At 42.9% G+C, this 144179-nt stretch overlaps 2 protein-coding genes and 1 long non-coding RNA gene across 6 annotated transcripts in view; 1 reads left to right on the top strand and 2 right to left on the bottom strand.

The window, feature by feature from the left end:
* Positions 1 to 55300, bottom strand: part of LOC141990372 (monocarboxylate transporter 2-like) — a 60051-nt gene extending 4751 nt beyond the window's left edge. Inside the window, exons 1-5 of one of the 4 annotated variants that reach the window (XM_074957440.1) lie at positions 55054 to 55300; positions 52365 to 52624; positions 50204 to 50260; positions 12476 to 12619; positions 2552 to 3427 (exon numbers count right to left, since the gene is read on the bottom strand). In XM_074957440.1, the coding sequence (XP_074813541.1) occupies positions 2552 to 3427; positions 12476 to 12619; positions 50204 to 50260; positions 52365 to 52581 (1294 nt within the window). In that variant the 5' untranslated portion in view covers positions 52582 to 52624; positions 55054 to 55300. Of the gene's footprint in view, positions 1 to 2551; positions 3428 to 12475; positions 12620 to 39090; positions 39323 to 50203; positions 50261 to 52364; positions 52625 to 55053 lie in introns of those variants that run through there. The other 3 variants (XM_074957441.1, XM_074957443.1, XM_074957442.1) reach the window with 3 other exon arrangements.
* Positions 55301 to 66179: 10879 nt separating this feature from the next.
* Positions 66180 to 79362, bottom strand: KBTBD8 (kelch repeat and BTB domain containing 8). The gene is made up of 4 exons (XM_074957438.1): positions 79245 to 79362; positions 76828 to 77038; positions 73447 to 74561; positions 66180 to 69684 (listed from the first exon to the last, which is right to left on the bottom strand). Exons 1-4 carry the CDS (start codon positions 79258 to 79260, stop codon positions 69221 to 69223), a joined length of 1806 nt encoding a protein of 601 aa, XP_074813539.1. The 5' UTR covers positions 79261 to 79362; the 3' UTR covers positions 66180 to 69220.
* A 932-nt stretch (positions 79363 to 80294) lies between these two features.
* On the top strand, positions 80295 to 131878 carry LOC141991375 (uncharacterized). Its single transcript, XR_012640356.1, has 3 exons — positions 80295 to 80380; positions 98310 to 98429; positions 131820 to 131878. It is a non-coding gene; the product is annotated as an uncharacterized LOC141991375 (long non-coding RNA).
* The last annotated feature ends 12301 nt before the right edge of the window (positions 131879 to 144179 follow it).

Below are 144179 nucleotides of genomic sequence, written 5' to 3'. Positions count from 1 at the left end.
TGGCAATTAGCTTAATCTCTTGAGTAAAAATGACAGAACTTAGAAAACAGTCACCTTCAAACCGTCCGTTTGCCATGAATTATATAATGGCTCTGTGTGAAAAGAAGAGACTGCAGCTGCTTCTGCCACACAGTGCAAGCTGCACCGCGAAAGGAAGAATTAAACTGCTCTGTACAATGTGCGAGAATGAAGCTTAGTCAGCTCTTAGGTTGTCATCCTATGAAAGTCAAACCCATATTAACGCTACCTTTCCCTTGCGAGTTCCTTGGATTTACTATCACGTACAGTTGTGCTCAAAGGTGCTATCACTGGTTAGCAGTTTTATATCCAAATACCTGCAGAACACTGAGCCTCGTTCAAAGTTGATGGCCATTCAGCGCGTGGAAAGGTGACAGATTAACTGGACTAGCAGCAGACAGTTACCCTATCCAGATGCAGGTGCTGTGTAAGCCGCTCCTCCTCGCCTGCACCACCCTCTGCTATTCAAGCGATAGATGGAGAATAAATGCCAGCTGGATGTCACATACAAACTCATTTAACTCATGGCCACGTCAGGTTTGATGAAAGGCCCGGAGAGGTGAAAAGCGTGTTAAATAATTATATCATGTAGATATTGTTGGCTCCTTGATGGGAAAGGAATTTACAGTACATGCCACATAATGACACAATATAAGGTAATTTTTTTCGCGGGAGAATCCTTTTACCTCCTGCCAAGTGACTCTGGGCATTGCTGCAGGTTTGAACACATATTGTTAGTCTGGACCCTTGAGGAGAATGAACTTAAAGTTAGATGTTATAAACTAGACTGGTGCGCATCGTTAGCAGCTGTGTTCAGTCGTACTGCTCACATGTTTCGTTACAGGTGTGTTCAAGTACTGGGCTGGGGCGGGTGAGAGCTGATAAAGGTAAGTGGTGCTCTGGTTGCTTTATCAGATGGAGCACACGCAGTGACTGCAACCAACTTGCAAGCTCTGCACAAGTGGGACTTTTTTGTACTTTCAAAGCCAAAAGGTACTGAAGGTGCAATGAGAGGACAGACTATTGGAGCCTGGGTTCTCAGGGTGTATGTGGGAGGGAGGGTTATAATCACAAACGAGGTCCCCAGATGCCCATCTACTGACAGCAAGTGGCCTCGTTTTTGTTTGATGTCATCTTAAATTATCAATCCTTTATCAGAGTGGCACTTAGAGCTGTGAACGATTTAGGACTCTTACTCTGAATACTAGATAATATCTAGGGCTCTCATCCTCAATGATATTTAGGTGCTTAATTCCCATTGATTTCAGTGGGAGGTAGGCCCAGAGCCTCAAAGGCATTTAGGTGCTTAGCTTCCTTTCCAAGAGTGCTATCACATTCACAGAGATGCTGCATACCTTTCCTGCAGTATTGATCCAGGGTTGTTACAGGTTGTTTTTGTATCATCAGCTTGTAGTGCAACAAATTGTAAAATGGTGCTTGATAACAGAAAGAAAGCCGCGTCTGAGGAAACCTTGTGTCAGAGCTGGTCGGTGCTGACCATTTTGCCCCATATATCTAGCGCTTAGCAGTATGCTAGGCACTTTACAATAACAAAGGTCCCTGCTCTGAACTGCTTTCAGTCTAAGATAACACACAAACCGAAGTTTTTCATGTGACATATGAGAAAAGAATAAAGGCACCCAGATCGCATTCATATTTATTTTCTATTTTATCAAATGTTTTAGGAATATATGATATATTTTTTAAAAACTGTAAGAAGGAGAAGCAAAAATTCTCAAATCTATTCAAAATAAATTATTTTTCCTTTTAAAAAACAGCCCGTTTTCTTCATTACAGACTTTACAGTTGGAATGCTATTGGCCAAGCTGAGAGGATGGAAATCTATAAATGGAAGTGTGCCGAGTTCCTTTATGGCCAGCATGTACACCTGCACAGAAATTAAAAGCATATACATCTGTGGCTACATGGATCTATTGTGTCCTTGCAGACAAATAAAAAACATCAGCTAAAATCCGGGGGGCTCGATTCAGCGAAGGGATTTCAAAGGGATTATTATCATGTTTAAAATTAACCATGTGCTGGATGGTGGCCTTAAGCAGTCAATGCTCTGCAGGATAGAGACCCTGGCATGTTAACACTTATGCATGTGAATAAGTTTACATATATGAGTAGTCGCATTGCGTAAAGCCACTTACACCTACGTGTTTGATGGATGAGGCCTAAAGGCATCAGCCTGCATCCATGTCACACACACAACTGTTGGTTCCAATGGGAATTTTTACATATGGAACATATGCAGGTTCAAGATCCAAGGAACGAACACATGAGAGATGATCTTTTTGTTTTTAATGTTGCTAAATCCTCACTAAGAGAAATCACGGAGGACAAATCTATGACCTTTATTACTCTATACATAATTACTTGCAAAAAAACCCCCAAACAAAGTGGGATTGAAATGGAGAAGATGAAGTTAGACGCACCCCTCTGCAAACTGTATTTATCTCAATATCAATCTGGGAATTAGAGCAAAAGCTGACATGTCACTAGAGTTATAGTATAGAAACATGCTCACCTCCAATAGGTGGTCCAAGAAGTATAGTGCAACACTCCACTATGGTGACAAGGCCAACAGCACTTGTGAATCGCGCAGCTCCCACGAGATCCATGAGGGTTTCAAAGAGCATGGCACAAACCATACCAAAGGCCAAGCCAAAAAAGACAGCGTATATGACTAGACCCGTGTAGCCTGTGGCTAAGGGGCACAGGAGATGGCAGGCACCATTAAAAGCAATTGAAAAGCTGAAAAAATACTGGATCTTTGGCCTCACCCATTTACTGTTGGCAATAATTCCAGTGGTGGGTCTGGCGATCATATCGACTATTGCAAGGATAGAAAGGAGGAAGGCTGCTGAGTATTCATCAACGTCAAGGTGCTTCGCGTAAGGGGCCAAAAAAACAATAGGGGCAAAAAATCCCAGAAACATGAGCACATTTCCAATCAGGTAAATCAGGAAACCTCTGTGCTTAAAGAGGGAAAAATCAAGGTACTTATTAAACTTCTCACAGCAGTCTTTGTCCTCCTCCTCTTCTGTTCCGCTCAACAAACTGACAGTTTTGGGATGGACCATTTCAACCGAGCTTTTATTGGACTGCTCTTTTACAGTCTTTTCAGCTTGCTTGATGGTTTGTTTCTGAGCAGGGTCAGCTACCATTCCAATGGGCCGGAAGAGAGCACCAGCCACACAGCAGTTCAGTAAAATTGCCCCAAGAATAAAGAAACTGCCCCTCCAGCCAAAATTATCAAAAAGGAACTGGTTCAAAGGAGCAAGGGTACAAAGCATTACGGGGCTCCCAGCCATGGCAAGACCATTGGCGATTGGTCTCCTTTTCAAAAAGTATTTCCCGATGATTATCACTGAAGGCTGAAGGTTAAGAGCAAGGCCAAATCCTGTAATGGAGGGAAAAAAACAGTGACAAAAGGTATAAATTATACTGTCAGTTCCTCCATTCAGAATATGGCTCTGTCTAAATCAAGGGTGAGATCCTCACTGCCACTCTGGCCCCCTCTATACCAGGTGCAAGGACTGGACTGGCATGAAGCGGCCCTAAAAGCCCCAGCTCTGGCCAGGAGAAGGATTCACCCAATGCAGGAACTCAGGAAGACAGCCATAAAGCTGCCTCCAAGGACCCCTTTGCAAGCCTTGACAAAGGGGGCATGCTGGGGGCAGAAGACCCAAGTGTTTTTGTTCTGTGTTTGTACAGCACCTATCACAGTGAAGCCATGACTAGGCTCCTAGGTGCTTATGGTAATATAATTAACAAGAAGTCAGGGCAGCATGCAGTGCTGAGGAGTTTCCAGGCAGCATTGTGGCCCATAGAGTAACCTTGAGATATTGCTGTAACTTTGCAAGTCCCCCGGTGCTGTCCAATTTATACCTCGGGCCGCTTCAACCCCAGAGCAACCCAAAATCAGGAGGTGCAAAGGTGGCTTAAAGCCACTTTCCAGCCCCTTACCATGGGCTGCAAATCTCACCCTTATAGTCATGGCTCACAGAATATGGAAATCTGTATCCCTACAAGACCAAATAGAAGTTAACAGGTCCCAAGTGCTTTTGTCCAGACACAACAGCTCGGCATGATAACAGTACCCATCTATTACAAAAAACGATGGCTGCTTTGCCACTGCTAGCATCTTATCACGCTTGTATAATAATATTATGGCCTGGTGTCTGTGACTTGATCACACACACTTTAGTGACCACGCAACTAAACAGCCCTGGACTTGACTGGCGCTTTTGACTTTAAACCAGGCTTTTGACCATCTCCTGGTGCTGAAGTTGTCCTCGTTAATATAGCTGCTGCCAAACTCATTCTGCCAATGAGCAATAGAGAATGGTATTTAGTAACCACAGTAGCTCCATCAGAAGTCCTGGAGACCACTGACCATCAAGTGTTGGTGAAGATGGTGTGGTCTCTGGCTCAGAGCTGTAGAGCTGCTTTCAAGTGGCCGGGATCATTCCTGAATAGAAGAACTACTGGGGGTGCTTATGGGCACTCGCCTTTTTCACTGAGAGGCTTCTGGGGAGTTGCAGGATTTCACTCTGTCCCCAACTGCCAGAGGGGAGAAAGGTGTGGAACTTGAGGAGTCAAACTAATTTGTACCTTCACTTCTTTGACAGCACAGAGGGCCATATTACAGTGCTGGTCAAGGATGCTTTCTTTTACCACTGATCAGTTGCACACATACTAAATGGGAAATGACTGCCTAGGAAGGGGATCTGGGGGTCATAGTGTATCACAAGCTAAATATGAGTCAACAGTGTAATGTTGCAAAAAAGCAAACATCATTCTGGGATGTATTAACAGGAGTGTTGTAAGCAAAACACCAGAAGTAATTCTTTCGCTTTACTCTGCTCTAATTAGGCCTCAACTGGAATATTGTGTCCAGTTCTGGGCGCCACATTTCAGGAAGGATGTGGACAAACTGGAGAGAGTCCAGAGAAGAGCAACAAAAAATGATTAAAGGCCTAGAAAACATGACCTATGAGGGAAGATTGAAAAAAATGGGTTTGATTAGTCTGGAAAAGAGAAGACTGAGAGGGGACATGATAACAGTTTTCACGTATGTAAAAGGTTGTTACAAGGAAGAAGAAGGAATATTGTTTTTCTTAACCTCTGAGGATAGGATAAGAAGCAATGGGCTTAAATTGCAGCAAGGGAGGTTTAGGTTGGACATTAGGAAAAACTTCCTAACTGTCAGGGTGGTTAAGCACTGGAATAAATTGCCTAGGGAGGTTGTGGAATCACCATCACTGGAGATTTTTTAAGAGCAGGTTAGATAAACACCCATTAGATAATGGTCTGCCACGAGCACAGGGGACTGGACTAGATGACCTCTCGAGGTCCCTTCCAGTCTTATGAGTCTATGCTCAGATACCAAAGTGACAGGCAACCTTACAAAAACTTGACCAGATGAATCAACTCTTTCCACTCACATGCAGACCTCTCCCTGGTCATCCATGCTTTTGCTACATCCAGACTACTGACGATGTCAGCATTATGTCATAGACAGCATTTGGTATTTAACCACTAGAGGGCAACGTGCTTACATGCTTGATTAGGACTCACATCCCAGCCACTGGAGGGCTGGGGCGTCCCTGCCCACTAAAGAAGGGCAAGCAGATCTAGGAATCAAGTGCAGGAGCACCCATCTCTTCCACTGTTAGTTAGTATGCTGATGTGAGCAATTTAGGCAAGAGATTACAAGCCCTGGGCAGTCAAGAGCACAAGTACATTGTAATACCAAAAGTGACCCCACTGCCGCTCATACTAATGTAGAAGGTCCCTAGAGCTAGAGACGTTTAAATTAAAATACACTTTTTATTGTATTTAAACAAAATAGTAATAGCATTATAAATCTCCATAAGTAACTCAACCACCTAACTGACCATTAGCTCTCCTATTGCACGAGCTGAAATCTGTTTTCTGCCACAATGGATGTTAAATGTTGGACTATCAGATCATTCTTGGGTTCTTTAGGATACCAGTAAGGAATCTGTTCTACTTAAAAGATGTTTTTAAGCATCTGTGTCCTGCTTTCCCTCACAAAATAAAGTTATGTAAGTAATGCATATTGGCCTTAAAGTTACATTTAGAAATATAACACACATTTTCCACCCTAGCCCTTACCTAAAGAAGGATCCCCTGTTAAACAAAATTGAAATTTCATCCTTGAATTGAGAATACTGGAAAATGTGAATCTTGAAAACAGCACCATGCCGATTTTTTCCAGTTCGTTAATCTATATAATTAGTTTGTTTAATTGTGCAGTACCTGATTAAGCATATCACTTTACAGCATAAAAAGTAGGAATGTCAACGTCCTTCAAATTAATTAAGGAAAACTATTGTTAATAAGAAATATTAGCTACTCAGAATTCCATTGGTTTTGTGCAGCTCAAATTCCATATATGCTATGATAACCAAGATGGTGTTAAACAATTGCTTTCCAACTGTCAAGCTTCCATTTAAAAAAATTAACCTAATGTTTTGAAAATGCAAAAGAAGTTACAAAACAAATACATGTTAAAATAACCTTAGGGCTATATCCTTGGTAGAAAATTCAGACATAGGTATGAAGCACAGTCCTTAACTTGACCTGTTGGGTCTAGGCAGACCATAAATGTGGTGGGACAGATCCTCAGTTGGTATAGATTGCACAACGGGTGAAATCCCCCACTGTGCAGAGTCTAGCTCAAGGCCTCTAACACTAAAGGCCAGATTTTTCAAAGTATTTAGGCATCCAACATGCATTGAGAGTTAGGCACTTAGATACCTTTAAAAGTCTGGCCTAAGATCTCCAAAAAAAAAGCATAAGTGAGATTTACAGGGTATATAGTTCTTCTGCTGGCTTTCAGCAATAGCGGTAAATTTCCCCTGCTAAGATAACCCAGTGATCATAGAGACCTGCACAAATGGAAGTAACTGCAGTTTTAACTCCAGATTTTCCAGCCTCTCTCAGATGAGTCTGGAAACTTACCATTAATTTTAATGGACTGTCTTTCACAGGAATCTACAATATGCATTGGCCAAAAGAGTCACTTTTAGGCGAATAAAAATTGGATAAGAAGCCAACTATCCATTTAACCAAATCAATTAGAATCTTGTATTATCTGACCATTAATTTACAAGCGACACAAATTAATTTAATATAACCTCATTCTGTTCCGGTTAATTAGGATCCAAGTTTCAAATTACTGACTGGACGTTCTAATTACTTTAATCTTTTTGCTAATTTTATTCTCAAATATTTATATCCATTTTCTTCTCATTTGTTCTCACAGCAAGAGGGATCCCAGACCTTAAATTGATCCCAGCAGATGGCATTTTGTTCCAAATAAATTAGAGAGGCTGTACCATGGTGGCCTAGAAGAGGAAGTCTGAGATGAAGAGAAGTAATTTGGGTATGATGGAAACCATCCTTTCACCCATTATTCTGAGAATTTGTCCACAAAATGGTTTTATCAGGAGCCTTGCTCAATAACTACTGTTCTCTGTTACATATCAGTAAGGGTATGTATGTCTGTACTGTAACCACACCCTGTGATTGCAGCTGAAGACAATACACCCAAACTAGCTTTACTGTCACTAGCTCAGGTCCTGGCAGCATGTGTTTCAGCACAGGCTAGCCGGCGACTAATTACTCAGGGCTCCAGGTGGGTTTGTACAGCCAGGGCTGCAGCTCGTACTGCCGTGGCTTTGTTGTTCCAGGGCCCGAGCTAGCAAGATTAAAGCTAGCTGCAGTGGGTCATCTCAAGCTGCAATCGCACCCTGTGATTAGAGCCTAGACATAACCTAATGGGCTAAATTTCAATGGCCTCATAGGAGGTGTGATCTACCATAGAGCACAGAGCTAGATTTTTCAAGCGCCCAGCACCCACAACCAGAGCCAGATTTTCAAAAAAAGCTCAACACACAGCTGCGGTCTTCTGACATCTCCTTAGTGTCTGATTCAACGCCCATTAAAAACAGTGTCTTTCCACTGATTTCCATGAGCTTTGGATCAGGCCCTTAGGCCAAAATCCTCAAACCCTCTTCTTGAAATCAATAGGAGTTAGGCACCTAAGTACCCCGGCCCTTAGTCTTTACTCAAGCAAAACTCCCATTGAAGTCAACAAGAACAAGAGTTGGATCCTGAAAGGGGGAAGAGCTCTCTCAATGCCAGGAATAATAATAATTAATAAACCAATATTTGCATTTCTATGGAGGTCTTGCCTCGGAGGATCTCAAAGTGCGGTGTAAATAAGGGTTGGCCATAAAATTTCCATGAAAACAACATTTTGACAAAAAAACCCAGAAACAAACATTTTTGACAATGTTTGTGAGTTGTTTCCGTTTTCCTGCCAGCTTTCTCTGCCAGCATTAACCAGTGCTCATGACCACCCCATGACTTCAGTAGCAGAGATACTGGGATGACATCACACAATCTGAAAGGCTGCAGCCTCTGGGGTGGAACACAGCAGCTATTAAACAATACACAGCACCACTACAAAACTGTTTTGGAAAGGAAGTGAAGATTACAACCCTGCCCTACTGAAACTGTAAAGGCAATTAGAGTTAGGCAGAATTCATGTATCTGAACTGGCCAGAACAAAAGAGCAACCGCCACTCATCTTATTATAAGTGCTTGGGGATATTTAATGACCACTGGTGGTCAGGTATTTGGTTTTATGTCTCATTCAAAAGATAAGGTGGACGAGGTAATATGGTCTCTCTAATATCCTGGGGGACACACGGCTACAACAACACTGCATACATCATCCAAAAGATGGCAGCTCCCTTGCATCAGGCAGGGTACCACTTCCCTGACTCAATGATTACATGAATTTGCATCTGACCTACATATAAATCAAGGGTAGCCAAACTGGCTCATGAGCCGCATACGGCTCTTTTACAGTTAAATTATGGCTCTCAGAGCCCCCTCCCCACCCCTCATTCTCTGCCTACCAGATTGTTTGGGGCACCTCAGGGCTTCTGCCCTGTGGTGCGGTGGTGGGACTAGGAGCTTCTGCCCAGCAGGGAGGGGGGGTCTTGGGGCTTCAGCCCCATAGGAGGCACCTTCCGGGGCTCGGGACTTGGAGCGGGGCTGAAGTCTCGTGCCCCAGCAGGTGCACCCCACAGGGCTGAAGCCTCGAGACTCCTGACCCTGCATGGCAGAAGCCCCCAGCCCCATCACCTTGCTGCAGGGCAAAAGCCCCAAGCCCTGGCAGGTGCACTCCGGCTCTCGAACTTCTGAAGATTGTCGTATGCAGCTCGGAGGGTCAGTAAGGATTGACCACCCCTGATATGAATAGAAAAAAGACAGACCTCAACTGAGAGAGCAATTGAGAATGGTGTGTCTATCTAGACAGTATGAACTGATACATTCATGTTTCTAACCTCTACCTCTGAAGAGACGCTATTAACATGCCAAAGGCAAGGGCTACTAGCAGAGATCTTTTGCTGGTGGGTTTCTCATTTTAACTCTGTCCCTTGGAATTACACAGGGCATGCTCTTCCCAGTCAAAGTGTGTCTCCTTTCAGACTAAGCAGGACCCTAGTAGAAGTGTAGTTCACTGTAAATTGCTGTATATGTATCTCTCAGGTATTTACTTTTCCACAGTCTTGTGATCAGTAGGCTGACTTTATACTTATCCTTAAATGCTCCCATGTCAGAGCTGAACAAACTAGTTGAAAAAAATTTTCAAACATAACTAGGAGCATCAAGCTAATTAAGAGCATTGAAAGCATTTTCTCCTCTCCTGAGAGGATTCTCATTCGCTCCTGAGCACACTAGCAGCAGACCCAGGAAATTATAGGTGTGTCTAAGGCCTTGTGCACTTGGGGGAGTTTTACCAGTTATACCAGTACAGTTATACAACAAATAAGTAGGGGGGGGGGTGTTCTGTGCTTGCACTATCAGATAACACCACTCCCTGATTTTTGTTGGATTGATGGATCTTCTGAGGCAACTTGCAACTGTGTCATTTTGTCTTATCAGCACAGTGATGTAAACCTCTTCAAAGAGACTCAGTTCCTGTGGTAAATTCTTTGGGGCCTATCGGGATTTTTAAAACCTAGTGGGATTTTTAAAACCATGTAGACCCATTGGGAGTTAGGCACTTTGCACGCTAGTTACTTAGCAACATCTTTAGGTGCAAAAATCTGGACCTGAAGCTTCCTGGGTGTTTGTACAGCACCTAGAACAACAAGGACATGATTCTGGTTGGGGCCTTTGTGTGTTAACCCAATACAAATAATAAATAATTATAGTTTGAAGGAGACGCTACCCCTAGGGGCAACTTATTCCATAATTGTCCATTATGGGGAAGAGTCTAGTACCTTCCTGTGCAGCAGCTGGTACAGGGCACTGTCAGGGACAGGATACCAGATGAGACAGTCCTCTGGTCTGATCCACTGTGGCAATTTACTGTAGCTCAGCATTTATCCCAAGGCATACAATGTTCCATATTGGTGCACTTCTATTCCCGGTTGATAGTGTGAAATGCTTATATAGTCTATAACAAAGGATTTGTGTTTTACATTAACTATTATGATTTCTTAAAGAGCATTTGTCTGTAAGGGAATGCAGCAATCCAGTGCTCGGCAATGGCTTATAGCTGGATCCATTGCCCCTTTGACTAGCACATGAGGTTAAGAATTGCAGGTTATTTTTATTTCTGGACTCTCCTTCCAAGAAGCTGTGTGAATTGTTGCTCACTCAGTGACAACAGGGTGTCACCTAAATGTGGTGGCACAATCAGAACCGCGTAAGAAATAAAAAAAACCAAGTTACTTAGATGCATGAAGTAACATTTCACAACCAGATTTAATGAGACAGTCTGGGTGCAGGGGAGCATGGTCATAAGTTTTCTGTCCCAATTAATGTTTTTCCCCATTGCCAGTAAACTGTGTTATTAATCTTACAAGTTTAGCCCCTGGAGTTCGTTATCAGACGTCAGGGCTATCTGGTGCAGCCACAGTGGCAGGGAGTATATTAACTCCACATCTCAGATGCTGTGAAGTCAGTACTTTAGCGTAACGCGTCATGCTTTCAAACAGATGTTCCAGTTGCCCTGGAGGCAGCATTATGAACATCTATTCTAAAATGATCAAATGGATGCTGAAAATTAGGCACCTCGAGAAGACTAGTTATGAATTTCAGAGTCTAATTTTAGGCATTCACGCTAGAAGATGCTGTTCGCTCTAGTGCAGAGCCAGCCTTAACCTAACTGGGAACTGCCGGGTTTGGCTCACTCTGAGGGTTTAACAGAAACAAGCTGTATAAACTGGAGAGGGAACAGATTTCATCAGCAATCAGTGGATTATTTTTGCTGTATGGAGGGCAGAGGGGAGATGAGAGGAGGAGGGTTCAGAAAACACAGAGGATGCCTGTAGCTGGACTTGGTTGCTTCCTCCCTGCCACACTTCTTCCCAGAGGCAGTTGGAGAACTCAGGCAGGGCTGTTTCTCTGAAGCTCTTCCCAGTGGCTAAAGTGAAATGTAACAGGAACAAGGGGAAGCGCTCACGGTACCAACCCAGGAGGGGGAACTGTAGGGAAGCAATTCATCCGAGCCAGGGAAATAAGGGGGAGCCCCTCTCAGCAAACCTTTCCTATAATCCTGGACTCTTTCTGCCTCCCAGGATTCTTGCTCTAGCACACAAAACCTGACTTCTTCCTCCTGGTGAACTCTGCCCACTGGTGCTTTGAGCTGTGATGTACCGACCCAGCTACACGTGGATACTGTTGTCCCCACACACAGATGAGCAGACGGAGGGCTGTACCCAACTCTCACTGAAGTCAACAGCAAAATCCCTGCTGACTTTAGCCATGCAGAACTGGACCAACCGTTGAACTCCAGGAAAGGAAAACTTCTTGGCTTAAAGGGTTATTAGAATTCCACCTTTTCAATGAAGAAAAGGGACTAAATTTTAGGAAATTTTTAAAGGAAAAATTTCTTGCTTTCCAACCAACTCTAGTTTTTATTATTTTTATATAAATATAAATCTCCCCTTTCCCCACCAAAATGAGTATCAACAAAACCTGAACTCTCGTAGATCCACTATTTGTGTACAAATCGCCATCTTCAGAAAGAGAAAAATATTAACAGATAGGGCTATCTGATCATGCAAGGTGCCGCGTGATCCACTGACTTCAGCAGGAGTTGAGGGGCACTAACAACCATCTCCATTATTGTCCTGAAGGAGAGCACTCATCTGCAAAGAGCCTGCCACACTTTAGACTCACACAAAGTAAGCTGAAAACAGTTATGAAGAAGTGTAGGCCTGGTCATGCAAACATTTAAGCATGTGTAACTTTACTTGGGTGAGTAGCCCTGGTTGTGAGACTACTCAGATGCGTAAAGTTATGCACGTGCTTAAGTATCCGCAGGAGGACAGGGGTTTGCCTTAGAAAAGAAATCTCAAGAGAAAGGGCAAAAGGAAAGCTTGTTTGTTACCTGAAATGACTCCAACGCAGATGTAAAGCTGTAAAATGCTAGTGCAGAACGCCGCCGAAATCATCCCAATTCCACACAGCAGGCCTCCAAATATAACCACTGGTCGGCTGCCAAAACGATTCACTAAAATACTGCTAACAGGACCTGAACAAAACAGGCAGAAGAAGAATCCAAGTGTTAAATAGCTTCCAAACACCCTGCCTTTTGAAAATAAGGTGGTTAAAGCTCACTGTAGTTTCATTAATACTTAAGCTGTTGGTAACAGCTGCTTGAATTTGCTCATGTTAAGAAGTGAAGAAGAATGCAAGATGATTTGTATGGTGGTGGCATGTAGAGGCCCCAACCGAGACAGCGCAAGACACTCTAGATACACATAAAATGTGCAGGGCTGGGACAGAGAGGACGGTGATCAATTGTTCTCTATAGCCACTGAAGGTAGGACAAGAAGTCATGGGCTTAGTTTGCAGCACAGGAGATTTCGGTTAGATATTAGGGGAAAACTTTCTAACTGTAAGGGTGGGGAAGCTCTGGAACAGGCTCCCAAGGGAGGGTGTGGACTCTGTCCTGGGAGGTTTTTAAGAACAGGTTGGACAAACCCCCATCAGGGACGGTCTCGGTTTACTTGGTCCTGCATCAGTGCAGTGGGCTGCATTTGATGACCTCTCGAGGTCCCGTCCAGCCCGACACTTCTATGAGTCTATGATAATAACAGACAGTCCCTGCACCAAGGAGATTACAATAGAAACAAAGAGTGGGAGGGGAAACAGAGCCACAGATTGGTTGTCCATGGTCAGACAGCAGGCCGGGGGCAGAGCTGGGAACAGAATCCAGGTTTCCTGGGTTCCAGATCAAGCATTGCCCCACACTGCCTATCTAGCATTTATGGTCCAGTGATCCCAACTGTCAGTGTCAATGGGATTAGGAAATAAAGGGCTATCAAGAACATTGGTCCATTTGGGCAAAGCAAGTTCCGCGCTGCCCCCATAAGACCTTCATGTGTCTTTTACTCAGAGCCTGTCTAGACACAAAAGTGGTACCGTGTTAGTTAAACCAGTGTAGTTAAAGCGGTACCGCTCCACTAGTGTGGATGCAGTTATACTGGTATAAGATGCGTTTGATGGCACAGCTATTCCCACACGGGAAGGGGACTAAGCTATAGTGATATGCTTGTACATTTACACCAGTATAACTGCATTCACACGAGGGGTTGTATAGGTATAACTATGGTTACAAAAGAGCACGTGCGCCCGCACACGCATGCACGCGCTCGCGCACACACACACACATACAAACATGATAGACTGGTACAAAACCTGTGTGTAGACCAGCCCTGCTGCCTGACACAATCTGCACTAATGACAGTTGTAAAAGCAGCAAATAGCTAGACGGAAGGTCTGTGTTTCTGTTGAATAAGGGGCCAAAGGAGCAACACTGTAGAGCAGATCTTGGTTTTGTAGCCCCCCCTCCATGCCCCTATTCCTGTGACAAAGCTGGCAGCCCTCAATGGCCCTGCACACTCAGATCCACAAGTCTGGTTAGAAAATGCAAACAGTGAGGGAGCCTATGGAATTTCTTTATACAACCTTTGATCAGTTCTTAAATATTCCTATGTTATTTCTTTCCAAAGCACTTTTCATCCTTGTGGGTAAAAAGGAAAAATAGCCTAATACATGCCTGATTCCCATCCCAAACAAGTCTCAGCACCTTTGTTAAATTCACACCATAAACCGTACCCATTTACCTTCTTTCTAGCTAGATGCATGTCTAAGATTTCCAAAGGGGCCTGCACCTCTATTTGAACATTTTTAGGGGGGTCTGCAAATGAAAAAAGGTTGAAAACCGCTGTCTTAGATACAAGTAACCATTTCCAATGTGTTTCTAGTGTTTGTTGGATAAACACTGATTTCATTTTTTTTTTTTTTGTAATTTGGGTGTTTTATTGGCATTTACTGATTAAAAGCTAAAATTAGTACCCTGTGTACAATGTACACCTCATATCAATTTTCTTCTTTCCCTCTTTATGGCACTTTTCCTGGTGAGGTTCGCAGCAGCGGCAGCATGGAGAGTAGGGAGGCCCAAACCTCCTTTTCCTCCACAACAGGTTCCAGCGCCTCCTGGGGGTTTCCCCCGAGTTCCCAGGCCAGCCGGGGGATATAACCCCTCTATCATTAATCTCTGTATGTTACAGTCCCTTTAATTGAATGATGTGTTATATGGATCCACTGACTGTATTATTCAGTTAAAGGAACTGTGTGTAGATAATTAAGGTTTCTAGTTTTATGCCCTAATCCTGCAACAGGATCCCTGTGAACAGCCCTTTGTGCTCCACTGAAATTAATGAGAGGATCTGGGGGTAAGAGAGAGACACTGGATCTAATTCAGCCCTGATGTAAGCAGGCACAACTTTTACTGAAGCGCCATTGACTAGGAGCTGTTTTGCTTACATCAGTGTTGAATTTGTCCCGATGTGTCATGCAATTCAGTAGAGAAAGTGAGGATCTTTGGCCAGGGCTGAGAAAGGCACCAACCCTCTGAAACTGGTCTGCAGCCAAAGAGGGCATGAGCCTTACATTTTTCAATTTTACAAAATGCTCATTTCTCATTATGCAAACCTAATTATGCAATTGGGAAAAATGTGGCTCCAATTACAGTCTCCTGCAAGCTTAGATTAGGGCTTTGTAAAACAGTGGAACATTCCAAAGAGGACTGGGGCACATAAAGACCTTTATAGCTTCTCCTATGCCTTATATCAATCAGTTAGAATAATAACTGAAGTCCTGGGATGGGAAGACAGTATTATGTCAAATGCCCTGGGGTAGATGGTCTTGGGTTAGTGTTTTCATAGCTGCTAAGAAAATGGAGAAAAGGGTGGGTGCCAGTAAACAGCCTTGTTTTACACCTGTTCGGATGACAAAGGCCTCAGAGGTAGAGCCACAGCACTGGATGGAGACAGTCACCTGGTCATGGAGGAGTCATACAATGGTGACAAATTTGCTTGGGCAGCCAAACTTTGACATGATTTTAAACACAGCCTCATGGTTGACAGTTGAAGGCTTTGATCAGATTGATGAAGGCCATATACAGCTTCTGGTGGCCTCACACCTCTGGGATCCGAAGATGGTAGTACCCTGCTTAAAGATAACAAATCCATCACAGAGCACTGGAAGGAACACGATCAAAAGCTTCTAAATCGAGAAACGACGGTGCCTGATGACACCATCAACTCCATCCCTCAGCACCCAATCTTGGAAACTCTTGCCAACCCACCACCACCAGAGGAGGTCTGCAAAGCAATTAAACAAATGAAGAACAATAAAGCACCAGGTCCTGATGGCATACCAGCTGAAGTACTGAAAGTGGGGGGGAGAAACACTGACTAACAAGCTTCACTTGCCGCTCCTCAAAATCTGACGCACTGAAGAAATCCCTGCTGATTTACGTAATGCTAACATCGCCACCATTTTCAAAAAGGGAGACAGGGCCGATTTTGGCAACTATCGAGGCACTGCTCTCCTCTCCATCGATGGGAAGATTCTTAGTAGAATCTTACTGAATCACCTATTCCCTCTTGCACAGGAAGTACTTCCAGAGTCCCAGTGGGGCTTCAGACCATCATGAGGCACAACCAACATGATTTTCGCAGCCAGGCAGATCCAGGAAAAATGTCTGGTTTCTATACTGTACCTACCAACATACCTGATCACCTTTCAATAGTGTTAAGTGACATGATTAGCATCTTTAATTGTGGTCTTTCCTTCTGTCTGTCTTCCTCTCCCCAAGGGGAAAATTGTGTGTGTGTTTTTTTCAAAATAGCTTATTTCTGTGTGCTGTGCTGTGAGTTTTTCTTAGGCCTTATCTACACTTACGGGAGGTTTGACACATGGTGACTGATGCATCAGCGGTCGATTTAGTAGGTCTAGTGAAGACCCGCTAAATCGACTGCCGATTGCTCTCCCATTGACGGGAGAGCATCTCCAGTCAACATCGCGTAGTGTGGACTCTGCAGGAAGTAGATCTAAGTACGTCAACTTCAGCTACGTTCTTCATGTACCTGAAGTTGCGTAACTTAGATCGATTCACTCCCCCCGCCCATAGTGTAGACAAGGCCTGAGTGAAGGCAGGTCAAAGTGTACCTTCTACGGGAATACAAGGAGAGGGGTTTCTGGTGATTCCTACATCCTTTGAGAGTTCGTTCCAGCCCCCAAGAATGCTCTGTCTCCTGTCCAAGCAAAATACGACTTACTATCAAGAGCCTTGTTCTTAATTGTATTTCCATCTATTGATGCATGCCACAAGATTTGATCTTCAATGAATTGCTTTTATAGCAGGCCCATGTGATCTTCAATGACCTGGCTTCATCTCTATGATCAGTGTTATCATTTATACCTGGTGATAACCAGATTAATTTGTGTATTTGTACTGATATATGAGCCGGAATCTCAGTGGTGACGTAGGTCACACAGATAGCACCACTGAGATTCTAGAATGTTGGCATTAATTACCATTTCTTTTTGTAGCAGCCATGGGTGGGATTTCCAAAGGCACCTAAGCAAGTTGAAAATCCCATACAAATTATTTCTGCTTGAATAGTTAGGACCTTGTCCTGCATGCACTGAAGCCGGTCGGAAATCTGCCATCGACTTGAATGGAGCAGGCTTGAGAAAGCTATGAGGGGAGATGGTATTTAACACACTATCATCACTCTCCAGAAACACCCATGCTCCGTGGCTAGCACATCTCTGCAGCATATCACACGTCTGTGCTCAGTGCAGCACACAACCCCAGCTGATTTTTGCAACTATGAAAAACAGAGGCAAATACACCCCCACCCATTCCAATGTCTTTTCATGACCAATGTTGCACCCACCAGCCCGAATGCACCTCACCAGTCCAATATACCTACGTTTCACCCCACCACCTTCCAGATGGGGTTTCTCACATGCTGGCAATCCAAAAAATGTTACATAAGTATATCTTCCCCTGAAATATTCTGGGGAGCTTGAGAAAACATCAAACAGCTCAATACCATGGAATGGAATTAGAATCAGCTAGCAAAGGAGCCGGGAGCCTAGCTACAGAAAAAGGAAACATGATTATTGCTTCACTTGAGGCTACAGCAAAAATTAAATCTGTGACAACATCTCTGGGAACTGCTGGAGTTGAAAGGCAGGACCTGTCATTTACAAGCTATTTAGAGCACATGGATGGAATAAAGATACTGAATATTACCACGCGGAAACCAATTACAACAACAATGTGCATAGTTCAGATCCCAAGCCCATATTCCTTGCGGATACCTGCGTGGCCAAATGTGCAGGAGCCGTAGGCTTCCTGTCCTGCAGTCTGTGCTAACTCATCCCAATTTCTTGTAAGTAGGAAAGAATGTGGGGTTAAAATGAGCCTCTGTGATTTTTGCCTCTTAATTAATAGAACTAGGGGAGGACAGGGCATGAGAAACAGCTGGCATATCTCTACCATACACTCATAAAGCTGCCACTTACTTGCCTTGACCTTGCAGAAGAAACAATGCAAGCTCTGACAGATCCTCTGAAAAGTCTCAGAAATGAGGAAAAAGCCTTTGAGGTCTATTCAGCAGCTGTCAAGTGTGTCACCAATAAAGTGCACAGCTTTCAAAACACCTGAGATTTATCATTTTTAGCCCAGTGCCTCACAAAGAAAGGGTGATCACCTGGTATCTTCTAATGAGGAAATAGAAGATAAAGCTGAATAAGCCTCTTATTAGACCAAAATATATTATATTTGGTAGATTGCTTGAAATGGGGAATAGACATCAAGATTTTTGCAATGGATATTTTGCTGATAAAAATGGATGAACATTTCCCCCCCCCCACCCCAGCTTAGTGAGTGAGGTAGACAATTACATGACCCAGGAAAACGCTTCCTTCTCCATGAACTTTCAGTCTCTGTGAATTTCATTAATCCTCTGTCAAAAGAAGTGAGCCAGCAGAGGACATTCAGAGATGGGCCTGTTTCCCCTCTCTCTTCTGTTGGAACTACCCCAGTATTACTCCATTATATTCAGCGGGGCTTCTCTTGATTTGTCCCCATGTAAGTGAGAGAGGAATGGAATCTGGACATGGCACAGTATCCCCTATGTTAAACCATTCAGAGCATTCATTATTGTAGCTCCAACATGTAGTGGTCAGAGCATTTAGTGCTGCTGGAGGATACTGGAAAGCTATCCAAGAGCCACCACTTGGGTCTGTTCTTTGCTGGTTCCTTCCTGTGAAACAAAGGAGAAAAGGATCCAGTTGAGGTGATTAAGAGATTTCCAAGATTTGCAACGTGAAGGCTCAGAAACGGAGATATGCATTAACTGTTTTCCATTCCAGAATCCTTATGCAATGATGGGGAGGGGTGTGCACTAGCAAGATGTCCTGTCCTTCAGAAAACCTTATGGACTGGGGAACAGAGGTCTATACTAAGCATTCCCTAAAGGACTATGGGAATAATGTCCACCCATCACTCCTGGAAGACTGATAGAATGTAAAGCACTGTACTTAGCCCATATAAATCATACCAGTTTAATGCCTGGCCTGCTTAAAAGATCTATTTTCTCGTACCTGTGTCAGGTTTCCATTCATCGCTTGCTTGTACATAAAAGGCCGTGTCAAAGAATCAGATTTTGGTGGCAGCAAAATACAGTAACTTGCCTACGGGAAATAAACGCAGGCACCTTCTCATTTGTTATGTTGTCCAATTACTTTTCACCTTGAGCTTTGAGTTTTCAAAAATGAAAGTGACTCTTTAAAAGGAGTCTGTAAAAATCCACATAAAAGAGCTAAATGACCTGGAAGCCCAAAATCCAGGCTACTCCTGAGAAGGAAGGAGACCCAAATTATAGTTGCACTAACAAATACTCCTTTGGTGTTATTCACCACTGTGCAAAGGGCTTACTCAAGATCTGTCCCTTGTCAACACTGGATTAATTAGCATGTATGAATATTTATTGTTAAATAAATGAGCAGAAGAGTGACACATGTGGTGGCAGCTCTGACAATTAAGACGACGCTGTGTCAGCCACCATTCACTCTGGGTAAGAAAGGTGTTCGTGTGATAAACCTGGATTGAGACAATAAAATCATTTCTTTTAAAAGCTGAAGCAAATGTTATGGGGCTGGTAAATTTTAATGACATTAACATTATCCAGTGTTGTGATGCTAATTTGTGTGCCATACTTCTGAGATATAGAAGGGTGGAGTCTCTCACCTTTCATCAGTCTGCCACTCAATGTGAAAAAAGAGGAAACAGCTTTGAAGAGACAAAGGATCCTAGCTCTGATCTACTGGATTTATGGTTTTACATTTTAATTTCCAGGATACATGTCCTACGTGCATGGGCTCAGATGGCATGTTCAAAAGCTTTGGGCCCAGATTTTTTTTTTTTTAATGTCTAAAGTTAGGCTCCTAAATTCACGTTTAGGCACCACAATAAGTGAACCTCCATACTTTCCGGAGCACCAAACATGCAGCAGGTTTAACTGACTTCAGCGGGTGCTGCTTAGAAATTCTGAAACATCAGACTGCTCATTAGCATGCTCACATTATTGACATGACAGCCTAACTTTAGACTCCCAGTTTTAGAAAATCTTGGCCTGGCATTTTTGTGAATTCCACTCCCCCCCCTCCTGATCTTTGCTGAAATTTTGACAGAAATATATCCCCCTCATAATCTATCTCAATCCAATGTCTAAATGCAGAAAGCTAGTTTGCTAAACCACTGTGACACCTATTTGCTGACCCCAGAAGGCTTTGCTTTACATCCTGCTTGAGTCTACAAGGAAGCTAGTTTTCTTCATACATGTTTATAAGGGTTCTTTGTCTACATCCACGGCACTATATAATCTGGCCTGAATAAGCAGGGCTAGTAGGTCCTGTTCAAGACACACCTAGGGCTAAAATAGTTGTAACATGGCTAGTCACCACGAATTTGGGGGGGGGGGGGGGCATGGATCAGCATTCACGTCAATACCCGGCCCAAGCCAGGGAAGCTAATGATCAAACCAGCAGACCAAATTTGGTGATGAATCCTGCTCACGTGCCACCTGAGGCACATTGTGCATATGCTAAGAAGACCATTAATTGTGTTAGTAAAGCTTTGGGAAAGCCCTAGCAGATCTTTCTTGCCCACATTTGACACCATCTGTCTAATGGCAACCATGTGGCTGCAATTGCATCACCAGGATGAAATTCATACTATACAGATTTAATACAATAAGCTTTAATACACTGGCTTTAAAATTTACTTTTTTGAACAGATTGTAATTTACCACAATACCTAGCCCATCACGCCAAAGGGTTAACAAAAATCCCTTTGATTTTTTCCTTACTAGCACATAGTATTCTCCTTTTTTAAGTCTGTCACAACTCTGTTACGCCTGTCTGGTGGCCTTGCTAGCTGCACTGAAGGACAAAATGATAAAGCTTTGTGATGACGGAAGACCAAGAACACCAAAATATTTCACCTGAATCCCTGGTGCTATTATTGCTGTGAACTAGAATGGAGTTATTTAAAAAAAATAAAAAATGAAGTGCACAGGTAGTGACCTTGTAGGGCTGGAGTGGTCTGTGATGTTCAGTAGATGTGTACAACTTTACTGACGACCATCAATGACAGAGCCAAAATCATTATTTGCATGGATTCTTAATATAAATCAGCATTATAATGAAGATCCTTTCCTGGGGACTGCACCTCGACTTGGTGGGAAGGCTTATGTACCCCAACGATCCAGAGAGCTATGCTGGTGGGAGTTTTAATTCCTGGTAGGGCCACCTACGCCGGACAGGCAGGGAGCAAAGGAAAACCAGCCGACTGCTCCTCCACACTTCCCACGACCTAGCCTTGTCATAGTGTCAGAGGGTACGTCTACACTGCAAAGTGAGTCTCAGACCCTGGGTCAACTGCCTTGGGCTTGCGCTGGGAATCTAAAAATGGCAGTGTAGCTGTTCCTGCTCAGGCCAGAGCCTGGGCTCTGAGACTCAACCCCTCCCCGAATTTTAGAGCCTGAGCTCCAGCCTAAGACTGAACGTTTACACTGCCATTTTTCGCCCTACAGCACCAGCCCGTGAGCCCAAGTCAGTTGAGCTGGGCACTGAGACTCGCTTCCGCTGGTCTTTTTTTGTTGTGTAGACGTATCCATTGAGTTTAAGGCCAGAAGGAATACTATATCATCTAGTCTGACCTCTTGTATATTACAGGCTGCTAAATGTTACCCAGCCATCCCCATCCCAGGCCCAACAACCAGATTTAGACCAAAGAATTACAGCCCTCAGGAGACTAAACTATTGTTTGCTACAGGCAGAGAGAACAGTTAATACAACAAGGGAGCCTTTCCAGTAAACAGTACAATACACAGGGATGGCAAAGTCTTGTTCATGCCCTATAAGCCATCTGATGGCACAGGAAGGATTCAGATTATAATGAAGTTATTTAACAGTCAGGGTTCTTGTTCTTACAGCAAGTTAAGGACTTAGTGGTAGATTTTTAAAGTATCTAGGTGTCTAATTCCCAATGAAATCAATGGGAGTTAGTTAGGTGTCTAAATGCCTTTAAAAATCTGGCCCTTAGTTTCGCATCCTTACAACACTTACATACATGCGTCTCTTTATTTATGGGAGCAGAGCCATTGAACTCAATGGGTGTAAAGTGAATCATGTGTTTAAGTGCTGGCAGGATTGGGACCTTAGATCCTGGGAATTAAAACAGGACCTATAAATGCTAAACGGAATCAAGGTCCAGAAAAAACTACTCAGTATGAAAAGGCAACAGAATTAAAAGTCATGAGAACAATACTGAATAATGATTATTTATAATTATTTCTATTGCTGAGGGACTTAGGAGTCCCAGTCACGGACCAGGACCCCGTTGTGCTAGATGCTGTACAAACACTGAACAAAAAGATCATCTCTGATCCAGGCAGTTTACATCTAAGTAGAACAACAAGGTTTTTTTCAGCAACTGGCATTTGAGGCTTGGAACAGAGGACACTAAGGGGGGATATGATAGAGATATAAAATCATGGATGGTGTGGAGAAAGTGAATAAGGAAAAGTTATTTACTTGTTCCCATAATATAAGAACTAGGGGGCCACCAAATGAAATGAATGGGCAGCAGGTTTAAAACAAAAGGAAGTTCTTCTTCACACACTGCACAGTCAACCTGTGGAACTCCTTGCCTGAGGAGGTTGTGGAGGCTAGGACTATAACAGGGTTTAAGAGAGAAATGGATAAATTCATGGAGGTTAAGTCCATTAATGGCTATTAGCCCGGACGGGTAAGGAATGGTGTCCCTACCCTCTGTTTGTCATAGGGTGGAGCTGGATGGCGGGAGAGAGATCACTTGATCATTACCTGTTAGGTTCACTCCCTCTGGGGCACCTGGCGCTGGCCACTGTTTGCAGACAGGATACTGGGCTGGATGGACCTTTGGTCTGACCCAGTATAGCCATTCTTACGTTCTTATTTCTGCAGCTAACCTCTCATCATTCCAGTCCCTCCCTAGACATCGCATCTTCAGAGATGGCCACAAGAACCGAGGTGATAATTAGTTATCTTTACATATACAATACAAAAAAATCTTTGTCATTGAACCAGCACTATGAAATTGAACACATCTCTATCGTGAGTCACCAGGTGATGGTATTCTGTAAATACTGACTTTCCTTCTCTCATCCACTCCCCACTCCACTCTGTTGTTACCCTCAACTTGATACTAAATGTCTAAACCTAGCGCTTGATTCTCCATCACGTCCCTCTTTTGCCAGAATTTACAACTGCCCAAAGTGAGTGCAAATTATTAGTAGTTATTAAGGTAGTGCCAAGAGACTCCCGAACTCACTGTGCTAAACTTGTGGTGAGACAGTCCCCACAAACACACAGACATGGCAGTCAGAGGGCACAAGGGAAACAGAGGCACAAAGTGCAGATCAGTGGCAGGGCCAGGAACAGAAGCCAGGTGCAGGACTGTGGAGAATCAATCCCATTGATTATAAACTGCTCAGCGCAAAGGCCATGCACTTCTTTTTGTTTTTGTATAGCGCCGGGCCTGGCTTAATCATAATTAGGCTTGGCAGAATTTGATTTTTATTTGTTTATAACAGAGAATATCAATGTTTATTGTTAAGCATTTTTTTCCAATTTTTATCGATTTCAAGTTTCGTGGTTGAGCAAAAGTATGGATTTTAAGCATTTTTTTTAATTGTTATCAATTTAAATGTTCACACTTGTAGCAAATTATGGGCAGGGTGAAACAGTAACTATTTAATGACAGTAGATATTCAGTTTCAAAAAGTTTTAGCCTTATAATCATTCAAGCACAGATTGTCAGCATCACATGTCAAAATATATAGTAAATATTCTTAAATCAAACTCTAATAAATTCTCAAACAGCATTTTTCTTACTTTGCCTGTGTGACAAAGTTCGTCCTCTACTTTGGTGGGTCTTGGGCTTATTGGCGGATTTGCTCACCTTGGAGCTTCACAGCAGCCCTCAGTTTGGCCGTTTTATGAACCCACAGTCCAGGTAACTCCTCCTGTGCCTGACCAGGAGTTGGGAGGTTTGGGGGGAACCCGGGCCCGCCCTCTACTCCAGGTTCCAGCCCAGGGCCCTGTGGATTGCAGCTGTCTAGAGTGCTTCCTGGAACAGCTGTGCGACAGCTACAACTCTCTGGGCTACTTCCCCATGGCCTCCTCCCAAGACCTTCCTTATCCTCACCATAGGATGTTCCTCCTGGTGTCTGATAATGTTTGTGCTCTTCAGTCCTCCAACAGTATGCGTTCTCACTCTCAGCTCCTAGCACCTCTTGCTCCCAGCTCCTCACGCGCACCACAAACTGAAGTGAGCTCCTTTTTAAACCCAGGTGCCCTGATTAGCCTGCCTTAATTGAGTCTAACAGTTTCTTGATTGGCTGCAGGTGTTCTAATCAGCCTGTCTGTCTTAATTGTCTCCAGAAGGTTCCTGATTGTTCTGGAACCTTCCCTGTTACCTTACCCAGGGAAAAGGGACCTACTTAACCTGGGGCTAATATATCTGCCTTCTATTACTCTCCTATAGCTATGCGGCCCGACCCTGTCACACCTGTCTGTAAATTTCTATTATCATTGATGGAAATATTTTTTCGTCGATTTGGATGTGTTTGGTGAAATTGACATTTACCAACATTTACTGATTCCACAAACAACAACTCTAATTCACGGCTATCCGTGACAGTATTATGGGACAGATTGGATATAGGCCAGATAAGAAATAGGCATTACAAGCATGTAACAGTGAGTACCAAACAGCTGAGTGCTAATGCTACCCAAGGATTAGAGTCATCGATATACCCTGAAGTGGTGGTTTTGGCCAAGATCCTCAACAGTATTAAGTACCTAATTCATAGGCACTTTGTCTCTGTTTAGACTAAGTTATATAGAACCTTGGGCCCCAATCCCGAACCCATGTAAGCACACGTGTATCTTTACTAACATGCGTGGTCCCATTGGTTTCCCATAAGTAGAATTACATGCATAAGCGTTTGCAGGATCCGCGCGGTGATTTGTTTCTGGAGAAGGCAATGCAAGAGTTGCAGCACTTACTGCTGCAGCTGTCAAACCTCGATGACGCTAGACTAAACACGCTGGTAACAGACTCCTGCCGGAGCAGAATGCCTGCTAAAATAACTGCAGTTTGGAGGAAACATTTCTTGAACTCGAGCACGCACCGTATCTTTCTCCCTTTGAACAGATCTGCATTTAAGTGGGGAGTTGAAAAGAGAGATGAAAATACCCATATGCAGTAGGATCATTGTAAAATGTTAACAAGCAGCGTGATCCAATGGATAAAGCTTGGGACTTTCGGAGTTGTCACCTGATGTGCTGAGCAAGTAACTTACCCTTTCTGCTTTTCCATCTGTAATGAGGAAAATACTATTTACATTTGGCATAGGGGTGTCCTGAGGATTGATATTTGTACAGTGATTTGAAAGGTTAAAAGGACCTGTTCCACAGCCCATTGAAGCTGATGGAATGATTACAGTGCCTCTTGAATTAGGCCTAAAGTTACCTTTGCGCCTGATCCCACAGCCTTTATTTCATGGGGAGTTTCATCTGAGTTTGCAGAATCAGGCCCATTATCCATAATGTCTTATGCAGTTGCATGTCCTTTCTATACCCCTCATTGTAATTTATAGTACTAGCAGCATAATACAATGGAACAATAAAATTCTGGATTAAAATGTGCAAGGTCAATTGTTGACTTTCAACTTCCCAAGTCCAATACAAGCCCAACCTTGCTGTGTTAGCAGATGCTGTATTAAGAGTTTACAAGCTTTGCGAGAGAAAAAAGACATCAAATCAGGGGATCTCCAGAATTAGATCCTCTGGCTTTTTCTTCCAAGTTCAAATTGATAAATAATAAATTTTGACAGTAATAAACACTGCCTGGCTCAGGGATCACAGGTTTATTCAAAAACAAATCACAATTTCTTTGGAGTTTTCAGACGCTGGCTTGTATGTTCCTGTATCTCAAAACATTCAGACAGTGATTCTCAAAACAGTAGCATAAATATTAGTTTGTGGACATTGCCTTGATTGTCCTTTGGTTTATTTATTAATTGTAGTACAGTAGCAGCTAAAGGCTCTAATAGAGACCAAGATCTCATTGTGCAAGGTGCTGTACAAACACAGTTTTGTTTTTGCTCTCTACTCATCATTAAGTGTATGAGGAAACCACAAGGACACAGCTACAGTCCAAACAATTGTCATTAAAAACATACAAGTCCTACGTACATATACACCCTGCTACTCTCTTAGGTTCTGGTGGCTTCTGCAATAGAAGACAGAAAGGAATCCCTAACTATTTAAAGGGAGACTACCTAATTCCTATAAACTACAGACACACATTGTATACAATCCAAACAGACAACAGTAGCATTCCCATTTTACAGATGGGGAGACTATGGCACACAGAGATTAAACAGTCTCCCAAGGATTTTTCAGCAGAGCTCGGAATCAAACCCAAGTCTCTTAAGTGGCTCTTCTGTGCCTTAACCCCACAACCAACCTTCCTGTCACGTCATCCATGAAGACACTGGTTCCATTAAGAGCCATATCCTATCACTTTGCTCATATTTTTCACCACATTTGTACCTGTGCTTCACAGGTGCAAACACCTGCACACATTCTAATGCATTCTAATAGTGAGCCCCAACAGGTATAGTAATACTTTGCATATATATAATAGTAATATAAATAGTAATACTTTGCATATATATAATACCACCTCGCTGGCATATATTGCTTTTCCTCTATAGCTCTCATAGTGACACAGACCTACCTTGTGAAGTGCTAGCTCCGTTTTGAAGATGAGGAAACTGAGGCACAGCAAGGGGAAATGACTTGCACAAGGACACTCAGCAAGCCTGTGACAGAGCCAGGAATTGAACCCAAGTCTCCTGCATCCCAGTCGAGTGCTCTCAATTGGACTATTTAAAAGACAAGTGGAAGTGCTAGTGGGCATGCCGTACAAGCCCTCAAGTTTCAGCGGCGAGCACATTCTGCCCCTTCTGCACGCTTTGCCTAGGAGCATGATGAGCATATTTAAAAAGAAACTGCACCAACTAACTCAACAGGTATTTTTAATAGACTGTTTGGCCAGTTAGACCCAGACACCTCATGTGATTTTGGCTGAGAATGGCTATTCTGATAGACCCCCGTGTTGCAGAGCAATGGCCTCTCTCAAATGTAACAGTGAAAGGATGGAGCACTGTTCCAGCAAGGATCGTCAGCTTTGTTAGAAACCACATTGCTTGGCATAAGGCTTCCAGAACAGCTTAAATCCTCAAGAAGGAGGATGGTCCAGTGATAGGTAGGCCATTCGTCTGGTTTGAAGCTGGACAGTCCTGTTTTGGAGTGGTTTGTTCCTTGTCTGGCACCCAGACAAAACCAGGTATGGTTTTGTCCAGTATTTCGCATGGAGGACACACTGTATCATGCACAGAGGTCACGCCAGCAGGGGCAGTGCAGCACACTCTTCAAAATGGCGTCTTCCGTGTGGCTTGACCTTGCACCTTCCCACGTGCACCAGAATGTCCGGTATTCTGGGGATGCGTCAGTGGCCACCCTAGCCAGTAATTAGGCTGATAGCCAGGGACTCTGGAGACCCCCATTCAGTTCCTTCTTGTTCTGCAGACCTCTAGCGTGACTTTGAGGATCTGGGCCTCGGTTACTTGTCCAAAGGCATTTAGGCGCCTGTTTCCCATCTGTAAAACAGGGATAATACTTGGCCTGTGCTATGCAGGAGGTCATAATGGTCTCTTCGGGCCTTAAAAATCTATGAAAAATTACAAGCAGTTGGTTACCTAGTAGTGTCAGAACAGTGCCACGGGAGGAACAGGTATGGAGACTGGACGACCCACTCTCTGGATCAGGCCACTGGAGGGACAACTGTTCGCGTACTGCCCTGTTCTGTGGCTAGAAAAGAGGTCTGTGAAAGACAGGCCAAATTCTACACTCTCTAGGCCTGTCAATCTAGAGCCAGCAGTACAATGGGCACCATTATGCAGGATATTGCGTGCCCTCAACTCCCACTGATCACCGGGTGTTCAGAATCTGCTCAGCACTTTGCAGCCTTCACCCCCGGACTCAGGACTAACAGGCCACTCCTAGTCTTTGAGTCCAAGCCCTGCTATTGCAGGCAACCCCTTCACAGAATCCCATTCCTAAGCTTATTGAGTTCCATCTTAAAACAAAGTCTGTTGTTTGCCTCCCTGAATACACGTTAAGGAAAATGTAAATTGCTTATAATGATTAAACACAAGCATTCCATTTCTTCAATCTTATTTCCCAAAACCAGGGCTGCTTTAATATTATGGCCCAGCTCCGCAGCTGCTATAAATCAGCAATGCTCCACCAAAGTCCACAGATCTACACCGATTTCCACCAGCTACGCGTCTGGCTTGGTGTATGAAAGAAGTGCCAGAAAACAAGCTCTTTCAGATTCGTTTGTGAAATGTAGACAGAGAGCATGGTATAATGTAAGCAGTGAAAGAACATCTTTATAATGAGGATCATGTCAAGGCAATGAGGGACAGCAGGCTGAGGATGTCTGAAAATAAAGGCTATTATTAATCAGAACATCAGTGTCTCTACATTTTGTTGAAACATACAGGGTTAGTTCCTCAACTGGTGGAGAACTGACTTCAATGGAGCTATGCTGGTTTCCAGCATCCCACTCCAATGCCTTTCAATCTGCTGTACAGTTTTTTCGCTCTGGCAGACTTAGAAATCCCATTTAAAGAAGTCTTTCTCAAGCAGTGCGACCACTTCCATCTTCGTCAGCACACGAGCAGGCAGTTACTCAAGCCGGTAATCAAGGATATCCTTCTGTTCTCTATCAGCCTCGCAGGATTAAGAGGAATTCCATGAAGGAAAGTTGCTCAGGGCCAGGTGCCAGTGGAGGACAGTGACCCGTCAATGAACTGAGATGAACAAACAGCACAGACTGTTGACTTTGAATAAAGCTTTTGATCTACATGGCTGGATCCCAAATAACTGCATTTGGCCCTTTCGCTGCTGTAAAACATAGCGAACTTTGGGTTATCATACATACAGGGCTGCATTGGCGCGGGGGTTCGAACAGAGCCACACCGCTCCAGGGGGAGGTTGGATAAGTCTTGTACCTTGATTTCATTGCTAAAAGGCTGATTGTTGAGGTGTGAAGCCAGTCAGTCCTCTCACTTCCCTAAAGGCACAGTATGGACATACACTCTTTCTCATGCTAATACCAACTGGATAATCTAATTTAATTCAGTTTCACACTAGTCAGTTACAACATATTTACACTGGCATCCGGGCAAGGTTACTCCCCATCCATTTTAGACTGCATTGTTTTACAACACCGCAGCCAGACACCCCACATTCACCCCATGTTTCAAGCAGGATGAATATATGACCGAAGCTTGCAAAAGTGACCAATGATTTTGGGTCCCAACTTGAGACACTGTGAAAGGGCCTGATTTTCAGAAAGTGCTAAGCACTCGCCCTCTGAAAACCAGGCCTCTTTAAAAGGGTCTCAAGTTGGGTGCCCAATATACAGATTTGGGGTGGGGGGGGGGAAGGTTTGCGAAGATACCGAGGGAAGATCAGATGTTGCACCGGTAGCCAGCTGAGCAATCCCTGTCAGGAGGTTGAAGCCACTGGTAGATCTTTGGGTCAGACGAGCCAGGGCCACTGTGCTGGAAAGGTTGTGGCAAGGAATGTCCTTGAACCTTGGCATTCTGTCAAAGGAGTGTTATTGCCTTTCAGTTCTGCTTCTTGGTCTGAGTCAACCACAACGACTCAATGAGGTGAGAGGAGCAGGTCATAAGAAGATATTAAAGTTTCATGAATCTTCATTTAGGCTAAATGAATATTTGGAGACGAGTTACCTCTTCCTACAGTGTATATTAGTATGGCACTAGGCTCGATTATAGAAATTACAGCAAGATAGATTTGATTATATGAAGTATAACATGACCCAATGGCTAGAAGCTAAAAACAGACAAATTCAGACTGGAAATAAGACATAAATTTTTGACACAAAAGTAATTAAACAATTGAACAACAGACTAAGGGTCGTGGTGGATTCTCCATCACTGACAATTTTTAAATCAAGATTGGCTGTTTTTCTAAAATATCTGCTCTAGGAATTATTTTGGGGAAGTTCTCTGGCCTGTGTTATACAGTGGTCAGACTAGATGATCATAATGGTCCCTTCTGGGCTTGGAATCTATGAATTTATTATTCCATTCAAGTTTGTATTTCATGCCCATCAGTGCAATATCTAGTCACCTGTGATGGCTTGGATTTTTCCTACTTTGGAAACAGCATTATTTAAAGTTCTCCACTGAGGACAGGATACCATTATCGGTCAGAAAAACAATAAGCACTGATGCCAGCATTTGGTATTATTTAGAGAAGACCCTGAACCACAGAGTACAAATCTAAATCCAGACACAAGCTTCTCCAAAGTTCAGGGCAGTTGCAGTCTACAGTTCTGGGTTGACCTTTCTGAGGCATTTCAGAATCTAGCTCTGGGTTCCGTCTCTTGCATCAGTAACTACAGCAAATGTTACAAGATTTTTGTTCTGTTTTGCTGGTTGAAACATATTGAAATTAGAAATTCTGATGACATTTTCATCAGAATTTTAATAAGACCAGCAAACAGTAGGTTACATTTTTGTGAAAATTACATTTTTTAAACCAGCTCTAGTAAAGCGCACATATAAAAAAGCTTATGTTCTTACTTTATTATTTCAATTAAAAAAACAAAGTTACAAAACCTGATGTCAAACTACTAACGAGCTTGCATAGTAAAACAGGCTTTATTATATTGACTTGCAGAGAATTGCAATAGCTGCTTTAGCAGAACAAAACTCTGAAAACTCATACAAACTGTGCCCTGTTCCTTTAATGACATCTTCTAAATCACTCAAGCTGTTTATGTCAGCCTGCTCTAGTGTTAAATACCCAGTCAATCACATTAGATGTGTTAAATACTGTTCTGTAAACTCCCACTGCTACCTTGTCTGCAGTCACTAAGCAATTTGGCATCACCAACTTGAGGAAAACTGAAGCAAACATAAACCCAATGCAGGAATGGAGAAGGGGAGCAGAGGACAAATAAATGTACATAATTCTAAAGGATTGCAAGGCAAAGGTGAAGGCCTTGATCATACAGCTGCTCCAAAGATGGATCTCTATGCATTCATTGACCCCGTGTTACAATTGTGGTAGCAATTCATATGTAACATTTAAGATCCTTTCAAAGGGACAGTTAGCTAATCAGGATAAAATGCCTTCCATTCCAAGGTCCTATTTAAAGAGCATACACTGTATTTTAGCCCTATTGTTTTGAACAGTGTAAGAGCCAGAAGAAAATGAATTGCAATGTAGGAACATGGGAATTGCCAGATTGGATCAGAATAGTACTGTATCTAACCCAGCATCTTTTCTGCAACAGATGCCAATCCCATGTGTCAGAGGAAGGTGCAAGAAATCCTGAATTAAGCAGCTATGCAATAACCTACCGTGAAGGAAAGTTTCCTTCTGATCCCCAATAGTTAGAGGTTAGATTGACCCCTGAAGCACGAGGGTTTATATCCCTCCCAGAACTCGTTTCTGGTTTAACACTTATGATTCTAACTGGATATTTTCATTACCCAAATAAATATACATGCCCTTTTTAATTCTGCTAAGCTCTTGCCCTCATTGATATCTTGTGGCAGTGAGTTCCACAGCTAACCACATACCTGACCTTCCCCAACCACCTAATCTAGCCTACGTCTCCACAGTGTGGATGTCCCCACAGTAGCACTTCCACTGAACGTGTGGTGATGTCAGGGCCCGAAACCTGCGCTGTCTGACCTAGTGGTTGGAGCCAGGAGTAGTGGCTGGAGTCAGAACTGGGGTCATACCAAGGGTGAAAGCTGGAATCAGCAACTGGGTCAGGAAGTGGTGATAGGGTCAGGGACGAGGTGTGGTGGGAGGAACAAAGAACAGGGCGAGACAGCAAGAACAAGGAGCAGAAACTGGGCAGGGAAGCAAGGAACTTGGTCTCAGAGGTCTAGGCAGTAACAGGCCTAGAGACTAGTTGCTCAGACAAGGGATGGGACAGGAACAGGAAGCTTTGCACCCGGTGATGCCCAATCAGCCGGCTGCCGTTAGTCATCTGACCTGGCTGAGTCAACCTGTGCCGCTCCTAATAGCGGAGTGTTAGCAGCATTTTGCTCAGTGGCACAGACGATAAGGCTCCCACTCGGCGGGCCTGGGTTTGAGATGTGGGCTCCTTGACAGGAGATTCGTGGACAGGAGGCCAGCTTCCCCCTGAAGCCAATGGAAAGGCTGCCACTGAATTCCCCCCGGGGGGGGGTGGGGGGGTGTACACTCCGTCTGAATTCCCCCTTCATCCCCCTAGTGGTCAAACCAACCAAAATGAAGAACATTCCAAGAACCAAGAATATACCAACATGACATCTGGACTATAACGAGATGCACCAAGGCTTATAAGCCAGTCACTGTCAAAGCCAATTTTAGAAGTGCTCAATGAGGCTGTTAAGAATGCTGGAGACACAAGACAGTTTATGTGAACAAACATGGCTGTCGCATCACACTTTCTTTTTAGGCAAGAGATACCACACACTACAAACTGGAGGCCAACATTAAGTGCATTGTCACTTATTAACCCTGAAGTTGGACACTGTTTCCGAACAAGACCAGCAAATGCTCACTATCTTTCTGCAAGAAACGCAACTGACTGGTTAGAAGCATGCCATGCAACAGTGAAAAACTCAGCAGCTGAGAAAATGAAGAACTCTCACCACATTCAAAAAATTTGCATACATGGCTGATGAATGCACCAATGCAAATAGACATCAAGTATTAAGTCATTATATACATTATCTTGATATCATTGGTAGACCAGTAGATGCATTTCTAGATGTGCAGGTTATAGAAGACACATTGGCTGCATCTGTGACACTCCACATCTTAGAAGAGTTAAATGCTTGTAAACTGGACCCCAAACAGATGTCTGCTTGAGCATTTGATGGAGCTGCAAACTTCCCTGGAAGCGGGCCGGCCTTTGGGGCGCTGTGCACAGGGTTTGCCTGATTCCCACCTGACCTGCCAAGAGCCAGTTGGGCTGACGGAGGCGGCAGACAGCAGGCGAGCAGCAGCGTCTGGAGAGGGCAGAGGGACCCGAGCTACAGCAGGGCAGTTGGATGATCAGCCAGGTGACTCCTCTGGAGCAGGGGTGTCCCTCCTCCCCCTGCTCCACTGCCTTGTGCAGCCAGTGATGCTGCTGTTCCGCCCTCTCAAGATCTCTTCCAGTCCTATGATTTTGTGATCTACTCAACTAGCACTAGTACGAGCTGCAGAATCTTCAAAAGACATTTAAAGAGTCATAAATGTAATGTCTTTGTTATATTCTTTTTTCAAGAAGAGTCCAAAAAGACTGAACATCTTGGAAAAAACAGACGATTCTCTGGGATTGAAGTTCAAATTAGTCCAAACTGGGAAAAATAGCTGGCTTTCCCATGCGCAATCCTTGGCTGTTTTCTTAAAATTAATGCATCCATTATTACTGGCTTTATCTACCAAGATGGGACGGATCTAAGTAGTGAGGCTGGTGGGCTATGGCTACTATGTTCAGAGAATACAATCGTCTTTCTCTCTTATAAGTCTACTGTTGAAACCACTTGGGTCATTAAACAATGCCATCCAGGCATCTGCTACAACAGTCATAGATCTTTCTCCAGCAATAGAAGCTACACTTGGATCAATCAGAAAGATATCCATTGAAAACGTACTGGAAGAAGCAAAGACGTCAGTCCTGAAGTTGACTAATGAAGGCCCTTATATTGAATCCTTAAGTGAAAAGGACAAGAAGTTTCAGAGTGGTAGCCATGTTAGTCTGTAACAGCAAAAACAACGAGGAGTCCTTGTGGCACCTTAGAGACTAACAAATTTATTTGGGCATAAGCTTTCACGGGCTAGAATCCACTTCATCAGATGCATGGAGTGGAAAATACAGTAAAAGGTATATATATTCATAGTACATGAAAAGATGGGGGTTGCCTTACCAAGTGGGGGGTCAGTCTAACAAGACAATTCAGTTAACAGGAAATGGGCCACCCTCATTACCACTACAAAAGTGATTTTTCCTCCCTTGGCATTCTACTGTTAATTGAATTGTCTCGTTAGACTGACCCCCAACTTGGTAAGGCAATTTCCAACTTTTCATGTACTATGTATATATATACCTGCTACTGTATTTTCTACTCCATGCATCTGATGAAGTAGGTTCTAGCCCACAAAAACTTATGCCCAAATAAATTTGTTAGTCTCTAAGGTGCCACAAGGATGCCTCATTGTTTTTTCAGGACAAGAAGTGTTTGTTAAGCCAGCTGAAAAAGTATACAGACTTGATTCTTACAAATCTACAACAGCAACTTCTGGATTCTACTCAACCTCCATGTAGCTTTTACAGATACCGATCTTATAAAATACCAACAGTTGAGTCAGGGGTGCTGAAAGCGAGGGTGCTGAGAGCCACTGAACCAAACTGTAAACCCTGTATACAATGGAATCACTTCAAGACAGGGGGATGCAGTAGCATCCCCAGCACCTATGAGTTGAGTGAAGTGAGGCACTACCAGCAATGGGGCTGCCAAGTGATCAGGACAACATAGAGAATCTGATCACAGAGTGGAATGTCATACCATGAATGAACGAAGATTTGACTTCAACTTCTTTACTACCATCTCTAGTGGCTCGACCTGATCTTTGTGCTATGTTTCCTGGGATGAAAGAAATGGGAACTCATCTCTTGCTACTCTCAGTCACAACAGCTACAGTTCAGTGTTCTTTTTCGTCATTGAATAGAATTTTGTGTTCTGAAAGAAGTCGCCTTCTGCCTGATCATGCGAATGAACTAATGAGCAGATCAGTTGAAGGACTGGAAGTACTGGACACATGAGAAGCCACCAAAGATGAACGCATTGCATTCGAGAAGTTTGTTAACAGAGTTGTGCAAAAGTACAACAAGAAACCAAGAAGAATGTAGAAGGCTTGAGTAGCCAACTTTAATTTGTGTGATTTTAAAGCATGAGTTAAATCTAATAAAATGGTCGTGAAACATTTTTCAGTTACTATGTTGCCATTCAGCTCTATATTCACCCTCACGGTCTCACTCCTCGGCCCTCACCTCACATAACACATTGTGGGCCACATATGTGGCCCACAATGGTAAATAGGTTAAGAACCACTGAGTTAGAGAGCTTGTTTTTAGCATCTAAGATGCCTGATTATGATTACAATGTCTGATGGTCAGTGTCAATGGTTTACAGTCAAGCTGAAAGGGCATATCAAGTGGGGTCCCACAGAGATTTGTCCGGGGTGCGGTTTTATTCAACATCTTCATAAATGATTTGTATAATGGCATAGAGAGTACACTTATGAAGTTTGCATAAGATACCAAGCTGGGAGGGGTTGCAAATGCTTTGGAGACAGGATTAGAATTCATAATGATCTGGACAAAGTGGAGAAATGGTCTAAACTACATAGGATGAAATTCAATAAGAACAAATGCAAAGTACTACATTTAAGAAGGAATAATCAATTGCACAAATACAAAATTGGAAATGACTGCCTAAGAAGGAGTACTGCAGAAAAGGATCTGGGGGTTATAGAGGGTTACAAACTAAATATGAGTCAACAATGTAATACCATTGCAAAAATAAGCAAACATCATTCTGGGATGTGTTAGCAGGAGTGTTGTAAGCAAGACACGAGAAGTAATTCTTCCACGCTACTCCATGCTGACATCTGGAGTACTGCGTCCAGTTCTGGGCACCACACTTTGGGAAAGATGTGGACAAACTGGACAAAGTCCAGAGGAGAACCACAAAAATGATTAAAGGTCTAGAAAACTTGAGGAAAGAATGAATGAAAACATTGGGTTTGTTTAGTCTGGAGAAGAGATGACTGAGTGGGGACATGATAACAGTCTTCAAGTAAGTAAAAGGTTGTTATAAAGAAAAGGGTGAGAAATTGCACTCCTTATTCACTGACAATGGGACAAGACGTAATGGGCTTAAATTGCAGCAAGGATGATTTAGGTTACACATTAGAAAAAACTTCCAAACTGTCAGGGTGGTAAAGCACTGGAACAAATAACCTAGGGAGGTTGTGGAATCTCCATCACCGAAGATTTTTTAAAAACAGGTTAGACAAACACCTGTCAGGGATGGTCTGGATAATACCTTGTCCTGCCTCAGTGCAGGGGACTGGACCAGATAACCTAGTGACGTCTCTTCCAGTCCTGCACTTCTATGTTTATTTATCAATATCAATGCAAAAGGATTAAATGCTCAGCAAATAATGAGCTTCAAGGGGAGCAAAGGAACCTCTCACAGCACTCCCCAGCCCCTGCCAAGTCATGCATTTCATGTATGGGGAGACTACTGTGGTGAGGGAGAAGGGGGTTGGGCAGGGTAGCTATGCCTGGGGTTGGTGGGACAGAGCTTCAGTTGCCAAACTATTACTGCGCGAACATCACCCCGACCACTGACCTTTCAAAAATTATACGTCCTTCCTGTGGGTTGGTGCTAATGGGCCTGCATGTTTCTGAGCACTCCTCTGAGGTGAGGAGAGCCCTACAGGCCCATGGAAGGATGTGCCCAGGTCCTTGCAAGGCTGGGCTCTCTGGGACTGACCCACTGGAGTCCACTGAAAGACTCCCATTGATTTCAATGGGCTTGTGAATCAAGCACTAGGTCAACAAATACAAGCCCTAGAGCATTCAGCATGTGTATGCCTTTAAACTTCCCAGAGTGCATTAGTCCACGAGGGAGGAAAACTGTAGTCATTTTATTTTTAAAGAATGCAAAGGGACAGTTTATTGCCATAAAAAATGGGAGTAACCACCTGTAATATCTATTCAGGATTCAGTATTGACATGCCGTTACATTAGTTTAATCAAAGACTGCCCAGGTTGTTCACAGCCTGTTATGATGGAAGTAGCAAAAAGTAACAACTACCTAATATGCTCTGTTCAGTGAGCTGATGAGGGTGACTAGCTATTGCTATTGTATTACAGAACTTACAACCGGTCCCAACAAACAATAAGCTACAATTCAGGGGACTGCTTCATTTATTGCTCTGCCCAATGTTTGGCTTTGCTCAAACACCATAGCCAGCTACACCTATTGACTTCCATGGGCATTATATCAAGGCCTTAGACATTTGACAATGCTACTCCCAAAGACATTAATGGCCTTGCTGTACAGGCCAAATTGTTTCACAGCTGCCCTCTTGATTGGGAGAAGTTACCCGTCGAGGCCAAAACAAGGAAAAACATTTCCGGCACGCTGTCAAAGCAGGCATCCTGTGTCTCCTTCACGCTTGGGAAATAAAGTGGGGCAGGCTTTCATTGGCTCCTATGGATGGAACTCAACAGGTGCTTTATCATAGGCAGAGAGGGTCAAAGTCCAAGTTCCTGCCAATAGAGGGCCAGAAGTGATGTAAAATTTGCTCTGGGTATGTGAAGCCAGACAAAACATGAGGTCAAACAGGTTGTTCTCATAGTGTGTAGCAAGCAGAAAACCATCTCGGTATCATGTACGCCACAAATTGGGGCAAAGGTGAACAACCGTGTAATGATAAAGGAGGACACCCAAAACATCACACGTGCCAGGAAAACCCTGCACGTTCCATCAGACTGAGCAGAAAACTTACCAGACTGCACTGCCGTAGAACAGAAGAGTGTAGTTTCAAGGGTGCATTGAGCAACACTGCTAAACCCCACACATCCTGCACCCTCACTACGATCACTCAGGCCAGTCACCTGCAAACACCCGAGGCTGCTGGGCATGGCAGGAACTTGGTGCCTGGGGCTAATATTTTTTAGGTTTGAGTCCCACATCCCATGTCCCTCGACTCAGTTTGATATTTTCCAGCATTGACATACTTGGTTTTTGCCCATTTCTTTCAGTCCTTCTGCCCTTCTGGCATTACAGCCCCACTTCTCCCCATCCCTGACCATGCAGCCCAAGTCCCCCCACAGCAGCACTCCCCTCTCACTACCCCACTCCACCTATGTTCTCCCACACACACACAACCGTGCTACACCCATGCTCTCTCCTTCCATGGCCGCCCTGAGTCCCCATATATTGCACCTGTTCACACAGGCAATAGGATGTTGAGGATGACAGCTCTGAATGGAGGCCATGGGGGACAATGGAAGGATAATGCACATTAATGTTGATAACTGGCCATGTGTGACTTATCTATCAATACTGATATCGACCTATTTAACAAAACAGGGAATTTCCCCCAGACAAACACTTGGCTGGGTCAGAGTTAAGGTTGCTCAACAGCAAATTCTACAAAGACAATCGCTACCAAGCAGATCTATAATCACCATAGCTTAGCTCTTAAACATACTGCAACATTTAAAAGTCTTAGAACAAGACATCAAATAAATACCACAATGCTTTATAAAAGGGTAAAATTTTCAAAAGCACCTACTGACTTCGGAGGCAAAGTCTTATTTTCAAAAGGGACTAAGTCACTTCAGAGCCCATTTGAAAGTGAATGGGATTTAGGCTCCAAAGTGCCCAATGGCCAGAATTTCAAAGGTTACGTAGGCACCTAAAGATGCAGAAAGGCACCTAGCAAGATTTTCAAAGCTGCCTAAGTAGATTAGGTGCCTGACTGCCATTGAAATCAGAGTTAGGTGCCTAATGTAAGTGCTTATAAAACCCATTAAGCACCTATCTGCATCTTTAGGCACCTAAATACCTTTGAAAATCTGTCCCTAAATCACTTTTGATACTGGCATTTAGGCTCCCAAGTCACATTTTGAATTTTTTACTCAAAGCAGCATCTTAAACATGATCTATGCAACACAAGATTTTTGATTTCATTATCCAAGTACAGCTTTCTAAAAGATGCATGATACTCCAACACACACATGAACAGAGTGCAATCAGAATCTACAGTTTCTTTAATCTGTAGGTACCTGTACTCCCTTATTAGAAGAAAACAAAAACAACTGGGTATTTCTGATGTACTCACCTCCACCATAGGTAGTGGCCAACATAATTGAAGACACCCATGCAATCTCACTGTAGGATGTGCCAAAGAAATCCTGGATTTCTTTGAAGAAGATTGCTATGGCTTTAGGAAAAGCATATGAAAATCCAATGGAAATGAACGCTCCAAATACTACTGCCCAGCCCCATCCCCCATCAGGAGCGGTGTAGGCTAGGCCTGTGTTAGCTGGAGGCGACATGGCCAGGCTAAATTAAAGCCCAGAAAGCACTCCTCTGGAAGCCCTGAAAAACAAAGTGTACACACACAAAGTTAGTCCTTGGGCAAGTTCTCCACAGCCAGTTCTCTCTCTCTCGCTCATTCACTTTATCGCGGTGGTCAGGGTTTGGAAAATTTGCAACTACGAGAGCAGAGTCAACAGAAATTTCAAACACTGTTTTAGAAAAACACAATTCCTAGATAAATCACATTGTAGGTTATTCAGGGCAATGGATAGCAGCTAATTCTAAATCTATTAACACCCCCTCCCCTAGTGACTCTACCTGCCCCACTCGCTTTTATCTAGGACCAATGAGATACCAGGCATCTCCATAATTATTCTTTTGGAGGTGGCTATTACTTAAGAATAAGGCCAAGATTTTGTCATGGAGGTCACAGAAGTCATGGAATCTATGACTTCCAGAGACCTCTGTGACATTTTCCACTTCAGCCCCGGGATGGCGGGGCTAAGCTGCCCAGTCGCCACAGGTGGACCCCGGAGCTCCCAGCTGTGGGCCCACAGCTCCGAACTGCCACAGGCAGCTGGGGGGTGGGAGGGGAAAGGGAAGAAATACTGTGGGTAGCCCCTGGAGCCCCAGCAGCGGTGAGTGCTGGACCCTCCTCCCTCCCCATTTTGTCGGTTATTTTTAGTAAGCCAGGGACAGGTCACAGGCTTCGTTCATTTTTGTTTATTGCCTGTGACCTGTCCGTGACTTTTACTAAAAATATCTGTGACAAAATCTTAGCTTTACTTAAGAATATCAGCCCAAATTTTGACCATTTCCACACCCCTTTGCAACTCCAGTGGCTTCAATTGGCTCACTCTGGGATGCAAATCCAGGGAAAATTCCTTCTGTGTTTAGCGTTCCACTCTTTTGGAAAGAACAGAATTGTATCACTGTATCTCCTTCCTACTGCTGTGTGTATTCAGGGAAAACCTGAACCCCCCCTCCCATCATCACCACCACCACCACACACATAAGCAGGAAAAGGCAGAAAGGGACAGCTTGAAAATGCCACCAGGAGCACAAAGACAGCGTGACTGCTACAGAACCATCTGTGGGAACGTGCACACTCAACACACACATGCATGATCATGCACACAGACTACACGTAGGACACGTGCACACACACAGAACACACCAGGGGCAAATCAGATCAAAGGATTCTTACTCAAGGACCTTATTATGTGTAATGCACATGCCTGAAGAACACAATAGGATATGCATATGCAAAGAATACCTCTGCATCCAAAGAATGAACACGCACATAGAACACACAGCACATGCCTATGGAATACACACAGAACACATACATGGGCATCACTACACACCCAGCACACATGCAGGCATTGTGAATGCACATGGATACACAGAAACAATACAAGAAACATGCACATAGAGTATACAGATGATCTGTGACATACACGGGCACATAGCACACAGATTACATCAGATACATCGGCTGAGGGCACACACAAGACTCATATGCATACGGCACAGCAATAATACATGAAGCACACGGGCGTATGGAACACACACAGTGCACAGGCTACACAGATATGGGGCAAACACCCTGGACTCACACACATGGCACTGCACATAGAGTGTACCCCCCCACAGGTACATCCATATGGGACAGTGATAATACATGAAGCTCACATGACTGTGGCACACACAGGGTACACAAGAAACAAGCCGGTTACTGCACCTAGCACGCACAAGCAGGCACATGCATGTGGCACACAGGCCACGCACAGGCTGCACAAGCAGGCACATGCACGTGGCACACAGGCCGCGCACAGTGTGCGCACACTGGCACGTGCATAGGGCACACAGGCGGTGCAGAGCGCACACGCGGACACACACGCATGTGCCATGTGGCACACAGACTGTACAGGCAGGCGCATGCACGGGCACCCCCGCTACCAGCTCAGCTCCCTAGCAAGTTCCCCGCTGGAAACACCCGGCAAGTCCCGTCCCCGAGGCAGCCGCTTCCCGGGCCCCCGCGCCGGGCCGGCCACTCACCTGCGCGCTGAGCCTGGCACTGCGCGGGCAGCGGCGGCGGGAAAGCGCCGGAGCCGGCGGAAAATCTCAACGCAACCGGCGCCGGGGGGGGACGGAGGTACAAGAAACCTCCCGCGGGGGCGGGGCCGGGGAGCAAGGTCTCTCCTCCAGCCTGCCCGGCCCAGACCCGGGGGGGGAGCCCAGGCAGGAGGGGGAATCCTAGTGACTCCCTTGCCCTGGGACAAGTCCCTCCCAGTCCCACCCCAGGCGGCAGGAGCAGCGGCTGATCACCCCCCCCCCACAGGCCCGCCCTGCCTCTGCATGGGGCTGAAAATCGCACCCCCAGCCGGAGAGCAAGCCCCCCCTCCCCCCACGCCTCCTGCAGCCACGCAGGGGTGCAGGCCGGGGGGAGGGGCGGGGGGAGCGTAGCTGGCTTTGGCGAGGCCGTGCAAATGTGCCCGCTGTTGCATCAGTTTTATTGCACGCGCTAAAAGTGACCCCGGGGCGGGACGGGCGCGGAAGGGAAAGACCCGGCGCCCCTTCGCAGGCGGGCTTGGGGAGCTCAAGAGAGCACCCCGCGCCTTCAGAGGTCTTTGCAGAGCGGGCACCACGCTTCTCCCTTTCGTGGGAAATTGCCAGTCACCAGCCGGACGCCCAAGCTCTCTGCGGGGCGAACCAGGAAGATGCTGGGGGGCGGGCGGGGGGGCGTCCTGGTGCGCTGTAAAAACAGCGGGAACCCTCGCTGCAAGGGGCACTGCCCCGAACCAGTCACCCGGAATCTCCTGACCCGGGTTCCCAAGTACCCCCCACCCACTATTAGAATCGCCAAAGGGGCGGTGAAGGGCAGCGGCTTTTTGCGACTGGGTTGCTGGTTTCCTTTCGCTGGGTTCCCCTGCTTGGTTTCATTCACAGGGGTGAGCGGCGCTCACCGCGCCTCGGGGCGGTTTTGCTTTCTAGTCCTCACGCGCCGGAGCCCTTCAAGGCTGCAGTGCACCGACTGCAGAAACGGCAAGGCCACTTCCCACTGAAAAGCTGTTTATTCCATTTTTTTTTAAAAGGCAATGGCGTTTATAGTACTAGGGAGGGCCACACAACTTCCCCCCCCCCAAAAAAAAAGTGTACAAACGTTTTGAAAATGTTGCCAAAGAAAAGATTTGAAGCACAAAATAATAGGTCTTTGAATATAATCTATTTTCCACTTATTTTTAATACATTCCATAGAGCTATTTAAGTTCTTTTATGTATAAAAGCAAACCTAACTGCCTAAACAGTGGGCCAAAACCTGATCGACCATGTTCTCTTAAGGTTCAGTTCCATTTTTCCCACACCCCGTGGTTCAAAGTGGTTTCCATTATCTACAGGGTTTGCAGTTTGGTTCAATGGCTCTCAGCATCCCTACTATAAAAATTGTTCCAGCAGCCCTGCTCCACCCTAGTTTCTATGACAGGCATGCCACGTCTCCACTCACCTCACACATCCTAAATTGCCCAAATAAACATTGTAAAATGCAAAACAATCATGAACCAAAGAGCATTTGGATCTTGTGTTGTTTAATATTCTTTTATGCCCGCTGCTCTGCATAACCAGGTATCGTTAAAACATATAAATAAATGTTATTTCTGAATGATTACGAAATCTGAGATTAAACTGAAAACCTCAGACGATAGGAGAATTTATAGAAAGTTTAAAATATTTATCACAAAATCCCAGATATTATATTCTATGTACAAAAAAGTGTTTTAGAGTTGAAAGAAATACCACATAAGGGAGAATTGCCTAACATTAAGTGAAAACAATGTATCTTAACGTTTAACAGTTTGGTTAAAATAGATCTGATAAGGTGAACATAGAAATGGTTTTGTAGATTTTGTTAAATGGTATCCCTTCACTTGTTTGAGTAGAAAATCAATGTTTCTGTTAAGCAGGTAACGTCTCCTTTAACACTAATTTCCTTCTCATAAAACTGCACATGTATTGCTTTTAATCTAAAAATCTCATATTACAAATGCATGTATGTGTAATATAACAGCATATCATTTACATTGTGTTATATCTCACCATGTTTATGCATAGCCGTTTGCTGTGCAATACATAACTATATTTATATCCCTACATATCAAAATTCTCTTTATGAAACCTATTGGTAACAATTTAATTCTTCAGCAGCACAAGTTGCCAGTAAATTACCGTTGCCTTCTCACACCTGTATTTAGTCCAGCTTTGCCTCCTCAGTTCTGGTTTATATAAGGGCCTGATTCAAAGCCCTTTGAGATCAATAAAAAGCCCTTAAGGCCCCCATCTACCACCTTTGGGATAAGAAAGCTATTTCTGAACCACTCCAAACTTTGTGGCAGTTCACATCCAGCTCTGAGTTTTGCAACTAGTCCCTCTTTGTATAGCACACTAAACCAAAACCCATCTCCAAACCAGAGACATTTTAATCTGGATTTGGAGACATGCAGATACAGTTATCAATCTGAATTTGGTGACTCAAGCCAATCTCTATTCTCAGGAATTCTGGGACCATACAATTTTTATCAGGGTAAATAGAACCCAAAATCACCTTCAGGGCTTGTGGAATAGCATCCTGTTGTGATTATTTTTTTGACATAATGTGATGATGTTATTATGCAGTATCATCCTGCTGTGCAGTGACATGCTAGCATATCACAACATTGTGGTCTGTTAGATGGTACAGGGCAGGTCTCCTTTCTAAGAGTCAGAAGAACCACACAGCCTGGTTGCCATACAGAGTCTCATAGCCATAAAGCAGTATTTTGACTCCCTGCATCTGAAGAAGTGTTTTTTTTTAACCCGTGAAAGCTTATGCCCAAATAAATCTGTTAGACTTTAAGGTGCCACCAGATTCCTCATTGTTTTTATAAAGCAATAGGTACACTGTATTTATGGAACATTTAGTATTAGGGAGAATATTTTCCAGCATGAAAGAAGCTCATGTAAGTAATTTCTGACATCTAGATTGTGCATGTACCACATCCTGATGGTAACCCAGATAGGCCTAACTTCTTTAGGCACCCCCACTGGAATCTGAATCTGGTTCCCCCGAATGACTAACACCTCTCATTTGAGAGAAGTTTCCTTTCAGACCCTGCTATATTCCTTTTGTTCTTCTGTGTTCTGGGTCTTTGGCCCTCCCATTAAAAAATCAGCCCTGTAGGCTCAGCAGGAAATCAAGCCAGAGTCCTCAGAGCCACTCGTTCAGGCATTGTCCCTTAACAACTCTTGTGTTTACTGAAGGGTGACTTTATTTTTTCATTCCTGGTTGTTTTTCCAGCCAGCCTTATATTGAGGTAACCTAATGTATTCATATAGTAAACATCCCGACAACCAGGCCAACATACCACATTGATAATTTATCACAGGGCAGCTCCAAATCCATCACAGTTATAACCTGCCTTTTCAAGAGAGCCTGGTGATTGCAATTTTAAAAAAGTATCTTATTTAAACGGGGCCTGATTGTCAAAAAAGGCTAAGAACCCACCCTCTGGAAATCAGGGCTCTTTAGGTGTCTCAAGCTGAGTACCCAAAACCACTACTTTTGAAAATGTAGCCCTAAACATCTTATTATTAATCCACTTAATGTGCATTGTTTTGTTGCATACAAGCAGATTTACAGCTGTTTAAAAAGGTAAAAAATTCCCTTTAAAAAGAGACTTCTTTGGGCCTGAGTATGTATATCTTTATAAATGCCACTAATCAAAGAAAGCTTTTATTTTCTTTTAGTTGCATTAGTAAAGTCATAGGGAGGAATGCTGTCCATGCATTTCACAGGAAGCATGGTCATTAGAGTCCAAAGGGAAAACCCAACCATACAAGAGTGCAAGAACTAATATGAATCAATAGAGTCAATGTTTCCTTAGACCAGTATTTAAGGCAGATCTTTCATGTGCCATTGAATTCTCACGAGGGTTGAAGGTTATCTTACAATTCGAAAATTACCATAAATAAATCTTAAATCCCTGAACCAGTCCAAGTTCTTTACTCACTGATCTCCATAGAAACAATTCATTATCCTTACGTAACAAACCAGTTTTTTTTAATTGGTTTTACTATATAGGGCCAATATACAAGATGGCACAATAGATTACACTATGCTGAGTAATCACTCACATCTGAGATATCAACTTCAGTTCAAGGGAAACATTTGGTAGTTCAACCTGGCAAATAGGGTGAAATTCCCCATAAACTGTATCATCAGTGGAATCCAGATCCTTTTTCATGTACAACAATTCCTTTAATTTCCTCAGTGTGACCTCATTTTGGGAAAGAGATTACCTAGTACATTTGAAAATGGTCATGTGTGTTTAGAGTTCTTACAATATTCTTAATTTGCTGAAGGGATCAGTATGTATTACTGTGGATTATCATTAGACAATGTTTTTTAATTCCATAAAATCATTTGCACTAGATCTAAAACAGATACAAATCATTACATTCAAGCTTGAAGACATATCAATAGTTTCTCTCAATAGCCATAGCAGAACTCATGGCAGTGTTAGCTTTATCCTCTTTTGACCAGGACTTTGGATTTCCTCATCACTGAGCATGACTAAACAAAGTTAACACAAAATGCCTTCCAAGAGCGTTTAGCCCACAGGCCCTCCAGCCCTTAGGGATTTATTAGCACTAATAATTGCAAGTTAGGAGTTTTAATTAAATGAAAACTTACTTATTCAGTTCCCAGTGCTGTGATCTACTGAGAAGCCAGCAATAAAGAGGACTGCAAATGAATGGGCTGCCACTGGCTAGAGTCATGCTCCGAATAGGAGTGGCGTTTGTACCACATCTGCCTCACCCATCTAGGTCAAGCTGAGATTCTTGGTGGGGCAAAAACTTCAACTGTCATCAGCTTTATCAGATATCAGGGTCAACCACTCATTTTGGGTGTTCACCTCATGTGCTGAATTTCAGTTTCGGGAGGTATCCCACCAGTTAGATACTAGATCTCACAGGGTGAAGTTCTGTAGTCTGTATAATTGCTCAGATTCCCTATTAACTAGAACTGGGTGGACATTTCACAGGGAAATCTGAAAGCAAACAAACAAAGCTATCTTCGTCCAAAATTCAGGCTCAGTTCCCCCGAAGACTCACATTTTCAAATGAAATTGGGCTGAGACCCCAGGTTCCCTCAACCTGCTTAGCATTTGTACATTCTGTGAGTGAGATGCAGGTGGCCTGAAGTCCTCCCAGATGTCAAATACACTATCACTGGAGATATGTTTGGGGCCTGGGCAGCTGGCTCACTCTCCTCACCCCCTGAGTTTCTCTTTAGCAGAGAAGTAATTAAACAGTGCAAATAGAGACTATAGGTATAACCCAGGATGCTGGATATTCACAAGAGCTACGAGGAACAGATAATGATCCCAAATTTGGGATGGCATCCACAGTCACTGACATAGGCAAGAGAAAGAAACCTATCCAATAAAGCAAACTATGTGGCAATAGGGGACATTGCATCCTCTGAACTCTGCATTTGCCATCCACTAACTAAATTAATTCTTGGGATGGTTAGGTCCCAATTCAGACAGAGGGCTGTGGGGAGCTGCAGAGGTGGAAGAGCGTGGAGATAAGTGTGCCAGAAGCAATCCAAAACCCACTCTTGGTCATTTATGATACAGGCCTTTGGGAATCCAAAGATTGTGCTCTTTGAAATTGTGACATATACAGTTGGCTATTTTATTGAAAACTCTCTCACTTAGAGGATAATGTCTGAGAAAGACTGAGACATAACACAGGGGTAGGTTTGTGGTTAGGCCCATTATTAGGAAATGCTTTAGGGTCAGATCCTTCTGTCCATTCCATGGTGTGGAGAGGAGCAAAGCTGCATCACTACCAGCAAGGAGGAGCCAGCTAGTGAGGAATAGCTACCAGCAGACTGACTTAAGAAACATGAAGTTGCATGGGAATTAAGGGTGTATAGATGACCAGAGAGGGGCAACCAACCTAGACAGCACACTTGCCTAGCAACCCAATGGGTATTTCAGTAGAAAACGTGGCCTTCCCCCTCTCCCCGAAATCCCTTGTTCCTTCTGCAGGTGTACGGGACTAGCTGCCACAAAGCAGGGATGCATGGCAATTCAGGTGCCGAGTCACACAGGGTATGTCCACTCTGCAATTAGACACCTGCAGCTGGCCTGTTCCCACTGACCTGGGCTCAGGGCAAGGGGCTGTTTAATTGTGGTGCAGACCTTTGGGCTCAGGCTGCAGCCTGAGGTCTGGGACCCTCCCAGCTCGCAGGGTCCTAGAGCCCAAGCCCCAGTCCGAGCCTGGATGTTTACATTGTAATTAAACAGTGCTGCAACCAGAGCCCGCAAGCCCAAGTGAGTTGGCACAGGCCAGCCACGGGTGTCTAATTTCAATGCAGACATGCCCACAGGCACCCCGCTGCCTAGGCAGCCTGCAGAGCTCAATTGCACTGATCCCGCTACATTTCCATCCTCACATGCTTCATGCAGGATTGGCAGGGGCAGCAACTGGCCCTGGAAGAGAGTTCTAGTGTATTGGTATGAACTGATAACAGTACAGCAAGTAGCTAGGGACATGGCAATCTTCTCCAGCTCACGTCCCTTTCCATTTAGTAATGTTGTACAAGGGGTCAAGGAGCGGTCAAAACAGAAACTTGGTGTTTGCTAAGCTCCAGTATTAATAGCTGAGAAGAGGCCAAACTGCCAGAGGAATTCATACAAGAAATAATTCATTTGTTATCCCGGGAAATGCTTAAATAGCTCTAGGCCCAGGTCTAGATACATACACCATCACTGCTGGAAAGGATGGCTTCCTGTAAACCAGAAACTAGATCTAGCAGTGAGATTTTTGTTTTAGCAAGTGTTTCAATGAGAATAACCTGAATAGAGCTGTTGTAGCCATGTTGATCCCTGGATATTAGAGAGACAGGGTAGTTGAGGTAATATCTTCACTAACTAATAAAAGATATTAGTTCATCCATCTTGTCTCTCTAATAACCCAGAGAGAAAGTTACAGAGATAGAACAGATTAGATTTAAAGGAATCATATCACCAGAATGTTTTCACTTAGGAATTATTCCCTGGCTACTACATTGCAAATATCGTTTCTTACCTTTTAACCCTGGAGTGGACCCTATTCTGTTAGATTTGGAAAATGGTACCGAAGAGGAGGGAAATAACATGGTTGAGGTTTTCAAAGCAGTGCAGGGGACTTAGCTATTCATTTTAAAAGAGGATGTCAGGCTAAATCCCCTCCACAGCTTAGAAAATCTCAGCCCCTGTATTTAATTCTATCATGACTGGGAGTAAAAGCTGGCAGTATTTAAAATTATGTACATACATGGCCAAATGCATGGCTTGTGCAGAAGGATGTATAAATAACAGATAAGTCAGTGGGTGTTGCAGTGTCCCTCTGGACAGAGAAGAAATAGGACAGTTGTTTGCAACAAATATAAAGGGGCTTGTTTATTGAGGCCACTGGACATAGACATTCACTGTTACATGAAGTCTTTAAATCGTGATTTGAGGACTTCAGTAACTCAGCTCGAGGTTAGGGGTCTATTACAGGAGTGGGTGTGTGAGTACCTGTGACCTGCATCGTGCAGAAGGTCAGACTAGATGATGCTGATGGTCCCTTCTGTCTTAAATTCTACAAATCTAGGATATCCTGTTCCTTCCCATTCCATGGTTTTCTGCTCCCCCACTATGGCCTTTTCTTCACTACCAAGAAAAAGTACGTTTTTACCTCAGGGTAGCGAACACATGTGAGCTATTCTGATTTAAAAACCACAGTGAAGACAAGGCATTTCAGTGTTACCATAGGTAAATGAGGTGAGATCAGGCATTTTAGTTTTATTGCAAGGTAAACTAGGGCAGGATTAGAGTGCTGACCTTGCCTAGTTTACCCTGCTGTAAAACTAAGGGCCTAGTCATCACTGTTTTTACCTCAGGGTAACTGACCTGTGCAAGCTATTCTAAGGCTAAAGTCATGCCATTTTTAGCAGTGAAGACAATGCCCAGCTAAACACAGGTTGCGTTGCATAGTGTCATCACACAGGGTGTCCCTAAGTCCTGGACTGGCCAGTAGTGGAAGAGAGACAGGTGCAGAGGAGTCTAAAGATCTTGTTGACATAAGAGAAAGTTGTACCAGTTTAACTTGAATTGTGAGTCAGTATCTTGTTCTCTCTCTGGCTCAATGAATGTCGACAAAGTGGAAATCGGAGAAATGGAAAGAGGTAGACTCACTTTATAGCCTGGTGGCTAGGGGCACTCAGTTGGAACATGGGGTACCAGGTTCAAGTCCCTCTTCTGGCTGTTTTAGAGCCAGGACTTAAACCTTGGTCCCCCACACCCCAGCTGAGTAGACTGATGGTCAGGACACTGGCGATTCTGAGTGTCTTTCCCTTGAAAAATTTCTAAGGGACTTAGTTTCGGCTCAGTGCAGAACAGGAAAAAAGAAAATATATATCTTTGAAATAGTTTTCCTTTCCTGAGAAAACTTTTGCTGTTTCCCACCCAGCTCTACTCACTTGTTCTAACTAATTGAGGAAGAAAGCAGAGATGCTTTATTGAGTTTACCTTTAGGACATAGAAAACGCTCAGATAGGACAGTGATGATCACTGCATTAAATGCCTAGAGAGATTAGACTGCACATCAGCTATGGCCTGGTTTGCTTTGGACTAGAGCTGTGAAGAAAACACACGGCTGGCTGAAACGGGATCAGACCCCTGAGCTCTCGTACAGAACGCTGCAGCTTGATGTTCCTGTGGGTAGAGATGGTCTGACTGTTTGCTTACATTTTCCCCCACTGCTTTGCTCTTTGCACTCGTTGGCTGTTGTCCGCCACATCAATCATAAGGTTTTACTATTAACTTTCAAGGTCCTACCTGGATTGCTCTTCAGTGTCACTGAACTGTCTTTTGACACTTTTGTTCCATTGTACCCTGTTCAAACAGAAAAGATGAGGCTTTTGGTCCCGAGGGTAGTGCTCGTTCAAGCTCTCTGCAGCCTTGGTTCAATGGAATGGCCTCTCCAATAGCTCTAAAAATGCCAGTCTACTCGCAAGCCCACCTGATCTTCTGGCTCTAAGCTCAGGGGGCTAGCGTGAGTCTCAGATGGAGCAGTTCAGCCTGCTAAATTGAGGCAAGCTAGTGCTATTCCATCAACGCAGGCTGGGATGCTCATTCCGAGCTGCAGGACAGACATACCCTTTCTTTCAAGCGCCTTTTGCCAGGCGCTCCATTAACATGGTTGGAAGCTACTGTGACAACATTCTTATAGTGATCACAGGCATGGAACTTGTTTCTAAAAATTACGTTAAGCCCTTAGCCTCCTCTTCATCCCTTTGGGAGGACACTTTCTGTGCTTCTAGCACTCACATTAAAGGCGAATGTTTGAGAAGAGGAGGAGGAGCTAGGATTTCAATGTCAAAATGTCCACTGACTTCAGTAGAGCCAGGCTTTCAACCAGAAAACTTCAGCCATGTCTGTTAAGCCATTTTGGAATTAGCCAAGTGGGGGGGGGGGGGGAATTTAACTTGTCCTGCTAAAAATAATTAAAAATAATTAAAGATGTTTTTCCTCTGCAGAGTTAGCTCAGAAGTTGCTGGGTTAAAAACTGAAGTTGAGCTTTCCAAAGACTTGCCCACACAATTCTCACTAAGGAATGGAAGGGGTGTGTCTACCCCCACACAGAAACTTTTATAATCTCAGCCGGAGCTTCCCCATGTCTTAAGCAAGAAATATTCCGAGAGCTGGTCAAAATTTTCCACTGAAAAATAGTTTATGAAAAAATGGCCTTTTTCAAAATTGAAACTTGTGAAAAAGTTTCTTTAAAAAAATGTTTGACCAAAAATATAAACTCCATAAGACCCCCAAATTTTTGAAAATTTGGAATTTTGCTTTCCTCTTTATTCCCCCCACCCTTTTTACTATTAAATACAGTAGAATGAACACTAGTGGGTACCCATAGTCCCCCTCCTTCTCATTTTCTCTTTCAGAATGTCCTCAACTTTGGAAAAGTTAGAGGGGCAAAAAGTTTGAGGAGCAGAGAGTAGAGAAGAGAAGAGAGAAAAACCCACCCTGCAGATTTTATAGGGTTCCTAGGTGCCAATTTTACAAATTATAAAAATAGTGTATGTGTTGTAAAAGAGGAAAAAACAAAATTGCAGTAATGACCATTTGAAATCTAAAATTTCAATTTAAAAAAAAAAGTTTTATAATTTTAAAACACAAAAATAAGCCCGTTTGAGACAAAAATGACTGAAATTTTGCCACTTTCTTTTTTCAATCAGCCGTATTCATCGTTAAATACAAATAGCAACAGAAATTACCCATGTGCAGTGATTGCACACACCTTTCCCTTGATATGATCCTATTTTTATTAAAATTTAATAATTCAACCTACATTTTGAAGACCTGCTTTCATTTTTTAAAAAACTCAATTTTCCCAGTCACTGATCTGAGTGGAACTTGAGGGGCCCACAGCACTTCACAGGATCTAGCCCCAAATGAATAAAATTGTTTTTTTTATATATAAAAACATTTAGGTGTTCATAATAAATGCCAGGAAAATGTGATGTAGAAAAATTCCCCTTGTGAAAAAACAGTCATTAAATCAAGAAGTTTGAGTAAAGGCAATTATTATTGGCTTGCAAAAAAGTTATCTTACATCTCTAGCCATGGGAGCATCTCACCATTTCCCATTTAAAATGGTACTTCTAATAAACTTGCTTGTTGAGAACTCCTATGACTTCAATGAGGCCAGGATTTCACTCTAAATATAACAAGACTTGGAATAAAACCATGTGAACTGGCAATATGTATATATTGATTTCATCACCAAAACATTTTCTAATGTAAACGTTTATCAATATTCTCTAAAGTGTCATGGTAACACTTTATGTTGTTAAAGGACAGCCTCTAGAAAAACAGAGTTTCAGTTTAAGCCTCCCCAAAACTTTCTAGAAGATAACATTTTCCCCCACCCAGTTTTGAAGTAGAGATATTCCCTTCCTGACCCAAAGAAAGCTAGTCTAGTTTCACTCACCTCCCCCGTAGGTAGTCGCACACATGATGGAAGTCACCCATGCAATCTGGCTGTAGGATACATTAAAAACCATCCGGAGTTCTTTGAAATAGACTGTGAAAGCTTTAGGGAAGGAATATGCAAATCCGACAGAGATGGAAGCTCCAAATACCACTGCCCATCCCCATCCACCATCAGGAGGGGTATAGCCTAAGTCTGTGTTAGCTGGGGGAGACATAGCTAACCTAGATTTCAGGCAAGAAAGCAGGTCTCTGGGAGTCCTGAAAAACAAAGTGCATACCTACAAATTAGCAGTTCATATTTAGCTTTCAACTTTATGGAGGTGTGTACTAAGTGCAACCAAAACACACATAAAACTGGTAATTCATATGTAATAAATGCCAGAGTCTCTCAAGTCACCATTTGTTCTTGTGGCAGGGTTATGGCATGGCACCTGCTCTGCCATAACCCTGCCACAACTGCCTCTTAAAACATCAAGACGCTATTCCAAGCGTAATGGCCTGAGTTTCTAACTGTTTACAGTCGGTTAGTGGTAAGGTGTATACAGCTAGTCAGAGCTAAGAGGTGAATTGACATCAGTCTTCAGTGCAGGAGGCAAAGTCCCCACTGAAAATAATCAGTCATCTGATGATGAGGACTAAGATCACTTTTCCATTAGTTTGCAAAAATCATTTATGTGATCTAGCCTGTAAAATGTTTCCTAAGCAGCACATATATTTTATTTAGTTAACATCTTATCCTAAAGAAGATCTATTTTGTCCCTTCAAAATGTTTGTGATAAAAATTTGAGGAAAAACAAATCTGTCACTTAAAATAATGTAGGTCTTCTGATTTTAGGTTTTAACCATTAAACACTGATAAGACACTACCAATACAAAATTTAAAAAAATGAAATCCATGTTTATCCAATGAACACCAGAAGAACACTGGAAATGGTTACTTACATGTAAGTACTTGTCTACATGGAGCAGTAATACACAAGAACATAAGAATGGCCACAATGGGTCATACCAACAGTCCATCTAGCCCAATATCCTGTTTTCTGACAGTGCCCCAGAGGGAATGAACAGAATAGGTAATCAAGTGATCCATGCCCAGTCGCCCATTCCCAGCTTTGGCAAACAGAGGCTAGGGACACCATCCCATTCCATCCACTTTAATAGCCATTGATGGACCTATTCGCCATGAGTTTATCTAGTTCTTTCTTGAACCCTGTTATAGTCTTGGCCTTCACAACATTCTCTTGCTCATGTGCTCAGAGTCTAACTGATCATCATATATGCGGTCAGGAAGGAATTTTCTTCCAGGTCTGACTGGCAGTGACCTTGGGTTTTTTTCCAAGCTTCCTCTGCAGTGTGTGGGTGATGGCTATCGCCATTGTGTGAAAGTTAGATATTGGGGCACCTCAGTCCCTCCTATTCTCTGTCTATGGCACATAATAGTCTAGTCTCCTTAGGGCTGTAATACTTTAGTCTAATGTCGATTATTGGGCTTAGTGTGCAGGTGCTGATGGTGGGCTGTGATGTACAGAAGGTCGGACTACATGATCCTTTCTGGCCTTAAACTCTATGACTATTCCAGAATGCAAATTTGTATCCCAACATTACTTTCTCTTGCTGCTTCTGTTGCATGTGTTAAAAGACCATTGCTTAATTATACACACACTGCCATTCCAGTCGCCTATGAAGTGCGTCTCCTGCACTTTGTCTGGAAGCATCTTTCACTCATTGACAGTCCCGGATCTTTTGGAGGCTCCACACCAGCAGAGTGGAACGCTAGAACCTTGATGGGGTTTATATCACTCTGTGTGCATGTGTGTGGGTGGGGGGGAGAAAGAGAGAGGGATGACACTAATGCAGGTCCCTGACTCGGGGAGAGGATCTCAGGAGGGAAGAAGGTGCTGGTGAAGGTCTCTGGGGAGACTGGAGAGTGATGCTGAACCTTGGAGGTTCTCTGCACTTTGACCTGGCAGATACTGCGATAGGTATAGAGGGGAGGGGCTGCTGGCTCTTGGGGACAGACACTCAAAGATGGGAAGTGGATGAGGAAAGGCTTGAAAATGAGGACTACCTGGGAAAGGGCTAGAGAAGCAAGTGTGGTGGGAAGGGGCTCAGATGTCAGGTCTGAGGAGTAAGGTATGGGGTCCCTGAAGCTTGGCAGTGCTATAAATAAATACCCCTGAGTTTGGGGGTCTCAGGGATCAGTATACACAACAATTCAGGAATGGGAAGTTGGGTCATCTGAGACTTGGAGGGGCTAGGAGCTGGTGGCCTGTCCTTTGGTGTAAGGGCCCCCATTTATGTCCCCAGAAGTTTGAGGATCTCAGATAGATGGTCTCTAAAGATTTTGGCAGCAAAGAGATGGGGGCTGTCATCTAACAACGGCACAGAATCACAGAACAGGGAGTCTTAGGAGTAATGCTAGTTTTCTTATTCTCATACAGCTTCTCTGCCTCCCCACTCCAATGTGCAGATTCTCCCAAGAACCTTCCCCAGCCCCCTACCTGATTTCATTCTCTAGATTTAAAGACCCACTTCCTCAAAGGTCTCTTGGGCTAAATAATGGGCACTCCGAGCCCCAGGAGAGCTTGGCAGCTCAGAGATACATGGGCATGGAGTTGAAGGACAAGGGGAGCCCAGAACCTCTCCCTACACTAAGAGGTGCTGGAAACATTACAGAGGTGACTTACCTTAGAAGCTGGTTTCTAGGAGCTGTTCTTACTGCAGTCGAGCTTTCCCTCCAGAGAGAGGGAAAAAACAAAGCTTGCCCTCTTTTTAGGGTAAATGCTTCATTGTACGGTTTTCAGATGGGAGGGAAAAGCCTCATGATTTCAGGTTATCCCTGCTTAAAAGAATAATTCCATTGCATAAGCAGCAGGTGATTGGCCCCGCAGGGTGTCCGTCTCCCCAGCGTTGCATGGGAGCGAGGATCTGACTCTCCCAGCTAGCGACTTCCACAGCATCTCCAGCAAACGACTGACAATTTCTGGAGAGCTGACTGAAAGTTCCTGGTGAGCAGCCCTTGGAGTATGCCGGACTCTTGCCAGAATATCAGATTATGTCCAGAAGCGAGACAAAGCAGAGGGGATATTGCATGGTTAACATTCTTACCATACTCCCCCATCACTCAACTAAAATAAGAGTTAGAAGATCAGTCACCGCCCTGTGCCTTTTAGGAGCCACTCCAGTCGCCTTCTCTAAGGCCAGTTCCACAGCAAGGAGGGAGAAGGAAGGTGGACTGTCACGTGTTGGCTCAGCACAGCTGCATGTTTCTCTTATGTTTGCAACAAAGGGAATAAAACTAAAGGAAAATTGTGTCTTCAGAGGAAGTCACCCTGTCCCTGACTGATGCTGACCACCCTGCAGAATAGAGAGTAAACAGTGTTCAGTAAAGTAGCAAGAAAAAAAGAAATGGGGAAGCTTAGCTAATCCCTCAAAGAAAAAAAAGTTCAGGGAGAATACAGCTAGGTCAATTTATACCAGCTGAGGGTCTTTCCCCATCAATTAAATAGCTTTCTCTCAAGAGAAGGGGACTGGATTGGCTCCTAAAAGGCATAGGGAGCTGATTTCCTTCTATTCTTATTTTAAATGATATTCTGATTCATAGGATTCAAAACATAATTGTTGAAATAAATATAAAAAAAATCTATTTTTTCAATTCTGTGACAATAATGTTTACAAACATTCTGCTAGAAATGCTCCACTCCCCTTTCACGTCGGTTTTCCTAAAAGTAGAATTATTGCTTCTAGCCTGGTAATGAGAACACACGGATCCTGACGTGGCATGCCTTGTTCCACCCCACTGAGCGCTATGCCTGTGAGCAAGTGTTGTCTGAGCCGACCCAAAGGATGGGCATATGCCAGGTCAGGATAGTGTCAGTCACACCATAGAGATGTTATTTGGTATGAGGCTGGCTGGCTGAGAGATGGTACAATAGCTAGGCCAGCATAAAATCCCGAGAGTGTATTACTGCGAGAAGATATCTAGCAATTAAAGGATGTGAAAAGGTACATGCTCTTGATAAAGTGGTTTCAATGTGTTATTCTTAATATTATAAATCACTGATAATGCAGACATGAATCAGTACTATATATGCAATACATACATCAATGTTACATACCATCCCTCCACTTTTGTAGTGCAAAATTGGATGTTCTGCTCTGAACAGCCAGTTATTTCTGCTTCACCCCTCAGTATCGTTCCTCACTGACCTTCCTTTAATAAGAGCCTGATCCTGGGAGGTGCTGAGCACTTTCAGCTCTTAGAAGTTGAGGTTCCAATTCAGCAAAGCATTTAACCAGATGTTTAACTTCAATGGGACTTAAAGTTAAGCATATGCTTAAGTGCTCTCCAGCATCAAGGGGCAAATGGGGTTTTTAGTATCATTTGTACTTCCGTATTGCTAAAAAACAAAATGGCAGACTCATGTAGGGCCCCCTGGGAGAGCGAGTATTTTGTCTTACAATAACAATTAAATCATTTTCACACTCACTTGGAATCACTGAATAGGTCTAGGGCAACCTGCATTCTGTAACAGGTTAACAGCCTACTTATCTCCACCCAGGGAACAGCTGCAACCTACCCACCTCTGCTGCCTCTAAACACTCTTCCCAGGGCACGACTGTTCTTTCCCAGCAACAACCCCTGCCTGTTGCCAGCTTCCTGGCTTTATAGGCCCTGCCTTCTCCTGCACAGCTGAACCTGCTTCTGACCAATTCCCTGCCCCCGCCCCTCCCCCAGGTGCAGCCTGTGGAATTAATAGGCCTACCTGACCACCTTAACCCCACCAGTCTAGACCCTATCACGAGACCATGTTCAGAGCACACTTCCTTAGTGTTCTTTAGGCTGTCCAAACCTGATCATAACCAGAAAAAAAAAGCACTAGCTTACAAAGCTGGTGTTTTATTTGATGGAGTTAGCACTAGAGAATTCGGTGTTCTGCCTAGGTAATAATCCTGGGTCAACGGTTCATCACCACACCAAAGCAGCACTAACTTATGGTCCTATGACAAGAAATTGTCACAGTCACACAATGCAGGATTTTCAATGGCGCATTATGATTTCAAGGTCTGGGAAACTAGCATTTGCAAACCCACGGTCTCTTACCGTGGCCAGGTCTGATCACTGTGGCACAAAGCATTCTGGGAAGAATTGGTGAAACCATGCTTGTATCATGTGTTCTTGATCCAAAAATAAACAAATTACTCTGATACAGAATATTTTCTCTAGTCAAAACTTCCCATTCTCCTGATTTTTAAGGGGGGAATTTTGCACATTGTCTTTTCTGATCATTATTTTTCACTAAATTTTAATACTGTTGGCATATCTTTCTTTCTGAAATCCAGCTCCAAGGCCAGAGGTTTGGAATGACTCTGTTCTCTTCCACAGTGAAATCTCTTAAGGGTTTTGCTAGCTGTGGCATTATGGTATGTGCATTTCTTATTGCACTGAGCATGTCCCCTTATCATAGTCTGGTGCCAATGGCTATTCTTCACAATTCAAGCCAAATTAGAATAAGGCACTGGTTATTATAAACATCACCAAATTCATAAATGTATCCCAAAGGTTATATAATTCTAGAGAAGCAAAGTAATAATGGTGATTATTCCAAGATAGGTTGCCTTTAGGAGGCATCTTGCTTGATTTTTAAGGGTTAGAATAAAGGTATGGAAAATTGACCAACATTCCAATGCCCTTGCCCACTTCTGCTGGCCCCTGCCATTCAGAAGGGCTAGCTCTGAATTGTAAACTTAGTTTTGAGAATTAACTAGAAGATAATATTTTAGTACAGCCAAAGCATTGACCTTGTAAAGTTATAGTTAAAATACCTTTAAAGTCTCATGTTTATGAGTGTATTTATTGTTAATTTAAGTCCATATCTTTTGTTAAACAGCATCTATGTAATTTGACTAAATAAGATCAAGTACTGTATATTGCTGTGTTGGTCCCAGAATATTAGAGACAAGGTGCGTGAGGACTGAGAGGTCAGAGATGTTCGTTTTGTGAAAAGTGTTCACTCATGGGTGATATGGTGTTTTTGTCTTTTACCATTTTTTCTGTATGAGGTCATTTGAGAGGCTAGTGATTGTCTGGTTTGACCCACACAGCTGTTAATTGGGCACTTCATGCACTGGATGAGGTACACCACCTATTGTGATAGGCATGTGTAGGACCCATAGATCTTGAAAGATGTTATGGCAGGTCTGGCACTGCTTTGATTTGATATCTCTTGGTCTGTCATCTTCCTCAAGATGGTCCATAAAATGTTGGCATCTTAGTACCCTGGCTGTTTCCATAGTTTGGACAAAGTATGTGCTGTTGGACGTAAAACTGTTATGAGTGAGGATGACATGGATGAGTTTAGTGATGTGTTTGGGGTGAGTATTTCAGTGTTGTCCGTTGTCTTGTAGAGATAAGGTCAAGTATGTTATATGCGTCATTGACCAAATGTAATACACCAAGACCAGGATAAACTTAATATAACAAAGCAAAAAGAGAAACTGAGTGAAGTTAAATGAGAATGTACTTTACACTAAAAACATGATCATACAGCTTTTCACCTACACACATTGCCAGTGGTTCCAATAGCTAAAATGGAAAAGTAAAAAAATATATATTTAGATTCTTTTAAACACAGTTTAATAGTTGGAAAGGAGAAACAGCCAGTACCGCATCACAAGACAGCTCTCTGTGATCCATCAGCAGTTGGTGAACTATTAACCACAGTTCAGAAACCATTAGGGGACGGGATCATAAACTTCACATTTCAGAACTTTAGGACATAGTTGGGGTGAATTTTACACACACACACACACACACACACACACACAAAATAAATAGGTTGCTTAGGAGTATTTAAAGATCAATGTCAGGTAATGCAGGCGCACACTTTCATAGAAGAGTTTTGTACAATCCAATTTTAATAGGAATGTTTCCATACTACTTACATTGTAAAACTCCATTCTGGGTATTTAAAACATTCCCCTGCAGTGTTCGTAATCCAAACACTGCAGCAGGGTAGTGAGAACGGTGACCAGATAGCAAGTGTGAAAAATCAGGACAGGGGATAAGGGGTAATAGGTGTCTATATAAGAAAAAGCCCCAAATATCGGGACTGTCCCTATAAAATCGGGGCATCTGGTCACCCTAGTAGTGAGGCCCAAGAAAATAAAGCTGATGATATGCAGGTCAATATGATTTCATTGTCCAAGCTGGCGAGAATTAAACTGCACCAGATATGAATATTCCATTTAAGTTGGACTGTTAAGAAATTCTATAGAGATCTGACACCCTCTGTAATACATCGAGACACGAGGTTTCAGCACTGATGAAGAAATACTCCTCTATATAGTTGATTCCCAACATTTGCCTTCCATGGACCAGCTATCATGAAGGAACTTAAAGGAACATTCAAGTAGTTCAAGCCAAAATCTGACCTAATTTAAGATTATAAACATTCTGGCCGGTAATGATTGCTGTATCCATCCAAAACAACATAGGAACAAAACACCGCACACTGGAGATTAAAAGCCATTAGCCACCTTTCCCTTTACAACTTAGTTTTAATAAATTCTTCTTGTTCTTTTCCCCCAACAGCTACAGAAAACTTTGAAGAGCTTTGTAGAGGCAAAATGCCAACTAATATTATTCCTGTTAGCATGGAAACAAATCTTCCACTGGTTAAAAGCGAGGCCAAACTATTTGTTTTTTTAAAGGCATCTCTTTGAAGTACTGTAGTAGAGTATACAGACAGAGGGAACGGGGCTTACGGTGCACCACAACAGATCTCCTGTTTGACCTTGGACAAGCCAGCTAGCCTATCTGTGTCTCAGTTCCCCATTTATAGAACACGGATAATACTTCCTACCTCACAAGTGTACCACAAAGGTAAATACATTGAAGACTGTGAGACACCAAGATGCTATGGTAACAGAGGATCACACAAGCACTTTAGATAGATACGGGGGCAAAAAATTCCATGTGCGAAGCACATTGCTCGTAGCTGGTTCACAAGTGTGCCTGGCCCTGTACAAACACATAGCGAGAGTCAGTCCCTGTCCTGAAGAGCATACAGTCTAAACTGGCAAGACAGACAATGGGTGGGAAGGGAAAGAGAGAGGAAGTGATTCACCCACAGTCACACAGCTAGTCAATGGGAACAGGACCAGGTCTCCTGAGTCCCAGCCCCACGCACTAGTCTCCCCACGCACTAGCCCATGCTACTTTCCATCAATGGCTCCTTTCCTGGTGGATCATAATAAATGTGTAAAGCTACCTGTTACCTCCCAATTTTCATTTGCTACATGATTAGCACTCTGGAAGTTGGACTGCATGAACCTGATTAGCACTCTGGAAGTTGGACTGCATGCCCAACTTCATTTTAAAATATTGACATCTGGCATATGTCTGAACATTTATCCCTTTGTATTAATTGGTATTTCCAAGAGCAAGTCTTCCTACTTTAGAATTTCCTGTCTTATTTATTTACATCGAGTGTTCCAAAACTGGATTTACAAAGCCTCCTGGACTGACAAACTGGATGAGCAGATGATCTGGAGAATTGGCTCTCTCTTACATTGTGCTAATCCCAGAATATTGTGCTGTGATAAGTAGCAAGCGACAGTTTGAGATGGTGCACAACACACATTTTGTCCTGTGTATTTTTGTACTGGACTGCAATCTGTCTGCTCAAGCGATTGTGGTCACAGGGAAAATAGAGCTCATAGGATCCATTTCTCCTGAGATTAAACCCTTTAGAAATAATGTTTTTGTAAATCTTACTGGCCTTGCAAAAGGTGAAATTCCTTGAGACTTTTAGAATTAAGCAGCTTCTGCATTGCTGGCCTTTGGCCAAAAATGTTGTTTCTTCTTTGCTCAGACACACCAGGTTTAAAGCTTCTTTGGCTCTGTGCCATTCCAGGCTGGTGCCTTACAACTTGTACCAGCTAGGATTTTTCATTTATTAAAATATAAATATTTGTACTATTTTTCTAATGTGTGTACATAACACATGGGTAAAGTAGAGCTAAATTCTCTTCTAGTAGCTACTATTATTGCCATCAGCTAATGAAGTTGCTCCATGGGCTTAGGCGTTAGAAGCTTGTACTTTTGCATCCAAATGTTTCAGGGTGACACCTTGCAGACCACCCATGAGGGAGTACATTACATGTACATAGTGGATACATTCTGCATTACTTGGCTACCCAAGATATTTTGAGTGATTGCTGAAAGGAGAATAATGGTAAGAAAAGGTTAGACAAGTAGAGTGGTCAGACCATTTCCAGAGACTTATATGTCTACTTTTCTCTGGCTCTCTCATTTAGAGTTCTCCGAAGAAGGTGCATTACTTAGTTTGGTTTTTGGATGCATATTCTAAACAGAACGGAGCAAATAACTTACAATGATTAGACACATTGTTCCTGTTTCTGTACACAAAATGTGGAAGCAGAATGTATCTCCAGGTTTGTTATATGCATTTTTTAAAAAAAATTATTCAGATTTTCCACAAGCAGTTCTTGCACTCTGACTTGTTGACATGCAGTTCATGGAGAACAGAGCTGTTCAGAAATAAATAGAGGCGTTGTTTTTTTAAAATTTACAAATCAAAAAAGTTAGAGCAGCTTTATAGTTGGTTGACAAATATAAAGGGTGAAAATTTGCAAAAGTTATGTTGAAATATTTTCCCTTTTCATTCTTTCAAATTTCACAATTTCATTGAAATTCCGACACTGGAAATATTTCCACTTTGAAATTGGAGCTGTGTTGGTTAGTTTTGCTATGACGTACTTCCCAGCGCCCCTATTTGGAGGAAAGTAACTCTGAAAATCAGGGTTTTGGAGTACATACAACATAAAATGTATTTTACTGTAACATTCTCTCAAGATTTATGCACAATTTGCTGTTCATGTAAACATTCCTTTCAGTAAACTTGTGCATCAGTATATTTGCAGAAATCCATCACTAACACAACATAAACAGAGACCATCTGAATTAGTTGAAAAAACTCAAAATATTTATTAAAAGTTTTTTTGCAGAAGTTATCCAACACTAATCCAATATATGAACAGATTTCTTTGACAAAGTAATTGTTCTATTGTGTCAGCTTAGGTTAGACTGTCAATTGTTTGGTAAAATCTAGCAAGTTAATTTTACCAATATGCATGAAGTTTCTGGAAACCTCAGTCTTGGGATTTTCTTTGTTAACTAGGTAGGTGCAGTATGTTTAGAATGTGCACTGACAGCATTTGGCAAAAGTAAATGAGCTGTAGAGCAGAGATCACAAATTGTCGCTACAAACCAGAATACAGGATGTTGGTGTTTGGAAAATATTCCTTTCTGGATTTATTTGGTACTATTCTGGTGGGTGGATTCTAAGTATTATATTATCTTTGCTGGGCTACTCTAACACTTAGGGCTCTAAATAAGCACTTGTCTTTTTATCGGTTCAGAGTCCATTCATCAGATTAAATGATAGGAAGAAGTTCTAGCTAGGTGCCTGCTTTTTCCATTTGCTCTACTCGGGTTATGAGATTAGGGCCAAACTACGTGCTGCTCTTAGCTGTGGAAGGATGTACAAGAAACCTCCTATCTTCTGGAGCATTTCCTCCAGGGCAGGACACAACAGCAGTCCCAGTACTGTAGGGCTGCTCACTCCTGCTTTGGGTGGGGGTGGAGAAAGAGACCATGGCCCAACCTCCCTTGCTGTACCCGTTCAAAAAGCAGGCCTGAGCCACAATTAACGTTCCCTGTACTTCTCCTCAGAGAGCCACACCATCCTCTGCTCAAGGTTTGACATAAGGGACACAATCTAGCCCTTAATGTCTGAACCTTGTGAAACATTTTAGGAGTATTACATTTTCAAAATGCAGCCTGGCCATGTAAAGTTAGCTGAACATTCATAAATCCATCCATAGCAGATTGTTTTAATGAAACAATGTCTATTGGGTAATTTTTATTTATTTTTAATAAGAAACGTGTTTGGTCCTACATGCTGTGCTGCAGGTTTTCTAACTGGATTTTTAAAAGCCTGAGAACAGTAGCACAAACCTAACTCTGCTCCCATTGAAACATGTGGCAAGGAGCATTTTCTTCAGTGCTGCAGGAAATAGAATAACCTGCCCTCATTGCTTGAAAGCTCTCCCAGAGAGATGGAGAATGGGAGAGCCAGTAAAGAATCCCTTTTCTGAGACTGAGCACTCAACCCATGTTCTGCTCACTTTTCCTCTTTTGAATCTTATCCAGGGTTGGATTTTTCTATTGGGGGGTGGGGGGGGGGGGGTAGGTGGATAAGGTCCTGTCTCTGATATTCTCTTTTTCCATAAGGACTAAAGGAACATCTGGAGCTCATGGTGGAAATTCAATTTTCCTCTATGGAGTTTTGTCTTGTCTTTTTTGGGGGATGGGGCAAGAAAGCCAAATAATGTGCATTTCTTTGGGGGAAGGGGGTGATCCATTGCAGGAGTGTCTTGCCACAGTTTCACCTGGGTATCTCCTTTACTATTCTTAACCAAAAGTGCCTTCTAGATACCCAGTTAGCGACCATTACACTGGCTGAAAATTTATAGGCATCTATAGAAACCTCTCCTCTGACTGACGCTATAGCCAATTTTATTCATGGCTCCTTTGATATCCTTTGGAAATAGCCATGAACTCCACAGCCAAGCAAGTACAGAGAACAAAAAACATTCACACAAGGCTGAGGACTATAGGGCACTGGCCGATATACATGTTCTGCTTCCTACGTTTCTGTGCAGTGATCCTTCAGTTCTATTGTCTCTTTGGTTAGAAATCTCCTGCTGTGGAGAGAATAGGTTTAAGTAAGCTTTTGAAGCTTCAGCTTTGTCCACATTGAAGACTGGGACTTAATCTGATCTCGCTATTGCAATCTCTCCCTCTTTGGCTTTGATAATTTCCTCACTTAGGGAATCCAGAAGAAGGTTTGTGTTGTTCTTGGAGGTGAAGTATTTTTTGTCAGCTTCACCTCTTTCTGGTAGTGGATTAGTCCAAGGGGTTTATACTATCATACCAGAGACGTCATCCTTATGAGTAATCCGAATTTGGGGGCTTTCCCCTCTTTTCTTTCTATCAACCAATGGAAAGAGTGGAGGGGAGAATTCAGGTTAATCCTCCCTTAGCAGAGGATTCTTAGACACTGGACAGAAGTTGTATGGGAAATAAATCATCTGCTATTTCAAACCCTCCTGGGATCAATTTGAACTCCCATCTACCTACACCACTGGCTATATGTTAGTTCACACTAGCTCGGGCCGGCTGTTCTCTGGCCTGTCTGCCTAGTGCAAGTCATCACTCCATCCCAGTCTCTGGTGGGGACATTGGAAGCGGAGTCTGAAGCAGAGGAATAGCTATTGGGGAGGAGAGTAATTTAACGTTTACTCTTAATGTATTCAGTCCCATACAAGACACACAGGAGGACACAGACTGACACTTCACTGACCTCCTCCATGCTGGTTTGACCAGCCTTTTAGCTTGGACTTCAATGGGAAGCATTCCTGGGTTTTGGCAGAAGCCTTTCAGGCATGGCCAGAACTGCCTGCAGTATAGCCTGGGCCACACAGGGCAAAAAGAGGCTTTCCCTGCCTATGGCTCCCTCCCAAGTATGAGTCTCTTACAACCATTGGCAAGTTTGTAAACAGAAAAGGCACTAACATCACTGAGTACCTGTGAGCAGGGAGGAAAGTAGATTGACTATCAGAGGAAGGATACGTCAACCATTAATTAAGGCAAGTGGCTAAACCCTGCCTAGAGTCACTAAAAAAAATGCCCAAAACTGAGAACACATTGTAAGGGTGCCAAAGCTAGAACAGGTTTCATGTGGGAGCTGCAGAGTACTACTCAATATTGCTGCGGGAGGCAGAACATTCTAAACTGAAGCTCAGAGTGGGCTCCAGTCAGCACATGGTCACGGTCACCCAGGATTGACCGCTTCACACTGCCTTCCCCGGAAACCATGGAGCCAGCCCATCGGCACTAGATCATCTGGCATTCCTTCAGCAAGAATGCAAGGCTCACAAACAAACCATGTAACATACAAGCAGAGATTCTCCAGATGCAGCTTTAAGTGCTGTGAAATTCATTACAAGGAGAGAAATCTTGGAGAATGAACTGTGCTGATAAGGGTGCTACAACCCCTTCTGTTCTAGCGAGTTAACTAGTTACTTAGAAGGTGGACTTGTGGTTAAAGTCAAAGAGCAGGAGGTCTCAGTAATATTCCCAATTCACTTCCTATGCGAACTCAACCATGTTGCTTAACCACTCTGTACCTCTCTTTCACCACCTGTGAAATACTTCCCTACTTCGTAGGGATGCTGGAAAGCTCAATATAAGGTTTGTAAAGTACCCAGTGACCCTAGGATAGGGAGTGCTATGCAAAAAAGGACAATTTGAACAAAATTATAAACAGCTTTGCAAAACTGGCACAAGTTTTAACAGCCCAAGGGAGGTGCGGGGTGGGGAGACCCTCAAGTTGGTCCTGCCTGCATTGGCAAAGGCGTTTCTGGCTGCTCTACATTCCTACATGTGTATGGAGCAGAGATGTATCAGAGGCCCCACCAGCTTCCCTCACCACAGTGTGCCAGGGTGCCTCAAAGTGCACGGATAGCAAATATTTGGGATGTAGAACTGCAGAGCTGGGAAGAGAGCACATGGGTGAATTTCTACTTGCTCGCTCTACCAACTTCATTTTAAAATACATTTACAATTAAAAACTGTTGAAGTCCGTTGTATTTCAACAATAGGTTTATTTTATTATAAGAAACGTAACATGACATTAAGTAAAAATGCAAAAATTGTGCAATTATGGCAAAATGTTTAAAAATCCACACATTTGCCCTCATAGGACTACAGTACTTCTTACTAACATACCTGAGCACTGAACATTGGATGCCATTTCTAAACAGCAACAGGGAGCTCTTCGATTTCTTGCAGATCATATGCACTACACATGTCTGATGCACCAAGATCAGTTTTAGTGATTTAATCAACATCAAAATTTAGAAGAAAATGGGGAGTACAAATTATTTTGTGTTTTGATAAGATTGGGAGGGGGGAATGTTTAAATTTAAAGTATCAGCATAAGAGTAAGTGTCAATTTAATAAGGGCAGTCTAAACCAGAGCAGAAGAAATGATAAATGGGCAGAGAGAGGATGCAGAGAGCCATATGTAAATTACGAGTACCTTTGGTGCAGTTTTAATCAATTGTTCTCACACTGTGCAAGTTTATTTTTAAAGTCTGAGGCTACAGCAAGACTTCACCAGTTATCTGACTTTTAAAGAATTTAAAAGCATTTAAGAAGTGGCAAAATGTCTCAGCTATATTTCTGTTTAAACAAAGTATTCATGCATAAGATTCAGTATTTTCTCCTCCTATGCAAGTTCCAGGATTTAGCTTTTAAGCACATTACAGTCTTGGATCACAATCTTATTTTGAATGGTTAAAGAAAATGGAGATCTTCGTACTTTAGTGCAGATAAACAAAATTAACAAACCTACTGCAGAATTAACCACAGCATATTGTACGTCTATACATCACATGAGCAGTCAATTGTTAACTCAAAATTCTATTTAATATTTTCAAGTAATATATTGAAATTTGTTCTACTAAATAAATATAGAAGATTGTCAAAAAGCAGCAAGAAATCTTGTAAATAGTCAACCAAGCTTTTAAAAAACAACAAAGAGTTACATAACACTTTTTGGAGGAAAAAAGGTTTTACACACTAATGCAATACTGTAAGGGAGGGTGCTTCAGAAAGCTTGCAGCTAGAGTCCTACAATAGCACAAATAGAACTAGCCAAGGACTATGGAAAATGTAAAAAAAAAAAAAAAAAAAGCCATGGAAATAGCCTTATAAGAAAAATTCTTATTGTGGGCAGTGGATAACAATAGTATCTTGAAGGAACTAAACAAAAAGAGAAGCCACATACCTTAACATTGTTTAAAAATGCATTCTTAGCAACTATTCATATGCTCTCGATCTTAAAGGATGTTCCAGCACCCACACCTAAAAGAAGCAGTCTGGTCAATCTCTGGACAATGAGGTATGTAAATGCAAAGAGGCTTTTTTTTTTCCTTTTAGTTTCACAGTTCATTTTTTGATATTTTGTGCAAGATTTAAAAAACAAAACCAAGAGAGTTTGTTTCTTTAAAAAAAAGAAAACCCTACTTTGTGACAACAAGGCCATACACTGAGTTAATGTTATCCCAAGTCTCTCAACAGTTATGCCAGGGTGTTACACTATTACTGAGTGAAACATTTGGCTTATTGAAACAGCTGTTAATTCAGATAATGGCCATCCTTTGCTAGAATGCTTACCATTATCAATTTAAAATAAAACAGCTTTCCTTTACCTCTATTTGAGAAGTTAATCAGTTAAATATATAGGAAGATATAACATGCCTTGTTCTGGAGAGAATAAGCTTTGTAACAAATTACACCTGGCAAAGCAGAGCTGATATGAGCTCTAGGATTAAACATTTCCCTTTTACATCCAGTATTAACGATTGAAGAAGAAGCTAAACTTTAAACTTACTTTGTCATTAGAAAAATTAGTTAGATGTTCAATCCACAGAGAAAGTGTTATAATATATTGGATCCTCATTCTACATCTGCATTTAAAGTTCTTTAAACCATGGATTTCTGTGGATAACTTTGTTTTAATAAATTGGATCATGAGGACAGCTCAGTAGTGCAAAATTTTCACATTATAGGTCAGAACAGAATAGTAAAAGGTAATTGGGGGGTTGGAAAAAGGAGGAGAATAATCAAGGTAAGCCACATTTTTCAGTATTACTTGAGCACATGCAAACCCTTTATGAGAGGCAGAATGAGCTCTCCACAAAATTAATAGCCACTAAGGCCATATCCTGTCGTCATTCTGTGCAGGAACTCCCACTGCAGTAAAATGTTACTTAAAAAAAAACAAAACAAAAAAAACCCCACAATGGCAGGATAGGTCCTAAGAAGACAGACTCCATTAATAATAGCAAGCTGTTTTAAATAGTGGTGTAGGGTTGGCCCATTCATTTCAGTCATACAAGTATTAAAAATGTATTAGCACCATCAACTTTTGGGTTTAAGCCCTTTACGGGATGGAAAATGTTTTTAAGCAGTGTCAAAACTACTTTTCAAGCACTACATTTACCGGTAATTGGCAGAAAATAGCTATTTATACTGTTAGCTTGATTTTAACAAAGCCCACAGATAGAAAATGACAGTAGGCCTTCTGTTTCGAACAAATATACTTCATGTTCTGCTTCCAACTTCAATATTTCCCTCAAACTAAGGTAGTGCACAAACAACATTATGAACATTTTAGTAGACTTCAAAACAGTACAAAAAAAGAATCAGGAGCTAGCATTCCTCTTTGTACTTTCAGTTGATCTAAAATAAAGACCTAGTGATATTGCCTCAGGATTTTACCCGTATTTAAAAAAAAAAAGTCACTTCAGACCAGCTTGGATGTCCTTAGCTATTAATGCTAATTTTCTTTCATTGTAGTGCATAGTTATCCTGGCTCTTCTATTCTTGGTTTACTTTTATCACAAAACACACCCCTCAAGAATGACATGATTAAGTGTTTACCAGAAAAAAAAAAAATGCTGATAATTGCACTTTGTAACCTCCTTCTTGCTCCCCTGGAAAATATCAGCAATTTTAAAATGAACCAGTAATTCCCTCCCAAGCCTGCAACCTTTAAAGAGCACCCATCCCCATGTACAAAAAACTCTCTCTTTCCGCTGACATTAAATACTGACAATTGCTTTGTTTTCTTTTAAGACATGTTTTCTCTAACATCAGATACCACTGAAATCACTAAGGCTTGTTAGCGAATAAAATTAAATAACTTTCTGAAGACACTGCGGATACAACTTAGCAACAGCACATTCAAAATGTCGGCCTAAATCCCAAAGCCTATCTGGAGTCTCATACACTTTCTGCCATTGGTCAGTAACCTCATCATACTGATAGAGTGAATTCTTCCTGCTGGTTCTGAAAACATGTTCTTCAACAGTGACTTGAGTGGCTCTGACAAACAAATGGAGTTTGTTTTTGAAGAGTACCAGTTTAATATAGGGATTAATGGACTGATCGCATGGGAAGTCCTTTTTTCTAGTCCACTTATTTAGCTCGATGTCATAGGCCTCTACGGTAAACATACGCTGATGATTTCCACAGGTTCCAGCGATGTAGTAGATGGAGTCATTGTATACAGCTGCCAAGCCTTGGATTCTAGGCACAGTCATTGGGGTTAAAAAACCCCAGTAATCTTTCTGTGGATCATAGCAGAGGAAAAATTCTCCTACAGAGACAAAAACAAAAAAAACCCACAAGCGTAAGATGGAGGTTATGAGTTATCGTTCTGAACACAGTTCCACGTGGCTCCCAGACTCTGAAATCAGGTTGAAAAGGGGGGAGCTTGAAGGCTGTCAGCAGTGCAATGCTTTAGCTATGTACATGTTAACGATCCTTTCCTACTTCTAAACCACGTTTGAGGTTCTGGGAAAAGTCCTTCAAGGCTCTAAAGCTTAAGGTGTTTCAAGTATTCACTTGGTTCTTTTATTTCCCGGTAAAATAAAGACTATTTAATCATCTATAGCAGTGGTTCCCAAACTTGTTCCGCTGCTTGTGCAGGGAAAGCCCCTGGGGGGCCGGGCCAGTTTGTTTACCTGCCACGTCCGCAGGTTTGGCCGTTCGTGGCTCCCAGTGGCTGCGGTTCGCTGCTCCAAGCCAATGGGAGCTGCTGGAAGCGGTGGCCAGTACGTCCCTTGGCCTACGCTGCTTCCAGCAGCTCCCATTGGCTTGGAGCAGCGAACCGCGGCCACTGGGAGCCGCGATCGGCCGAACCCGTGGACACGGCAGGTAAACAAACCGGCCCGGCCCCCCAGGGGCTTTCCCTGCACAAGCAGCGGAACAAGTTTGGGAACCACTGATCTATAGATTATAAAGGACTTCGGAATGAATTGCATGAAAGATGCTAAACCTGGGAAGGTAACTGTGCATCTTAGACTCCATACAGACCTATAAATCTTTTGCATTATGTGCAAGCAGGGAAATGGATGGATTAGTCACTTACAGTGGTTTGTTTAAAAGGATACCAAATGGAGTCCTTGCATGAACCTGCTAACTAATTCACGATGACTTCTTTTTGGTTTGGACAATAATGAGCTTCATATATTGACGGCACAGATTACTAGCTACAAGTTGAAAATGACAGAAGTTCAGACACACGGAAACTAAAGCTGGTGCTCTTCCAATTTGGGTAAGGATAGTGCGGATTAGAAAACATTCTTGGTGAAGCTGTCTTTTACGGCTTAAAAAAAAAAAATCACAGTTTCCTCAAAGGCTATGGAATATAGTATAACAAACTTATTTTTCCCCTCACACAAGAGCATGTACTTCAAATTATATTTAATAGCAACTTCCATATACATTTTAAGACATCTTGCCAAGCAACAGTGTAGATAAGTATCCTTACTCCTATGATTGAATGGAAAAAAAGCCTGCAAGAATGGTAGGAAATTGAAAGGGGTGGGGTTTAGTTTAAAAGATTAAGCTACATGGATACCTATAGATTTCTCTACACTGAGATACAAAATTAAATAATTAACAGTTGCATTCCAATGGGTCTTTTACAGCCAAAGTCAGCCCCCGTACTTGAATCCTATGAACTTGTTTGGTGTACTTGTGTGTGGCAAGTGTATATTTTTATGGCAAGTGCGCAAGACTACCTACTTGTGAACAGTAGCAATTGCCATGCTGCTTCTTTCTAGGTAATGGAAGTTGCAGAATGCAGTTTTTGCACCAATAATACAGTGGAAATCAATAGTGTTTTGCCCATGAGGCTAAGTGTAAGGAAAACAATTGACAGTTATACTGTATGTAACTGGGGGCTGGGTAGCACAATGGATTAGCTTCTTTATTTGTGTAAGCATCAAGTTAACCCATAGAACCATCCAAAAGCAAAAGTTGCACAGGTGCATTCTCATGCATCTGTTAAGATGTGAGCAATAATACTCTTATTCTGAAGTTCCCACTTGGAAGATACAGAATTTTTTTTAGTGAAATATGAGAGTAAGTTTTCTACCAATTAGTTATTTCAGAAAAATAGTTAAAGGTGACATACTTTCTGTAAAAAGCTTTTAAGAAGAGGAATGTAGATTTTTAAGCAGCAGGCTGAAACAAAATGTTAACGGATGAACAACATTCTATGCATTGCATCAAATCTACCCCTAGCATTCCCTTTCAATAAGACACACCCTAAGGGTCATTTGACTTAAACCCAAATAAAAAGTTGGTAAACTCAGAATTCTAGCTGAAACTCCAGACTGACATACTACCACATGGTTTTCACTAACAAAATTTGGCTCTCCCTGCTCACTTAGTCCAGGAACAATAAAAAGAAAAAGCAACCACTCTGTAGAATTCTCTCCAGATCCCACGGAATCCTATCAATCCCACTCAGTGCAGCTGTGGTGTGCAGCTGGGAGGGAATCATGGCACTGATTTGCAATATTGCCTCTTTGCAAACCTATACTGATTTCTTCTCCCTCTGGAAGTAATGCTGAACTGTCAGCATCTTTTGTAGTTTCCCCTTCACAAAGATTGGCAAGATCAGAGAGGGGAGCCTGTCAGGAAAAGTAGCCAACAGAAGGCCCAGGACTGACATATTGAGCCCTAAGCCTCTACAGGTGCTTAAAGAGATGTGTGGGATTTCTCTGGGATCTTGGGCCTCCCACTCAAATAATCATCTCAAATTCTACAAAGCCAGTTCTTGGCTGTGTCCAGTTCTGGGCACCACACTTCAGCAAAGCTGTGGACAAATTGGAGACAGTCCACAGGAGAGCAACAAAAATGATTAAAAGGTCTAGAAAACATGACCAACAAGGAAAGATTGAAGAAACTGGGTTTGTTTAGTCTGGAGAAGAAAAGTCAGAGGGGGGACATAACAGTCTTCAAGTATGTAAAAGGTTGTTACAAAAGAGGAAAGTGAGGAAGTGTTCTTCTTAACCACTGAGGAGAGGACAAGAAGCAATGGGCTTAAATTGCAGCAAAGGAGATTTAGGTTAGACATTAGGAAATAAGGGTAGTTAAGCACTGGAACAAATTACCTAGGAAGATTGTAGAAACTCCCTCATTGGAGGTTTTTAAGACCAGGTTAGACAAACACACACACTTATCAAGAATGGTCAACATAAGACTTAGTCCTGCCTCAGTGCAGGGGACTGGACTAGATGACCTATTAAGGTCCCTACCAGTCCTACATTTCTATGAAGTATGTTACAATTAGGTCTGCATATATTCTTACAGCAGAGTGATATAATTCCATTGGTAATGGTTTAATAACAAAATAACTGAGGCCTTTAATTATGGCACAGTAGTTGACGTCACTATAATGAATTCAGGATCTCAGAACAGACTGCTGCACACCCTACTGGTAAACTGTCAAGTTCTTCAACATTTCCCCTTCACTGTAAAATCTCTTGCTCCTTGGGCTTACTTGTAGACTCCATCTTAGACAACACATCCCTAGCGTTTGTAAACAATCACAATTTTATGAAGTCTATTTAATCTCCTCCATTCTCCTTCACCTTGTATAACCTTGTGCTAAAATAGGAGGCTCATTGCCAGAGGTGGTCAAAAACTGGATTTTTTTCCCCCAATGGATGAAAGTTTTCTGACCAGCTGTACTGAGCTTACTAAGCCTCTCAGGAAGGGAGGAGAGGTTGTAAAAGCCCCCAATAAGCCTACAGATTACATGGGATGTGGAGGCAAAAAGGAGGATAAGTTCCCCCTCACAATAAGCTTCTTAAAAAGTGTACAAGAGGTGGAATTGCTGCTCCCACTTTGAGGAGAAATGTCATGTTTCCATTCTCCACTACCTCTCTCATCTCCCCTCTGTTCTCCCCCACTCCCATTTTCTCGGTTCCCTACTCCTCTGGCACTCTTAAAATCTGCAGGAAGTGAGCAATTTAGGAAGTTCAAAGGTGTAGAAGCACTGGAACTAGACAACTCCCTTCCCTACTGATAAAACAAAATTGCTTACACAGTTAAAGCACCTTACCCTGTAAAACATAGATGTGCTCTTTATATTCCACAGCACTATGAAATTCCATTGCTACAGGCATTGGACAGACAGCTGTCCAACAGTTCTCTCTGCTGTCGTAACACTCCACAGATTTTAGTGAATTTCGACCATCTCCTTCATAAACACGACCACCTATTGCATACAGTTTACCACAGCAATGAACCAGTTTGCAGCCTATTCTGGCTCGTAGCAAAGGAGCTTTAGGTAGCCATCTATTGCCAGAGTGATCATACATCCAAAAGTCACTCTCTGCTCTGTGGTCTATGGAGACCTCACTGCTGCTTGGCCTGTAGCCTCCTGCAATGTAAATATCATTATCAGGTGATACAAGAATTCCAACTTCCCTCAAATCGTTTGGTGGTTTGCATAGTTTAAACACTCTCCCTGTGACTGAATCTAAACAAGGCACTGTTTGCTTCTTTCCTGAGTGTTTGTGGGCAGCATCAAAGCACATGATCATTTCAGAAGCAGTCATTCCAAGCCGTTGTGTATAGCCATTGGCACTAGGTTGTCCCTTTTGTACACAGCTTTTGGCTATAGCCTGTGCAAACATGGGAGGGATTCTCTCTAAAAATGTTTCTTCCAACAGAGGCATGCGGATGCATTTGGCAAATATTTCTGGAAGGTGCACTTCTCTTTTATTTTGTTCATGTTCAAACCACCTTATAACGCTGTCGTAAACATGCTCTTCTTTGTCTACGTTTAAGTCATCACTGTCCAGTATACTTATGAGTTGGTCTTTTCTCAACTGGAGAAACTCTTGCTCTTTGGTGACACTCAGAAACTTTTTACGAATGTAGTCTTGTGATCTGTCTTTGAGTTCCTGATGACCATAGTGATCAGCAAAGATAAACACCCCAATAGAGTTTTGTGGGTCCAAATGACTGATCATATATTTAGCACACTGGTCCTGTATGGAAGGGATCTGGAAGATACTAGCTGCAGTGAACAAAGCTTGGACATTGGCCTCTGTCAGCATTACTCTGGAGGTATATGCATAGTTCAATACTAAATGCATTGACTCTGCTTCAACACCAACTATACGAACTTCTTTCTGGGTACTTTCTGTAAGGCCGCTAGTGAACATAGATCTACAAAAGAAAAATATTTAGCAGTTTATTTTCAATTCCCTTCTATCTACAGGTCTAAAGATAACTGTAATATAGTTTATCATAACGTGCATACCATTCTAACAGCTAGGGCTGTCAATTAATCGCAGTTAACTCACGGGATTAACTAAAAAAAATTAATCACAATTAATCGCAGTTTTAATCGCACTGTTAAACAATGGAATACTAATTGAAATTTATTAAATATTTGGGATGTTTTTCTACATTTTTCAAATACATTTATTTCAGTTACAACACAGAATACAAAGTGTACTGTGCTCACATTATTTTTATTACGAATATTTGCACTGTAAAAATGATAAAAGAAATAGTATTTTTCAATTCACTGCATACTAGTACTGTAGTGAGATCTCTTTATCATGAAAGCACAACTTACAAATGTAGATTTTGTTTTGTTACATAACTGCACTCAGAAACAAAAAGTCCACTCGGTCCTACTTCTTGTTCAGCCAATCACTAAGGAGAAACAGGTTTGTTTACATTTACAGGAGATAATGCTGCCCACTTCTTATTTACAATGTCACCTGAAAGTGAGAACAGACGTTCACATGGCATTTTTGTAGCCAGCCACATGCCAGATATGCTGAACATTCGTATGCCCCTTCATGCTTCGTCAACTATTCCAGAGGACACGCTTCCAAGCGTTCAAAAAATAATGCATTAATTACATTTGTGACTGAACTCCTTGGGGGAGAATTGTATGTCTCCTGCTCTGTGTTTTACCCACATTCTCCCATACATTTCATGCTATAGCAGTCTCAGATGATGACCCAGCATATGTTGTTTGTTTTAAGAACACTTTCACTGCAGATATGACAAAATGCAAAGAAGGTACCAATGTGAGAGTTCTAAAGATAGCTACAGCACTTGGCCCACAGTTTAAGAAACTGAAGTGTCTTCCAAGATCTGAGAGCAAGCTTTCAGAAGTCTTAAAAGAGCAACACTCCGATGCAGAAACTACAGAACCCAAACCACAAAAAAGAAAATCAACCTCCTGCTCGCGGCATCTGACTCAGATGATGAAAACGAACATGCATTGGTCTGTATGGCTTTGGATCATTATCGAGCAGAACCCATCTTCAGCATGGATGCATGTCCTCTGGAATGGTGGTTGACGCATGAAGGGACATATGAATCTTTAGCGCATCAGGCAATGCTGGCTACAACAGTGCCATGCGAATGCCTGTTCTCACTTTTGGGTGACATTGGAAACAAGAAGCAGGCAGCATTATCTCCTACAAATGTAAACAAACTTGTTTGCCTGAGCGATTGGCTGAACAAGAAATAGGACTGAGTGGACTTGTAGGCTCTAAAGTTTTACATTGTTTTATTTTTTGTACATAACTCTACATTTGTAAGTTCAACTTTCATGATAAAAAGATTGCACTACAGTAATTGTATTAAGTGAATTGAAAAATATTTTTTATTTTTACAGTGCAAATATTTATAATAAAAATTATAAAGTGAGCACTATTCTGTGTTGAAATTGAAATCAATATATTTGAAAATGTGGAAAACATCCAAAAATATTGATATAAATGGTATTCTATTATTGTTTAACAGCATGATTAATTGCAATTAATTTTTTTAATTGCTTGACAGCCCTATTAACAGCACATATCTGATCATCATTCATATAATGCTGTCGCAGTCAGTTACCTAAATATAAAGTGCACTTATACTCTTACAAGTGACTCAGAAATGACAGTTTGGAGTTTCATGTTTGTGTCTCATTAATTCCATATCTAGTTTGCTCAATTTACATACATAAATAGGTTCTCTCAAATTTCCAGTCGGCACACTCAACCCAGGATCATAAGTTGTAATGCATTCCATGTCAATATGCTAGAATGTATGAATGATGTTAAGGAAAGATAAATACATTTTGAATGCTATGATGATAAAAAAAAAACATGGAATGGATCTCCCACAGAGAAGAGGTTTTTTTAAAAAAAGACAACATGAAGATGAAATCATTTTCAAAGTAAGTTTCCTTGAAAATGCAGTTGCTGCCAATTCATTCATTTTAAAAGCAAATTGGAAGAGATCACTGAAGAAACAGAGATGTTTGTTAAATCTGAAATGTCATCACTAGCAGAAGTCACACAGAATACAGCTGCAGATGGGTATAAGTTTTATAATTGCTATCAATAATTAAAATATTTAATAAATTATAAAAGTGATTTTGCACTTGGTAAATACGAGTGCAGGGACCTACATACTATACCTGAAATAAGGACTGATTGCAGCAAGAACATTCCTATGACAGGAAAATGTCTTCCCATGATCAACTTCCACTACAATATCTGTCAGCTGTCCTTCATCGTACATTGTTTTAAGTTGTTGGAGAATACTGCAAGCATGAAAGGGATCCATTCCACTGCTGACTGTGTTTGAAGGAGGAATTCCATTCAGTGTTTGTGAAAACTTACTTAGTTCTATTTAAAAAAAACAAAATAGTCTTACTGGTATTTCAATAAAGAAAAAGCAACAGAGCACACTATCAAGAATATATCCATATTAACACAAATACACCATATATCAGCATTAAGAATAACTATTGATTTGAGATTCCTCATTTCTCTAAATTCCACAATCTTCTATGTGGCTAAATCTGTAAATTACGCCTATCAACTTTAAGATGAAACAGTCACATGATAAATATTTGGCACTTATATATTACATAACCTTTCACCCAGTTATCCCAATCCTTATTGAGCTATTGGAAGTATTTTATTATCCCATTTTTACAAAAGAATGAAACAAGTCAGTGACTCAGTTCCCAGTTCTCCAAACACTTATGTACGTGCTTAATGAAATGGGAAATAAACATTGGCTACTAACTTTTCCAAATAACTGGCAAGATTACAGTCCTAAAGTACAGTTTACATTTTCAATAGCAAATACGCACAACCACAAATATTAAACAACATTATGTATAAATATGTATGTATTTTACAAAAATTATTTGGCTAGCACTTAAAATTATTACTCAAATGTGAAAGGACTCGACATCTATCATGAAAAGAAATTAAAAACTGTACACTTCTGAAAATATCTGATGGTTCCTAATAAGGTAAAGCCCAAAATGATAATTGAGCAATGTTTCCAGCGCAACAACCTGTTTCGTAAGGGAAATGAGTCTTCTGTTCAACAACAACAAAGGAAAGCTCAACAGGAAAAATGAAGTGTTGAAAACTGTAAGTCGGATAATGCTGCTGACTGCACAGAAAATAGTCATAATGCATTCAGGGCTAAACACATTTAAAAAAAAAAAAAAAGACATGATAGATGGGACATTTAAAACCTGTCTTGTGCTAGTGTGCTGCAACGTTTCCCTATACAAAAGCCAGACACAACCTTGTCCCACAAGTCCCAGTGAAATCAATAGGGCTCTGATGTGCACAAGAATCTGCTGGCAGGCTTGGGGCCTAAGATTCTCAATATCTCATTGAATCACTCTTAGAACAATTCTCAAAAAATATTCCTTGTTCCAGAAAGAACTTTAAGTACTTCCCTTAAAATAAGTATTCAGTAAAAGAGTCTCTCCACAGCACTGAGCAAGATGTGACAACTTTGATATTCTAAACTAGAGTACATTCTCCTCAGTACAGGTGAGTCACCTGTCCTTGTTTAGTATTGAGAACAGTGATATTACTCAATAAAAAACAGCAACCCTTTTCTAAGTTCAACTCCAACACTTCCTCGTGCCTGGAGAGACAGCACAAACTCTGAGAGCTGCAAAAAAACATACACTTCCTTCTGTAGGTGTGAGACGGGAATGCAAACTCCCGCATACCAACACTGAACAGGTCCAGAACAACTCTCCCACCTGCCAGTCGCCTAACCAACATGCAAAACCAAAGAAGCTCCCCATAAAAATGGAGCTGGCAACGTATAGCTTCTCACCCCTGCATCCCAGCTTCTTTATTTGCAGGATTTGACACCACTGACCTGCAAACTCCTCCCACCAGCTCTCTCCCTGATTTCCCTTTCCAATCAGTTCCACGACTGCTCACCTCTGCTCCCCTCCTCACTCTGTTCTCCCCAACATATATTCCCCTGAGCTAGCACCCCACACACTCTGACCCCCCATGTTACTCCTTCTCCCTCATTCTCTTTCCCTTCTACAGGCAGCCCTCCCCTCAGGTACACCCCCAAATCTGCACCCCCAACCAGACACTCTCCTCCAGACACTACTCCCCAGACACCCCACCCACAGTTCTCTTCCCCACTCACTCTGCCTTCAGACACCCTTCCCCCCCCCCGGCAACCCGAGCTCTGCCCCTCCCCAGACACCCCTCCCCCCCAGGCAACCCCAGCTCTGCCCCCCCTCAGACTCCCCTCCCCCCCAGGCAACCCCAGCTCTGCCCCCGCTCAGACTCCCCTCCCCCCCAGGCAACCCCAGCTCTGCCCCCGCTCAGACACCCCTCCCCCCAACTCTGCCCCCCCAGACACCCCTCCCCCCAGACAACCCCCAGCTCTGCCCCCGCTCAGACACCCCTCCCCCCAGACAACCCCCAGCTCTGCCCCCCCAGACACCCCTCCCCCCAGACACCCCCAGCTCTGCCCCCCCTCAGAAACCCCCCCCCCTCCCGGCACCCCTCCCCCCAGACACCCTTTCCCCGGCCCGGCCGCACCGACCTCCCAGCGCTGCCATTCTCGGGGCCCGGGCTGCGAGCGAGGGAAATGTCACGGCCGGGGCCGCTTCCCCTTCCCCTGCTCCTCTCCGGGGGACGGATACTGCCTCGCCCGCCAACCAGCCTCCCCGCACCAGCCAAGCTACCGCGCGCTGATTGGCGGGGGCCCGCAGTGCATGCCGGGAAACGTAGTCTTTCCCCCCTCCCACGCGCCGGGACGGGGAGGGGTGCGGGCCTTTAGCGCGCGGTGCATGCTGGGATGCGTAGTTCCTGAGGCCCGCCGCGGCTGTACCGCTGGGACTTGTAGTTCGCAGCGGGTGGCTGAGGCGGGGGGGGCCCTGTCATCCCTCCCAGCGTTCCCGACCCCGGGGGGCGCTGGCCCCAAGGCCTTGGGGGCGGGGCTGGCGTGGCCACCAGATCCTCCTCGCCCCGGGCACATGGAGGAGGGCGAGGCTGCCAGGTGTGGTGGGACGAATTCCTGGAGATTTCATCCCAGGGCCTAATCTTTCCTTCACGCTTCATCTTTCATTCCTGGAGACTCCAGGCCACTCCGGGAGGGTTGGCAACCCCTCCCTCTGAGGGCGCATGAGGCGGCAACTCTGCGCCTGGCTGGGCTGGGAAGCGAACCCACGGCAGCTGGCCTGCCCCGCCCCAAGGTACTTGTCCTGCGCCAGCTCCTAGGACAGGGGCGCTTGGTCCCGCCCCAGCTCCCCACCCTGGCGCGCTTCTCTCACCCCAGCTCCTGGGCCCAGCTTAGCTGCCATTCTCAGCTAGTTCCCCTCTAGACAAGCCGCGACATACCCGTCCACACCTCCTCCTTCTCAAACTCACTCAGAGGCTTCCCTTTCTGTGGCCCCCCACCCCCTGTCTCTTCTGCAGAAAACCGAGGCCGTGGGAGCCTAAATGCCTTAGGACGGACGCCACAGCTACAGACTCACGAAGGGGGAAAGCCTCCCCCTGCACGCTCATGATTGTTTGTGCTTTTTGACAAGACCACTCCCGGCAGTAAAGTTAAGCATATCCCCCAGCGTTTGCAAGATTGTGGCCAAATTTTGAAGCAGGCTTGGGCTCTGGTCCTGGCAGGCAGTTATCGGGGCCCACCCAAAGACTGGCTGACTTCAGTGAGGCATCATCACAAAGGTACAGTCTCTCCTGCCTGTGGTTGCAGTTGCAGACTTGGGGCCTTGGAGGGATTAGTTTTTAGAAAGTTTGTTTCCATCTTATTTGGGCCTGCAAAAATTGCTACATTCACTGGAGAAGACCACCAGGAGCATGAAACAGAAATAGAAAACAAGGGCAATATTCCCAACACTATTTATAGGGGATATGGTCAGTGGTGTAATACTAATTGGATAATACAATCAGTAAGGACTTCATTCCATTATGTTGATTTTTCAGGAAAAAACAGCTAAAAAAGGTTTAATTAGATTGTAAGTGCTTTGGGGCAGGGACCATCTTTTCTACGTTTGTATAGTCCCTAGCACAATGGGGTCTTGGTTCATGATTGGGGTTCCTAGGTGCTATGGTAGTAAATAGCAAAGAGGCAACCAAACTAATTTAATGGACAAAAAACTGTTTTGTTGTCAATGACCTAGAACAGTACAAAGCACAATCTCTTTTTCGGAATAGAGATTAGTGGTTGGAGGCTATTGGTTTTGTTCAGAGTTATCTGCAATGACCAAATGATAGCCCAGTAGGAGAAAACAACAATGAACCAAGTTTCACTTTTGTGACTTGAATGGTTATCAGAAGGAACGTACAGAACTGTTTTCCTTTTGTGAACTGCAGATTAAATGAAAGGAGAAGCCACTACATTCTAAATACATTTAGGATACTGATAGTTTTTTCTCTTTCCTTGATTTAACAAGATCTGCAGTTCTATGGTAAGCAGAGAAGTTTAACACTCTGTAATTTTTAATTTTTTTTTGTATAAACAAGACAAGCAAAGAAAGGCACCATTAATTTAAATTAAGATCTTAGATAATAAAGTCTTTACCTTTGAATCTCAGAAATAATTAAACAAGTGCATTACTGATGTCCTGCAGAAGCATACACTGAAGGTAAAAATAGTACTGTTCTATGTCATGACTGCTGCTTACATGGTTCTACTTTCTCTTGCCGGGAATGGTTTTACCCTCTGTTAGCAATTATCAGCAGTGCCCAGACTGCTGTCGATAATCATACCACACAACACAGGAATGATAGTGACTCTGATGAAAGAGGTGTAAAAGAAAATAGAACTTCATTCCTGCAAATCGATTCTGCAGTTTTCCAATTTCCCCATTCAGTACTGGTAAAGGCTGTGAAATTGACCAGAGCTATATCAAATGAAAGTGAAGGGAGAATAGCTACAACTCTTACCTTTTAGAAAATGACATCCTCATATATTTGTCCTTCTCTGACCGCAGATATCACCTGCATTATGGCCTCAGTGTGTCATTTCTTTTGCTGTGGAGACTCTGGCTTGGCTGGATTAGCGTACAAAATGAAAGAATGCAATAGAGAGTGTTTTAAATATACATATAGCATTTAATCTGATACCTTTACTGAGGAAACATTTCTTCTTGCAATAGCTCACCTTTATAATGGTTTTGGTGGATATAAAATTTGCCACACGCATAGCTTTAAATATTTGTTAAATAGCAGTAATATCATATATCTCAGCAAGAAAACATACCAGATGGAAACATTTTATGGAAAAAGTGTTATTTACCATTCAGTAGTCCCACAATCCAAAAATAGGATTATGTTATTGGCTCAGAAGTTACTTTAATTCTAAACACTTTATTTTACAAATGATTACAACTTTTTTTTTAAATAAAAGTATCATATTTAAAGTTAGAGCCTGATCCTCCTTGTGCACTCAGAACTCCCACTTCACTAGGAGACTTGCCTGCAAAAGAAACTTAGGCTAAGGTCATTTACTTCTCTCTCATTCTTGTGAGGAAGCCAAGTGGGTTAGGATGCCAAGTGGAGGAAGGAGTCAGAAAGGTGAGGAGGAGTTTTAAAGGAAGAGGAAGAGGAAGAAAAAATGTGAATTAGCTGATCACAGGGGAAAAAAACTTTGTTTGCACACATAGTTCGGTCACTTACATTTTTCAATACCTGACTGCACCCACAAATTAAGTACAGTATTTGGTATATCCACCACAGAAATAGGGGTAAAATTCAGATTATTCTGAAACAACCTCTCTTTCTTCAAACTGTTCAGATCCAGGGCTTTGGGTTGAACTGATCACCAGATAAGATGCAGTTTTTAATGAGATAGTTAGACTACTATCTATATAGAGCAGAACTGGTCTCCTTGAAAACGACGCAAGTATTCAAAATTCAAGACTGACTGTTCTGCCTGAGCAAATGGAATCAGGAAGTGATGGAAAGTTCTTTGGTAACTGATTAACTCATATCTGGGATATCATTCTTCCTGGAGGACGTACTGAATTTATTTCAGCCAGAAATATGCTTGCCAGAAAGGATGTTTGATTAACCAGCTCTCGGAATTGCAGTGGTGATGTGAAACAGTAGAATTAAGAAATGACAATCTTGCTGCTGCAAGCACCAGAAGGATGAGTTAGAAGTTAAAAAGCATTGTACTGGAATCTCTCCATATTATGCCCTACAGATGATGAAGAGGAGGAAAATCTTTGCTGATGTGAAAAACACAATTCTAAGTGCTTGGTATGTCCTCAATGGTCCTGTACCCAGCCCATCTACTATTTGAATGTATAGGAAACATTCATTGTTAGAACACCTGGTAGATTTCAAGACTTTGTCTTGACCACACAAAGTGAAACTATAAAGGGAAATGCTTCAGGAGTCCTTCCTTGTCCCAGTTATCAGAGAAACAAAATGGAGGAGAATATTTGCAGTGCACTGTGGCTTGAAGCCTTCTTTTCCCCTAGTGCCCTCTGCAGGATTAGAGCAACCTAGACTCAAAACCTCCATGTGGCAACAGTAGGTTGGTCCTGTGTCTCTGTTCTTGCACTTCAAGCAGGATTGGAGCAGAAGGGTGATGGAAAAGGAACTTAAAGTCACCTTTGTGCTCCCTATATTCTCAGGCAGCCTCAGAGCAGCTCTCGCTTATGTTTAGGCTACAACAGTATTCTAGCATGTGTGGACAGCTGAGAATAGCTAGAGTCCCTGTGCTCTGACAGTGCCCCTTCCTCTCCCTCCCTACACCAAGAGGGCTCACATGGAGTTGTTCCATCACCTGGGGGGTGAGCCCCCTTACCAATAGGTTATAAAGGCAAGGGATCATTGGGATCATCTAGTCTGACCTACTGTACAACACAAGCCATACGACATCCCTGAAACTAAAGCACAGCTTTTAGAATAACACCCCATTTTGATTTAAACATTCCCAGTGATGGAGAATCCACCATGATGCTTGAGAAGTTGGTCCAGTAGTAAATTACCCTCATTGTTAAAAATTCGCACCTTACTTCTTGTTTGAATTTGTCTAGCTTCAACTTCCAGCCATTGAAACTTGTCTTTTAGATCAAAGAACACTATTATCAAATTTCTGTTTGCCATATGGGGATTTACTGACTGTGATCAATCACCCCTTACCCTTCTCTTTGTTAAAATTAACAGATTGAGATCCTTATGTCCCTCACTTCATGTTTTCCAGTCCTTTAATCATTTTCATGACTCTTCTCTGAGCCACAGCAATGGGGTACATATGTCGGGGGAGCTGTTTCCACCCTTTCATTGGCCCCTTCAAGACACAAAACCAGTATGAAGGGCCAGCAGGGAACAAACAGTAAGAACTGCTATGTTTAATTAATCTGGGATCTAGACAGCCAGAGGGAACTGCCAGGTTCTGTCTGTATCCAGCAGCCTCAATAAAAATTGGGACTGATATTATTTGCAGCCAAGTCCTATCTTTTTTCTACTTAGAGGGACATTATGCCAGTCAGTCAGGTATTCGGAGGACATGATTATATTGTTTAATAGTTGGCTCTAACCATTCGGAATGATGCTGCTCCTGGAGATGCTGCTCCTATTAATTATTCTGACGGTGACATAAAGGCATAACAGCCCCATAGTAACTGATTCCCTGGGTCATGTGGGGATTCAGCAGGGACTCCAGCTCTGTGTCTCTGATTTCCATAGCTGGCAGATTGCATCAATGCAGGTACACAAGAGACAGAGGCTGTTGATGGCAGCATCACACAGACACCAGATTCCAGTCCCCTGAGACTTTTTTTTTAAAGCTGCCATTTGCTCATGGAAGTTTTTCCAACTTAATAAAATAACGGAACCTCTCCAGTTCGAATCAGAGCCAGAGCTGCATTGGACACTGTGGCGAAAGAGGGAAGACAGGAGAGAAAGTGTAAATCTTGAGAGGAAAATCAGCTTCACTAAGGCTAAGTCTACACAACCTACACTACAGAGTTAGGTTGACATAAGGCAGTTTATGTCAACCTAATTATGTCAGTGTCTTCACTAGACTGCTGCTTCCACCGAAGCAAGTGGCCCGCTACACCGACATCATAATTCCATCTCCATGAGAGGTGTAGCACTTATGTCAGTGTGGTTAGGGCAACGCAGTGTCATAGCTAGGGTCATAGAACAGTGACACTGCAGCACAGCGAGCATCAGCATGGGCTGTACAAACCCACACAGAACCCTGGGTAATTATGAAGCTAGCTCACAATGACACTCATGCTGCCACAGCTTCTCAGTTCTGTGGCCTGGGCTAGCGAGATTAAAACTAGCTTGGGTATGTCGGTATGCAACCACCCCCAGTGACTACAGTCTAGACGTACTCTAAGGAGGAGAGGGAGTTACAAATCGAAACTACCGCTTCCTTGCGCCTCCATGAATTAGAGGCCAAATGCTTCTTGATGGTCAGAATCTTCCCTCTACTAAGGACCAGATCTAGGAACAGAGACAGCCTGATTTCTAATCCTAGCTCTACTACGGATTTGTGGCTCAGTGCCAGAGAATGCTGAGCAACCTTCCCTTAGTTCCAATGACTTCAAAGGGAGGTAAGGGCACTTAACACTCGTGGCATCTGGTGGCTGCTGTGTAGCATCCAGCCAAGTCAGTTCACTGCCTCAGTTTCCCTGTGTGTAACTTGAAAATAATAATTCCAGCTCATTAACAAACAGTGTAAAATTCAAAATAATTTCCACTCAATGGGTTTAGAATAGGAACAATTTTTCACTTATTTGAAAATATTTAATTTAAAAAAATTGGGGGGTTCATTTTTTCCCTCTCATTTTGGCAGTTTACCACTGGAAAAAAACAGACGAGGGGGTGAAATGTTGGATGGAAAACCCAAAAATGAAAAGTGAGAAAACAACATGTTTTTTGTTTCAGGGTTTCTCTTAAGAAATGGGAAATTTTGAAAAAGTTAATTTTTTCATTAAAAAATTAACTTTAAAAGGCCATTTTTTGACCAAAAAGATTTTGACCAAACAATTTTGACCAATTAAGAACATAAGAACAGCCATACAGTGTCAGACCAAAGGTCCAGTATCCTGTCTCCCGACAGTGGCCAATGCCAAGTGCTCCAGAGGGTGTGAAACTAACAGATAATGATCAAGTTATCTCTCTCCTGCCACCCATCTCCACTCTCTGACAAACAGAGGCTAGGGACACCATTCCTTACCCATCCTGGCTAATAGCCATTAATGGACTTAACCTCCAAGAATTTATCCAGTTCTCTTTTAAACCCTGTTATAGTCCTAGCCTTCACAACCTCCTCAGGCAAGGAGTTTCACAGGTTGACTGTGCGCTGAGTGAAGAACTTCCTTTTATTTCAGAGTAACAGCCGTGTTAGTCTGTATTCGCAAAAAGAAAAGGAGTACTTGTGGCACCTTAGAGACTAACCAATTTATTTGAGCATGAGCTTTCGTGAGCTACAGCTCACTTCATCGGATGCATACTGTGGAAATTGCAGAAGACATTATATACACAGACACCATGAAACAATACCTCCTCCCACCCCACTCTCCTGCTGGTAATAGCTTATCTAAAGTGATCATCAAGTTGGGCCATTTCCAGCACAAATCCAGGTTTTCTCACCTTCCGCCCCCCCCCCCCCCCGACAAACTCACTTTCTTGCTGGTAATAGCTATACCTTCAGATTAGCGGCACTGCTATGGGTACCCGCATGGCCCCACAGTTTGCCAACATTTTTATGGCTGATTTAGAACAACGCTTCCTCAGCTCTCGTCCCCTAACGCCCCTACTCTACTTGCGCTATATTGATGACATCTTCATCATCTGGACCCATGGAAAAGAAGCCCTTGAGGAATTCCACCATGATTTCAACAATTTCCATCCCACCATCAACCTCAGCCTGGTCCAGTCCACACAAGAGATCCACTTCCTGGACACTACAGTGCTAATAAACAATGGTCACATAAACACCACCCTATACCGGAAACCTACTGACCGCTATTCCTACCTACATGCCTCCAGCTTTCACCCTGACCACACCACACGATCCATCGTCTACAGCCAAGCTCTGCGAAACAACCGCATTTGCTCCAACCCCTCAGACAGAGACAAACACCTACAAGATCTCTATCAAGCATTCTTACAACTACAATACCCACCTGCGGAAGTGAAGAAACAGATTGATAGAGCCAGAAGAGTTCCCAGAAGTCACCTACTACAGGACAGGCCTAACAAAGAAAATAACAGAACGCCACTAGCCGTCACCTTCAGCCCCCAACTAAAACCCCTCCAACGCATTATTAAGGATCTACAACCTATCCTGAAGGATGACCCAACACTCTCACAAATCTTGGGAGACAGGCCAGTCCTTGCCTACAGACAGCCCCCCAACCTGAAGCGAATACTCACCAACAACCACATACCACACAACAGAACCACTAACCCAGGAACCTATCCTTGCAACAAAGCCCGTTGCCAACTGTGCCCACATATCTATTCAGGGGACACCATCACAGGGCCTAATAACATCAGCCACACTATCAGAGGCTCGTTCACCTGCACATCCACCAATGTGATATATGCCATCATGTGCCAGCAATGCCCCTCTGCCATGTACATTGGTCAAACTGGACAGTCTCTACGTAAAAGAATAAATGGACACAAATCAGATGTCAGGAATTATAACATTCATAAACCAGTCGGAGAACACTTCAATCTCTCTGGTCACGCAATCAGAGACATGAAGGTCGCTATCTTACAACAAAAAAACTTCAAATCCAGAGTCCAGCGAGAAACTGCTGAATTGGAATTCATTTGCAAATTGGATACTATTAATTTAGGCTTAAATAGAGACTGGGAGTGGCTAAGTCATTATGCAAGGTAGCCTATTTCCCCTTGTTTTTTCCTACCCCCCCCCAGACGTTCTGGTTAAACTTGGATTTATGCTGGAAGTGGCCCACCTTGATTGTCATGCACATTGTGGGGAGAGTGGTCAGTTTGGATGAGCTATTGCCAGCAGGAGAGTGAGTTTGTGTGGGGGGGGGGGAGTGAGAAAACCTGGATTTGTGCTGGAAATGGCCCCCCTTGATTATCATGCACATTGTAGGGAGAGTAGTCACTTTGGATGAGCTATTACCAGCAGGAGAGTCAGTTTGTGTGTGTATGGGGGTGGGGGAGTGAGAAAACCTGTATTTGTGCTGGAAATGGCCCACCTTGATTTTCATGCAGGTTGTAAGGAGAGTGGTCACTTTGGATAGGCTATTACCAGCAGGAGAGTGAGTTTGTGTGTGTGGTTTTTGGAGGGGGGTGAGGGGGTGAGAGAACCTGGATTTCTGCAGGAAATGGCCCACCTTGATTATCATACACATTGTGAAGAGAGTGGTCACTTTGGATGGGCTATTACCAGCAAGAGAGTGAGTTTGTCTGTGGGGGGGCGGAGGGTGAGAAAACCTGGATTTGTGCTGGAAATGGCCCAACTTGATGATCACTTTAGATAAGCTATTACCAGCAGGAGAGTGGGGTGGGAGGAGGTATTGTTTCATGGTGTCTGTGTATATAATGTCTTCTGCAATTTCCACAGTATGCATCCGATGAAGTGAGCTGTAGCTCACGAAAGCTCATGCTCAAATAAATTGGTTAGTCTCTAAGGTGCCACAAGTACTCCTTTTCTTTTTTCCTTTTATTTGTTTCAAACCTGCTACCCATTAATTTCATTTGGTGGCCCCTACTTCTTATATTATGGGAACAAGTAAATAACTTTTCCTTATTCACTTTCTCCACACCACTCATGATTTTATGTACCTCTATCATATCCCCCCTTAGTCTCCTCTTTTCCAAGCTGAAAAGTCCTTGCCTCTTTAATCTCTCCTTATATGGGACCTGTTACAAACCCCTAATAATTTTAGTGCTCTTTTCTGAACCTTTTCTAATGCCAGTATATCTTTTTTGAGATGAGGGGACCACATCTATATGCAGTATTCAAGATGTGGGCGTACTATGGATTTATATAAGGGCAATAAAATATTCTCCATCTTTTTTAACGATTCCTAACATCCCATTTGCTTTTTTACTGCCACTGCACACTGCGTGGATGTCTTCAGAGAACTATCCACGATGACTCCAAGAACTTTCTCCTGATTAGTTGTACCTAAATTAGCCCCCATCATATTGTATGTGTAGTTGGGGTTATTTTTTCCAATGTGCATTACTTTACATTTATCCACATTAAATTTCGTTTGCCATTTTGTTGCCCAATCACTTAGTTTTGTGAGATCTTTTTGAAGTTCTCCACAGTCTGCTTTGGTCTTGACGATCTTGAGCAGTTTAGTATCATTTGCAAACTTTGCCACCTCACTGTTTACCCCTTTCTCCAGATCATTTATGAATAAGTTGAATAGGATTGGTCCTAGGACTGACCCTTGGGGAACATCACTAGTTACCCCTCTCCATTCTGAAAATTTACCATTTATTCCTACCCTTTGTTCCCTGTCTTTTAACCAGTTCTCAATCCATGAAAGGATCTTCCCTCTTATCCCATGACAACTTAATTTACATAAGAGCCTTTGGTGAGAGACCTTGTGAAAGACTTTCTGGAAATCTAAGTACACTATGTCCACTGGATCTCCCTTGTCCACATGTTTGTTGACCCCCCCAAAGAACTCTAAAAGATTAGTAAGACATGATCTCCCTTTACAGAAACCATGTTGACTTTTGCGCAACAATTTATGTTCTTCTGTGTGTCTGACAATTTTATTCTTTACTATTGTTTCAACTTATTTGCCCGGTACTGACGTTAGACTTATCGGTCTAATAATAAAAATAAAATAATACTACTTACCTACCTTCCAAAGGTGGTGTGATGACTAATTAGCTAATGTATGTAAAGTGATTTGAATAAGTAAAGTCCTACTTTCAGGGTAGCAGCCGTGTTAGTCTGTAGTCGCAAAAAGAAAAGGAGTACTTGTGGCACCTTAGAGACTAACAAATTTATTTGAGCACAAACTTTCGTGAGCTACAGCTCACTTCATCATCCCGATGAAATGAGCTGTAGCTCACGAAAGCTTATGCTCAAATAAATTTGTTAGTCTCTAAGGTGCCACAAGTACTCCTTTTCTTTTTGTAAAGTCCTACTGTATATGAATGATAAGAACTAGCAGTATTAATACTGTTGCATTCTGAAATAAACCTAATATTTTAACTGGAAAAAAACCCCGGCATTCTCTTTGAACAATCTAACCTTGGAAAATAACCCCTTTAAAATTGTCTTTTATACATAAGGCATACTGTGTCGTTGACTGCACTGCTATCACAAGCAGACACATTAATTTAGTTGCACTACAATAATTTAATACATTGATACATTGATTTAATTAGAGTGTTTTATATTTAATGATTTGAAGAAATAACACATTTTGCTGGAGGAATCTTTTAAAAGACACTACTCATTGTAGTTTAAATTGGGGGGGGGGGGGGGAATAGAAGATCATTAGGGGAAGTTGCCCTTGAAAGCAGATTAATCTTATCATACTGAGCACAGTGGTCATTACATTAGAATAGAGCAAAGACTGGCAGGGGGCAATTAATGGGGCAGATATTGGAGTGCCTTTCCTGATCACCCCATACTGTACAGTGGATTGGGCCTTGCTGAGACAGGCGGGTGGAAACAAGAACCCTGCTGAGATATGGCTCTGCTAATTTCAAGAAGTGCCACCTCCTAGCTGCAAGGGTAACTTTATTGAAACCATCTGTTGTTTTGGAAAAACACACACACCAAACTCTCCTCTCTTCCCCTCAAAGCATTTAACCTTTGTTTTAAGGCAATACAAAATTACACTGCAAATCCCTCCTTAATCTGAGAATGACAGGCCCTACTGTTTCCAACAAGTCTCAACAGCTACCAAAAATCTGACAGACTGCTTTGGATCAGATGATTTTAATCTGTGGGAACAAATGTATTTGGGAACAAGTCTTTTAGAACAAAGAATACACTTATACATTTGACCCTACACCCTCCTAGAGTGTAATAATATAATTATAAACACATTGATAACGCTATATGTAAGTGAGAATCCTACAGTGCATAATCACAGGGCACTCTGTGATTTACGGACTGCCTGAAATACTTGTTCTACACAGAGACACATAAGGAGAAAAACTTTGAATCATGTAGCCCCAGTGAAAGCTGTGATTTTCAGGAGCTATTCCCAGTGGTGCTATTAAAGGAGAGACTCCCACTTGGGCTACGATGGGCTTTGTATCTGGTCTATGGATCTGGTTCAGCAAAGTATTGAATCATGTGCTTAAGAAGTCCAACCCTTTAAGTTCCTGGGACATAAAGCAGTATGTGATTACAGCAAAGCACATTGTTGAGTGCTTTGCTGAATCTAAGCCTCAGACTCCAATAGCACCACTGGCCACAGCAGGACATTCACTGGGTCTAAATGGACCAAAGCTTTTTCACTGGTAAATTTCCATTAGGAACCGATGTGAAATCACACAACTCCATTATCTCATTAAGGGGTAGATTGCCATAGCACTTAGTTAGCACCCAGGGGAGTAAGCCCCCTAAACACGTACACACTTAGTCTTATGCTCAGCCCAGCTCAGACTAGGATTCCACCTCTTGGAGGGAAACCAGTACTGCCATTGTGCGCAAGTGGCCTGGGTGGGAGTGGGACAGAGAGAGGGAGGGAATGGGAGGACCTCTGGTTCCACCCCTCCATCCTCTCCCCATTCACTAGCGGGGATACAGTGGGCATTAACCTGCTCCATATGAAGGGGTGAAGTAATTCTGCGTGCGTCTGCATGCGCACCCACACACCACACACACACACCCTGATGTAAAGAGCAGCCAGAGAAAGCTATGTGCGGTGCATAACAAGTTTTATTGGTTGATCATACAAAACCCAGGAACTGTGCTACGTATTCTTGAGTGCCATCTACTGGCACTTTTATCTATTAAATATTACATTTCTCTAGCTAGAGCACTCCTGTAACAAGAAGCCAGGGAGGAATTGGTTACAGTTTCACTCCAGAGATACTCCTGAGGCAGCACAGCTACCTGCTGTCCCTTAGGGCAGACTGTAAAATTACAACAATCTCATCGGCATTGGTCATATATGCAAAAAAAAAAAGTTTCATTAAGCTTGGATTGCTCAGTGCCTTTTTACAGTATGTTTTTCTTGCTTGCTTTCTCTTCACTGTGTGTTTTCAGGAGTCTTAAATATGAAAAAGACAGTCCCTGGGGCCAGAATAGAAAGACAAACCTTCACATTTTTGACTTGCATTAACTCTCTGGCTAAATGCAGTGGGTTTATTTTTCACCTCTCAGAAAACGTCGTAAATTAAAGACAATCCGCACACATATTCTTTTTTCAAGTTATATTTGAATCCACGCTAAGCAAAAAGAAAAAGTTGAAATAATTTGGTTTTACCAACCTACTTGCTGAATTTTATAAAATAGGAAGGTAATGTTGACATGAAAACCTTAAAATCCTTGACAGGCTAATGCACAATGTGTGTGTGCTTTTTATATATACTAGAAAGCAATGTGTCAGTATTCATTAAAAAAAGCTGTGTACTATCTGGTATTGGGTTTGCTAAATAAGATGATGTCAGAGGAATGTTTCATTACACATAAATATATGCAAAGTGCAAATTCAACTGCATAGTTTGTATGCCATGAATTCACTCAGAGTATTTTACTGTCTGTATGTTAGGACTTCAATTTATTTGTTTATTTATTTTTTGAGCTGGTAATTTTTATTTTCTATTCTGCAAGGTGGGTCCACTCCATTTCTAACTGTAATCTATGGGAGTTTTGCCACTGATTTCAATGATAGCAGCATCAGGCCCCGTGAGCATGTATAAAAGTTGGTTTCCAATTTTTAAAGGAAGGTTTAGGATGGGTATATGTACTAAGGAGAATTTGATGTTATTTCTCTCAGAAATCTCTACTGCAACAAAAATCAAAGCAAATTGTTGAGATTCTGGAGATTACGTGCAAATACTCTTTCAGAATACTCTTCAAAAAGAAGACTCCATGTCCTGGAATCTCGATAACATAACTTTCTCAAATTTGATTGTATCATATTTTCTCACTGTGTTAATTTCATTAGCATGATTTTCCCCAAGAAAGAAGGAACTCAAATTGTATAGACAAAAAGTCTTTATTTCTCCCCTATAACTGCAGTCTTCCTAAAGACATATGGATGTTAAATTAGTAGTTTAAGACAGCCACTCTCACAAATGCCTTCTTTTCAAAATTCTAACACATGGCATTACCTCAAAGCCTGAAACTGTGTTCTTTATACACAAGGCATTGAACTCTCTTTGGGTAGAACACTTTCATATCCTCTAAACTCATACATTTTATGGTAATAAGCTGTGGGATTTAGCACTTCAGTGACAACATGCATGCTTTGTGCGTAGCAGAACAGAGAAAGGTTTTCCAAGCAAAAGATAGTAGGATAAAATGGTTATAAACCAATGGCACCTGGTCTGATGCTGTGTTTACTTCTTACTGTACTTATTACAATATTAACTAAGATCTCAAAGCTGAACTTCTAGCAGGACCTGTTCATAGTGTTTATCCACGATGGGTCAAGTTCACATCTTCAGCAGAGATGGGGATCCATCCACTACTTCCTATAAATCAAGGGATGTGCCAAGCTATTTAATTCTTTGTATAAGGCTACTTGCTAGAGTGTCAGCACTATAGCAATTTAGCAGTCTTCAGTATACTTTCCCAATAGAGAAAACACTCCTTTAAAACAATCTCGTACTAATTAGTGTTTTGGATCCTATAATACCACTACTTCCTAATTGGCGTGACACAGATAAAGGTGGCAAAGCCAAAGGATCGTGTCACAGTTTAGAAACAGAAAAACAACTATTTTATACCTTCTTGCAGGGAGAAGCACCGATACTCCATCCAAATTAGCTATTTAATATAATCCTACTAGTTCAGCAGCCTAAAATGCTGGCATTTTAATATTCTCTTTAATATTCCCATCTCATCTAAAAAATGGAGAGAATTTTCAAGAAATTACTGGCACATTTTATTAATTGTTTGTAGTGTGATAGTGCCGAGGAGCCCCATTGTGCTAGCATTGTGTATTACCCCACAGTACCAGCAAAAGAAGTCTATTGACTATATAGTATCAATAAACATCATATCTGTGTATTTTACAGTGCTCCATCCTGCAGCTCTTTCTCCCTTTGCAATCAATGGGACTACTCACATTAGTAAGGGTTGCATGTTCAGGCCCATGTAGAGTGCTCTACTGGGCCTTGAAGACCATGTGGAGGTGTCCAATCCCTGTCTGAGCTCTAGGGCACTGTGCCTGGAAAGCCCCATCCCTGTTGAGGCCCCATGGTGCATTCTTAAAGTAGGTGGCACTCTTAAAGTAGGTGCTCTTCCCTCTGCAACCAGGCAGCTTTGCCTTGCCTTGCCCATCCCCAACTTTGTTGAAGATGCTAAAAGCTGGGAATGTAACTGTTCCTGGTCTGGATATGTCTACACTGTGAGGGGAGAGGGTCTTAGAGCCTGGTTTACAGTCCAGCCTGAATGTCTCCACTGCAATTTTATAGCGCCCCAACGCCCGAGCCCCACGAGCCCAAGTCAGCTGACCCAGGCTGAGAGACTCAGTGCTGCAGGGGTTTTCTTATTGCAGTGTAGACAGACCCTGTGTGGGACTACAAAGGGCTTTCTTGCTTTCTGTCCCCTTTGCACACTCATGCAGGGTCAGGCTCAATCTTTCCCAAACTCCAACAGGGCACCACAGATACAGCTACAGAGCTAAATAGATATAAGCAGATCTCAATAGACAGATATACACACAGAGAGAGTTATATTACTCTGTTGTGTAACACCGCCAGTGAAAAATAAATTCAAGTCGAGAATTTGGGGTTCTTTAATTATTCTTTTTAGTTGCTGTAAAAAAAAAAGTGAACCTTAAATGGACTGCCAATAACAATGAGCACATGATGGAATTCACTAGACTATGATGATTACTGTTTTGTATTACTATGGAATCCAGAGACCTTGATCAAGAGTGGAGCGCCACTGTGCCAGGATAATGTGCATGTGAGTTTTTGTGAGTCTCCTCGGACTCCTGTACTGCAGGCAACACTCAATCCGAACTCACATTGCTATTTTGTTGTGGTGACCATACGAGTTTCCCTGCTTTCTTTGTTCTCCTCTCTGAGCAGTGTAAGAAACAAAAGGGAGGTCAACAATTTGAAATTAGCTGCCTCTTCAGTGCTGAATGTTGCCAGTTTCACTTCTTGGGGGTTGCACACAGTGAAAAAGGCTTGCAAAATCCCTCAATTGATATTAACTAAAGAAAGGAAATTGGCTAGATCTGCTGTGTGAGTGCAAAGCCAATGACCCAAGAAGACTGATCTGACAAGTGTGGGGAAATGTGAAGCTGTAGCTCATCAATCCACCTTTCAGGATGGATCTCAAGGGACCACATTTATAAATTTTTAAAGTGGCACTTTGGTGCTAAGAGGTCAGATGCTGAACTCAGGAAGTTCATTTCCCTTAATTGATGCTCTTTGTGGCTGTTGCTCTTTTGTTTGTTTTTGGGGGGGGAGGTGGGGCGGTTGGTAATATAGAGGGGTTACTTGATTCTTAGTATTTATTTATTTTATTTAAAATTATGGCAGTGCTAGAAGCTTCACTCAAAGATCGGGGCCCCATTGTGGTAGGTCCTGTAGGCAAACAATGAAAAACCAGTCCTTGCCCTAAAGAGCTGATTCGGGCTTTCTTGTTTCTTTTTTGGCTGCTCTGATTGAAAGGCGAATGACATTAGCCTTAGCCAGATACAATGCAAGCAGAGGCTGTGCAAATGTCTACATCATCACAAACCCGGAACGATGTCCCCAGGAACTACGGACCATCACAAATTTCACCACCTTCTGCTCCAAGTGCAAGGCTCACTTCTTCTACCTGGCTTCTCTAATCAAAGAGCAGTGTGTTCATTTAAAAACAAAACTCCCTAAACAAAACACTCCAAAAAAAAGAAAAAACCTCATGACACACATGTTAATCATGTCATAATGCACTAGTAGAAGATGCTCAGATACTTACTATGGTGGTGAGGGCAGTATAAGAACATATATAAAGGACAGAATAGAATAGCTGTGCCATCCACAGTCATGTCAACCAACAAACTCTCTTATTCTAGCCCTGGCCTCTCTGAAACATTGTGCTGTGAATTTTTTTTAATGTGACTTTGTGGGGACTCAGATGTTACCTCCAAACTTGTGACTTAACCTAGGATCCAAATCCAGTGCTTCCGAAGTGAAAAGCAAGTGCATGAATGTAGTACATTACCTAGCACTCTTTGCTTCAGAGCTTTGGGCCAAGTTCACCCCTGGTTTAACCCTATGGGATTGGGGAGGAATGTAGACCAGATGGCACAAGTTGAACATTGTGGGCAAAGTTAATGAACTCTGTTGCTGAACAGACATTTTACATCATTGTAATATTGTGAATTGTGTCAAAGTGGTTAAATTTACAGCTCAATAGTCTTAGCAGCATAAGCTGTGGCAACATCTCGTTCTAAATAAAAGAAAAATCAATATTTGTATGTTTTATCACTATTGTGATAATCATCATAGGTGTCCAAAATGGTTTCCCGACACTGGACTGATTCTTCTCTCACTCAAACCAGGTAAACTACACTGAAATCAATGACATTATAGTGGTGAAAACTGTTAGTAGTAGTATTTATTATTTTTATTCCAACAGCACCTAAAACCCCAACTGAGTTGAGTGTATCACTGTGCTAGGCACTGGACACATATTAAGAGAACATAACATAAGAGTGGCCATTCTAGGTCAGACCAATGGTCCATCTAGCCCAGTATTCTGTCTTCTGACACTGGCCAATGCCAGACGCTTCAGAGAGAATGAACAGAGCAGGGCAATTATCGAGTGATCCATCTCCTGTCATCAGTCTGGCCGTCAGAAGCTTAAGAAGTCCATTGAGTTTACAATCTAAACCTCTAATCTGACCGCTGCTGGAATCCTGTGTCCAGTTCTGGTATCCACAATTCAAGGATTTAATAACTTGGAGAGGGTTCAGAGAAGAGCCACAAAAATTATTACAAGATTAGAAAACATGCCTTAGAGTGACAGACTATCAATGAGCTCAATCTATTTAGATTAACAGAGAGAAGATTAAGGGGTGACATGATTATAGTCACCCCTTAATTTGCATGGGAAACAAATATTTAATAATGGGCTCTTCAATCTAGCAGGAAAAGGCCTAACATGATCCAATGGCTGGAAGTTGAAGCTAGACAAATTCAGACTGGAAATAGGGTGTAAATTTTTAACTGTGTGTGTAATTAACCATTGGAACAACATACCAGGGGTCATGGTGGCTTCTCCATCACTGACAATTTTTAAATCAAGATTGACAGTTTTTCTAAAAGATCTGCTCTAGGAATCATATTGGGAACGTTCTGTGAGCTGTGTTATACAGGAGATCAGGCTAGATGATCACAGTGGTCCCTTCTGGCCTTGGAATCTATAAACAGACAAGAGGTGGGAAAAAGAATAGATTATTATCCCCAATTTATGGACCAACTGAGCAGAGAGAGATTAAATGACTGGGCCAAGGTTACACAGAGCCTGGCTGTGACAGAGCTGGGAACTGAACCCAGAGGCCAAGGCCAGTGGCAAGCACAAAACCATCCTTCCACCCAGAAAGGTTTAAGTCAGACCAGAATCACGCCTATGGTGTTGCAGGCAAAGAATAAAATGTGAAGAGTTTTATTTGAATACAGAAGTCTTACTGCACAGCTCAACAGACTTCAGAGAAGTAACTAGGCTCGGAAAAGGAATGCCTAAAGGAAACAGATAAGAAGCAGCAGTGGCTCAGTGTCCATAAGGAACAGAGCGTGGAAGAGAATCTTACAAATAGACAGATGCAAAGAATGTTTCCTCTGTAGTCATTTGAAGGAAATTCCTAAATTCTTCTCAGCCAGAACTTTCTATTTGGCCTTGGCCTTTCCTTTAACCTTTGGATCATCTTACCACTGCTTGTCTTGGCAGCCTCTTTACTTATCCTCATCATGAAACTTTACCTTGACAGCTTCCTTTGTCTTGTTATTCCCCGATGGTTTCATACTTCAATCCGTGCCAGTAGTGTACCTTCACCAATTTTCCTACACCTCACAGATCCTCCCTTTTATGAAATGTAAAATATTATCGGATGGTAAAGATAGTTGTACGTCAAACATATAATAATTGGTTTGACAGAGACGGAGAGGAAAAAGGGAAAATCACAACCCTAACAAGATTTTAAGTTCGTAGCTTTGAATTTAAGGCCTATAAATCAGGCCAAATTTTGGCCCCTGCTGTAGTACTAGCAGCTTATGCAGAATAAATATGTGATCTTATAGGAGATGAAGTTACCACCCAAGGTTGGTTTCTACAATATAATAGAAACATATATTTTCTCAAAACAAGATTAATGTAATAAGTTCTACTTGGATATGTCTATACTGCAGCGTAAGCCCAGAGTTAGCCGAACTTGAGTTAGTAGACTCTGAGTTTATTAACCTGTTTGCCAGAAGCTGGGAATGGGCGACAGGGGATGGATCACTTGATGATTACTTGTTCTGTTCATTCCTTCTGAAGCACCTGGCATTGGCCGCTGTCAGAAGACAGGACTGGGCTAGATGGACCTTTGGTCTGACCCAATATGGCCGTTCTTGTGGTCTTATCTGAAAACTGGATCTAGTGAAGAATGCCTGCTTGGTAAGTGGTGTATCTTGCCACAAGCATAGCCAACCAGCTCTGTGATCTGAACCGGCTGCCTGTGGGTTTCTGGATGGAGTTTATAAAGCTCTAAATGGTTAGGACCTTTCTAGTGAGAAAATCACCTCTCCCCCTGCCATAGTGCCACAGCTGAGATCAGCAGAAGTGCTAAAGATGGACCACAGAAAAGCATTTTCTGGGAAGACCCCTTTCCTTTGGAATGTGGGACTTCAGCTGGGTGAAAATAGCCTGGCTCTGCCGACCTTCAGGTCATGCTACAATGCATATCTTTTCAGGCAAATAAAGTTGGGGGTGATGGATGGGGAACTGGGGAATTTACTGTATTTTTCTTTTTTTTACTTACATTTTTAATCATCAGTCAGAGGTGCCTAGAGTGTTCTGAATGGAGCCTTTCATTATCTTACAAATCTCAGTAAAGAAAAATATAATTCCCATAGAAAAATAATAATGAAAATGAATATTAATGCCACTTATTTCTTACTAAGTATGGAATTCTGACATGAGCTGTGCATGCAAGATTTCATGCTAGTTACACTTCATCCACTGAAACAAGGGCAAAACACAAGTCTTCATGCATTTGGGACTTCTTAAAGTTATACACCTTACTAAGCAACTAGCCTACCTGACCACAAAGGTACCACTCAGAAAAATTCTGGCCCTGCTTCTATATGAGAAAAAAAAAAAAAATCACTAAGGGCAAATAATTTGCTCTCTGATGCATAGAGATGGTCACAAATACTTGGCTCAGAAAAGAATCTGGCCCTCAAAGAATAAAGTATGAATGCCTGGGGGACCGAAAGTCCAAATTCATCCTCAGATTTGTCCATATGTTAATGGTAATGCCTTTTTTCTCAATTTGGGTGGATTTACTGCTGTCACTGTTATATGTGTGCCGGTGACCCCAGCTTTAGAAGTGCACCAATGCATCAATATATATTGTAAGTATCAAAACTACATAGATCTGAACGTTAGCTAAACAGATACAGAGACGGAAATAAACACAGTATAGGGGCTTAAAATGGTTAGGTATCCTTGGTTTTCAAAAATCTTACCTCTTAGAGAGATCTGGCTTAGTTCTCAACCACATTGTTCTCCTCTGTCTAATGCTGAACTCTGGGATTAGTTCCACTCTGTGAGCTCAATGCACAGCTAAGCTTACCTGATGTGACATAGGGACAGCTACTCAGCAGGGAGGTTTGAAACCCAATAGTGGAACAGGAATATAGAAACTCCCCAGTGACTACAGTGCACCAGAGTGTGAAAGCCTTAGCCGTCATTTCATCAGCATGTCAATATGAGAACAGTAAACTAGCTTTTGGCGACTGCGCACAATAGAATGAGCTGCAGTTCTAGAAGATGATGCTTAAACAATACAAATAACGGAAGCCGGATAACATTCAGCTGTAAGATATGTGGATATGTCAGTTTATTGGAAAGTTAAACATTTTAAAGTTTTGGGTTTAACACTGACATTTTTAAAAATTCTGATACATTAAAATTAGCACTTGGGAAATTTGAATCGCTGACATTCTGATTTTTAAAAATTGATTGTTATCATACAAAAGAGAAAAAAGGCTTCACAGTCAGTCTTTTGACTTTCAGTCTTTCGATGTGGCTAGCTTATTGCTCCATTGCAACTGAGCTTCTTCAAAATACTTCAGGTGTCTATTACTTTAGGGAGTTGCCTCACCCTTTTGCTTGCTTCTTCATCACCCAGGAGCGATCAGGCACATGGCTTTCTGTGTTTCACTGTATTTGTCCAGTTTTTAGCTTCTGTGCCATCTTCTTGATGAGATTCTACTCACATCTGTGACAGCCACATCTCCTACATTGATTGGGCGTTTAGAAGGTAGTTTCACTGCTATTGTTCAGCCACGGTTATGTGGTTTTCACAGCTGGTTAAAATGGCATACACCAGTGATATGATCCATGTATCTGTGGTGCATGGCCCATTGAGCATCCATTTTGGGTCATCACGCTGCTTTGAGACTATAAATCAGGCTACATGGTGTTGGGCATAGGATGTGCATTCAAACCCATTTTTGAAAATGTCATGATCTTCTCTGCCTTTCCAGCAACAGCAAGAAACTAGTCCATTTCACTGTGGGGTTAAAGTAAAATGTTGTTTTCTTTTATTGTAATAGTCTTTCTATTGAAGATAAAACGCAGGACAAGATGATAAGTCACCTACTGTTTATGAAAAAAATTCTGAGGCAATTGAGGTGTTGCATAGCTAATAAGAGGCGTTAGAGCAATATATAGGTACGTAAGTGGGGGTTCTGCAAGAAACAATGATGCTTGCAATGAGATGAATTTCACCTGAACAAGTGTGTAAGCAAACTTCCACCACTGCATGTTGCTCTTTGTTGCCACACTTCAGTTTTCATTGATATTCATTTTATTGGGAAAAAAGTGCAAAAGTTTGAACAACTGAAACAAATCCCCAACTGACAAGATAACAAAGATAAGAAACACAGATAACAAGTGGACTCAATTATTTTACAGTACAGTTAACATTAATAGGATGTGCGTATCTTTGTCCTCTAGTTGCACAGTCAGTGAGTATAATTAACAAACAGAAGCTGCCTGCATTCCCTGGGTGCCTTGTGTTACACAGATGAGGCCCCATTCTTCGTGTCTTGCCTACTTTCCTTTCATTACAGTTTTATCATTGATTCATAGAAATACTCTAATAGACGAGTTTCTGTTCCTGTTATATCAGTTTGCCTCTGAAGCTTATTAGCTCACAAAATGTCAGTTTTAAGCATCCAATACATGACTTTGCCCTCTTCATTTTTATATGGAGTGCAGTGAGTGCATATGTTTTACAGTATACAGGTTTGTTCAGATTATAGGACTGTCACGTGGAGGAGCAGCCAAACTGCAGGACCTCCGTGGAAATGGGATCAAAGGGGCCATGCAGAGGGTGAAGGTGGCTGCACTGTCACATTCTCCTTTCAGCAGTTGCCCAGGGGAGATACAGCCGGGGGTAGTGCGTGTGCCGGGAAGGGGAGTTCTGTAGGAAAAACCACTCAGTGCGTCAATGAAAAGACACCCATTGCCTTCAGTGGGTTTTGGATTGGTCCCCATGTCGTCCCTTCAGGGGAACGAGACTCACGCGGCCTTATGCAGTGTAAGTTACTGCTCATCAGCGCAGCAGAAACTCCCCCCCTCAGAGGCTTTAACAGACCTTGGAGGTACAGAGGCTGGCTGAGGTTAAGGACTCAGCCAGTGACAGCAGGACATCCCAGAGCGTCACCACGTACTGTGAAGAGGCAGTGTCAGGCATTATGAATCGTGTTTGTCATTCCCATGGATCTTGGCCTTCCATTACAATAGGCGATACCTTTCTTGGCCAGGCTTTTCTGCTTCAGGTCCTCTCCCCCAGCAGGGAGTCAGAGGAGCTGCAGCCCAATAAAATACGTGTGACTCTGGGGGTTATTGTTCCCCCTTCACAGAGCCCTGGGCTATTACTCATCCCATTGACTTCAGTGAGAGTTATATTTGGGTAAAACCTGCAGACCCCCCGCTACTGTAAATCTGTAGCGTTCCACTGCTGGTTTACACCACCTGAGGATCTAGCCCTGACGGGGCAGCCCAGGAGAGCACAGAGCACCATGAATGCAAAGCCCATTTCTAACTAACAATATCCGTTTTGAGGCTGGGATCTTTCAGATTCCCAGTGCTGCCACTTATTACCAGCCAAACTGTTCCACACTCTCAGAAGTGCTGATTTGAGTTAGTCAGTAAATAACAGGTGATGAAAACAAAATTAGATAGTAAAAGGGCCCAGGAGAAATTAGAAAATAGCTTTCCAAGCTTTCAACTTATTCCATGATTTACTAGAAAGTTGTATAATGTAGCGGGCCCCAGAACTAGCTAAAATGCTTTCAAGGGCCAAAAATCCCAGTCGGAATAGTCAACGTGTACCTTGAAAGCATGGGGAATCGTTAAAAGTCAAAAACCCCACAAGCCTTTGATTAAGAAAGCAACAAAAAATGCTAATCTTCTATGGTTTAGCAGAAAGGCTTAAAAAGTGACTCACAAACAGCATGAATTATTCAGGCTAAGGTCTATTGTTGTTTGTCTATCATACACATATGATTCAAGTGTCTGAGCTTAAACCCAGTGCAAGTAAACTGATTTATATTAGCAATGTAACCGTAAAATAGATATCTACAAGGATTCACTTCCCCTGTGTTAACTATTGGTCTGTAATAAATATGTTGTAGCTGATCTACAGAGACTACAGGATGCAGATCTGAATTGCCCATCTGTAAAGAAAAGCACAATCAGTGCAAAATATAGTCCCATACCTCCTGTTGCTGCTATTCCTTAGAATAGAACTGTTTTATTGTTTGATAGGGTCAACTATTTCAGAAAAGGGGCATCTTGGCTTTAACTAGCATTTTTGATGTGGCTTTAAGATAACATTGTGAAGTAAGCCATCCTGATAGTTGGCTGCATGCAGTAATGCGTCCAGGGCCCCACCTTTGTGCCAAACAGCTGGTGGAGATATGCCAGCCAGGATTGGATGGTTGGAGACTGGAGTTGTCCACTGATGATATGAAGGGCGGAGTTGATCGTGAAGTCCAACTTGCCACCGTGATGACTGGAGCCCCATGCTGCCTCAGAGTATTTGCCAAGTGTAATGATTAGGCCACTGAGAGATATTCATAAGGTTTCAAGGCTATTGCCCCATGAGCTGCCACCAAGTGTGTGGCGAAGTGCAACTCTCAACTTGATTTTTAGTGGATCTTGTCGATGTGTTGTTAAAAGGACAGAGAGTGATCAAGCTCTATCCCCAAATAAGGAGGGTACAGTTAAAAAAAAAATAAAAGATCGGCTGATTGTTCCAAAAGACCTGCAGCTGTCAATGAGCTAACCAGTGGGCAAGATGGAAACAAGATGACACCATCTTTAGTGCATTTAGTTTAAGCCGTCACTATGAAAAATACTTGGCTAAGGTGTCAAGGTCAGATGAGAGGGGGACTCCAGCTTCTCAAAGCTCCTTCTGGCTATTGCCAGCAGTTGTCATCAGCATCCATAAACTTAATTGCTGAGGTGGGTGGCAGGTCAGTTGTATATATATATATATTCAAGAGCACCAGAGTACAGATTCATGGAGAAGTCCATTGTTCATACGATGTGCGCATGATGACAGGACTAGAGATCGCAGTGGCTGCAGTAAGTATGTGGAAGTGATGAAGTTTTCTGCATGCCAGTTGGGACTGCTTCAGAGAAGAAACAGATTCCTCATAGTCAGGGAGTCACAGCATGTGGCTGATGATGTGAACTTGGCTTACAAGGTCTTTTCTGATACCTGGTTAAGTATGTCTAGAAAGTCAATTCCCTGTAGTTTTCATAGGATATATATCCCCTGACAGGACCATCTCTGTGACAATCTCCACCAAAAAGAGAAAGAATCTGCTTCGCCTGAGGGGAAAAAACAAGCCACCAGTATGTTAATGGAACTTCTTAGTGTTAAGAGCCAGGAAAGGTGACATGAATGTGTTGAAAGTCTGGACTTCACGCACTCAAGCTTTACGGTCAGGGCCTTCTTTGTCACCTTCAGGAATAGAAGCAAGGGCACCAGAACCTATGCAGAAGTAGGGGGGCCCAAGGACAAAGCGGCGGGGGAATTATAATACTACTTAAATATCCCGCAGAGTACAACTGTAACAAATAACCAGAATACAAAATGTAGCCAGTTTATAATATTTAAGGTATAATTATAGTACAAACACAAAATAATAAGACAAATTTAGTTGTGAGCATCGGGACTGCATTTTATTTTTGCACCTCATGTATTGTACTTCACTAGCATTTATCATTTTACTGTGTATACGCCACTGTTAATATTGCACTATTATTACTGACCTGTAACTTGCAGTTTTGTAACATTACAATCGAATCATCCTTGTTAAAATATGCATAATATATAAACAATTGAAAGCCTAAATAACTTTGAAGGGAGGCAAACGTGTCCCCATACCCAGAGCTGCCATATAAAATGATTTTTTCTAATGTTTTATAAAGAATAAAATAAAATCAAAAATACATTTATATATTTTTAGAAAACCTAACACACACACTCAACAGCTGTAGCGGACAGAAGCAATATGACAACGATTAAGAAAATGTTTTAAACATAATGCAATTTTGATCACGCGAGTATCTAGGATTGCAGTGGATATCTAGGAATGCATCTGATCCGAGCTCATAGTGCATCTTGGCCTTTAGCAGTACAATCGTGTTTTTCCCACAGCACATGTTTTTGTTTTTTTGTTAAAAGTGAGGGGGCCTGGACCCTTACCTCCCCTCACCCCAGTTCTGATGCTGGTGCATAGGAGACCCCTAAGACCCTGCACATGTGTCAGCAAATGCTGTGGCAGCCCACCTTAGGCCAACAACTGACCAGTAAACCCAAACTGAGATCATGAATGGAAGGAATTGTCTGCTCTCAGGAAGATTTGGTCAACCCCCTCAGCTGACTCCAGCTTATCACAGCTATTCACTAGGGAGAAACTGGAATCAGCAATTTCTTTCCTAAAAATTTTGCAAAGCTCCTGGGCTGGACAAAATCCACAGGGGGTTCCTGCATCACATGGCATCATCCTTTTACAACTTTCCTGCTAAGACTCTACAATACTTGTCCGGAATACTGTACAGTTCCAAAGTCTGGTGAAGGTCACACGTAGTGGCACTTCTCAAGCCCCGGAGGGAAGGCAGATGTCCCGAAGAACTATCACCCAATTTCTCTGCTCAACCTCACTTTTAAGCTACTTGGGAAGCTTAAACATCCCCTGGCAAGGAGTTGCACAAGCTGACTGTGTGTTTTGTGAAGAAATACTTCCTTATGTTTGTTTTAAACCTGCAGCCTATAATTTCATTGGGTGCCCCTAGTTCACAGTATTGAGGACATGTCCAGAAGCACCACCTTCCTCAAATATATTTTGGAAATAAGGACCAGGGGCCAGATTTACCAAGGTATTTAGGTGCCTAAAGATACAGATGAGCGCTTAGTGGGGTTTACAAAAGTGGCTGGGCAGGGTAGGCGCCTAACTCCCATTGAAAGTTTCTGAGAGTCAGGTACCTATCTGCATCTTTAGGTGTTAAAATACCATTGTAAATCTGGCCCCAGATCCTCATCTAGTGTAAACTGGCATTGCTCCATTAACTTTAATGGAGCTGTGGGGATTTGCATCAGCTGAAGGTCTAGTCTTCTGCAATATAGCCGTGCATTTGCTGATGCACTGGTGTTGAAAGTCATCTCGTACTACAGCACATCAGGCTGTAAAGAAGCCGATGGGGTACCAAGCAATAATGTTGTTAACTGCACATCTGTGTTTGTTGATTTGTTTTCAGCTGATGTGTTTTGCACAAAAAAAAAAAAAGCAAGAGAGAGAGAAGCTCAGTGATAACAAATCCCATGGTAAAGCTTCTGATTCAACACATAGCAGTCAAGTTAAAATTATAGGTGACAATTACTGTAACTCGATTAGGCACAATAGCAAAGTCACTTCCCTAAATCGCTTTCACAACTCTCCTAGGAGGTCTGAAAGATGTAGTTTATGAGGTTCATTTAATTTCTAATGTAGTAATTATCACTACCAAATAAAAAAAAAAGAAAGGAAAAAGAAACCAAGGAAATAAATTTAGCACTTGAGGTTTTAATAAAATTTTTATGTGCAACCCAGTTGGATCAAAATTGTTTAATCAATCTCATCTGGTTTGCAGACTTTCCACTGAGATCTTGCTTCATGATACTATAAGGCAATATGCAATACCTTCCTCTGACCATCCTGAGTTACAGGTAACATCCTGCATGCCAGGGCTATTGGGAGGTTAATTTTAAATTCCCAAGTTTCAGATTTTGTTTTCATGCAGTTCAGTGGTTTGGAGGTTAACCTGACAAGCTTCAGGACTGGTAGCTTGGGGTAGTGACCAGAATTTTGTTTTTAAAAAAAAAAAAGAAGTCATTTTGAATTCACATTTGATTTCAAAAACGTTTATTAAAAACAAAATGTTGAACTGTTTCATTCTGAAAGTGTCAAAACAAACAGTTTTGACATTTCAGAATATTTTTCCCACTTTTTTTTCTTCTTTCTGGCCAAAACTATTCTCCAAATGCGACTCACATTTATGAATAGGTTGGTGCCCAGAAAAATGCACTTTTTGTGTGTGTGTCTGAACTGACTGTCAATCAGATTTAGGCTCCCAAGTTTCTTTTGAAAAGGGAATATAGACACTGTTGAAAATTTAACCCTCAGACAATAGGCAACAGGTGAACAAACAGATAAGGTGGGTGTGGTCTGGAGATTTGTATAAATAAAGGAGGATGAAGGACAAAGTAGTAGCAGTGAAAGATTAAGTCATGCACATTAGCGGTCACACTTCTCATGGGTCACAAGGGGCACAGCATAAAGGTTTTACTGGCATGAGTTTGGGTTGATCTGCATTACTCACACAAGTGGCAAAGCCATGAATAAGGCAGGCATCCCAAAAATAAATAAATGCCACCCCACATCGGCATAATGTAGTCCAAGTGGGACTGTCTAATCCCATCAGACAGGGAGTGACAGAATTACTTCCCCTGAGCTGTACTGGTGTTCCTTAATGATGCAAAGCTCTAGACTCTGAGCAATAAAATAAAGAATGGAATTTTAAAAAAAATTAAGCTGACTTCAATAGCCACTGAATTGCAGAAAATACAGGTCCCAAAGCTGGATCCCCAGGAGGACTTGGGAGCTGCACATGTTCTACTGGCCATTCCACAATGCGTACCAGCCTGGCTGCTCATTTCCCTTTGGAGCTCCTCTGCCAGCACCTCCATCCTAGACCTTCTCCAAGGAGGGTGCACGCATGGAATTGAAGTTAGCACTACAAGGAGCATCAATGGAGGAAACCTGCCAGTGATTGAAGGGATACAGCCTGCCATATATATCAGCTGCTCTGACCCCAAATGGCTCCAGACTCCGACTTCGCATGCTTGGGCTTGGCACCATTTCCTCGCCCTGCAGTTTCTGGGGCCACTCCCCTCTCATTTTTACTCTCATTTTCTTCACTCTGAACTTGACGGCCCAGGGGGACAGTAGGCCAGAGGTGTTCACTTGGTGGGCCATGTCGAAGTACACATTAGATTACTATTTACAGTTGCACCACCTACATCAGGGCCCAATTGATTTTGGAGGCATTGTGCAAAAAATAGTGTGAGAGAAAGACACCGCTCTGAAAATTTAAAACCTAATAGCCAAGACAAACCAAGGAGGGGGATGACAGAAGCTCTGTTTTGCACATAAGTAGCTGAACCCAGGAAGATAGGAGTCTGATCCAAACCCACTGAAGTCAACAGGAGTCATTCTAGTGACTTCAGTGGACTTTGGATCAGGGCTTCAGTGACTTGCCCATGGTCACTCTGTGGCAGAGTGAGGAACCAAACCCAGATAACTGGCCAAAGCCTTGCCAACAAAACCAGTCTTCCTCTACAACACTGCACATATTTAATCTTTCATTTTTCAATTTCTATTTGCAAACAATTGAAGCTATATTAGCAGAAAGATTATTAGAATAAAGATGCAAATACATTAGTAGGAATCCTATTTTGTTTCATTAGATCCTCCTCCCCCAAACACACACACACACTTAACGGAACAGAAATACCTTCTTTGCCAACAATAAAAGTAAAAGAAGCTGCTTAACGTGCTTACTTAAAAAAATTACTTAGTGCCAGTTTAACTGAGCACTTGTGAAACTGAAATAAACAACAATGAAAAGGTTTACCCAACACTACATTTATTTATACTGTAGAATATATTGCAACAATCACTTTCATTCCTCCTTTTTTCAATATACAACTATAAAGGGATTTAGATTTTGGTCTGTTTTCTTTGCGGGAGCACATTGGACAAACATGCAAACCAATCAATCATTAGAGTTTTTATTGCTTTTTGTTCACTGCTACCGTGCTAATAATTTTTGAAGTGACCCCATGCCTAACAGGTAAATTGATGGCCCCAAAATCAATATGAAACTCATAAATACTTAGACATCATCATAAACAAAACTTATTCATGAGATTAAAACACTACCAACATGGCAATTTGAAGTAACAGAATAAACTGCTGACCAGAGAGTTCATGGAACTTACTTTTCAGTTCATTTATTTTGAATGGAAACTGATCACACAATATTTCACCCCGATGCACATTGGTATGGTTCATAAACTGTCCTGAAGTTCTTTTGAAACACAGACAGCCAAATTAAACCATTTTTGGTGAACTCTCAGGATTTTTCATTAACTTCCTTTCTTTAGGCCGAGCCAGTGATCTTCTGTAGCTAACACACATGGGGCCAGACTCTTCACCTGCTTCACAGTGGACTTAAACTGGCCAGTGGAGAATTTCCCCTGTTCAGGGAAACTCTCTGCTGGTGGAAGTGGTGAAAGGAATTTCTGTGTCAGTTGCCCTCCTACCTTGGCAGCAGAGAGAGATGGAGCAGGGCAGAGCAGAGTTACACCCAATTCTCCACATGCTTATAGTCACTGAGGAACCTTACACCAGTGATGTAAATTAGAGATTACAGGGCCAGGCAACACTGCCTCCTTCTCTCCACTGCATCTGCATGGAGATCAAGCCGGGGGGAGAATCCAGCCAGGAGCAGCTATGGGTACATTTCCTGAAATAACTGCATTGGAAGCTTCATCAAGCAAAGTCTTTGACACATTCATATTCTCTCTCTATATATGCAACATATGCCCCTGCAATCAGAGCCATGCAGATATCACACTCACCCCACATGGGTCCACACTTGCATGGATCTGATTTCAGGATCGGAGACAAAGGCTGGTGCTCCACAGTAATGGTCCAAAGCCCTATACTTTCTTTTATTCTAAGCTATAAACCTTTCCTATGTAACACTGTTTTGGTTTCAGTAAGGGATTTCTATTTTACAGATCCATTGTCCAGAGCCATTTCTTAAAAAGAAAAGAAAAGAAAATTACTGACACAAATGTGAGGGGTTTTGCAATTACACTGTTTCTAAAAAGAGTTGGGATTTATATTCTGTTTCCTATGACAAAATAATATTTCTGATACCCAGCATAAACCACAGATATTAAAATCATCCCGAATTATCAAAAGTTAAACAATAGAAGATAGCAGATCTGGATGGGAGTATGATCTTATCCATTTATCTTAGGTAATTGCATGGTCCATTACCATAGTATCTGAGCACCTCGGAATCTTTCATGTATTAATCCTGCCAACTCCTGAGATCAGGAACTTCAGCCCAGCTCTCCCATATCCCAGGCTGCCTTAGGCACTGACTCATCCTTCCTCTCCTCCCATCAGGCCTGGTCAAAAGATTTTCCAAACTATAGAGATTTATTTTTGACAGAAACAGGCTTTTTCACAAAGAGGAAATTTTTCCAGAAAACCTTCAATTTTCATCCAAAGTGTTTAGGTTTTCATTGAAAACCCCCAAACCGGTGAGCCAAATACTATTTGGCTTTTTGACAAAAATTCAAAAAAGTAGAAGAAAACCAAAAATAATGTTGCTTTCCTTGACAGTTTTAATGGGAGAATCATTTCCCAGCCAATTCTACTGTGCATTTCTCTACTGTCACCCACCTGTGTCATTTATATCCATGTAAAATGGGTGTGACATACTAATGTTCTCATTCGGTAACATTTTACACCCACCCACTTTCCAGACACAGAGATAACTCCAGCAAAATTGGTATCTGACTGCTCAACACCTATGCCTGCAGCTACAATTGCTCCTGGGCCTGCCTTATCCCCAGCTTCGCTCCAGTCCTGCTCCAACCCTACCCAGTCTACTCCAGCCCCGCTTCCCTACTGGCTTCCTGAGCCCTGATTTCGGTTCCTGCCTCTGGCTCCGAACCTTTGTCTCTGATTAGTGGCTTCCTAACTCTGACCTCTGGCTCTTGACGTCTGCTTCGACCACTAGGCCTGACTGCCCATGTCTTGGTTCATGACACTCTGCTCCTATATCAGGATGGATGTTTGCATTTCCCCACTGTGTCAGAAAGGCCTGCTTAGGGTCCATGCACTGGTACACTATTATAGCTGCCACTGTGTGGCTAGAATTTGTTTTACAAGGTCCAGTCCTGCAAACACTTACTACCCGATGTAATGCTTGCTGCCATGAGTGGTGTCATTGGCTCTAATGGGATTACACATGGTAGTACACTCTAGATGTGGTAGCAGCTGAAAAGCATGATAATACATAGTTAGAATACGGTGGTTAGGATACACACCCACGTACAGCAATAGGATAGTAATTTAAGAGCACAGAAATTCAGAATGAAAGGCCAAAGCTCCGTTAACCAGACACAGTGGAACAGAGTAGGAAAACATCACGGTGACCCCTCCGTACTGCCAAGCAAATGGAAGACTGGGTCTCAAGCTGGGAATGGACATCCAACCCTTTGTTCGCCATCTCTGCTGTTTGTGAGAGGGAGTCTTTCTTTGCTCATGCTGCCATTAAATGCGGTAAATCAGATGCAGGCAGCAACATCCACATTTAACTGAGGAAAGCGCTGAAGGGTGAATCCCACTGAAGTTGATGGGATTGCGGGGAATGTCAGTGCAGAATTTCTTTCTTTAAGTCACCTTATTCCATGCTGATATTGTAAAGGTGTCAGAGCAGGGGAAGATTTTGATTATCAGGGGTCAGATCAACTCCTGCCGTGGGAAAGCCTGCAGAAAGGGGAAAACACATTCCTTTGGGAGAGCTGCTGAAGACCATGGCCATCTGTGTAGGTGCCCTGTACTTCTGCACTGGCTCTGAACAGTGATTTTCCTCCAAACCCTAAGGCCCCCCATCCTCCAAGAAGGTTTTCCCAGGACAGAAGGGTGGGCAGAATAATTAACACAGCCTCTGGCCTCCCTGGCCCAGCACTTGTTCCTTCTGCACCTTACAAGTTTTGGAACCTTACCCTCAAGAAGGGCTTCCCATGGAGTCCAGTGTAGATGGGACAGTGCCCTGGTGGTGGCGGCTAACTCACCCCCCCACCCCCGCCCCCCACCAGCATAGGGCTGGGAAGAGTCATGAGGAAGGTTCCCTCTGCCTGGCTAATATTAGGGAAATTATTGGGCTCGATCTGTAGTGCAATCAGCTTCTCAGGGCAAGGATAACAGCCGAGATTTCCCCAAATGACTAGTGATTTGGGGTCCCAACTTGAGACACCTTACAGGGCCTGATGTTCAGAGGGTGCTCAGCACTTTATGGAAATCAGGTCCCTTTAAGGTGTCTCAAAGTGGGGCCCCCTAAATCACTAGTCTCTTTGGAAGACCTTGGCCTTTGGCTTTAACCTGTAGGTACAGCACCTGTGGCACTTCATACCAAAGTCTACTACTAACAGCAGCAGGAGCAACACAAAAATGAATTAAGCACAGCCAGAACTATGAATTCTCTGGCTCTTGTCTCTGCAAGTTAGATTGTGTGTGTCGTTTCTGACATTTTTAGGCAAATATTTAGTGCAATTATGTTTAGAACCAGCCATGTGAACATCAGACTAAGATGTGTTCCAAAAATGAAAGGAGGGATGGATACTGCCCCGAAAAATATCGAGGGCATGAAAAGGAAACTTTGCTCCACCTCTTACTTTTCTATGTCAATGTGGCTGTAACAGCTCTTTTAATTGACAGTGCTCTGCTGCCATCTGCTGTCCTTGAAGCTTGCTCAGGGAGGAAAAAAGTGCACAGTAACCTGGGAGAGAGAAGCAGCTAAGGCTGTTTGATCAGCCTAAACAAATGAGAGGAGACTTGTCCCTGGAAAGTGAAAGGACAAAGTGGTGTAAGCAAGTCTTCCTCAATATTGAGCAGAATGGCCCCAGTTCAAAGGAAACACACTGTAGTTGCATTGACTTCCAGATAAGAAGGGAGATATGACAGGTCAGATAGCTCTTCAGCAGCTTTGATCTTCATTCTTACCATGTTCTAGACATGATTTTACTGATTCACTTGGTTATCACATAAGACCTCTTATCAAGGCAAGCCAGGGGAACGGTGCATACGTTGGCTCTGGGACATGTTGCTTTTCCTTCAATAATAGAATGCATCCACCTGGTGCAAATGTGGCTCCGCAGGTAATTTGGACACCTGTGGTTTTCATGCTTTTATAAAACAAATAGAGTAACAGTTCTGCCCTTGTTGGCATTGATGGTGAAATACCCATTGACTAAAGAGCTCAGAATTCGGTGGCCTCTGGCTATTTCACAGATAGTTGGGGGTTTCAAACACAAATTGTCGTCCCCCCCTTTTAAAAAAAAAACAAAAAACCAAAAAACAACAACTTTTCCACTGTAAATGTCACAGATTGTGGTAACGACACTAAGGGGATTCTAAAGATGGCATTACTCAGGCACACACAGGAGGACACATCCTCAGTGGGTGTAAGCAGTGGTTGGCTCCATTGGCTTTAAGAGATCTATGCGGATTTGCACCAGCTGAGGATCTGACAGGAAGATGAAGCATTAATGGAGCGCCCAATCCTGCAGAGAGCAGATTGAGATCAATCTCCTCCTGACTTCCATGGCCATTCAGCAAGCCCCCACAGACCTACCAGCTCACACCCAAAGATTGTGTAAGTCCCAACCAGCACAGCGTGTTGACCTCCCATTAGAGGGAGAGAAAATCAGTGCAGCCACAGACAGACTGTACCGTTCTAGGTTGTCAGAGGCATCTTCATTGTGCAGGTCTATTGAAATCCAGGTTAGCTGCAGTGTTTTGGGGCTTTCGGAGGAACAGTGTATTATTCAGTGCCTTCAGGGTACTGGGTCATCTCAGACCTAATAACTGGGGAGCTGGGAAGTAACACCAGGTGCAGTCCTGCTGCTCCAGTCCGTTAAAAAACAAAGTAATTGCTGCATTGTGTGCAGCACTAGATCATTTCAGTGGCTGCCAGGGGACATTAGTGGCATTAATTAGGGGACCATCTCCAGATGTATCCTACAATTTCTCATGACTGTGATGCATCACGGCACATATTTTCATTAACTTAACACCACTAAAACAAAATAAGGTGAGACAGTTAGTGTGCTGGGATCAGATTCCTTTACATTCAACAGGCCCGGTCCTTCCACCTTTCCTCATGTGATCAGTCCCGTTGTCTTCACTGGGTGTGAGGGCGGGGATCAAACCACTGAGCACGTGAACCTATTCTAATAAGGCAAGAGATTGGAATAAACCCCCTTTAAGTCCAGTGCCCAAGTCCTTGGGAAAGGCTCAGGATGTGTTCAATGCCCAGTTATTACAACTCAGTTGGGTGCTACATTACAAATTGTAGCCTGATCCCACCTGGCTGATTGGTTGATCACGGCTCATACTATTCAGAGTTATATCCAACATAAATAGAAACTAGCGTGGAACAAATAATGAACAAGGAGTAACTTATTCTAGAAAGTCACTGGAATGCCAATTGCAAGCTAACACATTTACCAGTATAGCAAGCAGCTCACAGAGTATAGAAGGGAGGATGGAGACAGACATGCATCATGTCTGCACCAGGGCCTGGTTTACAGCACACATACCCCTGCAAGGGTGCTCTGCTGGTGTGGGACGCTGATTAAGTATAGCTCTGGAACTAGAGCTTGGAAAACCTGTTTTACATACAGAGACAGTATGTTTGATCCTTGCTTGGGGCCGACTATTTTGTCTGTGTGTAGCAAATTACACCCGTTACCGTATAGAAAATGAAAAACCTCAGCTATAGTTTTTAAAACAATATTGATTAAAAGGCTTATACACTGTGGTGTCTTTTGCTGTTTATAAGTTCAAACACAGGCAAGAAGTCTCACTTCACTACATAGCAATAAAAATAGTCTAAGTCATCAGTTAACCAGCAATTATATATGTGGCATATCTTTTCACCTATACAGGTGTTTCAAGGCCTGCCTTCTGAAAGAGTCAATATTTGCTTAAGATTAATTTCTGTATAAATGTTAGGGAAATAGTTTAAAAGCATATGGTTACTTTCCCACACAAAACATATGCACGTGTGACCAGTATTACTCAGAAATAAATGAAAACTTGATGAGATTCATTTTGTTGCCTGAATAGTTCCGGGTTTTGTTTAGGGAAACACTGAGAAGAAAAATGTCTGGAAAAAAGACCACCATCCTTGGTTCTCACTTCTATTTCTCTTTAATTATTACTGGCATTTATTTGTATTGTGGTAGCACATTGGGGTCCTAATCAGAGCTTGGTGCCCCATCATGCTAGGCATTGTACACACAGAACAAAAACTCATTTCCGTCTCCAAAGAGTTTATAATCTAAGTATAAATGAGAAACGGGTGGGATACAAACAGTCAGAGGGAGCACAAGGAAACAACGAGATGGATCTGATTGGCATAGGAAGCCACAGGCACAGCAAACTCATTGCCTAGCCATTGTGAAGCGATTTTATCTTCCTGTTATCAGGCATCACCACCCCTCGCTTCCAACACTTGTCGCTGTCCCTGACCTTTTATACTGCTTCCAAGAAGTCCCTGAGTGACATTCACTGAGTGAATGACAGCGATGTCTGGGTTATGCACACTCTCGACAATCTCTGGTGAGAGCATCAGGAATGCTGCCAACATGGTGTCATGAATATGGATTCAGCCTTTGCTTCGTCATATTTCATGTCAACCTTTTTTTCATTTGCTTATTTATTTATTTGGATGTAAAATGTTAAACAGATGCCTTTCCAACGCCTTTGGCACCCTGACTTCACTGCTAACACACTAAAAATTCCCAGCAATCATTTCAAACAGAAACTCAGTCAGCCAGCCACCTACAGAAACTCCTTTCTGTCCCTTCCTAGTCTAGGTAGCATGCCCTAGGCACTCTCCAAAAATCCTGCCAGGATTACAAGGGGGGATCCAGCTGATGGGCAGCCCTGTTGACCACAGCTGTGGCAGTATGGCCTGGGGAGAGCATTGGGCCCTCAGGTAAGCCGGCACCAGGCTTTTTAGGGCTTTACAGGTCAGAGCCATTTGTCTAAAAATGTTTTATTCTGGTGTAGTGATACTGAAAGACTCTGGGTTACTCAAAGTAATACATTGTACAGGCTCCCCAGTGTCTTTGTATTACTTTTTAGACATGCTTTGGAAGCAATAAGCCATACCAAGGTGTGCATTAGGAAAGCTACTGGCCTGCTTCCTAGATGGGACCAACCACTGATCTCAGTTAGACCCAGGTAAATGTGGCATAGCTCCAGATTTAGATAGGGGGTATGGTGACCAAGCTCAGAATCTGCCTTTTGGTCTTCAACCACATATCTCACAGAGTACCTCAGGCAAGCCCTCGTAGCCAAGTAATGCACCACCCCGCTGTGGCTTACTGTTACAATGTCTCACCTCCTCTGTGTCATTGGCATGCCTGGCACTGTATGCGAGTCTATTCGTAACAGGTATGATTTAGCTTGCCAGCATGACAACATTTGCCACTGGGTGGGTCTTTGTCATCTCAATACTGCATTCCTGCCTCTGATCAAGGAATTGATCTTTCAGTCACCCAAAGTGAGACATATCTTGAATACAGGTTTTAAATGTTAAATAGGCAATGTGCAAAGCATTGATTTCTAAAGCAATTCATGACAGAGGCCTGCAAAATTAACATCAGTGGAAGTCGTGTCACTGACTTCAATGAGAGGAAGAACAGCCGTGAAGGACCGGACATCTGCTTAATGCTTTGACAGGGAGGTTATTTTCTTAATTGACAAATGCAGCATTTGTTTCTACTAGGGTTGCCAGGTGTCCGATTTTCATCCGCAAAGCCCAGTAGAAAAGGACCCTGGCGGCTCCATTCAGCACTGTTGACCGGGCTGTTAGAAGTCCGGTCGGCAGCACAGCAGGGCTAAGGCAGGCCCCCTGCCTGCCATGGCTCCGCGTGGCTCCTCGAAGCAATGGCATGTCCCTCTTCCAGCTCCAACATGTAGGGGCAGCCAGGGGGCTCCGCACATTGCCCCCACCCCAAGCGCTGTCTCCACAGCTCCCATTGGCTGGGAACCATGGCCAATGGGAGCTGCAGGGGTGGCACCTGCAGACAGGGCAGCGCACAGAGCCGCCTGGCCATGCCTCTGCATAGAAGCCAGAGTGGGGGACTTCTTCTGGGAGCTGCTTGAGGTAAACACTGCCCAGAGCCTGCACCCCTCCCCCTGTGCCCCAACACCCTACCCTAGCCCTGATCCTCCTCCCATCCTCCGAACCCCTGGATCCCAGCCCAGGGCACCCTCCTATACCCCAAATCCCTCATCCCCAGCCCTACCCAGAGTCTGCACCCCCAGCCAGAGCCCTCACAGCCCCCTGCATGCCAACCCCCTGCCTGGAGCCCCCTCCCATACTCTGAACCCCTCATTTTTGGCCCCACCCCAGAACCTGCACTCTCAGTCCAGAGCCCATAACCCCTCCCACACCGCAAGCCCCTGCCTCAGCCCAGAGCCCCCTCCTATACTCTAAACCCCTCGGCTCCATCCCCCAGCCTGGACCCCCCTCCGTCACCCCGGGACAGGACATTCTGTTCAAGGAGGGGCCCAAACCTTAGGAAAGGGTTGGAAAGATGGACGCCGAGTAGAGCCCTTGTGGAGATTGAGGTGAGGGGAGGTGATCTCGTAAGCTTATTAGATGTGTGCAGGTGCCTTTATTGTATTGTTGTCAGTATGTTTTCCCTTTAATGCTTTTACCTTAAGAATAAGTGTGCTTGTTTAGAAAGACCTGTGGGGTAACTTAACTGTGGGAAGCCGTGCTGTTTATAGCCTCTGAGGAGAAGGCAAATCAGGCCTGCTTAGGCAGTCTGACTTGCTGGGGAATTCACAGTGTGGGCAGGGAGCTGTGCAGCCTGGAAATACCTTGGTCAGGAGAGAGAAAGAGACGCATGTCTCCACCCAGGAGAGGCGACAGCTGGGGTGCCAGGAGCCTAAGAGTTTGTACCCATGGTAGACCATAGTGGGGGAAATACAGATAGAGTTGTCCCCACTCAATATATTTATCATCGTGTCACCTAGACCTGCTCAGAGCTGCAAATCGCAGCATGAGTTTTCAAACATATTTGCAAACATTTTTTTACAACCTTTACTTAACCCTACACTACCTGAAAGGGGGTTCCAAAGAGGATGGATCTAGACTGTTCTCAGTGGTAGCTGATGACAGAACAAGGAGTAATGGTCTCAAGTTGCAGTGGGGGAGGTTTAGGTTGGATATTAGGAAAAACTTTTTCACTAGGAGGGTGGTGAAACACTGGAATGCGTTACCTAGGGAGGTGGTGGAATCTCCTTCCTTAGATATTTTTAAGGTCAGGCTTGACAAAGCCCTGTCTGGATGATTTAGTTGGGGATTGGTCCTGCTTTGAGCAGGGGGTTGGACTAGATGACCTCCTGAGGTCCCTTCCAACCTTGATATTCTATGATTCTATGATACAGATGGATGTATTCAATTCACTTCTTTGAAACTACTGAACTAGCTCACTTCTGAGTGCTCCCAAGCTTTGGCCATATGTTTATTTAGGCCTCAGTTCATCAAAGTAGATGCTTGATTTTAAGCACATGTTTAAATCCCATGAGACTTAAATGTAATTAAGCAGGTACTTAAGCGTTTTTCTGAACTGAGGCCATAATGGACAATGGTAGTGAACTGGCAAAATATAGGAGTCATATTTTGACTTAGGCATTCTATATTTTATTGTCTCACTAATGTTCTATATTTTAACAGTGAAACAGAAACAAGAGGTTATAAAAAGACACAAGTCACCAAACCCAAGATTTCAACTAGATTCAAAATAGTATTTCAATGTTCTGCTTAGATATATAAACAGACACACGCACACACACTCTCTCTCTCTCTCTCTAAGGGCTTAATCCTGCAAAGACTTAAGCCTATGCTTAACGTTATGTGCTGTGAGTAGTTCTAGAACAGAGAAGAGGAAGGAAGGCTAGCCTAGTGGTTTGGGTGGTAGCCTCCAACTTGGAAAATCTGAGATCAACTCCCTGCTTTGCTACAGGCCTCCCGTGTTACCATGGGCAAGTCATGGGATCTCTCCGTGCTTCGATTCCCCCCATCTATAACATGGTGACAATAGCTCTTCACAGGGATGTTGTGAGGCCAAATACATTAAAGGGGTGCAGATACTATGGTAATGGGGACCTATAAGTGGAGAGAGAGATGTATAGAAGTCTTTGTGGGATCAGGGCTTCACTACTGAACTTAGGGTCTGATCCAGCAGTCACTGATGAAGGAGTGGGCTATTAGTACTTACTACACTCTTTAGTACATGAATGCAGGAGCAGGTCTGATGTAAGAATTTCCCTTAGAATCTGTTCTTATGTATCACTAGTCAAGCTGTGTTTAAAAATAAATAAGCCACCCAAAAAGAATTTATTTACTGCCATTTCCATGCTTTAGACACTGCCACATAAAACAAGCTGCATGAGTTAAACATGAAGTAAAGCCACCACTAAAAGAATGATAATTATTTTATCAGCTCCCAGAGTATCATCTACTAGTAAACTGAGCTTCAGTTAATAAGCAGACAATGTTCAGTATCACACTGCTGCACTTTGAAAGCTAATTTAACGACTCCATTAAAAATGAAAATATATTCAAATTAAAACACCCATAAGATATGAAGAGGGAGGGGAAAAAAAAACTTCCAAGAGAGGACACGAAATGCATGAGTAATTTCCCATCAGGTTGCAGTTTCCTTAGCTGACCATGACAGGCAGAGATGAAATAGAAATTTCTATATCAAATAGAAACACAAAGGAGAGATGACCTTTGATCAAATATCTGTTTGTAGTTTTGACATGGAAATTTGCATTAAAAGAATTTATGCTGGAAACTTACATGAAAAGTTAAGTCAAAGCATGTAAAGGAAGCGAGAGGTCAAACCACCTTATACAGTCTGTCAGATGAAAGCTGCATTCTCTTTGCAATGATGTTTTCAAGCAATTTAGACTCCTTAGCACAGAGCAAAGGTTTTTGTGGTGCACGTTTTCAAAGCAGTGTTATTCATGGCTTGGGAAGTTTGTTTTCAAATCCAACACCAAGCAAATCATTTTTTCGTGGAATAGAGCTTTTAGGGTGATGACAACACCATACTTAAAATAACAAACAACAACAACAAAACACATTGTTCAAACACTATATTTTTAGTGATCTGAACTGTTCTCCAGGATAGAAAAATTATGCTAAGAACAAAGGGCCAGATTGTCAGCTGGTGTAAATCACCAGCTGACTGTCCGGCTCTATATCTGCAGTCCTATGATTATGGCCTTGTCCCAATTCTGCAAACTTAGTGCGACTACACTTGTGCCTAAAGTTAAAGCAGGTGTCAAAGTTTATCAGATTGGGACCTAAATGACATATTTTCTAATGCCAGTGCTTTAATGTGTTCTTCCATTCAGGTGACAGCTGTTAGTGTTCAAAATCAGTTGATTAAGGTATATGCAAATGATTATATTAACATTTGGATATACAAGCAGATATTCTGTTATGAAATCACACAATTCTATAAGAGCAAGGAGATTTCCCCCTTCCCCCTTATCTGTAACACACACAGTTTTCCTCCAGTTGCAGGCTGAATATAACGATATTGCTGGTGCAAGATTTTGCAAATGATCCCAGATTTCATGGCTACGAGACTCACCTGATTTATGAGGTGAACATGTCCCTCAATTCTTTTAGATCTTCTCTTTACTCCCCCTCTTTCGTACCTCTGTGGTTCCAGATTTCTCACCTCTTTATGGCCCTGACTATGAAGTACACACAGTCCTCCATTTCTCTGAGTAAGGACTGCAGGATCAGGATCAGGACCAATGTTCCAATTCTGCCACCTCTCTTCTTTCATCAGTCACCCCACTGTGGCTTATTGTTGCAAATGACTCTTCTCCTCCATTATATAACGTGCTGGGTTCTATCCACAAACCTAGCTGTAATTGTGAGCAGCTGTGATTTAGTTTGTTAATTAAATGATAATACCAGTGAATAGCTTTTGTGTTTTCCAAAAAGTGTTGCCACTATGTCTTGTAGTCTCCTACCTTCTCTCTCTCTCTCGAACACTTTCAACACTTAATACCGTGTGCCAACTGGAAAAAGTTGGGCAACAGTAAGAAAGTGTTTCAAAACCATATTTTTTAAATTTCTTATGGGAAAATTGGAAAATCCCAATGGGAAAATATACTTTTTTTAAAAGGATTTTCCCCATGAAACTTTTCATGAAACATGAAACATGGCTGAGCAGTTCTGAGTCTATCCAGTAGAGGTCAGTGTGCATACACATATACTCTAACTCCTGTATATGTGGAGGCATGCAATTTTGTCAATATTTTAAGTGTTCAGCCTTTTGAGTCTCCGAATTGGCAGCCTTTGCATTCTTGAAATATAAGCCTTGAGAAAGTTACATTGAAGAATTATATCCCAACAGCATGGAACGCTGAATAGACAACAACATTCATTCTTGCAAGTACTCATTTAGAGGAGTGTTCCAATTTTCACGGTAACCCATAATCAAGGAAGATGCCTTGGAGTACCAACCCATAGCTAAGACGGTGTTGGGACTACACAAACGTTCAGCTCACATCTGTTGCGAGTACTGCCACCAGTGATCATTGAGCCAGGAGGGCGAACTCTCTAGCTGTCTGCGACCCAAAGAGAAAAGCCCTACATGAACTTGAAAATTCTTTGGCTCGACGTGAAAAGTTTCAAACTGATAAAAATTGAATTTTTCACCGTGCATTCTTTCATCTTCTACCTCTGCCTAGTGGATAATTCTGACTCACAGGAGACCTCATGCTTGACACAGTGCTAAGTCTACATCACAGCCATGAACTGGGCAATAAATCATCAAGAAATCTGCCCAGTTATAGGGGTGAATTTACATGGCAGTGGAAAAAGTTGTCTGGAATTTTATAGAAAGGCAAAATGGCCAAGATTGTCTTGTTTCCTCTGCTCCTTGGAGGTGTCTGTGGTATACCTAGTTCATCCCATTTTTATGAAATTTGAGTTTCTTGAATCTATTACCCAGTTTTCTGTTTATTTCAGCTACCTACTGTATTGTTAATTCATTTTAAGATTTTTTTAAGCTGTGGAAATGGATTTTTTCTATGGGTCAGTATGGACCTGATCTAAAGCCCATTGAAATAAGTGGGAGTCAGAGTCTTTCCACCGGCTTCAATGGAGTACAATCAGGCATTATATTGTTTAGTGCAATGACAGTTAATAAGAGCAAAATTACCAATACGTTGCTCCTTTTTCCTGCCTCTGCCCCTTTGCAGTCCAGGGTCATAAATATCAGTCTGACCTCTACAAAATATTTGGAAAATGGATAAACTCTAGCTATCTGCTGATAACTGGAAGACATGTACATTTAGTTTTTGTACAGGGTGGACTAAAATGCTGCTGGACTTTTATAAAAGTGGGACTATAAAATGCTTGCTTGAAAACTCTTATCACAGAATCATAGAATATCAGGGTTGGAAGGGACCTCAAGAGGTCATCTAGTCCAACCCCCTGCTCAAAGCAGGACCAATCCCCAACTAAATCATCCCAGACAGGGCTTTGTCAAGCCTGACCTTAAAAACTTCTAAGGAAGGAGATTCCACCACCTCCCTAGGTAACGCATTCCAGTGTTTCACCACCCTCCTAGTGAAAAAGTTTTTCCTAATATCCAACCTAAACCTCCCCCACTGCAACTTGAGACCATTACTCCTCGTTCTGTCATCTGCTACCACTGAGAACAGTCTAGATCCATCCTCTTTGGAACCCCCTTTCAGGTAGTTGAAAGCAGCTACCAAATCCCCCCTCATTCTTCTCTTCCACAGACTAAACAATCCCATTTCCCTCAGCCTCTCCTCATAAATCATGTGTTTCAGTCCCCTAATCATTTTTGTTGCCCTCCGCTGGACGCTTTCCAATTTTTCCACATCCTTCTTGTAGTGTGGGGCCCAAAACTGGACACAGTACTCCAGATGAGGCCTCACCAATGTCGAATAGAGGGGAACGATCACGTCCCTCGATCTGCTGGCAATGCCCCTACGTATACAGCCCAAAATGCCATTGGCCTTCTTAGCAACAAGGGCACACTGTTGACTCATATCCAGCTTCTCGTCCTCTGTAACCCCTAGGTCCTTTTCTGCAGAACTGCTGCCTAGCCATTCAGTCCCTAATCTGTAGCAGTACATGGGATTCTTCCGTCCTAAGTGCAGGACTCTGCACTTGTCCTTGTTGAACCTCATCAGACTTCTTTTGGCCCAATCCTCTAATTTGTCTAGGTCCCTCTGTATCCTATCCTTACCCTCCAGTGTATCTACCTCTCCTCCCAGTTTAGCGTCATCTGCAAACTTGCTGAGGGTGCAATCCTCCAGATCGTTAATCATTATGCTGGGGACAGGTGTATAATGCAAATTGTTATAACCGAACTGCAATCAGACAAGAAAAATCTTTCCAAAAAGATCATACAAGGGAACAATTTACAGCACACACTAGAGTGGGGTTCTTTTGATATCAGTTGTAATATTTCACAGTGGGACAGTTTCTTGGCTGGGCCTCCAGAAAGCTGAAGAAAACAGAGTAAATATTTCTCTCTCTCCTCTCCCTCCTTAACGACAATGGTCAAAAGAATGGCTTCCAATGATTACCACGATGGGCTCTTACTTCTTGGAATTTATTTCTTGAAATTTCCAAGAACATTTCAAGCAGAGGCAGCCATTTTCCATTCCCAGTTGTGAGAGACATTTTTGTTTGTGTTTGCCTAACAAAATGGGATCCAGGTCTATGGCCAGGGCTCCTACGTGCTACAATAATGGAAATAATAAATAATTATAATTATTTTTCTCCAAAGCCCACTGATTTCCCATTGACTTCAAAGAGCTTTCTATCACGGCCTGTGTGAATAATCTTTCAGAGGCAATAGTTTTAAAATCATCATGCCAGAGAATTTAAATTGACGTGTAAGTGCAAACAGCATAACTTTGTTTTCTCTCACTCCCAGAAGCTGGGCTGGCCATCTTGCAGAATCTATTCAACAGTAGACAGGTAAGCTCCAGTCCCCCTTTCCTCACTCACACCCCAAGACACCACTGACAGAGTTGTATTAACAGTAGGAAGTTCAAATAAACGCAGCCACCTCAGGAAAGGCACAAAATTAGCTAGCTTGAGGATATCTAGCTCTGTATAGGAACAGGAGGACTCAGAAAAAGAAGTTGGTTCTAAAGTTGCTAACCTTGTGTGGTGCAGTTCTGCACAATATAAGGTTGTTTAAAAAAAACAAAACAACCCATCCTGAGCCCTAACAAGCAATTCTAGCTTTTATTAGATTAGGAGACTGATCATCTTTTGAAGATCTAACTTTAATATTCTCTTTGTAAATGCTACTGATTCCAGTGTGGTACTAACCACAATCTCCTTTCAAAGTATAATGATAACAAACAACCATAATTATGCATAACAAACTATTAGACTTCCATAAACCATGCACTCAAACCAACCTGTGATGATTTACCAGCTCTCTGAAATTGGTAAACCATTGGAAGATGTTATTGTTACCTGTCCTAGAACATGTAATAGCAAAAATCACTATGTCTCTTAAAAAGTGATCAAGGGTATGTCTCTAATGTGAAGCCAACATCTTGAATGGAGAGACAATCTATTGAACCAGAAGGTAAAGCAGAAATGAATGAAATTGAGTTATTCTTACTAGCACTGAAGGTTCTTAATGTAGGAAAGTGTAAAGGTGGGGGAGGAAAGTAATGAAAAAATAACTAGAAAGGACGTTATCCTGAATTTTCATTGCAAATGTGACAAATCTGGGGTGACTGAACAGGTAACAACTTGAGAAGCTTCTTACAGAATTTCACTGTTAACAAAAGTGTTAATTTCAAAGGAGACAGAACATAATTTGAACTGTTAAAGTCTTGGGGCCAGATTCTCAACAGGTGTAAATCAACATCACTCCATTGACTTCCTTTGAACAATACCCATTTATGCCAGCTCAGAATCTGGCTATTGGACTCCTCACTTCTACATGCTGGCCAGGCACCAGGTTGGGGATGCACGGCCTTTGAGATGTACAAGACTGTCGAAAGGCTCAGTGTCACCCTTAATCAATGTTTCTCCCCTCCAAGAGCAGCCAAATGTAACTCATTGCTTGCCAGCCACTATGACCAAAGATTTCAGCCAGTTGCAGAAAGACAAAACCATCTGGAGCAGAAGGCTGGACAGAATAAAGTGACACACGCTTATGCCAGGTTTCTGAAAGGAACAATAATTACACCCATGGGAAGTAGCAAAATTGCTCTACTTTAAAAAATAATTAAAAAACAACAAAGCATTAAGCAGTAAAGGAGCAATGTAACAAGTGCTTCATCTTATTAGATAAACGGAATTTAGTAGGTAGGTTTTACCTGGTGTGCTTTAGGACACCATCTGCAATGAGTAACGTCATAAGCATTAGGGGATGGTGACTCTCATGGCCAGCAGTTAAACTTTACCAAGATTCCTGCACAGAATATGTTACATTGCTGATAATTAGAGAGCAGAATGCCAATATCCTAAAATCCAGGTGTCCACATAATTCTGCATACAGGGTAGTTTAAGACACCAATGTTTTAAACAGAGTGTGGTACAGTAGGAGCAAACCATGTGTCAAGAGCAGTTGATTTAAAATCCTAACGCAAATCGCTCAGACAATACACTGAAGTTAAAAAGCTAAGTCGACTCGATCAAACTTTAGATTACAGCACTGGAAGAATGGCCTTTGTCACTCCAAATATGATGGAAGGAGCTGATGGAGAAGTGAAGAACAATGCTTGTACCTATGTCCCAGAATGAGACAGAGGGGAGGAAAGCGATTTCTTCATAATTAAAAAAGTCTCTTAAAAAACCTGATCTATTCCCGGGAGCAGGAGGACACTGAAGTTGCATCATTTACCTGCTGCCTGAGAAGGGAGCAATGGATTTTAGATTAAATTTAGATCAGTATTCACTCCGAGAGTGGATGTGAAAACGGACGAGGAAGGAACCTTTAGAGCTGGGAGGTCAACAGGCTGAATTCAAACCCACCCCCACCAGAGCTTGAATCAAAGGGTATGTTCACACTGCAATCACCGTGGGTGATCGCAGCTCATGTAGACATACCTGGACTAGCTTTAATCTAACCAGCTCAAGGATTGAAGCAACGAAGCCACTGCAGCAGGGCACACTGTACAAGCCTGCCAGGACCCGGGGTTGCAGGGCTAGTCCACGCTGAAGTCGGTGCTGCTTCAGTGCCCAAGCTAGCTAGATGTCCACACTCACTGCCTGCTTCCTGGGCTCTGGCCTTAGCTGTAATTCAAAAGCAATAACACAACAGAAGCCTCTATCCACGCTCCTGCCTCCGCTTAGCTGTTGAAGGTTTTATAGCTCAGGAATTATTGCATTCTCACATCTATCATAGTTCCTGCTCCCTGAGAGAGCTACTCGTACTTCCCTTGCATCCAGGGGGGATTTATCATGCTACACTGATATACAATGAGCTAGCGGGAACTAATCAGTGTCTCCCTGCAGGGTTCCAATACATGTTGGGTAAACAACAGAGTCCTACCACCCTACATGAGTTAAAATGAGCAAGTCCATCTATGCAGGAGACGGAGGGCCAGTCTGAGACTATGGAACAAGCTCCTACAAAAACTAAGGACCATTGACAGGTTTCAGAGTAACAGCCGTGTTAGTCTGTATTCGCAAAAAGAAAAGGAGTACTTGTGGCACCTTAGAGACTAACCAATTTATTTGAGCATAAGCTTTCGTGAGCTACAGCTCACTTCATCGGATGCATACTGTGGAAAGTATAGAAGATCTTTTTATACACACAAACCATGAAAAAATGGGTGTTTACCACTACAAAAGGTTTTCTCTCTGCCCACCCCACTCTCCTGCTGGTAACAGCTTATCTAAAGTGATCACTCTCCTTACAATGTGTATGATAATCAAGTTGGGCCATTTGCAGGAGAATGGGGTGGGGGGAGAGAAAACCTTTTGTAGGGGCAAACACCCATTTTTTCATGGTTTGTGTGTATAAAAAGATCTTCTGTACTTTCCACAGTATGCATCCGATGAAGTGAGCTGTAGCTCACAAAAGCTTATGCTCAAATAAATTGGTTAGTCTCTAAGGTGCCACAAGTACTCCTTTTCTTTTTAAAGACCATTGCAAACCTCACCACCTTCCGCTCAAAGTGCAAGGAGCATTTCTTCAGCTTAACAAACACAGAGCAGCCTCTACTGTTCCACCCCACCCCTTTTCCTTGTACATCTTCAGTGGAAGGACTTAATTCAGTCAAACTTGGGTTTCAATCATATTCAAATTGCAATTTTATGTTTTAGTGACATGCTAAATCACAGGCTGTGAAGCAGGCTGGCATAACTCAGCTAATATAGTTGTTCCTTAGAGCTTCCACGCAAGTTCCAGGACAAGTGGGAGTTTTAATCCCTTTCAGAGCCTGGGCTGGCATCTAAACAGACAGTGTGAAACGCTACTGCAAAGTGGGGGAAGTAAAAACGATTTGACACCATTCAAGATCTTTTCCTCATTTCTCCGTAATGAAACCTGAACAGAGATAAACTAAATTATTTCACCAGTTTTTAAAATGGTCAGAAATCGACTGTCCAGCTCAAGAAAGGAAAGAATGGAGTTCCTTTGGACATGAACCCACCCTCTCTATTAAAGTTTACCGGGATAAACTACGCAAACATGTTTCATTGCTCTTGGCTATGGTGTATCCTGCCCACCAATTTCACTAACCTTTCCTAATAGCCTTCCCTAGTCAATAGGTGGGTAGGGTCATTCGTTGAAGTGATTACTCCATGCCTCAAACACAGCATCTGGAAGGATTTTTTTGCAGAGAATGGTCATTACAAATGATACATTATTATGGGGATGCAAATTCTGATTATATGAAGCTCCTTAATTTCATCTGGCATCCTATCCCACAGCCAGCTGGGGTGAAAAATTGAAATCTGCTGCAACAGCTGCCAGCGCTGCTGTTTGGTGCTATGGTCCCAACACCTGGCATTGTGGAGTCATGCTCTCCAAACAAAGAATGATTGCTTTGATAAAAAGAATGAAGCGTGTCAACAGCAAGCTCATCTGACGTCTACTGCCAAATGGCTCGTGACAAATTCCTGGGAGAGAGTAAATGTACAGTTCTCATGTATGGATCGTACTAATGCTGTTGGACTATTCAACTCTGGCTGTTGCTCTGCAACAAGGAGAAAAGTGGCCCGATCTAGAACATACGGTATTGTTTCCTTGCTCTGACTTCATCACATCACAGGGTGACTGGCCCTTTAAGAGGCAATTGGTCCAGCCACACCTGTGAGCCACTTAGTTTGCTTCCCCGGGTGGACAAAATGAACAATGTCACATGACAGGGAGGTCATGTGGCTAAATCAACTTTGCTGGGGTGTAGATAAAGCAGAAGCCTGTGGAGAATCAAAGGGAGAGAGAAGGAAATTCTACAGGTAGGAAGCTGTGGGAGTGGCTGCTGGATAGCAAGCAGGGAGACACTGAAAGGAGTGGCGGGGCTGCATTAGCTGCTCTACACAACAAACCATTTACATTCTCTCTCTCTCACTAGCATAACAGTTTATTTATAATCCGTGAAACAATTGTGACTATTGTCAAAAACAACTCTTTAAAAGACAACACTTTCAGGGCAGTTTCTCCCAGTTTTAGTGTTTGCTGCTACCACAGGTTCAATGCAAAATACTATTATGTTTATGCACATACATATTTACAGTGCCCTAGGACTCTGCTCTGGGGGGGATTTGCCCTTCCCAGGCTGTGCGTAATGGTGTCCAAGCCCTCTGTACGGTACACCAGCTCCTTAACGTCTTGGAGACAAGTGATAGTCCCTCAATCTCCTTCAACCCCCCCTCCCACTGCAGCAAATTCTAGTCATTGTCTTCTCCAGCAGGGGAGAGAGCCTGCCTTCTAATCAAACAAATAGGCAAAATCCTTGGAATACAGTCCTCGCAGCAGACCCTTCTGGTCCACGTGCTGCTTCGCTGCTGAATTCTTCAATCTGTCAGTCACTCCTCTTATTTATAAACCCATCCCTCTCCCCTTGAGTTCCATTGGTTCCACTCTCAGAGAGTGACTCTGGGTGTGTCCTGCCCACAATGGAAATCACCCAATTAGCACCAGACAGCTAACGGGCATGCCTGCCATACCCAATGTCTGGATGGATTCTGGATCATTCAGCAGAACCCTCCACCCCACACTGGCAGGTCTTTATGTACACAGAGCCCACCCACCACCCCAAAGAACTATATATCTTCCCAGCTGTTTCTTATCTTATTTACACTCCTAAATGCTGCATATGGGTCACACACACTGAGGCCCTGATTCAGGACAGCATCCCTATTCAGGAAAGTACTTAAGGATGTGCTTAAATCCCATTGAAGTCAATGTTGTCCTGAATAAAGATGGACTCCCGCTCATGCTTTAAGTGCTTTCTTGAGTCAGGACCTCTGAAATTATTTCAGCTGGTTTGTAAGCGATGATTGGAAGAAATCCACCTGTTTTTCCCCTCACTGTGTTTCTATTATCTCAAGTCCAAATTAATATTAAACCAGAATTCTCAGTTTCTTATCCTCTGCCATATGGCTCAAACTCCCTGCTCGGAGCAGGGTGAACTAACCATGGGGCAGCGAGAAGCTGTAACTTAAGCTTCAAGAGGAGTTAATCTGAGAAGAGGCAAAAAGAGCTGGTGGCATTCCTAAAAACTTTTGGTTTGAGCAGATACACAAGTTCAAAGGAATCCAATTAAAAGGGGGGAAATTTCTGAAAAAAAACAAAACATTTTAAAAAGTAAATGAATGGGGGGATTTTGTTTGTTTTATAAGATGCTTGTTACCTTGAGGACTGCAAAACTGAATCCCTGCCAGAGCACTAAGCTAGTAAATTTTATGATGAATATTCCTGCAACACAAAGTCTCTTTGTGGATTTAAATTAATCTAAAACACATTCGTTAATTCATAGCTAAGGATTAAATTCTATTTTGTTGATGACCTCGGTGTTGTTTGTCTATAACTAGATTTCTCGTAAAAGACAGCAATGCTATTTAATCATAATGTCAACCTTTGATTCCACTTGAACAGCAATTACCCTGCATTTTGACTTTGATATATCTTAAATAGCTTTCCTTTCTCCCATGAATGTGTGCACACGTGTTGAGTATGTATATACCAACACACGAAAATATGGATTGTTACATATTTAATCTACGCAATGTGTATCTGTCTATATACATACATGTTGAGTCTACATTTTGGGAACAGTTTAGCCGTAACTTATGGCCAGGAGGAAGACATTAAAGTATCCACATAGGCTAGAGCTGATGGAAAAAATGTCAGATTTCTCAGTGAAAATATTTAATGTAATTTTTAAAAATGAAAGAAAATATTCTACCACTGGCAGAGCCATGAAGATGTTGTTCAGGTTTTCCCAAATAAATGAAACTTTATTTATAGGCGCTACGTGAACCACTTATCTCTGGAGCTTCGAGATGAGCCGTACAAATCAGTGGGATCTGCCCATAAGGAACAGATCCAAGTTGCCGCCTATCTTGGTATCCAAAATGCAACAGCTATGCCCAATTTCAACTACAGCTACTTGAAATGTCCCCAAGTTTGATTTATTTTTTCCAATGAAAAATTGCTGAAATTTTGAAGCAACAAAACAATGTTTCAGTTGAATTTTCATACTCTCCCCCTGCCCCCCGCCACACCCAGACACACACTTTTCGACCACCTCTAGTTCCAAGTGCCAGGAGGGATGTGGCCCCAGGGCATCCACACAGGGGGCTCTGTGCCTGGGACACTCACCAGAGGAGGCTGTTGGCAGAAAGTGAATGTAGGAATGGCTAATGGACCTGTTCAGAGGTCGTCTTCAGACCAGGTGCAGGTGAAAGCAACAGTCTGTATTTACCACTCAAGACCATGACTTGGCCATGCCAGCATACCAGGACCTATTTGTAGTTTGTGGGAGGGGGAATAATCCTTCCCCCATACACAAAGGGGAATTTCTCATGGACAAAGATCTATCATTCAGGCTTTAACTGCAGAACCAGTATTTGTCCCCCTGTTTAGCACATGCTGCTTACTTGCCACGGGCTTTTCTGGCCCTTTATAAAAGTTTCCTCTGCTTTTTCTCCCTGTGAAATATGGTAGTTACTATGGAAACTAATTGGCGTGGCTGGAGTATGCAGGCCTCCATATGCCCACTGTAAGGTCACTGTATATACACACCTTGGGTTGAGAAACACAGGTGGTTGCAATGGCTTTGATGACTATTATATCTGCATATAAGGGGTCATTTTCATCCCTGGTGTACCTCCGTTGAGCCCAGGGGAGGAAGGTACACCAGGTATGGATTTGGCTCTGTACACCCGTGTAGACGTTCTACATGCAGCTGGGCATACAGAGGTTTGTTAAGGAAATGCAACACGCAGAGTTATTCTCCTACTTTCTGCCGTTCTTCAGAAGTCATGGGAAAGTGAATGCGAGAGACTGTGTGATTCATCATTGCCTGAAAAAAACACATGAGACATCTAGATCTAGATAGACCTCGCTGACTGATGTCTCTTATACCCCATCTCAGTCTGTGAAATGATCTGGTAACAAGTAGAGTTAGCAATTACTTTTAGCAGGACAGGTAATACATGACTGCATCTGCTGTTTCACTGCATTGCCCGGCAAGTAGAATATATTGCTGTACGACCGCTCGTCTAAGCAACTTTATCAGTATCTTGTTGTTCTGTCATTCCAAAGTACACAACCAAGCTTGTCCTCCATTCTGGTTCTTCGCTGCATTGTTCATAATGGCTTACAGAAATGTACACCATTCCACAACATGATCCCAGAGGAAATGACGGTGTTTTTCTGATTGCCTGTCTCCTTGAGTATAAAGGCATCTCAGGTAGAACTGGTCAAAAATTTTCCATCAAAACATTGTTTGCTGGGTTTTTTGTTTTGTTTTTTAAATGCAAAATGGCTTTTCACACACACAAAAAATCTGTTGTAAAAACCAAAACCAAACAGTTGGGGTTTTGTCCAAAAAAACAAACCCCAAACCAAAATATTGTTGTTTTAATCTAAACGTTTTCATTTGACCCAAAGCCCCAGAACTGAATAAAAAAAATCTTAGGGGGGAAAAAAATAATTCTGTGATCACCTCTAATCCCAGTGTTTCTATGGAGAGTTTCTGTGCGTGACTGACAGGACTCAAAACACAGGATTGCCAGCCTCCGTGTGTATTGGTCTTTATATAGATGGGTGAAACTCTTTCTTTCTCTTTCTTGACTTAGCCTCCTTCTCTAACTGGTTATCTGTAGGTGAGCCTGGAAATCCCCAGGTAATACAAAGCCAGCATAGCCAGCTCTATGCCATGCTGACCTGGCCAGAGGGCTGAGTTGTGAAGAGGAAGCAGGAGCTGCTGGAGTGAGAGAGGGGCTGTGGACTGAGAGAGAGACAGACAGACAGACAGAGAGATGATGTGCAACTGCAGGAAGGGGCATTGGCCTCCCAGAGCTAATCCCCAGAACCAACAGGAGGAGGCGCAGTCCAGCGGTGAGAAAGGCAGCATGTTTTGGTGCATGGACTGCCGTGGGAATCGGAAGACATGCTTCGCTCTGCAGTTGACTCACTGTATGATGTAGAACAAGTCCTTTTGCTTTTTGCTGCCTCAGTTTCTTCAGCTATAAAATGGGGATATTACCCAACTGGGAAAAGTGCTTTAAGGTGTGCCGTTGAGAAGTGCCAAATATTAGAATTACTGTGTGCTGTTTCTGAATTATTAACACATTACATCTCCCTAGGATCTGACTCATGTTTGAAATTATTGGTGACACACCCTTAAACAGGAACAAGTAACTCCAAATGTTAACAGTCTGTTCTTAGTGGTGTCAAGTCATCTGATCACCTTAGTGAACCAGGATATTTTCCACAGCAATATGTCAAGCATGCACTGTTCAGATCCATATCAAATTCAGGTTTAACTTAGGATTCAGGACGTAAGTCTGGGACTGACCCAAGGTTCGGGTCTGGATTCTGATGGGGCCAGAGTCTTGTGAACTGTCCTCATGAGAGTTCAGTCCCAAATGGTGGAGCTCTCATGCGATCAAGTGCTATCATGAAATCCCTGCTATATTTTGATTACAATGGGTCTGATCTGGTCCTGTAAAGCAGTTTTGGATCCTATTTAGACCCAAAACCATAGTGGCAGGCAGCCCTTTCTTGGAGCAACTTACCAAGGGTTGCGGTGGATTCTGCATCACTGACAATCTTTAAATCAAGATGGGCTGTTTGTCTAAAACAGCTGCTCTGAGCATTGTTTTGGAGGAGTTCTCTGGCCTGTGTTATGCAGGAGGCAGACTAGATGATCACAGTGGTCCCTTCTGAACTTGAAATCTATGACTCTTCATTGAAATTCAGAGAAGGATTCAAATCAGAGGTCCCCGTTTGGGCCGTTCTCTAATTTTCAGTCTGGTTCAAGCAGTCCAGTGCTGATATAAAAACACTTATTCACGTGCAAATTGTTTAACACCTTTACAAATGCTTGCTGGTAGGGTTGCCACACAGATGTGACAACTGCTGAGAAGGGCACAATGGCCTCATTCCTTGGCCGCTGTCAACTGAGCGGAGAAACAACATTGGAAATAGAGAGACAATGAGTGAGAAAGACCAGAGCAACGCTGACACACACATTTCAATACAACACACTCACACCAATGAACCAGTGCAAACACAGTGTTGAAGCAGGCTCTGTTCAGACCCATGGAAGAGTTTAGCATGTGACTAAGGCCATGATGATGCTACGCCGAATAGCTCATGTTGGTCTTTTATTATTCCCACCGAAATGCTCCTTCTGTCGGCATATGCTGAATCTACACATCTATCTGTAGCTGTATCAGCAGAACTTGCACAGCATAGGCTAGCTCTCAGGGGAAAGAACAGAGAAATCGCAATAGGCGTTAGGTCACGCCGTGCTCCTTCCGTCTGCAGAAAGAGGAGTCCTCTAAAATCAACAAGGTCCTGGGATATAAATTTTGTCTGCCAAGGGTGGCGTGGAGGTTGACAGGGAAAGTGTCCCCGGAAGTTTCAGCCCACTGTTAGGTCAGTCAGACCTTCCCAGAAGTAATGACTTCTTTGTTGTTATTTAGTTAATTATTCAAGAGAAGAAAGCAGAGTTTGGCCAAACATGATGTCAGATTTTGTTAAATGGTATAATTTATATCGTTAGGTATAAATTACAATAAAAGACACACACCCAAAAAAAACCTTCTCGGCACCTAACCATTAAATTATACCACTGTTCAACAGTGATGACCACCCAGCAGCAAATATAATATATAAATATTGCTCAAAACTTAGCCAGCCAGTAACTCAAAAGAGCAAAACAACTCCCTTAGCTCCCCCACCAGGAACATATCCTCAGCCTTCTCCAGAAAAGCCTCTTAATTAAATAGCTTTTGCTGCAGGTCTGTTTTGGACCAAGGGAGGTGAGAGGAATGATGGTTCAGTGATTAGGGCCCTGGCCTAGGTAACATACTATTATGCTTTACATGTGTTATATAGCCACAGGGCACCATAAGGGTTAACCTCAAAAGGCACGCCATAAATCTGAATGATTAATTAACTACTTTAATGATCTAATACAAAAATTAAAGCTGCACTGACCCCTGAAGACCCATTTCGATGTTTGTCACATAAAGGTAAAATCCAGCTGCTTGGTTCAAATACTGCTTTTTATCCACTTTTGGGCCTAGGAATCCCAGGTGGGACAGTCCAGCAATGAAACAGGCATGCCTGAAAACATAACCCACATTTTAATTTTAATAGGACAGAAAAATCCTGTCAAAATGTTCTGTTGCTCGTTTTGTCTGAGAGATGAACGGGAGCCTGGGGGGGACTGGAATCATACTGAGGTGGCCTTCATTGCAGCCCAACCATTTTTCACGGCAGCTGCATCTTTTTTGCACAGAGGCCAAGTGGTCCCAGAAATAAACTGTCCATTACTAGCCTTGATTATAATCAGTTCATATTACAGATTCACAGATTCCAAGGGTAAAAGGGACTGTCATGATCATCGAGTCTGACCTCCTGCATAACACAGGTTGTAGGCCTTGACTCAGCCATTCCTGCCTCAAGCCCAAGAACTTCTGGAGGAACTGAAACACGTCTTTAAGAAAGGCAGCCATCACAGGTGCCGACTTTCCAATGTGCCGGGGGAGAGGGAGGAGTAGTCTATCCCTGGCTCTGCTCCACCCCTTCCCCCAAGACCCCACCCTGCCTCTTCCCACCCCATTCTGCCCCCTCCCCTGAATGCGCTCTGCCTTCATTCCTCCCCTTCCCCCCAGAGCCTCCTGCACGCCATGAAACAGCGGCGGGTGGGAGGCGTGGGGAGGGAGGGAGAGGCGCTGATCTGCAGGGCCCGCCGGTGGGTGGGAGCACTTGGGATGTGGGGGAGCTGCTAGCGGAGCTGCCGGTGGGTGTCAGCACCCACCATTTTTTCCCTGGGGGTGCTCCAGCCCCGGAGCACCCACGGAGTCTGCGCCTATGCAGCCAGTCTCAATTTCAAGACTCCAAGTGATGGGCTTGTCCAGTGGTTATTTATGCTCCCTGTTAAAAATGCACCCTAAGTCCCAGTTTGAATGTTGCCTACTTCAGCTTCCAGCCATCGGGCGACAACTGCCACTATCACATTTGCCACTCCTTGGAGCACATATCGGAACATATGACCATTGTGAACACAACTGGACTGCACTGATAATAGACCGGTGGATATTCACAGCTGGCATGCAAGCCCGCAGCTTGGTAATTTTTCACTCCAGTTCTCACCAGAAAGTCTTTGAGCAAAGTAACAACCTATATTTGTTTTCCACCTGATTAACCTATGGTGGGACCCTTATGAGTGAAGTACCAATCGGAGACAGTGGCCATGGCTCACAAATTTAATTACTAACCTTTAATTCATAGACGGCAGACTCAATTCTTCAAGCATCTAAATTAATCCGGCTTTACTGGCAGCGGTAATCAATTGTTCAACGGTCTACTTTTTGCTTAATTACTGTTGCACTACATTACATTTTCAAAATGTCAAGCATCCACTTTTGAATTGCTATAAATCACTTCAACATAGTGCCAGTAGCAAGGCTAAGGTAGGAGACTGTTATTCTCTCACACCTGACCTTGGCTACATGGAGCAGAAATTGATCATTTACTATAACAGTGAAATATCATTTAGAGAGAAATGAGTCTCAGCTAAGAACCTCAGCTGCCTAAAAAGATAGGCGATGACTTTCTGAGCTTAGCCGGCACATGCCAAAATGAAGCATGCGATGTAACTCTCTTAAAACTGGCTCAGTAATCAGAAACAGTGTAAGCTGGAGAACAAATATGTCGAATATAAACTGCAGCATGAGCAACAAAATAACAAGATCAAATCCTGTTTGTCCTAGATTTCCATCATGATAGCACACTAAAATATCACACACCTCCAAACGTTTGTTTTAATTATGGGGTCCAGGGTTTGCATGTGAATGGAAGTCACTGCACATGGATAAAGAGAAGGACCACTTACAACACCTCCGAAAAGCCGGAATTCAGATGTGGGATCCAACCCATCAATTGAGCAGTATAAGTATCATCTCATAGCCAACATCTCCTCTCATCACTCTGGTGGACTCCAGCACAATCCAAGTTCTTGTTTGCAATTCCTTTCTCATGAAGTAGTCAGCTCCAGCTGATCCCAACCACATTTCCTATCCCCAGTGCCTGGGCCCAGTGCTCAGGGCAGGCAGCTAAAGAAGATATTTTCTTCAGGGACAGAGTTTTAACCCTTTCCTTGCCACCCATGGGCCAGGATCTGTACACTCCAGCACAAGAGCCCTCGTGGTTTCAAAGATGCTCTTTTGGCTAAGGGAGGCGTTCCAAGACAGCTTAGGCTGAAGGTATTCAGTTACAAGGCAAAACTGGAGAAATAGGAATTTTCTTAAAATGTATGGTTTCAGAGTAGCAGCCGTGTTAGTCTGTATTCGCAAAAAGAACAGGAGTACTAGTGGCACCTTAGAGACGAACCAATTTATTTGAGCATAAGCTTTCGTGAGCTACAGCTCACTTCGGATGATGAAGTGAGCTGTAGCTCATGAAAGCTTATGCTCAAATAAATTGGTTAGTCTCTAAGGTGCCACTAGTACTCCTTTTCTTCTTAAAATATATGACATTTTATTAGGAAAGAAATTCCAGCTCCAATTTCCTCTAATACCAGACTTTCATTAGCTCCACTCCGTTCCCCATGTCCCTTGAGCGAACACCCTTGCTCAAGAACATGGCTGAAGTACACGTTTACAAGATGCATGCTTTGGTTAGCTATTAGAGACCTCTATCTTTCAAAGCACATGCCTAACTTTAAGTATGTGCTTAAATTTCATTGACTTCAATGGGGTTTAAGCATGTGTTCTGAATGATATGGAAATGAAAATTGTCTGATTTAATTCCCAAACTTGCCTTCTTTAACTACTGTACATAACTTCCTCCCTAGGGGGGGCAGTGTGACCTAGAGGATAGAGCACTGGATTCAGGAGACCAGAGTTTTATTCCCCACTATGCCACTGGCACTTCTCTGTGCCTCAGTTTCCCCATTTTGTAAAACTCAGATCTACTGATGAAAAGTGCTATATAAGAGCAAGGTAACTATTATCACTTTTGTAATCCACATCTTTCCAGGATGCAGATTTGGATCATAGACAGGCCAGTTATGCCCCACTCTACCCGTCCTATCAGGTGAACCAGAAGAGCAAAATGCTCTCATTAAACAAGGGGAAATGGTGACGCTTTGGAGCATATATTTTGCAGAATGGCTAAGCTCTGTCTAAAGTGGATTTGTTAGTCTGCCTCAGTATCTTATTACTCCAGGCACACTTCTCTTCTCTACTGCATCCTACATCTAAATCGAGGCAGATTAGCTGCAGCAAATATTTGATTCCATTTTATGTCAGCCACAGATACTAACCTGAACAATGCCAATTGAAAGGCACAAAACATACTGGGGCCAATTTGGACTCAGCCCTCTGGAATCTAAAGTGCAGTGCAGATTAAGCGTCCAGATGTTGGAATAATAGCGGTTGCAAAGTCTGGTCCCGGGTGTTCAAAACAGCAGAGCCTAACAAGGCAACTAAATAAGATACTAGTCAATTGATCTCTGCTTTTTGGAGCAATAACTTTCCAGGCTCCTTTCCAGATGGAGGGATGAATTTGCTACATCTTTACTGAAGATTCTGTTTTCTTCTGGTACCGTGTAATAACAGTGCACCACTGGGACTCATTAATGATTCACCATCGTCTGAGCAGCCTGACATACTCACTACACCTCACACACTGTCGTCATAATCTGTATCTAAAAAATGTCATGTAAGGTGTCATATACAAATTGGTAACATGCGGGTCCCAGAAAACCATTGCCCAGTGTACATCCAAGGTGTGTACAAAGAGTTAAAACTATGTGCTAGAAATAAGGTACATAAGGTATCCAACCCTAAACAAAGGAATGTGGTTCCTCCTGCTTGAATGTGTCTCTCAGCAAATCATGAGACACTGGAAATGAGTTTACATAAAAGGTAAACAAAGCCATCAAACTAACAAGGGGAAGAGGTAACAACTCAACTTCACCAGGGGGGTTGGAACCAGCATGAAGTTTTCACCAGACTGCCTGATGTCTCTTCCCAGCAGGAGAAAAAACTTTATCTGAGAATACACTTCATTGGGTTACTGGGCTATAAAGACAGAGGGTTTGAACCTCAAATGATAAGCAATTGAATCAGCAGGATGTATACAATATTATTGTATTATAAAATTTGGTCTATTCTGAAAGCCTGTGACACACTGGTGATTAATACTTTGTGAAATGTATTAACACTTATGAGAAATTACAGGGACTCACTGATATTCTGCTTTAACGTCTGTGACCAAACCCAGGGAGAAACAGGTTTTCTCCCAGACAGGAGGGAAGACAGCTATCTACCAGCCTCCAATGTAAATTAAGCATCATGGAATCAAAACAATGGAAGCCCCATTTACACACAAATCAGCAGTGGGATGGGAAGCCCAAGGGAAGGGGTGAACAGCAGGAAGCCTTCCTGCCTCTTGTAACCAGGGCAATGAACTTTGGGAAATGTAAGGAGAAACCGAAAGCAATTTTGGTATCCACCACTTGAGGGATTCAAGGGCCCAGAGCTCTTGAAATCAGAGAACATCAGATCCTTCACCCAAGGGGACTGAAGTCTTTGGGAACCGACTATAGGTGAGAAACCTGCTTAGGCAAAGACTAATTTGCTGAAGTGAATTTTTAATCTTAGAAGCATCTTTTTACTTTTCTTTGCTTGTAACCCTTTCTGTCTTTATTCCTTACACTTGGTATCACTTAAACCTGTGACTTTTGTTTAATAAGCTTGTTTTCCTTTTAATTTAAATTAGCACAGTCCTGTGACTGAACTGAGTTTGTCAAACCCCAGTTGAATTAATGAGCTGCAGTGTATTGTCTCTTTGAAGGAGCAAGGAACTTCATAACTTCTGCAAGTTCCCTGATAGGGCTGAACACTGCAGGGAGATAGTTTGGGGGAAATTCGGGTGGAAGCCAGGGTAGGACCTGCATGCTCATCTGCTGGTGGTTGGTGTCAGGGCTGTGAGTCACACCAGCATAGCATGGAAGGCACCAATTGTTGCAGGGCAAATGGTGACCAACCTCTTACTGGTCTGGGATGAACTCCAAAGTGTCACAAACATATTGCTAGGAGAACCTGCCGTGGATCAGGGTTATAAAAGATTACTGACAGGGGTCAGTCTCTGCTGACTCCAGTGGCTACTGTTACACATCCTAAGAAACGTTGCGGCCAAGTAGCGAAAGCATGCCTATATTCCCGGTGCACTTCACGAGCATAGCAAACTCTTCTGACTCCAATGGCCTCATTTGCTTTCATCAGCAGAAATTGGGATCGTTCTCAGCCCAGGGCAATATACAAGCACATCCAGCACCTCTCCATGAGGCACCTCCCCCGCAATCAGGAGTTTACCTGGTGTCTCACCACACTCACCCAAATTCGAATAGATTGAAAGAGAATGGGGTGCTCTCGCCACACCGGCCAACCTGTTAGTGGGTGCTGCTTTCCCATGTCAGGGAGAAGAGTGGGAACTGTCCCTTTCCACTTCCCCATTTCAACCCTCGCTCGGTCCATGTGTATCAGTACAGGCAAGACACTGATAGGCAACTCTCTCTCCAAGGAAGCCTTAGCCCCACGGTTCATCCAGTCTGAGACATTAACAGTAAATGCTTCTCAGTGCACAGGATACTCCTTGTCTGTCATATTGGCACTGGAGATGGAACTAAGCCAACACCTCAACCACAACATGGTTCAAACATTGAAGGAAATTCACTTTCAAACTTGGGCTCATCTCTAATTTGTAGCAATCTGCAGGTGAAACAAGAGTCTCTCTCTGAGCTCAGATCCTGCTTTCATCTGTACCCTAACGGGTTGGGTATTATTGTTGTTTATTATTTGTATCACTGTAGAGCCTAGAAGTCCCAATCATGGATCAGGATCCCATTGTGCTAGGCACTGTACAAACACAGAACAGAAAGGGGGAAGAATTATCTTTCTATTTTTTGGATTAAACCCCACTTTTTCTTTTAACTCTGTGTTTAATGGGGTCTGCTCTTTGATCAGTACCAAAGGCCACCGGAATAAAAATACTAAATGAGATCTTTCTTGCTAAAATACAGAGATATTTTTCTGCAGTGAAATTGTGCTCAAATATGTCTTGAGAGTTTAACATGCATTGTATCTAGTGTCAGCCAAGATGATAAGATAAATGCCATTCTAGGAGGATACTGCCAGAAATGATGAGGATGGGACTATGTGGAGAATGTTACAGATCAAATCTCCTCTCTCATTGTGTTTTAATAGAAAAGTTTTTCGCCTAGTCGCAAGGGTACAAAAGAAAATCTTCAAAACAGAAGTGGGATTTTTTTTTTGGTTACCCAGACATGCATCCACATAAAAGCACTTTTCTCTTATGGAAAGTAGAGCGGGTTAGAACAGAGTGGACCACTGGCAAAGCAAAAGCAATCAGAAAAAAAAATCCTAGTAAAATCTTTAGAGCTTGCAAGGCTATAAAATCACTTTGGGAAGCAAAATAGTCTGGAAAAAAAAAAACCATCCTCTCTCTGTATTAATTAATATGCACTTCCACCTGATTTAAAATGGCTTGAACCTTTCGTCTCATTTATCCTAATGGCATTTACTTCATCGGGGGCAAAAATGTATATTTATGGCATCACCTTTTGGTTGAAAGGGATCCATTTTAAAGGCTCTGTAAAGCCTACAGGAGTCTATTATAGCTTCCCAACTGAAATTTATCTACATCTCATGGAGAAAATAAATAGGGTGGAAGGATAATGAATGAGCCACTATCTATAAGAAACAGGGCATTTGAGCAGATAAATATTAGTGTCTCCAAGCAGCGTGGGAGAAGGCATCACAGCAGAGTGACCATGAACCATTTTCCATGCTGGGAAGAGGGTGTACCCGTTAAGGACCCGGTTCTGCTGCCTTTACTCAGAAAATAGTCCCAATAAATCCAGGAATGATACAACATGTGTTGGGTCTCCGATTGTTTCCTCCCCCAGCTCACCCTCCCCACCTTGCAATGGCAAAGTAGCTCACTACAGGCTTCCTACTTCTTCTCTGTCCTGGCCTGGAACACAGGCTCCTCAATAAGCTACAAGAATTCACCCTTCCCATATAGAAGGACCCAAGTGATTTCTCTGGGGAGTGGGGTCTGGGGCTTGCCTTGCAGCCGGGCAACAGGGTCAGGGGCCACTCCACATGGCTTCCAGAAGCAGTGGCATGGCCCCCCTCCAGCTCCTACACATAGGGGAAGCCAGGGGGCTCCGCTCTACATGCTGCCCCTGCCCCAAGCGCTGCCCCCACAGCTCCCGTTGGCTGGGAACCGTAGCCAATGGGAGCTGCAGGGGTGGTGCCTGTGGATGGGGCAGCGTGCAGAGCTGCCTAGCCGCACCTCCAAGAGAAGCCAGAGAAGGGACGTACCGCTGCCTCCAGGAGCTGCCTGAGGTAAGCACGACCTGGAGCCTGCACCCCGAGCCCCTCCTGTGCCCCAACCCCCTTCCCCAGCCCTGATTCCCCTCCCACCCTCGAAACCCCTCAATCCCAGCCTGGAGAACCCTCCTGCACCCCAAATCCCTCATTCCCAGCTCCACCCCAGAGCCTGCACCCCCAGCCACAGCCCTCACACCCCCCCATGCCCCAATCCCCTACCCCAGCCCTGATCCCCTCGGCCCTCTGAACCCCTCAGTCCTAGCTTGGTGCACCCTCCTACACCCCAAACTCCTCATCCCCAGCCCCACTCCAGAGCTCACACCCCCAGCTGGAGCCCTCAACCCCGCCCCCATGCCCCACTACCCCACCCCAGCCCGGAGCCCCCTCCCACACCCTGAACTTCTCATTTCTGGCCCCAGCCCGGAGGCCGCACCCCCAACCAGAGCCCTCCTCACCACCTCCTGCACTCCAACCTCAATTTTGTGAGCATTCATGGCCCGCCATACAATTTCTATTCCCAGATGTGCCGTCAGGCCAAAAAGTTTGCTCAGCCCTGTAATGGAGACATCAGAGTAGAGACCACTGATGGAAAGAATACTTTCAATTCAATTGGTAGAGTGGTATTTCAAGAACAGTCTGCAGATAGTCCAGAATCAGAATAAATATCATTGAAGCATGGGAAAGAGAAGTCACTTACTCTCCCCAGGCAATCAGACTCCATTATGGAGCGTGCAGTATTTGAAAAACCTAGCACATACCCAGAATCAACTCACCATGAAAAAGAACTAGAGAAAATCAACTGTCTGTAGTCAGAACAATCTTCCTTACACAGAACTGTGTATATGCCAAGGCAATGAAGACTGGGATAACCCACGCTCTCTCGACAGAGATCATAATGATGAACAAGATGATGATAATGATGTTGACTAGAAATGTTACCAGTGCTTTTACATGTCAATTACAGCTGTACTAATTTATTACTAGATTTTGTTTTACCCTTTAGATTGTTGTGCGATCATCTGAGGTCACAAAGAAATCCAATTTTATGTCTTGAAATAATTCACAGAGTCATTAAAACTAACAGAAACAAATGAAAATATTTCAAAGTGGTCATTTTAATGTGCTGATGGAGTCATTGTTTAGCCTCGTTTCTATGGTAATGTCACCATTGGACACCTCCACGTCACTTTAAAGCAGACATAATAAGCTTTCAAATGATGCGTGATGTGTGTGCATGTAGAAAGGGTGTATTAAGTCAACCAAATCAGAGATGTCTCACACTCACTTACAGTCTCCAAAATCAGAACCCTCAATTTCTGTTCCACAGAGTTAAACTGGTGACAATTCCAGGATCCAACTGAATTCAGCTCAGCCACTGCCTTGCCCTTCTGAAGTCATAGTTACTAGCTTTTCACCTGCTAGCTCAAATGACATTCAAACAAAGAAAGCACAAGAGGGCAGTGTCGGCACATTCTGAAAGGAAAGGGGTTAACATGACAGTCTCTGTCACTGCTGTCATGGAGAGGATGTAAACAATTTTGGCGCAAGCTGCTTTAATACAGAGCTGCTCCTGTTTGTGCTGTTTAAGTTCGTTTCCATTATGCAATGCACGTTTATGGGCTTTCAGGCCAGGGATATCTTTTTGTTGAAAGAACTGAATTAGTTTGACCAGCACAATCGGCAGAACTGGTTGCTCAACACTTCCCATTACACCCTGTTTTCCGTCACTTTTATAACTTTGCCAATCTTTATCTGTTTGGTCTGCAATCTTCCAAGCCAGGTGTCTGCTTCAGGCTGAATTTGTCTCGAACCTTTCAGCTAAAATAGGTCATTCACGTCTAAGAATGACATTGCGTAAGAATACATTGTTTGCCCACGTTAGGGGGAAAAAAACTTAGGAATTTGAAATTTGGCAGAGTGGTGGCCTTTGTTGCAAAGATGTGCCTTCTGCCATGCCTGTGAAAATCCAGCTAAATCTGGCCAAATTACAAGCCTCGGAAAAACTCACATGCTCATTAGCATTGGGCAAATAAATTCTCCAAAGAGTCCATTCGCACTGAGCATGCTCCATCCCCTCACAGCTCCTGCGTGTTAACCAGACGGTGCATGCACCAATGCCCATGGAGCAACTGAGCCTGTCAGAGAGAGCCCAGGGGTGCGGGGGCTGAGCAGGACTTTGCCTGCAATTCCTCCGCACACATATACCTGCCACAGGCTGCTGTGGTAGCAGGCGTCAGGACTGTCTGTCCTTGTGCTGTCAGTGCTCCTGGTCCTAGGACCAGGCCGCAAAGAGGAAAAGGATGGAACAGGAAAAGGAATTGCAGAAGCCAAGGGGTGGGGAGAGCAAAGAGGAAGAGGGCAGGTGTCAGGGTTGGGAGGAGCAGAGGCGGAGGGGTTGGATAGGAACAGCATGGGAGGGGCAGGTGCTGGGCTGGGGTGGATAGGAGCAGAAGGTTAGGGAGGAGCTACATTTGGTGGTTAGAAGCACAAGGGATGGGGACAGGAGCCAGGGTGGGGGAGATAGGAGCAGAGGTGGAGCCGGGGGGGGGGGGGGACAGGAGAGAGCTACAGAAGAGCAGAAGG

Source organism: Natator depressus, chromosome 7 (genome assembly GCF_965152275.1).
Source record: "Natator depressus isolate rNatDep1 chromosome 7, rNatDep2.hap1, whole genome shotgun sequence".
Classification (NCBI taxonomy): Eukaryota; Metazoa; Chordata; order Testudines; family Cheloniidae; genus Natator; species Natator depressus.
The sequence above is the reverse complement of the archived record's forward strand: the minus strand, read 5'-3'. Positions and strand labels throughout refer to the sequence as shown.

Excerpts from the sequence above, each read along its gene's own strand:
- KBTBD8 (XM_074957438.1), bottom strand. Across the intron at positions 74,562-76,827 it reads GCAATCAGTCCTTATTTCAG|ATCTATGTTCACTAGCGGCC; the intron begins GTATAGTATGTA and ends TTTCTTTTGTAG. Across the intron at positions 69,685-73,446 it reads GCACATCTATGTTTTACAGG|GAGAATTTTTCCTCTGCTAT; the intron begins GTAAGGTGCTTT and ends TTGTCTCTGTAG.